This window comes from Cibotium barometz, chromosome 24, assembly GCF_041138505.1.
Source record: "Cibotium barometz isolate CiBa-2024 chromosome 24, ASM4113850v1, whole genome shotgun sequence".
NCBI classification, from domain to species: domain Eukaryota; kingdom Viridiplantae; phylum Streptophyta; class Polypodiopsida; order Cyatheales; family Cibotiaceae; genus Cibotium; species Cibotium barometz.
Genome location: NC_141069.1, coordinates 32220596 through 32364774, shown reverse-complemented (window position 1 = coordinate 32364774; position 144179 = coordinate 32220596). Strand labels below are relative to the sequence as shown.

Sequence of the window (144179 nt, the reverse complement as noted above, 5' to 3'; positions counted from 1 at the left end):
GAGGCAGAGAAAATGGAACAATGAGAGAAGCATGAAATCGAAGACCTAAATGTGAGATCCCACTGGCCCCTCTACACACCGGATTCCCGGTAGCTCGCAAGCTCCCTCATACGCGGGGCAGGGTTTCCCACTCGGGGCCTCGCCCTCGAATGTCTGGGCACGAGACTAAGCTGGTGGTCATTCTGAAAACCAAAACCGAGAAAATTTCCTATGCTCGAAAAACAAGGACGATTCCACCATTTTTTTAAAAATAAATTTTTCTAACGAAGTCAAGATACTGAACTAACCTTCATCTGAATAAACGAGATAGAAGGAAAACTATTAGACTTAACTTGAAGGGATCAACGCTTTTTTCCTAATTGAATCAAGCACATCCATTGATCTATTCATTAGAGAAGTCTTTAGGCTTTTATTTAACTATTTGAGTTCTAAACGTATTCCTATTAATCAATTTTATTATTAAAACTCTACTGATTCTAGCCTACTGCCCAACCACTGGAATTGGTAGAACCAGACAAGTACTCACCCACCCATAATTGAATGCCTTTCTTAACTTTTGCTTTAGAATACAGATATGCACACACTCCTCTTTAAACTTTAACTTATAAAATAATCCATTGAAAAATAATTATTGGTTATAGATGTCATAGCTCAAAAATTCCATCCAATCCTTGTTTTTCACAAAAAACAGTATCACTCTGGACTCTCCATTGAGACCAGCTGGTCAGAAAAATGAGATCCAGTAACAGATTACAATAAACATTGGTCCATCATATAATATATATATCTTCCACGACATACGCATGGGTGTCCTAAGCACTGCGAGTCCATGCATTGCCTGGTCAGAACCCTCCAGGATCCTCCTTAGGTGTCCTTGCACTTCACTCAGGGACCGCTTCGTCGGCCCTTGTCCATCGTACCGGAAGCACACCATTTTTCACCTACCAAGGCTGGTTAAGACCTGGGCAGGTTTTTGCTGCGTGAGCCGTCCTTTGAACACTTCGGGCCAGTTGTTGCAACCAAACTTCCCTTAGAAAAACACATATACCAAATGTTCCCTCCAGCATTCTGGCGTAAGACAGTCCTTTAAGAAAAACAGGGTTTCTATGCAAGTTTTTAGTTTTGATTTTCTTTAGAATAATACAATGAGTATATCTTAAATCCGTATCCCAATACTTCTAGATCGCACGTCTGAATTCCAACATAATTTTTGAATTCTATAACCTTAATTCTCAAATCAAAATCAAGGGTCTTAACTTGATTTCACATTCGGTTTGGGTGATTTGAGTGAAATTTTCCTGAACTGGTCACATCGTTTTTTCTTGAAACTGACGAAGGAGATTAAGTCTTGGTCATAGTCTGATTCAGGGTTTGAGTCTGGAAAGGTTCTCCCTGAACTACCTTTCTGGAAGAGTAATATTTCAATTACTACTTTACTGAATTACAATCATTGAGTATTTTACTTAACTGAATATAAAACTAATCATGAATTCCTATGAGTAATAAATTAATGATTTATCTAAAATTCGAACTTCGATAGTTTTTCTGAATTTTCTCTCATTCCATCCTAGAGAATATGAAATGGTAGAATTTTCTCTCACAGAGTATTTACTTATTCATTTACCAAAATTCATGGGGTTTAAACATAGGATTAAAGAGAACTCTTATTTTGATATAAAAATTATGTATGCATCTATTTATGCATACATAAATAGAATTTATGTATAGAATTTAAATCTAATGAAAATCACTCTTTTATAATAAAAAAACCAATATGCATCTTTCTATGCATAGAATTTAAATCTAATGAAAATCACTCTTTTATAATAATAAAAATAACCAATATGCATCTTTCTATGCATAGAATTTAAATCTAATGAAAATCCCTCTTTTATAATAAAAAAATAACCAATATGCATCTTTCTATGCATAGAATTTAAATCTAATGAAAATCCCTCTTTTATAATAAAAAAATAACCAATATGCATCTTTCTATGCATAGAATTTAATTCTAATGAAAATCACTCTTTTATAATAAAAAAATAACCAATATGCATCTTTCTATGCATAGAATTTAAATTTTAATGAAAATCACTCTTTTATAATAAAAAAATAATCAATACGCATCTTTCTATGCATAGAATTTAAATCTAATGAAAATCACTCTTTTATAATAAAAAAATAACCAATATGCATCTTTCTATGCATAGAATTTAAATTTTAATGGAAATAACACTTTTATAATAAAAATATTTCTACTATGCATTTTTCTATGCCTAGAATGAAAATAACACTTTTAGAATACACAATTGATGGTGGGGATTACTCTTTTTGAATAATAAAAGAAAACTGATTTCACAAAATTTAAGAAATTTTTGCCATAACCTCCTTTGTATGGCTGACCATTTTTCAAATTTTTCTATCCTCAAGTTACTTAAAAAATTATCCCAAATGGTTTTAAAGCATCCTAAACTAATCAAATTCCACTTCTAAAGGAGAAACAATATGAAAAGTTTAATTCTAACAATTTGATTACTTATCTAGGATAAAGAAAGGCTGAATTTAAGAATGAAGAGAGGGAAAAAGCCTTTCCAACAAGGCATTACATCATTTTTTCATTTTAAAGAAAACAAAAATTAGAAAACCATTAAAAGAAATAAAGAAAAAGTAGGATTTTTAGCTTACTTGAATTTCTGTGAGCTTTCCTGTGGCTTGATGGTTTGCGGGATCTACTCTTGTTTGCAACAAGAGTGGCCACCAATTCTTTTGAAGAGGGAAAGGTCAAAAACTAATGAATTATCAATAAATTCACTGTTATTAGCTCTGGGGTGGAGTAGTGCATAAAACACTATTAAGCTTCTACAAAGGGGGAGGCTTCTATTTATAGGAAAAAGTGAGTTTCTAATCAAGCAAATTGATTCTAGAATTTTTCAGATCAGTTTGGTCAATTTTTGACCATTTTTGGGTCAGCTTAGCTTACTTTTTGGAGCTAGACTTGAATTAGGAGAGAGGAGAGATGATATATCTTAATATTTGAGAATTTAAAACTCCACCACACATGTGAAATAGGCACCTCCTTGATGAGGGGGAATCCCCACTCTGAGGTGTCAAAAATTCAATTTTTTAGTATTTCCTTTGGTCCTTAGTCCACTCTTCATCTTATGTGAGTATTTACTCATTTTTGGGGAGATTTTCTTTATTTCTTCAATTTATCTTCTCCATACATTTGGACCCATAAGGCGTGTCCTCAAATGGCTTACATGAAAGATGGGATGAACCTTAGAATGTGCTAGTAATTCAAGTTTATAGGCTACTGGGCCCACCGTCTTCTTGAGTATCTTAAACGGTCCACAAAATCGGGGCGAAAATTTTGGTACGGGACCCGTTTTTAAACTGGTGGAGTTTTCTAGTACCTTCAGAAACACCCAATCACCTTCTTGAAAGTGAAGTGGCCTACGTTTCTAGTCCGCAAACTTCTTGTAACGATCTTGCGCTTGACGAACATTTAATCGTGCAAGGCGCAACATATCCATATGGTCTTGGATAAAATCCTTAACCTAACTGATTTTCTCATTCACCAGTCCCACCGACACTGGTGAACGTGGCTAAAAACCATACATCAACATGAAAGGGCTAAAGCCTGTCGAGACATGCTTTGCACTATTGTAAGCAAACTCGAGAATAGGCAAATAAGACTCCCAATCAGATTGTTTTTTGCTGACATATGCCCTAAGCATATCTTCCAGCACTTGATTAACCCGTTCAGTCTGACCATCTGTCTGCGGATGATCAGCTGTACTAAGGTTCAATATAGTACCCAGCTTACTGAATACTAGTCGCCAAAAATGGCTTTTAAACTTGCGATCACGATCACTGACAATATTGGATGGTAATCCATAAAGTCGATAAACATTCTCCACGAAAAAGCGTCCCAATTCTGGAGTTGTAACTGTTTTCTTAGTAGGCACAAACCTACAAAGCTTGGTTAATCGATCCACGATTACCCAAATGGCATCATGTCCACGATTCGTTGTGGGCAAGCCCGTTATAAATGAATCTGATTGGCCTCTCAGAACCTTAATTTAAAATTTTTAAAAAATCTGGACCCTTAGGATAAGGCCTTTTGAACAGATTATAATGTATTTCTAATGCACCTTCAGCAAAAAATCTTTATTTATGAACTGTTTTGGGGGAATTTATTTTAATAAGGTGAGATACTTTTCCATCCAAAAATATTAAAAAACTCAATCACCTCTCTCTAGAAGATTTTCTCTCTTTAGGCCAAAACAGGTAGAAACAAGATCTTTTATATTTCTGAAGAGGGATTTGATTACAAGGGAAGATACTGGACATCTTGAGGGGCTGGGGAGGAATCTTACATTCTCTCCCACTTGAAAAATACGAGATGTCCTCATCTCACAAACTGGGGGTAATCCCGCAACGGTTCGGCTCTTTCTCCTAGGTGGCATCTTTAAAAGGATAGAACTTCCATTTAACCAATAATTCTCTCAGAATTCTATTCCTGAGAACCTTTTCTCGAACATCAAGGATTTCTTCAGGTTGGAGTTCCATCTGCCCTTGGGATGAAGAAGTTAAGATTTCATCATCAAGCACATGATTTGAGCTTGGTACATACTTTTTAAGAAGGCTGACATGAAATACATTATGTACTTTGAGATGAGGAGGCAAAAGAAGCTCGTAGGCTGTCACCTACTTTCTTTGTAATAATCAGATATGGCCTACAATATCTGGGGGATAACTTCTTGTACTTCCTAAGAGATAGAGAACTTCTTTTGGGGTGTACTCGAATGAAGACCATATCTGCTTCTTTGAATTTTCTGTCTATCCTCTTCTTATCTGCATACTACTTCTGTCTATCCTAGGCAGCTTTTATATCTTTGCGAATTGACTGCATCTGCTGCTCCATGTCGTCAAGCATCTGTTTGGACATCTCAACCCTAATCAATGGGCCAGACTAAGTTAATGGAGTTAAGAAATCTTGTCCATACAGAGCTTTGAAAGGGCTCATCCCAATACTTCGGTGATAAGAAGCATTGTAGGCGAACTCGACTAGGTGCAAATAGCTTAGCCACTTCTTGGGTTCCCTGCCAATAGCATGACCGAAGTATATCTTTGATTACTTGGTTTACCCTTTCTGTTTGACCATCAGTCTCAGGGTGGTAAGCTGTGCTGAGATCCAAGAAAGTTCCTACTACTTCGAAAAGTGCAATCCAGAATCTTGATGTGAATTTGGGGTCTCGATCACTTACTATTCTTCTAGGTAGACCATGCAATCTGAAGATTTCCTTGAGGAACACTCTGGCCACATCCACTCTGCAATGTAGGTTTCTTTTACTGGAATCAGATGGGCAACTTTGGTTAGTCTATCAACTACCACGAAGATGGAGTTGTAACCTGATTGCATTGAAGGTAATTCAATAATAAAATCCATACTGATACATTCCCACTTCCCAAGCATTTTTACTCTCTCGGCCTTGACTTTTTGACAGGTTAGACATTGGCGTACATGATTAAGCACATCCTTTTTTAGACCAGGCCAAAAGAAGCTTTTCTTTACAGACATGTAGGTTTTGATGAAACCTGGATGTCCTACAATAAGGCTGTCATGGGCTTCATTTAGAATTTGACCCTGGGAATGCATAGCCTCCGATTATAATACACAATTCCATCATCCATGCTGTACCCTTGAACTCCATTCAACTCCTATGGAGTTTTTCTTTCTTGCATAAGTAGTGTAGCAATAGGGCCAAAGAATCTATCTTGCATGATCTTCTCTCTTGCTTCAATAATCAAAGGATTTGACACTACAGTAATTACAAGCAAGGAGGCTTTTTTGCTGAGGGCATCTGCTACCACATTTTCTTTGCCTGGGTGGTACTTGATTTCAAAATCAAATTCCTACAGGGTTTGCATCCACCTTCTTTGGTGCATGTTGAGATCCTTCTGAGTGAAGATCCACTTTAAGCTTTGATGATCTGTTCATCAAAGTGAATCTTTGACCGAGTAGGTAATGTCTCCACAACGTCAGGGCATATACTACTGAAAGTAGTTCCAAGTCGTAGACAACATAATTTCTCTCATGCGTTCTGAGTTTTCGAGATTCATAGACCATTGTATGACCTTGCATGAGTGCACCTCCCAGGGCAAAACCATTGGCATCAGTTACTACCTCAAAGGGAAGAGAGAAATCTGGCAACTTCAGAACGGGATTGGTTACCAAGGGGTCTTCAGCTTATCAAAAGCACTATGGCACCTGGCAGACCATTGAAACGGGATATTCTTCTTGAGAAGATTAGTTAGGGGGAAGCTATGAGAGCATACTTTGGTATAAAAATTCTATACCAACAACCAATCAATCCCAAGAATCCTCTAACTTCTTTCACTGTCTTTGGTTCAGGCCAATCTATGATTGCTTGGACTTTTGTGGAATCTGGTGAATACTTTTTTTTTATGGAAACCGAAATATTTACTTCCCGCCCTCCTTAAAAGAGAAGAAGGAGATAGAATAAAGATCCATCTTTGGATACCAGAAAGCCCAAGTATTCAACATGGTCGACAGAGAAAGTGTATTTGCTCTTTTTTGCAATGAGTTGGTGCTTCCTTAGAATCTCAAGAACTTTTTTAACATGAGCTTCATGGTCAGCTGCATTCTTTGAGTAAATGAGAATATCATCAAAGAAAACAAGAACAAAATCATCCAAGTATTCTCTGAGAATGTCCTGCATTAGGCGATTGAATGTAGCTGGGGCATTTGTCAATCCAAACGGCATGACAGTGAATATCATCAAAGAAAACAAGAACAAAATCATCCAAGTATTCTCTGAGAATGTCCTGATTTAGGCGATTGAATGTAGCTGGGGCATTTGTCAATCCAAACGGCATGATAGTGAATTCATAATGCCCATACCGACGAGTATTGATGGCTGTCTTCGGAATATCTTGCTCATTAATTCTGATCTGATAATACCCTGATTTGAGATCTATCTTTGTGAAGATCTGGGCTCCACTTAGCCTGTCCACAAAAGCTCATCAATTCTGGGGATAGGATACTTATTCTTAACTGTCAGAGCTGTTTGAGACCTCTATAGTCCACACAGAGTCTCAGCGTTCCATCTTTCTTTTTCTGAAAGAGAACTGGCGCACCCTAAGGTGAAACACTGGGTCTTACAAACCCTTGTTTTAACAGTTGTCTAAGCTATTCCTTGAGTTTGATGGCTTTAGGAAGTGGCATTTTGTACGTGTGTAGGGCTACTGGAGCTCCGGGGGTCAATTCTATCACATGATCTACTTCCCGAATTGGAGGCATCTCTGTTAATTCTGCTGGGAATAAATCATCATAATCACTTAACCATTCAGGCTCTTTAGCTTTTAACTTTGTGTCTATTGGATTCATTTTGACAACATAAATAAGCCGCTTCTTTCTAAGTCCTTTTAGTAACTTAGAAGCCTTTACTAACTGGTGCAGACTTGGGGATCTTGAAATTCCGGTTCCTTGAACTTTATTTCCGTGAAGGTCATGGAAGGAAATGGTTCCATTATGACAGTGAATGTCAGCTTAATTTTTGTGGAGCCAATCCATTCCAAGGATCCCGTCGAAAACTCCCAAAGGTATAACTATGAACTGACAGTCAGTTAAATTCCCATCTAGATTAAATTGAATACGATCTGTCTCAAGGTGAGTGAAAAGAATCTTCCCACTGGCCAATTCAACTTGCATAGGTTTCCTTGATTTTTGATCTAAGACTAGCTTACGCAAGCATCCAAGGGAAATGAAAGAATGAGTACTGCTTGAATCAATCAAAATCTTAAAAGGCTTACCCTGATACTCAGCTGGAGTATGGATGATAGAGAATTTACGATTTGGCCCTTGGTTTTCAATTGCTGCATAAATCTGTCCTCTTTCCTCTTCCACTACTTCTGATATTGTGACTGCTCTGGCTGCTGCAGTCTAAGGCAGAACTCTTTCTCTTTGGTTGCCCCAGTTCTGGGAAGGAGTTCTGAGGCTACTCTGGATAGAGGCAGATGGCTGAGCTGGAGTTCTCCTGGGATTGCCTTGATTTTGATGATATGGACCCTGATTTGACTGATAAGAAGGGGCTGGTCTCTCTGCACTCTCGGTCCTTGACTTCCCTGTCCCCTTGACCAAAACCCTGACATCCAAAACACCGGTTCTCACTTCTGAGCTCATCCCTCTGAATCCTTGAAAGAGGTGGGGCTCCCGAGAAAGTGTTCTGTGGGAAGGGTCTTCCTTCACTTTTGAATCTCCCAGTATCCTGATTCTGATTTGGGCCTTGCTGTCTCTTTGGGGGAGGAAAGTTTGAAGTACTTCCCGGGGTTTGGAATCTTTTAAAGTTAGAAGGTGCAGGCTTTGGTGGGACCTTAACAACAAAGGCTTTGGCAAAGTCCTTTCCCATTCTTACTGCTTCGGCCATTGAGATAGGTTTGGCATTGTTCACTAAGGTGTCCAATGGCTCGTTCATTCCTCGAATGAATCTGGCCATCAACTGCTCTTCATCCAATCACGGGGAATATTTGAAGAGAAGAGAAAAGGCCTGATGATACTCTTCAATTGTCCGACGACTATCCTGCTTTAGTTCCAAGAACTCATTCATTTTAGTTTCAAGGAAGCCCAGAGGACAAAACCTCTTTCTGAGGTAAGCTTACCTCTTTATGAGGTAAGCTTTAAGATCGGTCCAGGTCTGGGTATTCCGATCGAGACGGTTAGTCTCGCAGTGATTCCTCCAAGCGACCCTTGCCGTTTCCACAATCTTTAACTTGGTGAGAGCCATCTTGCTTCTCTCATTGTAGCCAGTTACATCAAAGTATTCTTCCATAGCCTCAATCCACTTCTCCACTACTTCACCTAACTGCTCCCCTTCACCTTTGAAGGGACTAGGTTGGGGTCTGTGCAGGGCTTTTCGAATATCCGGATCTAACTCTTCGTCATCGGTTAGGCATGCTTCATGATTCTGACAAAACGAGATTTTTGTCAACTTAACTTTGACAATAGATCTAGCCTTATCAGAATCATGGCTAAGGAAATATTTTGCCTGAGCCTCTGACACTGACTAGTACTGACATTAATACATCATCCTCCAAAGAACCACATATACCGACATCGCTCAATAGGATCAAGAAAGTAAAGACTCTCAAAATGACGTGCGAGTCTCACTGTGCTTACTCGGGTCGTAGCAGAGTTGTGTGCTCAAATGCAAAGGCTAGCATATCCTGACTCTAAGAGAGTTCAGGAATGCCAGATAGATTCGGGATATCCATCTATAAATTTTCGATTCAATTTATGAGTTTTCAATTTTTGAAGTTCATTTAACATAATATTAACAAAACTGAAAACATTATTTCCCAGATTTACTTTAAAATTTTAAGCAATTTTTGTTGTTGTTACGTAAATTTACAACAGCGCTGTGATACCAACTGTGAGATCCCACTGGCCCCTCCGCACACCGGATTCTTGGTAGCTGGCAGCGGAAGCAGCTCCCTCATACGCGGGGCAGGGTTTCCCACTCAGGGCCTCACCCTCAAATGTTTGGGCACAAGACTAAGCCGGTGGTCATTCCGAAAACCGAAACCGGGAAAATTTCCCATGCCTGAAAACAGAGACGATTCCACCATTTTTTTTAATCGAATTTTTCTAACGAAGTCAAGATACTGAACTGACCTTCATCTGAATAAATGAGATAGAAGGAAAACTATTACAGACTTAACTTGAAGGGATCAACACTTTTTTCCTAATTGAATCAGGCACAGCCATTGATCTATTCATTAGAGAAGTCTTTAGGCTTTTATTTAACTATTCGAGTTCTAAACGTATTCTTATTAATCAATTTTATTATTAAAACTCTATTGATTCCAGCCTAACCCCATCCGGCACATGGGTTAGCCACCGCCCAACCACTAGAATTGGTAGAACCAAACAAGTACTCACCCACCCATAATTGAATGCCTTTCTTAACTTTTGCTTTAGAATACAGATACGCACACACTCCTCTTTAAACTTTAACTTATAAAACAATCCATTGACAATTGGTTACAGATGTCATAGCTTAAAAATTCCATCCAATCGTTGTTTCTCACAAAAAATAGTATCACTCTGGACTCCTCTCTATTGAGACTAGCTGGTCAGCAATCTAGTAACAGATTACAATAAACATTGGTCCATCATATAATAAATATATCTTCCACGACATACGCATGGGTGTCCTAAGCACCGCGAGCTCGTGCATCGCCTGGTCAGAACCCTCTAGGATCCTCCTTAGGTGTCCTTGCACTTCACTCAAGAAGACTGCTTCGTCGGCCCTCGCCCATCGTACCGGAAGCACACCATTTTTCACCATACCAAGGCTGGTCAAGACCTGGGCATGTTTTTGCTGCGTGAGCCATTCTTTGACACTCCCAGCCAGCTGTTGCAACCAAACTTCCCTTAGAAAAACACATATACCAAATGCTCCCTCCAGCATTTTGGCGTAAGACAGTCCTTTAAGAAAAACAGGGTTTCTATATGCAAGTTTTTAGTTTTGATTTTCTTTAGAATAATACAATGAGTATATCTTAAATCTGTATCCCAATACTTCTAGATCACAGGTCTGAATTCCAACATAATTTTTGAATTCTATAACCTTGATTCTCAGATCAAAATCAAGGGTCTTAACTTGATTTCAAATTCGATGGGTGATTTGAGTGAAATTTTCCTGAACTGGTCACATCGTTTTTCTTGAAACTGACGAAGGAGATTAAGTCTTTGTCATAGTCTGATTTAGGGTTTGAGTCTGGAAAGGTTCTCCCTGAACTAACTTTCTCGAAGAGTAATATTTCAATTACTACTTTACTGAATTACAATCATTGAGTATTTTGCTAAACTGAATTTAAAACTAATCATGAATTCCTATGAGGAATAAATTAATCATTTATCTAAAATTCAAACTTCGATAGTTTTTTTGAATTTTCTCATTACCATCCTAGAGAATATGAAACAGTAGAATTCTCTCTCACAGAGTATTTACTTATTCATTTACCAAAATTCATGGGGTTCAAACATAGGATTAAAGAGAACTCTTATTTTGATATAAAAATTATGTATGCATCTATTTATGCATAAAATCCAACTTCTATGGAAATAACACTTGTATATAAAAGAAAATCCTTTTATGCATCTATTTATGTAAAAAAATCAATTTTAATGAAAGAACCACTTTTATAATAAAAAATTTCTTTTATGCATCATTTTATGCATAAAAATCAATATTGGTGAAAGTAAAACTTTTATAATAAAAAAATTCTTTTATGCATCATTTTATGCATAAAAATCAATATTGGTGAAAGTAACACTTTTATAATAAAAAAATTCTTTTATGCATCATTTTATGCATAAAAATCAATATTGGTGAAAGTAACACTTTTATATTAAAAAAAATATTTCCAATATGCATCTTTCTATGCATAGAATTTAAATCTAATGAAAATCACTCTTATATAAAAAAAACCAATATCTTTCTATGCATAGAATTTAAATCTAATGAAAATCACTCTTTTCTAATAATAAAAATAACCAATATGCATCTTTCTATGCATAGAATTTAAATCTAATGAAAATCACTCTTTTATAATAAAAAATAACCAATATACATCTTTCTATGCATAGAATTTAATTCTAATGAAAATCACTCTTTTATAATAAAAAAATAACCAATATGCATCTTTCTATATGCATAGAATTTAAATTTTAATGGAAATCACTCTTTTATAATAAAAAAATAACCAATATGCATCTTTCTATGCATAGAATTTAAATTTAATGAAAATCACTCTTTTATAATAAAAAAATAACCAATATGCATCTTTCTATGTATAGAATTTAAATTTTAATGGAAATAACACTTTTATAATAAAAATATTTCTACTATGCATTTTTCTATGCCTAGAATGAAAATAACACTTTTAGAATACACAAATGGTGGGGATTACTCTTTTTGAAAAAAACTTATTTCACAAAATTTAGGAAAATTTTACCATAATCTCCTTTGTATGGCTGACCATTTTCAAATTTTTCTATCCTCAAGTTACTTAAAAATTATCCCAAATGGTTTTAAAGCATTCTAAACTAATCAAATTCCACTTTTAAAAGAGAAACAATATGAAAAGTTTAATTCTAACAATTTGATTACTTATCTAGGATAAAGAAAGGTTGAATTTAAGAATGAAGAGAGGGGGAAAGCCTTTCCAACAAGGCATAACATCATTTTTTCATTTTAAAGAAAATAAAAATTAGAAAACCATTAAAAGGAATAAAGAAAAAGTAGGATTTCTAGATTACTTGAATTTCTATGAGCTTTCCTTTGACTTTTGATGGTTTGAGGGATCTACTCTTGTTTGCAAAAACAAGAGTGGCCAACAATTCTTTTGAAGAGGGAAAGGTCAAAAACTAATGAATTATCAATAAATTCACTGTTTTTGGCTTTGGGGTGGAGGAGAGTAATAGTGCATAAAATAGTATTAAGCTTCTACAAAGGGGGAGGCTTCTATTTATAGGAAAAAGTGAGCTTCTAATCAAGCAAACTGATTCTAGAATTTTCCAAATCAGTTTGGTCAATTTTTTACCATTTTTGGGTCAGCTTAGCTTACTTTTTGGAACTAGACTTGAATTAGGAGAGAGAAGAGATGAAATATCTCAATATTTGAGAATTTAAAACTCCACCACACATGTGAAATAGGCACCTCCTTCATGAGGGGGAATCCCGACTCCGAGGTGTCAAAAATTTAAATTTTTAGTATTTCCTTTGGTCCTTAGTCCACTCTTCATCTTATGTGAGTATTTACTCATTTTTGGGAAGATTTTCTTTATTTCTTCAATTTATCTCCTCCATACATTTGGATGAATCTAATTGGCCCCTCAAAACCTTAATTTAAAATTTTTAAAAAAATCTGGACCCTTAGGATAAGGCCTTTTGAACAGATTATAATTTATTTCTAATGCACCTTCAAAAAATCTTTTTGAACTTCTGTTTAAACAACAATAAGATATTGTGGGTTTCATTTGGCACATCGTCCACCATGATCACCAGGTGTTGAAGCCATCCAGTTCAACCGCCACACCTAGCCTTTCCACCTAGTGTATCCATTGGGTAACAAACTCTTGGGTTGGAATCTTCTTTCTTGTAATTTGATTCGATATAATAATGCATGGTGATTAATATAGAAGTGAAAATTTTTGATCAGGTCTCGGGCAGGGGGGAGGTTCACTCATAAATATGTAAGCATAGCACGTGGGTTCAATAGAAGGGGTTTTAAAAACCCCTTTTCTACACATTTTTTACATACAAAAGGGTACCATTTATAGGGGGCATTTACAAATTGAATAGAAAAAGGGGGCATTTTATTCATAAAAAATTTACAGATAAGGGATTTTTAAATTAGGCCTTGAACACACGTGATATAGAGAGTTTACATATAGTGAACCCTTCGAGGATCAGGTAATGCATAAATTATTTCATGCTAAGAGCCTCTCACTCCGTTGTGGTATAGGCATTTTATATCGACAAAACATTCTGGCCTGCAAAGTAGTCTAGGAAATCCACTATACACTTAGGTTGTGCTAGTATACCTAGTGTCCCTGATGCAACTGTGTACATGAAAAATGGCATCCCACTAGTGCTATTTTTAGGTTGTTGTTTCTCTTTAGTTCTAAAATGATTCTACTCCCCATCAAAATTTGGATTTTACTTTGGTAAGCTTGTATAGTTACAATCATGGTAAACTCATGGATAAACCTTTTGTAAAATTTAATGAACCCAACAACATATAAAACTTGGGTGATGCTTGGGTAGTGTCATCACTTTCATTTTTTATGGAGAGGTTTCATTACTTTAATTTTTGATGGGAAGGTATTGATGCCCTCCTGCGATAGAATGTCCCCCTTGGGGGGCGGTGATGTTCATTGTCGCGGCGCCATCATTTTAATTTCTTGGGCAAAGGTATTGATGCCCTCTTGGGCTATGTGTCCTACTAGTTCACCTTCGAACACACAAACGAAACATTTGAAAGGATTCAGAGAAATCCGTTTCTATTTGCACATTTTAAATTTAAGCCTAAATATGAGTGAGAGGTATTCTCCACCATCATATTTTAGATAGTTGTAATGTCATCCAAGAAGATTATCATAAATTTCTACAAATTTTCAAAGCTTTCCATCATGTAATGTTGAAATGTTATCATGGTATTACACAACTCAAATAGCATAACATTATACATATATGCGTAGGTATGACATTCTTTATAATGAAGGAGGTTGTCTTTTGTTGCTATGTTCAATTGGTTATAACCACTATACCCATCCATGAAACTATACATTTCATGACCGACAACCTCATCTAACATAGTATCAATGAGTGGGAGTGGGAATGGATCCTTGATCATTTGAGCATTAAACTTGTGATATTCCTCCACAAAAAGTCTTAATTTTCCATTTTCTTTGGAACTACTACAATCGGTACTACTACTAGAAACTTATGTGATGATGAACTGTGCTTTGAGAAGCTTGTGAAAAGATTGTCAATCTAGTCAATCTAGTCAATAACTTGTGTGATGATGAACCGTGCTTTGAGAAGCTTGTGAAAAGATTGTCAATCTAGTCAATCTAGTCAATAACTTGTGTGATGATGAACCGTGCTTTGAGAAGCTTGTGAAAAGATTGTCAATCTAGTCAATTTTCTTTGCATAGTTGGGTTCATGCCTTTGCATGAATATTGGTCTTGTATTCGCGATACTAATCTGAGTCTGAATCTTCAATGCCTGGACTATCGTGTATCTTCTTTTTCTCCTTTTCCTAACTTTAGAACTGCTTTCATCACTTGGATTGGATTGCTTTCTTTTTTTCATGGATAAACATATCGTTCTCAAAACTTAGTGCTCTCTCGAACAATTATTTTAATGTTTGCACTGTGTTACAATGCTCCATCTTTCGAATACTTATGTCCTTTATTCCATTCAAGTACCATGACTCGCGATTGTGCTTAGTTGAGGGATTTTACATTTTCATGTCCATCTCATTGATTTTGTCATTGTATTCCCTAATAGTGTTTCATTTTTGCTTGATCTTTGACAACTTATAGAGTGATCCCTCATTGCCTATGAGTGTCTTTATATACATCTTTCCTTATCTTCTCATAGGTAGGTAGGTACTCATTGTATCATTTTTTTACCTTGCCTTTCAAAAGAGTATAAAAAGCTCTCTAGGTAGGTACTCATAGGTAGGTAGGTACTCATAGGTAGGTAGGTACTCATAGTATCATAGGTAGGTAGGTACTCATAGGTTGTAGGTACTCATAGTATCATAGGTAGCTAGGGTACTCATAGTATCATTTTTTGCCTTGCCTTTCCAAGAGTATAGATAGTTCTCAAGGTACCTATCTTCAATAATGCAATTAAGCTTAGCGCATTTCTCAAAGCCTTCATGTGAATGCTAGAGTATTTTTTAATCTCCCTTGTACCAAGGATATTCCATCTTGATATTTTCCTTCTATCTACTGGTGTGCCCTACCTCCTCTTGAGCCACCAGCTATTCTTCACTCTCTTAATCTTTGCTCGTGAATTGAGTTGACTCCGCTTGACCTTAGTTTCAGTGTCCACTAAAGACCTGGCACTTGCGTGGTTCCGAACCACCTAGTTGGCTCCAGATGAAATGACTAATACAACTGTGCCCCAATGCGATAAGCTAATGCTAGTGCATTTCACCACTGATTTGCCTAAGCTAAGGGAGCTAGTGATGACAACGCAGAGGTTAATTCATATGTTTGATAGGATTCTTGACGTGGCTCCTAATCCTGTTTCCAGATAGGAATGACTTTCCAGATAAGATTCATGTCCAGATAGGAATGACTCTAGATCCAGATTCCACTTAGAAAACATGTCCAAATAGGAAAGTACTTAACACCGACTAGGAATCAGATAGACTTATACAATATAGAATAGAGAATTGCATATAAGAATCACTATATCACTAGAGTGAAAGCTTAGCCCAAAAGTACAATGTAGTAGCACCTTAGTCGTCACTCTCTACTCTCTTCTCTATCCCATATCTCTCAGCCCCTGGATAGTTCCTCTTACTTCCTTTTCATCTTCTCGACGAGTACTACCCATTGTGACAAGGTTAGTTACAAAGTTTTTACAAGAAAGAAGATTCCAACCCAAGAGTTTGTTACCCAATGGATACACTAGGTGGCAAGGCTAGGCAGCGCGGTCGACAACTGGATGGCACCAACACCTGGTGATCACGGTGGACGATGTGTCAACAAAGCCCACAATAGCTTTTTGTTGTTTTTGTCCAATTTGAAGGAGCTCAAATCCTAAATCTTTGAGTGACGGCCTTTCACCTTGTGGAGATAGCACTGGACGAGCTTGGCCTTTATCCTGTGTAACCAAAACCACTTGCTTCTTGAATGATAAGAAATTTTGTATCCGAAATCCAGACCTCAACTTTGCAATCGAGACATTGAAGGCCTGTTCCAGCCCCCTTCTTCTAATTCTATGTCCGTGTGGCAAATCCTCCTGAAAACAAACTTGATGGGCTTGTCCTCAGCATATTTGGGCTTGTAAGCCCTTTTCCTCCTACTCACCCATGCGTGCCAAATCCTAGTCTTCTCATCCACATTAAGGAATTGCGCATCAATGAGCTTGGCATTTGGATACCTTTTCCTAGCCCTTTCCATTTAATCGATGGCCATCCCTACTGCAAAAGCATGTGCCTCTATCTGCTCTAGGGTAATCCTTGAATACGTTCTGTTCAGGCTCTCTTGGTCTTCTACTTCCACCCTAACTCCATTTCCACCCATATGGTGGTCTTTCTATTGGTTATGCTATGGAGTAATTCCTCTCTCTTTCTGCCATGTAACTCTGCTAGAGCAAGGGGCATTTGTAGTCCCGCTCTGTGCATGAATTGTTGCCTCCTCACCCGGATCCTCACAACACAAGCAATTGCCACTTCCCCACACTACTCGAGATCCGATGAGGAGCTTATTCTTGGCGCTGACTCTTCTACTAGAAGATTCTTTGCCCTTGTTTCTTTGCCTGAGATGTGTCCAACTCGTTCATAAATTTTGCAGTGTCATCCAAGTTGGACGGTCTTATAGCTCTTGCCTACTGAGCAGCCTCAATTAAGCTTTGCATGTGGTCGAGGGCTGTCTCTTTCCAGAAACTTGCATTTCTTTGTGCCCTTTCTCGTTGGAATCTTAGCAGCAATGCTTCTCTTTCCCTTTTCTCCTTTTTGGCCCAACCTCGGAAGTCTTCAATCATCTTCTCTTTATTTAGCACTTTTGCAGCATGTGCTTTCTTCATGTTCTCCACCTATTCATGATATAAACCACTAGCAAGTTATTATTTGGTTGGAACTATTGGGGAGAAAGTGATGAATGCCTTTAATGCTCTCTCTATTTTGTCAACGATATATGAAAATGTTCTTCTTGTGTGGAAACTCAAGTAAGCCATCATGATTAGTTAATTTCCTTTTCTTTTAATACACAATGTTTAGCTATATAAAAATTACACATTGTTAGAGGGTCTCTTATTTATTGCAAAGCATCAAGACATTAATTATTATATTAATCCTTTTTTTGGGTATACTAATTAGTTTAAATACTCAATCCTTTTTTAAAGTCAATTAGATTTATCAAATTTATGCAATATACCCATTTTATTTTTCATCTTCTTCTTCTTTTGAATGTTTTGTTATTTATATGAGGATTTTTTCTTTTTATTATTATTTTCTTAGAACCTTATGAGGATTTTATATTTCCTTTATATTTTGTGCTGGTATTAATATATATTCCTTATATTCACATCAAAAAACTTTAAAAATTATAGATCACTTCAAATTCCACTACCCACTTAGGTGGCATTTTTTATCAAAATGTAAGCATGTAAAAAAATGTAGTTAAAATTTTAAAAAAGCATAATCCTATACTATGTTTAAGGATATTATATCATAATGTGAAATTAGTATCACCTAGCAATAATTTAACTCTCTATTATTGAATCACTTTGAACTTCCATTCAATCTTAAAATAAACGTGAAAAGATGAGGAATATGGAACACAAGCATATAAAATTAAAAAAGTGCGATTGTGTGACATAAATATATGTGGATGTGACATAAATATATGTGGATGTGAAATGATAGATATGAATGTATGGATAGATGTGAGGAGTCGTATATGTGAACGATTGGATGGATGTTGATGAATGAGATGAGATGTGGATGAATGAGATGAGATGTGTATGAATGAGATATGATGTGGATAGAAGTAATGTGATATAATGTGGATAGAATGTATGTGATGGGATGGTTATGAGAATGTATGTGGTGGATATGAATGAATGAATGTGATGGATATGAATGATTGTGATGTGATGTAAATGGAGATAGATGTGATGTAAATGGAGATAGATGTGATGTGTGATGTGAACAATTATGATTTAATGATGTGGATATGGGTAGATGCGAGTGGATGAGATGATCTGATGTGGATATGGGTAGATGCGAGTGGAAGAAATCTGATGAGGATAAATTGAGGAAAGATGTGATGAGATGAAAATGATGTGATTGGATGAGAATAGGAATAGGAATACATATGAAATGGATGTGATTTAAATAATGTGAATTGATGTGGAACAATGTGGAAAGATGAGAGTTCGTTATAGAAACTGTATTTATGACCTATTTTCAAATGATTGTTTTATGCCAAGAATGTTGGGGAAGCATTTTGACCGTCTTGTGAATGAGGTCGTGGAGACCTAATCTGATAAAGTTGTAAGAAGCCTAGTTGTATTTGAGCAACTTAATAAGCAAGATATTTTCTTGTATTTTGTGAGTCTCTCTCCTCCACATAGTTGATCTAGCATGAGCACCACGAAATCTTATCATGGTATCTAGAGCTTTGGTTGATTAGGCCTTTTTGTGGTGTAGAATAGGTCAAATTTATCACTTTTTTCTTATGTGGAGCTGAACCTCCTACCAGTGGAGGAGCTCTAACAGCTCGTGGAGGCAACAACTCAGAGAGCTCTCATCAAGGAAAATGTAGAGGATAGTTGGGCGCACACATTCGTATAGCCAATCGACGGAGAGCCTCCTTCGTCCTCGCAGCATTGCAACTGATGTGCAACTGATGCCGTACAACAATATGCCGTGTATAGGCAGTTGTTGCAGGCTACATTGGCTGAGGGCTTTTGAAGCCCATGGTCTCAAGAGTTTACAGTCAAAGTTTTACCCCTAATGGTGGCTCAACGCGCTTGCTACAGTGGAAAAACTAGGCCTGCCCTCTTGTAAGCCATTGAAGCTTCCATTAAAGCTTCAAAATCAAGTTTTTTCTTGCTCTAATCCTCTCCTCTTTGCTCTAATCACCTAAGTGATCTTGTGAGGGCTTGTTTGCTGATCCTATTTTTGAGTTTGAAGTGGTGGCCATACACCATGAGGTATTCATGAGCCTCATACTCATCAAGCTTTATCATCTTCAAGTGCACAAAGCTTTTTCAAAGTGTGCTTATAAGCACTAATAGTGTTGATTAACACTAATGAGGCTTCTAATCCAAAAAAGGAGAGTCATTCCAAAGTGTTTTTAAACACTAAGAGTGTTCTTAAACACTAATGGTGAATCTAATCACCAATGCAAGTGCCATTAGATGCTAGAAATGTGCTCTTAAGCACTAATCATGTTTTTTAAACACTAATGGTGATCTTAATCACCAAACAAAGTGTTCATTGACACTAATGAAGCTCTCCCCATCAGAATTAGTGGTTGAGAACAAACCCTAAGTGCTAAACCATAAGCTTAACGATCTTAATCTCTTTTTTTTATGCAACATCCTTGGCATCCTTTGCTTGATTAAGGGTTGTTGCACTTTCATAAGCCTTTCTCTTTCTACTTAAGCCAAAATATCAAAAAAATTTGGTTTTTTCTTCTTCATAAATCAGCCCATTACTCTCTAGTAATCTCCTTCAATACCCAATGTCAAAGGACAACACCCAAATTAAGAAGTTCTCAGGAGAGGGCTTCCACACTTGGCAAGTCCTTGTCAAGTACAAGATGATATCCAAAGGTTTTTGGCCATTCATCTCTGGCACTAAGGTTATTGATTGAACTAAGGCTGAAGATATTGAAGATGATGAGAGGGCACAAGCCATCATCATGCTTCATCTTGATGAGGCTCTCATTCACCATGTGGACCAGCTTCCGACTGCAAAGGAGAAATGGGATGAGCTTTATAAGCTCTATGGAGCTCGTGTGGTAAGAATTCCAAGATCTCACTCAAAATTGAATTTTTCAGCTTGGAACTCAAAGAGGGAGACGGCATTGGAGCCTTCATCTCTCACTTGAAGGGCCTTATGGCTCAACTTGCATCAGTGAATGCGAGAATGGATGAAGATGATGCAGTGGTTGTTTTGCTAAAAGCATCAAGAAGGTGTACCCCACCTTAGTCACCACCCTGAAGAACATACCTAATCCCACCCTTGAAGGAGTCATTCAATCTTGTCTTGATGAAGAAAAGAGGCCAAAGGGAGGAGCTGAATCTTCAAATGCAACAACTTCATCGAATATCGAACAAGCTTTGTCACATCAACAAGTGATCAAAGTAAGATGTGTCCATTGCAAAAAGGTGGGTCATTTGGTAAATAATTATTGGAACAAATATCCCAACAAAATGAAATGTAATAAGTGTAAACAAACGGGACATATCACTTCTAAATGTCCTAACAAGATTCAGAGGCTAACTTTGTATCAGCCTCTAACTCCACTGAGAAATTGTTTTAAATCTCAATGTAACCACACCTATATTCCTAACCTTGTACGCCTAATGTTATAAAGGCATCCTATGTCCAATACCACCTATTCCAATTTTTTTCATAGTTGGCATTGAGGGGGGGTATTAAGAGACTAAGGTTATGTAAAAGGAGAGGAGAAGGGTGTGTGTGTGAAGGGACTTAAGGTCCACTAGCTCATCTATTTAAAGGTGAAGCTAGGAGGCTTTTTTGTATGGAGCAAGAAGCCTAGTTGTATTTGAGCAACTTAATAAGCAAGATATTTTCTTCTATTTTGTGTCTCTCTCCTGCACATAGTTGATCTAGCATGAGCACCATGAAATCTTATCAGTTGGTAACAGCAGCTGACGGAAAGTCAATGGAAGATGTCTCGCATAGCAAGGTTGCGGCCGAGGTCTTAACCAGCCTCAGTTCGATTAAAATGGTGAGCTTCCGGTACGGTGGATGAGGGACCAAGGAAGTAGCCTATGAGTGAAACGCTAGGTCACCTACGAAGGATCCTAGAGGGTGGTGACCATACGGTGCTCGGGCTCTGGGTCGCCGAAGATACCCACACATGCATCGTGGAAGATATTGGAACAAGGAGTAAGCGTTGTTTTCTAAATTCGGGCATGGATCTGGATGATTGACCTTGTTGGTCCTCAACGGATGAGTCCATGGCTCTTTTATATGGATCTGTTGGTTGATCTTACTGATCTTCAATGGAGATTCCAGTTTGATTTTAATAAGTGAAAATATTACCGGTTACTATGAGCTAGGAACCATCGAAAAGGCCCCTAAGTGGATAGGTGGTGAGCGTTCTGGTTGCCAATGATGCCATAGGTACACCGATGAAGGAATGATTGAAAATTAGGATTCAACCAGAGATTTTGAGGATTATGATCAGTGACACCATGATTTCAAATGATTGTTTTAAAGACAGCTAAATCTGTGAAAAAGGCAATTTCATATTGGGTGTGTAAGTGGTGTGACTAGTTTTAAGTTTGCATGAATATCCAACTAGGGGGCCTCGAAACTCTTTTCCCTAGTACCTGAGACAAAACCTAACCAAATTCCTAATTGGATCCCATCACTACAGTGGTTGGGAGGTTGGCTAACCCACAGGACTGGATGGGGCTAGGCTGGACTGATGGATCCGTAAAATGAGACTCAATTCTGTTATGGTACGATAGATGAAGTAAATCCCGGATAAAAATTGTTCTATGGAAAAGAATCAACAGCTGTGCCTCTCAATGAGGAAAAAAGCGTTGGTCTCTATGATCCAAGTGTAATCTTTTCCTTGATCTGACTATGGAACTTACAGGTTTGGTCAGATCAATTTAGTTAGTTAAGGCTTTTGACTACGTTAGAGTAAAAATATCTTGGACACACAATATATGATACATGGATATGAAATACACTATGATGTTATGTTGTTATGCTTGTATGTTTATCTTGTTCTTTTATCTTGTTGTTGTTGATCCATGTCTCTGACTCCATGCTCATGTGTACTCCATGGCTTTGTGTGTAGGAGCATGTGATTTCCCCCATGTTAGCAAGGCTATGCTAACATTGGTGAAGTGACTATCATATGCATTAAACAATGAATAAGAATTGTAAGTTTTAACTGAGAAATCAAAATGAAAAATAATTTATTAAGAAGTTGCCATGAATAGAAAATCAACCCCATGAATAAAGAACTATAATTTTTAATTGAGAAATCAAAATGCAAAATAATCTAAATACATGGATAAACTTGAAGAGATCTTTAAATTTGTAGAAAAGTTTCTAAAAACAAATAAGTGGGTGCAAAGTTAGGACCTTTTTCGTGGAAGAGTGTAGAGTTACCTAAAATTGCATTTCCCCTTTCTACATAGTTTTGTTTAAGTGATTGCTCCTTAAGGGGTGCCTTGAAAGGATTAGTTCCATTGATAGCCTAGAGTAGTATTAAGCACCCCTAGGTTGAGTGATCTTCCAATATAAGGAGGGCATAGCCCCTAGGTTGAAACCTATTCCAATAAAAGGGTGTACCACATGATTAATAATAGTTTAAGCCCAATGCTAACTACTATTAACTTGCTAGAGAACCTTGGTTTTTAGCACACATATAAGAGCGGTCCATGAGTAGTTTATGCAACCCACATTGATACCAATGTTTATCTATCAATTGCCATGTTTTTCTCGGCTACTTTTTTTCCTTGCTACTATTTGAAAAGGCACCACTCCTTGAAAACATTTGAGGAAAGCATAAACTTAAATTGATAAATGGATAGCGATGTAGGAAGCAATTGAAGTACTCTATGTATTAAAGAATAAGTTACATACAATTGAAATACTATGTTTCAATAAACAAGCTACATAAGAAACTATCAACCAAAATACTATGTTTCAATAAACAAGCTACATAAGAAACTATCAACCAGAATATAAGATACTTTTAACAAAGTTACTTTTAACGTTGTAAAAATAATATAGTCTTAGGATATTGAAAACTCAATTATGTATTGACATTAAAACTAATTACTTAGTTGTAATTTTATAAATTATGTTTAGAAAAATGTAATAGTAGATACTCTTAAATCTATAAAAGAGTAGATACCCTTAGAAAAATATTTTTAGAAAAATGTAATAGTAGATACTCTTAGATCTATAAAAGAGCTTAGCAAGTTATAGAACACCTCTTTAATACATTAGAGAATGCGTTAAAGTCACGAGTTTGAGTGATTTTCCTTAGTCTAGGTTGGGATTTCTCTAGGCTTTGTTATCTTATATTCTTAATAGTTTCTTAATAGTTTCTTATGTAACTTGGTCATTAATACATAGGTTGGGATTTCTCTAGGCTTTGTTATCTTATATTCTTAATAGTTTCTTATGTAACTTGTTCATTAATACATAGTACTTCAATTGTATGTAACTTATTCATTTTCCTTAGTCTAGGTTGGGATTTCTATGTAACTTATTCATTTTTATGCAATATACAATTGAAGTACTATGTATTAATGAACAAGCTACATAAGAAACTATTAACTAGAATATAAGATAACAAAGCCTAAAGAAATCCCAACCTAGACTAAGGAAAATCACTCAAACCCGTGACTTTAACGCATTCTCTAATGTATTAAAGAGGTGTTCTATAACTTGGTAAGCTCTTTTATAGATATAAGAGTATCTACTATTACATTTTTCTAAACATATTTACATACAAATGAATAAGTTACACACAATTGAAGTACTATGTATTAATGACCAAGTTACATAAGAAACTATTAACTAGAATATAAGATAACAAAGCCTAAAGAAATCCCAACCTAGACTAAGGAAAATCACTCAAACTCGTGACTTTAACGCATTCTCTAATGTATTAAAGAGGTGTTCTATAACTTGCTAAGCTCTTTTATAGATCTAAGAGTATCTACTATTAAATTTTTCTAAGCATATTTTTCTACGGGTATCTACTCTTTTATAGATTTAAGAGTATCTACTATTACATTTTTCTACATAATTTAAAAAATTACAACTAAGTAATTAGTCCTAAACTCAATACATAATTGAGTTTTCAATATCCTAAAGCAATTGAAGTACTCTATGTATTAAAGAATAAGTTACATACAATTGAAATACTATGTTTCAATAAACAAGCTACATAAGAAACTATCAACTAGAATATAAGATACTTTTAACAAAGTTACTTTTAACATTGTAAAAAATAATATAGCCTTATGATATTAAAAACTCAATTATGTATTGACACTAGGACTAATTACTTAGTTGTAAGTTTCTAAATTATGTGTTTAGATTGTTACAAACACATCAAAGAAAACCCCACATCCAAAGCATGCAAAATGTGTAAAGAGAACACCTGCTAGGCAAACAAGCGAAGAAGTGACAAGTGCCAAGAAGAGGAAGAAAGTGAAAGAGGAAGATGATGATTGGAGTCCTCCTCAAAGGAATCCAAGTCGAGTTGCTAAGTCGTCGAAGAAAGGTGCTTCTTCAAAAACCATTAAAGAAACTACGGAAGTAGGAGATGTAGACAAGGGAATTGAAAAAGAAGGCGAGAATGAAAAGGGATTCATGGTGACTCCTAGAACTCACTTGCGATTAGAACTTCTACAAGATAGTCTTAACAGAGTGAAGGTAATTGTTAACCACTTTTTATCAAATCTTACATAAGGTATCTTTTGGATTACCAAGCATAACGTGTGTGTGTGTGCATTGTAGGTGGTGAAATCCACTCCTTGCCACCTATTCCCTTGTGCAAACTTGTGTGTAACCCCTCTATACAAAGAGTGCAGTTTAGGTACACAAGAAGCTGGCAAGGGAATTTTATATGAATGGCTATGTTGCCAGTAGATGCAAGTTCATTTACTCCATCTCCTCATCCCATAATCATGTTAGAGAAGTGACTCAAGATGATGTTATTGCATGGGATGACGTCTGGCAATTGAAAAATGAGGAGTTCAAGAATATGATCAAAGGCACAGAGTGGAAATTTCGAATTACCTCCCTCTAGACACTTTCTCTCTCTAGGCCAAAACAAGGAAAAACATGATCTTTCTTTTATTTCAGAGAGGGGAATAATTATAAGATCAGAAGGGGAGGTTTTTACACCTGCACACATCAAAAGCTGGAGGGAGGAATCTTACATCCTACCCCATTTAAAAAACACGAGATGTCCTCATCTCGCAAAATTAAAGGAGAACTTTTTTCCTTAAGATCCAACTGATTCTCGGGTTCCTTATAGTCTGGTGAACCCAACAAAATCCTGGGATAAAGCTCTGATAACAGCTGGTGAGATCCCTGATATAAAACTCATCATCATCAGATAATAATTCACGCAGATAGTATCATTCAAATCCTTATCACAATAATGGTCCATTAGATCGAATTTTCTATTTGAACAATCCTTCATGGAAATTTTCAATTATACAGATTTTTAATTTGACATCCCTTAAGTTGATCCACTAGGTCAAGTGTTAACAGCAGTAATTTGCCCAGCACAATCCACTAATCTCATAGTGATTTGCTGAAGTCATTAACGTCATTCCAGCTACGAACATCAACACAGGGACTCGTCCCATTCATCTCATTGTGGTTTTGCTTAGTTTATTACATTTCAACCAAAATTCAGGAATCTTTATTTTTCAATCAGAATCCAGATCAACTCATCAATTCTCAACTAGAATTTAAAATCACAACCACATTCGAATTCATCATCTGGATAGTATAAATGCTTATAATTTCAAGTCTTAGATTTACTCGTATATATGGCTAGTAAAGAGCTGTAGTTATACCCTCGGTATATATGGGTAGTCACAGTCCTTTTGGAACTATAAGGTAAATACCATCATGTCTAGGCCTCAAGCAAGTTAGGGATTCCATACAATTGTGGTACTTCCATCTAAAGACCCAATTACCAATTTACGAATTTCAATTTAAATATCAATTCGTATGAATTTTTTCACACAATTATAACCTTGGTTGATCCTCATTAGCCAATTCGCTCTCATACTAGCTGTAAGATCCCTGTCCCCACCGTGCAACGAATTCAGGAGTGCTAGCAGCAGAAGTAGCACTTCTTATGCAGGCTAGGGTCTCACACTCAGGGCCTCGCCCACGGATATCCGGACAAGAGACTAATCCATCGGTTCTTCCAAAACCCGAAAAAACTTCCCTTGCTCGGAAAGCACGGGCGATTCCTCCAGGATAAATTTTTCTCTAACATAGTCAAAAGCCTTAACTAACTGAATTGATCTGACCGAACCTGTAGTATCAAAGTCAGGTCAAGGAAAAGATTGCACTTGGATCATAGAGACCAATGCTTTTTTCCTCGTTGAGAGGCACAGCCGTTGATTCTTTTTCATAGAACAATTTTTATCCGGGATTTACTTCATCTATCGTACCATAACAGAATTGAGTCTCAATTTCAGGGATCCATCAGTCCCAACCTCAATCCCGTGGGTTAGCCAACTGCCCAACCACTGTAGTGATGGGATCCAATTAAGAATTTGGTTAGGTTTTGTCCCGGGTACTAGGGAAAAGAGTTCCGAGGCCCCCTAGCCGAATATTCATGCAAACTTAAAACTAGTCACACCACTTACACACCCAATATGAAATCACCTTTTTCACAGAATCAGCATCTTCTAAAAACAATCTTTTAATGAAACCATTGTGTCACTGATCATAATCCTCAAAATCTCTGGTTGAATCCTTATTTCCAATCATTCCTTCATCGGTGTACCTATGGCATCATTGGCAACCAGAACGCTCACAACCTGTCCACTCAGGGGCCTTTTTGATAGTTCCTAGCTCATAGTAACCGGCAATATATTCACATATCAAAAATGGAATCTCCATTGAAGATCAGCAAGATCAACCAACAGATCCATATAAAAGAGCCATGGACTCATCCGTTGAGGACCAGCAAGGTCAATCAACTAGATCCATGCCCGAATTCAAAAAACAACTCCTACTCCTTGTTCCAATATCTTCCCCAACGTACGTGTGGGTATCTTCGGCGACCCAGAGCCTAAGCACCATATGGTCAGCACCCTCTAGGATCCTTTGTAGGTCACCTAGTGCTTCACTCATAGGCCGCTTCCTTGGTTCCTCATCCACTGTACCGGAAGCTCACCATTTAAATCAAACTGAGGCTGGTCAAGACCTCGGCTGACCTTGCTACGCGAGACGTCCTCCGTTGACTCTCCGTCCACAGCAGTTGCAACTTTAACAGATAAGTCTCCATGACCTCATTCACAAGACGGTCAAAATGCTTCCCCAGCATTCTTGACATAAAATAGTCATTTAAAAACAGATTTCACATATAAATACAGTTTCAACAATATTTCCATTTTTTCTCATCACTCCACATCCTTTCACATTAGTCCCTATCTTTTCTCATCTTCTCACATTTTTTTTTCTTCAAATCAATCCCTATCACATCACATCATTTTTTTCTCATCACTCCACATCCTTTCACATTAGTCCCTATCTTTTCTCATCTTCTCACATTTTTTTTCTTCAAATCAATCCCTATCACATCACATCATTCCCGTATCAAATCACATCCAATCGCATCATCCACACATCAATCCACATCATCCATACATCCATCCACATCATCCACACCAATCCATACCATCCACATCCATCCACATCATCCACATCATCCACATCAATCCACATCATCCATACATCCATCCATCAATCCACATTATCCACACATCAACCCACATCATCCATACATCCATCCACATCAATCCACATCATTTCATAAGTATTCCCATTCTCATCTAATCACATCTTTTTCTATCTCATCACTTATTTCCTCATTTATCCTCATTAGATCACATCTGATTGCATCTACTCATACATCTCATCACTTCACATACATTAACATCTATCTAGTTTACATCGCATCTTATCACATCCATTTCACATCACATCTTATTCATTCACATTTATCTAATTTGGATCACATAGCATCATATCTATTTACCTTTCATTCTCATCACTTCTATTCTCATCACATCCATCCATTCATTTTTTCCCATCTATTTACATCCATCACATCCATCCATTCTTTCCCATCTATCTGATTCGCATTCATCACATCTATTCACCTTACATTCTCGTCACTCCTATTCTCATCACATCCATCCATCCATTCATTCCCATCTATCTGATTCGCATCACATATCATCACATCTATTTACCTCTCATTCTCATCACTTCTATTCTCATCGCATCTATCCATCCATTCTTTCCCATCTATCTGATTCACATCCCATCTCATCACATCTATTTACCTCTCATTCTCATCACTTCTATTCTCATCACATCCATCCATCCATTCATTATCTGATTCGCATCCCATCTCATCACATCTATTTACCTCTCATTCTCATCACTTCTATTCTCATCACATCCATCCATCCATTCTTTCCCATCTATTTGATTCACATCCCATCTCATCACATCTATTTACCTCTCATTCTCATCACTTCTATTCTCATCACATCCATCTATCCATTCATTCCCATCTATCTGATTCACATCCCATCTCATCATATCTATTTACCTCTCATTCTTATCACTTCTATTCTCATCACATCCATCCATCCATTCTTTCCTATCTATATGATTTGCATCCCATCTCATCCATCTATTTACCTCTCATTCTCATCACATCCATCCATCCATTCATTTCCATCTATCTGATTCATATCACATCTTATCACATCTATCTATAGAATGTAAGAGAATTCTTATTTTTGATATAAAGATTCTTTACACATCTATTTATGCATAAGAACAACTTCAATGGGAAATAACACTTTTCTAAAAATCCGTTTATGCATCTATTTATGCATAAATTCAACTTTAAGGAGAATAACACTTTCGAAATAAAAATAAATCTTCTATGGATCTTTCTATGCATAAATTCAATTTTAATGAGAATAACTCTTTTGAAATAAAAATAAATTTCTTTATGCATCTTTCTATGCATAAAATCAAAATTAATGAGAATAACTCTTTTGAAATAAAAATAAACTTCTTTATGCATCTTTCTATGCATAAAATCAAATTAATGAGAATAACTCTTTTGAAATAAAAATAAATTTCTTTATGCATCTTTCTATGCATAAAATCAAAATTAATGAGAATAACTCTTTTGAAATAAAAATAAATTTCTTTATGCATCTTTCTATGCATAAAATCAAAATTTGATGAAAGTAACGCTTTTATAATAAAAAATTTCTTTTATGCATCTATTTATGCATAAATTAAATTTTAATGAAAGTAACACTTTTATAAATAAAAAAATTCTTTTATGCATCTATTTATGCATAAAAATCAATTTTGATGAAAGTAACACTTTTATAATCAAAATGTTCCCAATATGCATCCTTCTATGCATAGAAATTAATTCTAATGAAAATAACACTTTTATTATAAAAATATTTCTAATATGCATTTTTCTATGCATAGAATAAAAATAACACTTTTAGAATACACAAGCGGTGGGGATTACTCTTTTTGAATAATAAAAGATAAAACTTATTTCACAAAATTTAAGAAAATTTTGCCATAACCTCCTTTGTATGGGTGACCATTTTTTAATTTTTTTCATTCTCAAGTTACTTAGAAATTATCCCAAATGGTTTAAAGCATTCTAAACTAATCAAATTCCACTTTTTAAGAGAAACAATATGAAAAGTTTAATTCTAACAATTTGCACATCTAGGATAAAGAAAGGCTTAATTCAAGAATGAAGAGAGGGAAAAAGCCTTTGCAACAAGGCATAACATCATTTTTCATTTTAAAGAAAACAAAAATTAGAAAACCATTAAATGGAATATAGAAAAAGTAAGATTTCTAACTTACATGAATTTTTGTGAGCTTTCCTTTGGCTTGATGGTTTGAGGAATCTACTCTTGTTTGCAACAAGAGTGGCCACCAATTCTTTTGAAGAGAAAATGCTCAAAAACTAATGAATTATCAATAAATTCACTGTTTTTGGCTCTAGGGAGGAGTAGAGTAACAGTGCATAAAACACTATTAACCATTTACAAAGGGGAAGGCTTCATTTATAGGAAAAAGTGAGCCTCTAAGCAAGCAAACTGATTCGAGAATTTTCTAGATCAGTTTGGTCAATTTTTGACCATTTTTAGGTCAGTTTAGCTTACTTTTTGGATCTAGTTGAAGCAAGAGAGCGGAGAGATGAAAATATCTCATTATTTGTGAGTTTAAAACTCAACCACACATGTGAAATAGGTACCTCCTTCATGAGGGAAATTCCCCACACTGAGGTGTCAAAATTGCATCATTTCTTCTAAATATCTCTTCTTTTTTTAACTAATAGCCTTGTCCTTAGTCAACTCTTCATCTTATGTGAGCATTTACTCATTTTTGGGGGATTTTCTTTTATTCTTCCATTTATCTCCTCCCTACATTTGGATTAATCTAATTGGTCCATAGGAACCTTAATTCAAAAATTTCAGAAAATCTGGACCCTTAGGCTAAGGTCCTTTTTACCTGATTTCAATTTATTCCAATTGCACATTGGAAATTTCTTTTTGAATATCTATTTCAAGGGAAACCATTTTAGACACTAGGAGGATTTTTATATCCAAAAATATCTCAATTTTGAATTACCTCTCTCTAGACATTTTCTCTCTCTAGGTTAAAATAGGAGAAAACCGGATCTTTCTTTTATTTCAGAGAGGGGAATAATTATAAGATCAGAAGGGGAGGTTTTTACACCTGCACACCTCAAAAGCCGGAGGGAAGAATCTTACAAGTTTGTACATGTATACCTAAGGTTTCGAGGACAAAACCTCTTGGGTGGAGATGGTTTGTAACAAAGTAAAAAAGGGATTAATTAATTTGGGCCCAAGTCTAATAGATGAAGGGGATGTGAAAGGGGCCAAGGGTTAGGACTAGGTTTTGGGCATGCCCATGGACACTTTTAAGTGTAGTGTGAAAGGGTGACATAGTATATGAGGCAATATGGGTCCTAATCTCTTGTTAGCCCATGATAATCACTTGGATAATGATAATTTACTCTTTTCTTCTCTAAACCTAGACTAATCCTTGTTAGTCTTTTTTAATCCATGTTTTCTAGGTAACCTTAGGCTAATCTAGGTCAGTGAGGCTAATATACTTTCTTTAAAAACTACTAGCTTAGGAAATTCATTTGAAACTAAACCTGATATGTGATTTAAATTCATTTGAAACTAAACCCGATATGTGATGATTCAAACGTAATCTTCACTATGTGATAACCAAGTACAGGAAAATTTTTAGTTTTATAGAAATTTCTTATTATAAAGATTTAGAGTTTGAGTAGTCCAAAAATGTAGCCAAAAAAATTCATGACTTATGATGTGGGCTAGTGGGGAATTTAAAAGTTTGACAAAAACATATAAGTAGGGTAAAAGATAAGAGGCTATTATCATGGTATAAGTATATATGGGCTAGCAAATATATTTTTTTATGTAAATATAAAAATCTTGGGCAAACCTTTAAAAATTCCTATCTTATGTGCTCACATGTAGTGTACTTTTATCGATTTTATCTTCATAACCACTTAAATCCAGTAATTTTAGGTAATCTAAAAAAATCACAAGATTTCCTTGTAAAATAGCCTGATATTTTTTGGAGAACCTTGTAAAATTGCACTTGGGCTTCAAAAAACCCCTTCTCTTTTTCTTGCATATAAGGTAGGCTAAAATGTAGGTATTTGTTTTCTTCACTTGCTACATGGCCTATCTTTTATAATATACTACCAAACCCATCTAGTTAGCTTGTCTTCCACAAATTTCCATCTACCAAACCCATATTTGAACTATTATATTTTATATTCAAGTAGTTCCTTTCAGGATATATAATCTCTTAGATATCACTTAGGTTTTTGAAAATAAGCCTTAGGGAATTTGGCCACACAAATGAGCTTCTTAAGGGAATTTGTTGTTAAAATTGATTGAGCCTATTCATAGATGGCACTTCCAAGCTACAAGCATAAAGTTTTAGATTTTAGAAAATTTGTAAGAATTGTAAATTTCACCCTCTATGCACCTTAAGAGAGAGAGAGCCTTGTTTTTTAATAGTGCATTGTGAAACTCTTCCCTCAGTAAATGTATGGTTCACAAGTGGTGACTTTTATTTTAAATGGAAAATGTTTTTATATATGTTGAGGAATAATACATGGTTCACAAGCTTGACTTTTATTTTAAGTGGAAAATAGTTTTTCATATATTAGTGAAGATTCCACATAGCAAAATCTCCTCTAGTCAATCACCCATAAAAGTCCCAATCTAAGCTCAACATAAAAAACCTTAGCATCAAGTACTAAGACGTTCACCTAAGTAGTTAACCTATATATATAGAAATGTAAAGTACATAAGGCATGGGTCACAAATGGTGATTTTAACAAGGTGCATAAAGTTGAGAGGACCTTTACCCCATCGAGAAAGTCTCTAGGGAGGAGTTTCTACCCACGTTCAAGGCATTGGAAACTTGCTATGAGGATGATTTCAAGATGCATTAAATAGTTTAAGTTGGCAATATTCTTGGCCCAACAAAAGGAGGGTGTATAGATTTCATGTTAGGATTAGTAAATTTTATGTGGCTAAGTGCATCTTGGACAAAATGGAATGATTAAAACTACCCTATAGCACACCACAAACCAATATCATCATTTTTGCATTCTTGAGGGTTTAGGATGACCCTTATCAAATTCTTATTCAAAACCACATCTCTATTCCAATCTTATAAATTTGTAGCCAAAGTAGGAGAGAAATTCATCAGTAATGATGTGGTAAATATAAGGGGCTAGTAGGGAAATTGAAGAGTTTGAGAAAACCATGTTGAGATGCATTTACTTGTTTATTTCCCTTGCTACATGATCTATCTTTTATAATCTACTAGTTAACTTAAACCCATCTTATAGCTACTATAGTTTTTGCTAGCAAGATCTCATTTGTTGACGAACAAGATCTCATTGTTGGAGATTGATGAGACTAGGCTAACAAGATCTCATTATTGATGTACATGTTTTACCAATTCACACTAATATGCTATATGAGATGTCATTTATACATGATTGGATTATAGTGAAGGATTTTGTTGCTATAGTATACAACACTTGGAATTTTAAGGACTAACTAGTGTATGAGTGGCTCCAAATGTTAATTATTAACCTTTGAGATTCCTGCCGCTCAACAAACTTATGGTATCATGCAAGTGAGTCTAAAGGGGTAAGAAACCCAAGTGTGCCTCTCAAAAACTGTACGCTAACATGCAAGTGAATTTAGTCTTAACATGCAAGTGAATTTAGTCTTAATATTTAAATATTTAATATATCTAATTTTAAAACTACTTTATTTATTGAATCTAAAATAGAGATGATAACACTCAATATACATGTGTGTCTACTAATATAAGTTGTGTAATTTATTTTTTATTAGCCTTTGTTGAGAGATTTCATATTTTATGCATGAGGTGCCCAGATAGTGGAGGTTACCCTTAAATCTTTGAAACTCAAGATAAAAAGGGTGTGATTTGAGAGAACAACAACAACATCCTAGTACATAATAATACAAACCTAAGGGAGTGAGTTTATAATGACACTTAAGTGCATTTCAAAGGTTATCAAATTGATTGTATATATATGTATATTTGACTTGAACTTGGCAATAATAGTTTATTGAGAGTCCCTAATGAAACTACCCCCTTTTTTGGATTTTTTTTCAAATAAACATGTGGGACAGTACTAAGGGGTGTGAGCAGAGGGAGTGGGTTGCTGGCGAGTGAGTGGGAAGGGTAACGAGAGGGAGAGAAGGTGAGGGAGGCGAGAACTAGAGAGTATTTAGGGGGGCGGGGATACGGTGATTAGTGTCTGCCCCATGAATAAAGGAAGAAAGGGTTGATTGCCAGCACAGCAAGAAGATGATAGTGCCAACGAAGCTGGCCGATGGGGAGAAGCGAGTGGAAGAAGATGACACTGGGCCTGCGTATCATATCATCCGCCAGCACGAGTAGAGCTCAACAGGGGCTGCATCAAGTGCCTAAGGGAGAAGAAAAATTTAAATGGAGGGGACCAACACCTAGAAGAAAAGAAAATGGAGGGAGGGGGTGATCGGCGCTGGCCACCAATCATTTTTTATTTTTTATTTTTTTTAAACCCTTGTAATTTTGAGTAGAATTTTACATCCTTCTCCCCTTAAAGAAATTGAGATGTCCTCGTCTCGAAAAAGTAGGTAGGGAAAATCTTGATATAACTTAGACTCATCTTCCCATGTAGCATCTTCTACTTGGAAGTCTTTCCACTGAACTAGATGTTCCCTTATGACTCTATTTCTCAAAGTCTTTTCTCTAAAACTAAGGATTCTATCGGGTTGAATTTCTAAGATGGTTCGGGATGGCATAATGATTTGCTTATCATCTATGATATGGTCAGGACTAGATACATAGGCTTTTAAAAGGCTTACATGGAATACATTATGGACTTGTAGATGAGGTGGTAGCAATAGCTCATAAGCTTGGCCATTGATTCTTTTAGTGATGACATAATAATGACGGCTCAGGTTTTTGTACTTTCCTAGAGATATAGAGCTTCTTTTTGGACGTACCCTTAAGAAAACCATATCTCCTTCTTTGAATAGTCGTTGAGTTCTTCTGGCATTAGCATAATGCTTTCGTCTCTCTTGGGCAGCCTTGATCTCCTTTTGGACAATTTTCATTTGTTGATCCATGTCATCCAGCATTTGTTTAGAGGCCTCTACTCTAATCATTGGATCATACCAATTTAATGGTGTTATACAATCTTGGCCATATAAAGCCTTGAAAGGGGCTTGAGTTTATCAAAAATTTGTTGATGCTCCTTGGTTCAAACTATTTTTGTATTCTTTTTAAGTATTTTGGTTAAAGGTATGCCTGTCATTGCATAATCCCGAATAAAGCCGAATAAAGATACGGTACCACACTGTAATCCCAAGAAATCCTCGAATCTCCTTGATGTTGGATGGTTGAGGCCATTCCACTATATCTTGTACCTTTGCTAAATCTACTAAAATTCCATCCTGAGAGACAATGAATCCCAAATGTTCAATTTTGTCTATAAGGAAGGTACACTTACTCTTTTTAGCAAAGAGTTGGTGTTCTCTTAGAATTTCTAGAACTTCTCTAACTTGGGCTTCATGCTCTCTCTCATCCTTAGAGTAGATCAAAATATAATCAAAGAACACCAAGACATGATTGTCAAGCTTCTTCCTGAAGATATCTTGCATGAGCTTGTTAAATGTCGCTAGGGCATTAGTCAATCCAAACGGCATCACGGTATATTCGTAATGTCCATATCTAGAGTTGAATGTTGTCTTTGGGATGTCTTCCTCCTTGACCCTAATCTGATAGTACCCAAATTTTAAATCAATCTTTGTGAAGACTTGGGCTCCGTGAAGTCGATCTAGAAGTTCATCAATCCTAGGAATTGGATATCTATTCTTCATGGTGAGATGATTTAGGCCCCAATAGTCAATGCATAATCGCGTAAGGTTCTATCCTTTTTCTTTTGAAATAGGACTAGGACTCCCCAAGGCGATACACTCTGCCTGATGAATCCTTGTTCTAACATCAATCGGAGTTTTGTTCCTTGAGTTCTATTAATTCTAGGACTTACATTTTATATGCTCTTTTTGCCACTAGTTGAGCTCCATGAATAAGCTCAATCTGGTGGTCGATTTCCATTTGTGGAGGCATCTGGGTAAGCTCCTCTGGAAAAAGATCTTTGTAATCCTATAGCCAATGAGGTTCATTCCCTATAGCATCTTTCTCAACCTTGTTGAGCTTTACTATAAGCACCTTTTGATTTTTCTTGCAGTAACTTACTACCCTTTACTAGTTGTAAGTTGGGTCTACCAGTCCTCCCTAAAGTTATGATTTCTTCGTTTTTGGCATCCTTGAATGAGATCTATCCAGTCTCACAATGAATAGCAGCCTTTTTTTCTTTTAGCCAATCCATTCCAAGAATACCATCATAAGTTCCCAGGGCCATCACATGGAAGTAGCAGTTGGTTGGTTTACCATCGAGATCAAACTCTAGATCCCCTATGGTGTGCCAGGAAGTTACTTCCTTGCCACTAGCTAGCTCAATGGCCATTTTCCTGGGTGGTTTTTTATTAAGACCTAATTGTCTGATGCACTTTGATGAAAGAAATGAATGAGTACTTCCAGAATCAATCTACAATTTGAAATGAATGAGTACTTCCAAAATCAATCTACAATTTGAAATGTTTACCATGATGAGATGTTGGTGTCTGGATCACTGAAAGTTGTCAATTTTCACCTTGGTGCTCTATCACAGCATGAAATTGGGCTCTAACTTCCTCTTCATCTTCAAGTGTTGCTTTTTCCACTTGGATCATAGCAACTCTTCCTCTTCCATGACCTCGTCCATGATATCCACCTTTGGGGCTTTGAACTCTGCTTCTTACTTGATTAGGTTGTTGAATGAAAGCAGCTCTTCCCCTAGGATTAACTTGAGGGTTCTTGGGAAAGTTTGGGGGGAGGCAATTTTGAAAGGTTAAGAGCCTTGGGTGGATGAGGACATTCAGCATGGCGATGACCTGGTTGATGGCAATTGTAGCATACTCCACTTTGCCATGCTAGGTCATTCTGTAGGGTCTCCAGGCGAGGCAAGATTGGTCCTGAGTTTTGACCACTTATCGAATGGTTAAAGGATAAACCAGAAGGTCTTCCTGAATGGGTGATTCGGGGTAACATCTCTTCCTAAAGTTATTGCTATTTTTATCCTTTAGTTCTTCTTCTAAAGGTTTGGCTCGAAAAACTATATCCTGAAGGCTGGTCGGCCACATGGATTCTAGTGTGAGGGGAGGGTTTAGACCTTGCACAAATCGACTAATGGATTGAGCCAAGGTCATAGTTGGAGCATAGTTCTTGAGTTTAACAAATTGGGAGTAGTAGGCATCCACTGATGAATTCTTTTCGATCAAGCTATAGAACTCATTCATCTTTAGGGTTTCAAAGTCAAAGAGCAAGTACCTTTCCTTGATCTCCCTTGATTTGTTCCCTAGTGATAGTGATTTCTTGGACATCCTTTTTCCTAAGCCACTCTTTCCACCATAGCTTAGCATCCCCAGTTAGTCAAAAATGGTCCAACATAGATTGGTTGGCTTCATTAGTACCAACAAGAGAGAAATAGTTGGTCATGGACTCTATCCAAGCCTCTGCATCTTTAGCCATATCTTTTCCTTCTCCTGAGAAGGAAGAGGATTGCATCTGCTTAAGCAAGAATTTCCTTTCAGCTTCATCATCCTGTTGAGGACAGTTGATTCTTACCCCCAAGACATGTTATGAGGCGTAAGTTCATGGAATTTAAAATTCCTACATTTCTCATTATTTATGAATTCTCCTAGATGGGTTTAGATCAAGACGTTTTTCTAAAATCAGGTGATAGTAGCTTTCTTTACATGTATGTGGGTGATTCCATACATGCATGAGAGTATGGGTTACATCATCGATTTTCGTATGGTTATTTGAATTTTCAATGCATTAATTTATTAATTGATTGATGTAAGTGCAGATTCTTAGATGGTTATTTGTATTTTTAATCAATTAATTTTTTAATTGATTGGCATAGTATGTAAGTGCAGATTCTTAGAATGGATAACATAGGCGATGAGCTAGTGGTGGTCAGGAAGATTTTGGGACACTCAACTTTGGGTGTCGATCGATTACTTTATGCAATGCGTATCATTTATTCTGTTTGGGTGGCATTCATATTTTATTGGGAGTGGATATATTTATTTGGACATATGAAAGCTTCCTTATGGACATTTGATTTTATTATAAAGGTTGTACACATTTATATGGATAAAGATTTATACCTTATTTGAGTAGTTAGACTCTCACATTCAATAAAGCAAGTTATTTTTTCTTAAAATCACCATATTTGTAAAAGGGAAGCTATCTAGAGCTTTGAAAGGACTCATCCCAATACTTCTGTGAGTGATAAGAAGCATTGTAGGCGAACTCGACTAGGTGCAGATAGCTTAGCCACTTCTTGGGTTCCCGTCCACAGCATGACCGAAGTATATCTTTGATTACTTGGTTCACCCTTTCAGTGTGACCATCTATCTCAGGGTGGTAAACTGTGCTAAGATCCAAGAAAGTTCCTACTGCTTCAAAAAATGCAGTCCAGAATCTTGACGTGAATTTGGGATCTCAATCACTTACTATTCTTCTGGGTAGGCCATGCAATCTAAAGATTTCCTTGAGGAACACTCTGGCCACATCCGCTGCAGTGTAGGTTTCTTTTACTGGAATCAGATGGGCAACTTTGGTTAGTCTATCAACTACCACAAAGATGGAGTTGTAACCTGATTTCCCCCACAAGCTAGTATGATTAAAATACACGAAGAGGAAGCATGGGATCACTCTTATGTGGAGGCAAATTGGACCCAGTATTGTGTGGGTGGGACCCAATGGTATGCCTTCATTATTAGTGGATGGTGGTGTTGGTTGGTTGCATTTTGAGGGCGATGGTCGTGTTTATATCACATAATTGCTCATGTTGTATATGCGCCTACCACACCACCTCTGTAGCACTATATATGGACATAGCTTTAAGCTCTACTTGAGACCGTACGGATGTGGACAACACCATCACATTGTACCTATCTCAAAATTTTTAGCTTCTCTCCATTCTCTATCTATTACATTGTCTATTGGACTATCATTTTAATGCAGTTTAATATTAAAGGATCTTAGACTCCCAACACATCTACAATGGATTCTTTGGTTTCCTTTTGGTAAGCTTTAACAATAACTCCCTTTAGGGATTTGGCATTTCTAATTGGTTTAAAATGTCCTAAAAGTTACAAATGTTGTTCTTATGGGCTTATATGGTCGGCTTGCTTGTCACCAATCTTGCTTAACCTATGTTGTTCTTTGTTGTTTCATTCTGGTTGTGCTTTTTTGAGTTACCATCCTATACTTTTTCTACCATCCTTCATTTCTAGCCTTCCAATTAGCACATTTGATTGGCAACTCAATTGCTTATCACCAATATTGCTCAACCTATGTTGTTCTAGTTGTGCTTTTCTGAACTACCATCCTATTTTTTTTCTATGATCACTCATTTCTAGCCTTCCAATTAGTACATTTCGTTGGCAACTCAACTGCTTGGGCTAGTTGTTTGAACGAGGGCACTTGATTACTAATTGTTTATACCACCACACCTCTTATGTGCTTTGCTATTCTAGTTGTAGTAGCTGGGTCACTAGTTTTGCAGCAAAATATTAGAATATCAAATCTGTAGCATTTTTAATTCTCACATTAACATGGATTGGATCTCTAACAAGAACACACACACACACACACACACACACATAGATAGATAGATAGAGAGAGAGAGAGAGAGAGAGAGAGAGAGAGAGAGAGAGATCTACAAAAGGCCAAATATGCTATGAAACCACATATAACATAAGAAAGACCATAAAGTTCTTAAGCCAAATATATAGTCTAATAAAAGGAAACAATCAAAATGAAAAAAATCCTACTAATCATTTTGTAGAGCTATTCTACTAGGCATGATATACATTAACCTCAACTAATAATAAATGGGAGTATTAGTTTGGATTTTGCCTTGCAAAAGTACTCAACGAGGACTTTGGCTCACGACGATAAACTTCCCAAGGGCTTAGTTTCTTTGTAATCCATATCTTTGTGCCTTTTGAGAACCTCAATCTTACAAGATTTAGTATGGAAAGTGATTACTACCTCTCTCTTTTCTATTTATAATTCAACCTCCCATTCTATGTGCCATATGTCCCCCTTGGGCTATGTGCCATATGTCCCCCTTGGGCTATGTAGCCCCCAACCAAAGACCAAAGAGTATTATCTCCTAGATTTAGGGCTTGTGGGACATAAATCTAAACATCTCTCTATTACACTAGTCCAAGCACGATTCCATGTTCCATACTAGATCTGTCCTACCAATCTAGCTCAACCTTGTGTCTTAGTCATTGCTGAATCGGATCACCAACCTCCCCCTTGGGCTATGTATCCCCCAACCAAAGAGTGTTATCTCCTAGATTTAGGGCTTGTGGGACATAAATCTAAACATCTCTCTATTACACTAGTCCAAGCACGATTCCATGTTCCATACTAGATCTGTCCTACCAATCTAGCTCAACCTTGTGTCTTAGTCATTGTTGCTGAATTGGATCACCAACCTCCCCCTAGGTGACACGGAGTAGCTAGCTTGACCCTTCTAACTCAACGCTTTGACTTAGATTGTAGACAATAGTGCAACAACAAACACAAGAGCAGTAATACAATAAGTGCAATATCAAACACAAGAACAATCATATAGTAAAACCTTTACCTTTTTCTAAATTTCTTTAAGGAAGGGGTTCATGTAGGTAAACAAGAAACCATTCAAATAAGATGTCAAGGAAGATCACATTTTTGGTGCCTTGGCAACCCCGCAGAAACCCATTACCACTCGCTCAAATGCCCATGACCATATAATTAGTAGAGAAAATCACATTGCTCAACATATGGGTCCATGAACTCAAAGTTTACATTGTAACTCTTGTCAATAAACTAAGCTTGAAAATCAAGACGTGAGAAGAAAGGTGAAGGAAGAGATGAATAAAGACGAGAGAGAGAGAGAGAGAGAGAGAGAGAGAGAGAGAGAGAGAGAGAGAGAGAGAGAGGGAGGGAGAGAGAGGGAGAGAAGGAGGGAGGGAGGGAGAGGACCTATTCTTGCATAAATTTGTAGGGAGAGAACCTATTCTTGCATAAATTTGAAGGGAGAAAAAAAGGGAGGACGAGCAAAGGGAAGGGAGGATTATCCTGTTGGAGGGGTGGGTTCGTGGGGGTTGGCCAAATATTAAGAGTTGGCTACCAACATAAGGAGGGGTGGGATGGGGGACTACCATTTTGAGGAAAGGGAGATATTAAAGTAAGCATATAGGTGATTGGCTACCACACAACAATGCATGGCACCCATTCACACTGTTATTAGTTATTAGAAAGATAAACTTTTATAAATAAAATAAAATATATGGTAATATTTTTATATAATGATTGAATATATACTCTAAAATTTTAGGTTTTTAATCTTGATTACACACATAATTTATTTATTTAATGATTGAATATATATTCTAAAAGTTTAGGTTCTTGATTATATATATATAAGTTATTTATTTATTTATATTATCAATATACTAAATCAATAATATATATTATTTTGTCATGATATTACAAACTTATATAGCCTACTATGGTTGAGCTAGTGTTTATATAGTTTTTAAAGTTTGTTCGAATCTATTAAGTTTTTGATTATTTTAATTAAACTTTTCTCACTCATTTTTTTAAGTTTCATAATACCTAGACACTTAAATTTTTAGGCTAATTTTCATGTAATTTTTTAAGTGAGCTTAAATTTAACTACTTACCACATATTATTTTTATTTTTATTATTTATTAAACTCTTTTAATTGTAAATTTCCACTCAATTTTCCATTCATTCGTGGTACATTAAAAGTGATAAAGATATTATAAAAAGTTTTGTTGTGTATTACACTTAACCACTCAATAAAATATTATCTCTAAAAAGCTATGTTGTGTATTACACAACCACTAAACAAAATATTATCCCTATTTAACAAAGTTACAACTTGCCCATCTTATTACTACCAATCTAATTACTGTAAAGTTACAACCTACTTGTCTTATTACTATAAAGTTTTAACCTACCCATCTTATTCCTACAAAGCTACAATGTACCAATCTTAACCACTCAACAAAATAGTATATATATTCTACATTACCTACCTTACAACTTAATCCTACCTTACATTACCTTAACCCAAAGATATAGCACATGTTCATCCTTCCTTGAAAAGAAAAAGAATTGTGCATGTTTCTCCTAATACCTCAACAATTTTCTCACTTAAAATTACTCTTAGTACTTCCTTGAAAAGAAAAAGAATTGTGCATGTTTCTCTTAGCACATGTTCATCCTTCCTTGAAAAGAAAAAGAATTGTGCATGTTTCTCCTAATACCTCAACAATTTTCTCACTTAAAATTACTCTTAGTACTAAGGTTACTATCTACTACTTTACTTGCTCTTTACATTATGGTTACTATAACCCTTGCATTAGAATAATATCCCTATCCTACAAAACTACAACCTACCCTATTTAAGACTACCCTACATTGTTCGTATATTGCAGTCCTCACCAACCATGAACATTTTTTTTTCAGGCCTGAATGGGTGTTAGGATGAGATGGAAGCAAAAAAGTCCAGAGTTAGTAGAGCATGCAAGGAGTCCTCATGTAAAGGGAAGAAACTTGTGGAAAAAGATGTCTTTTATAGGTCTATATATTCATGTATACACCTTTCGTTTCAACAATAAAAAGTACACTTTTATCTTTTACTGTATCGCTCTCACATTCAAGATGTAGACCATTAAATACTAAGTGTAATTAGGAGTAGGATTAGTGATTTTCTACAATTGCAACATGTATAACCTCACACACACACACACACACACACACACACACACACTCTTTTATCTTTTATTCTGTCTCTCTCTTGCAATGGGTCCAATTTGCCCCCACATAAGAGTGAGTCCACACTTTCTCTTGTGTATTTTAATCATATTACTTGAAATAACTTATGGATCTCAAAATAGTTTCCACTTTTATAAAGATGTTGACTTTAACAAAAATAGCTTGCTTTATTAAATGTGTAAGCTAAACTACTCAAAAACTATATAAGTGCGTACATCTTTTATAAAATTAAATATGCATAAGGGAGCATTCACATGTCCAAATAAATATATATCTATTGCCAATAAATTGGACCCACCTAAAATGGAATAAATAATGCGCGTTGCATAATAATCCACCGACACCCAATTGCAAAATCTTCTTGACCACCACCAGCTCACGCCTCCATTATCCAACCCAAGGATTTGCACTTACATCAACTATGCCAATCAATTGATAATAAAATTAATTAAAAATATAAATAACTATACAAAACTTAAAAATATAAATAACTATACAAAACTTAGTAAATCAAGACGATGTAACCCATACTCTCCTGCATGTGTGGAATCACCCGTGTATGCGCAAAATAAGATACTATAAATTTACTCATAGCATACCCTGGGGGTAAGAAGCAACTGTCCTCAGTTGTCACGGATCTAAAATAATCATGAGTGAGTATGAATATAAGATGCAATCAAGGATGGATAGGCAGTGAGGGCATGATCAAGGAGTCGTTGAGCCTCTTCAATAGGGTGGCCTTTATACTTCACTAAATATATGTGATAAATATTTCCTCTTCTTGTTTTTGTCTGCTCCTAGTTGCATAAACCAAGTGAGGTGGGATACACATGAAGTCATATAAATTTTTACTTTTGTAGGTGTCCAATAACTTTAGGTTCTATGATCTTAGAATCTTCTTCGAGCAATGGAGGGTCATCATAGACTGGATACAGGAAGTGTGTCTCTAAATGATTGTAAAATACTAATGTGAAAAGAGTCATGAATACACAAATGGAATGGAATATCCAAATGGAAAGCATTGTTATTAATCTTCGTGAGAATGGAAAGCATTGTGATTAATCTTTGTGAGAATCTTAAATGGGCCATAAAATCAAGGAGCTAATTTAATTGCTTGGTGTTTCTCTATACTTTTCAATATTCTCTTTTCTATACAAAGCTAAACATAATCACCTTCTTGAAAAATTCATTGTCTTATGTCACTTTTAGATTAGGTCGCATATTGTGTTTGGGACACTTGTTGAAGAATATGGTAATGGTCTCTAGTAAACTCATCTATTGCAAGTACAGTATGTGAAAGTCAAGAGGCAGGTGTCACTAAATTCGTACCATACACGGCTTCAAAAGGAGCTTTGCTGCTAGTAGTAGACTGTGGTGTATTATTGTAAGCAAACTATATCAAATGAAGGTGTTGGTTCCAAGTGCCTAGTGTAGGAATAGTTTAGGATGTTAACAAGTCTAGAATGATGCCATTAGTTGCTTCAGTCTAGCCATTAATCTTAGGATGAAAAGAAAATATGAAATCAATCTTAGATTCGAGACTAGAAAATCAAGAAATTCAAAAATGATTACATAATCTGGAATCTCAATCAGATACAATAACTTTAGGTAAACCATGTTGTTAAAAAAATGTTTAATGAAAAGATGTGCAGCTTGTAAATAGTAGTCCAAAGCATATCATTTCGTACAGAAGTAAATAGGAAGACCAATAATAAAATCCATAGAAATTTCTTCCCAAGGGCCATTAGGAATAGGCAATGGCATGAGTAAGCCATGTTGTTTCCCATGATGCTGCTTAACTATTTGACAAACAAGATATTCAGAAACAGTTAGAAACATCATTCTTTACATTACGCCAAGTAGTAAGCATACCTCAATGACCTATGTAAGGAGGATTATGCAATTATACAAGAAATAAATGGAAGAGTAATGAGAATGATCATGTATCAATGCACAGGATCATGCATAGCATCAAAGGAATATATATCAAGAAGGGTAGTATTTGTACAATGGAAGGATGTCTACTCAATGCATCAACTATAACATTTTCTTTACCAAGCTAATATTGATGCGAGGATGAAAATGGTAAATGAATGATGCCCATTTAATGTGCCAATCCATAAATTAAAGGTTGGATAAGTAGATGTCGTATACTTTGTTGATTAGTTTTAATCAAAAACTTAGAACTAATCAAATAATGTTTCCACATACGAAGCGCGTGAACAATAGCAAGAATTTCTTTATCATAAGTGCTATAATTAGTTTCAAAGGGTTTGAGCTTATGACTCTCATATGCAAGAGGATGACCATCCTGCATAAGAACTGCACCAATGCCTTATCCACTGGCATTAGTGGCGTGACAAAGAGGAAAGGTCAAGAAAAATTAGGTAATCGAAACACTGGAGCACGTGTCAAAAGATGCTTAAGCATGTCAAAGGATTTATGTTGGTGCTTATGCCAACGAAAAACAGTTTGCTTTTGAAGAGGCATAGTTTGTAAGCAACCTTGATAACATGTATGGCTACTATTGGTGCTATCCCCATTACTTCTTTTTCTTTGGGAGGGGTGGAGTATATTGATACATGGGGATGAGCAATGGATTGGTGAGTAGTTTTATTTAGGGAATGCATGTTTATGACTTTTTGTAGGTTTTAGGGTTGATTACTATTGGATAAAGATTATTGCCGATTTATGCAAAGGCTAGGGATAGGTGGATATCAAAAATTTCTCAATGTAGTAACTAAGAGGATGAGAAGCAAGAATCCATGTCCTTTCATTGACAATGAGACATAGGAGTAGGAAGGAAGCATGTCTTTTCTTTCTTTCTTTTTTCATTTTGGACAAAGTTCCTACTTTGATCCACTGATATATAAACATGATACATGTTTAGTTCTGAAGTAAAGTTTAGATGCTCGTATCTATGATGTGGGAGTACTTTGTTAAACATATATACATGTTTACTTATTATGTGCTCTATTGTCAAATACCTCTTGAAATATGGCATTACCTTGTATTTTGGCCAAAACACACACACACACACACACACACATATATCATCGATTCCTTATAATAAAATGGCCTTGTGAATTGTATATATCATCGATTCCTTATAATAAAATGGCCTTGTGAATGTTCACTCTCAACCTGGCCCAACCATTAGAACACCATAAAGGGCTCTTTAGGTATCATGGATTAATTGATTGTTATAGGACAAGAAGGTAGGATGACTTGCTTCATCTAGTGTGGCTTCAATTTTTGATATTTTTTGGCTCTTAAATGTGTGGTTCTTCGTGTGTTGTTACCTCCCTTTGGCTCTTTTTCTTCAGATGTTAGTAGAGCTTCTGGCTCTTTCTCATGGAGGGTCGTCACGCCAATGCTTATTTGTGGGATTAATACTTGTGCTATTGAGGTTGGTTGTAGTAGTGAGGGTGGTAGATCCTCCCATTCTTCTTATTCTTCCTCTACTTCTAGGATCAATTCTTGTGCTTATCATTGGGGTTATCCAATAGTATTGAAGGCAATAAATCCTCCCATTCTTCTTCTTCTTCCTCTGATTTTATGTGACTTTAGTGGCATACCTTTTGGATCAAAGTGGGCTTGCCTTCTTTTGGTTTTCTTCATGCACCTTTTTTTTTGGCCTTTTCCTACACTATCTATGCTATAAGTTCTTTTTTTCTATAATCATCACACTAGGCTCCTCCATGGTAGCCCTTGATGCCTTCTCATCAAATGTTTTGGGGTTGGCATCTTCTTGTGTTGGGAGAGGTGTCCCTGTAATATGGCTTAAGACTTTTGTGAATGGGTAGGGGTTCACTATGGTACTCATGTGGACTTGGAGGTATGTTTTCACCTCCTTACAGATGTAATATGCCTAATCATCTATCAATTTTAGGTGTACCTTTTACACTTTATGGAGGTTAATACAATTATAGCTGTCTTTGGCCTTTACTTGCATAATCATTGAAAGGGCCTTGCATGTCTTTTCATTTGCTTGAGCCTTGATTTTTTCATGCTCCACCCCATTGTATTGTTGATTTTTGTTAGCATTTCTTCAAAAGGTAATATCATGGGACATAAATGATACAACCAAAGGATGTACACAACTGTATATTACCTCCATGTCAAAGTCAATGCAAATACGGTGCGTAGGATTGTAGGCTCTTAAGACTGGAGCCATCCATATCCATAAATGTTCAACACTAGGACAAATATGGTGCATAGGATTGTAGGCTCTTAAGACTAGAGTCATTCATATCCAAAGGATGTACACAAATGAATATTACTCCATGTCAAAGTCAACACTAAGACAAATACAGTGCGTAGGATTGTAGGCTCTTAAGCCGTCCATTTCCATAAATGGTACTCATGAAAAATAATTTTCGTTGTTGTTCCATAAATCTTGACATCAAGCTTTGATATCCCCACTCTCATTGGATGGCCTCTACAAATAGAAACAATTTAATGAACTTTTCCATAGTTTTAGACATAGCATCTCAGAGCATTTCAATCAATCAAATTACGATTGAGAGTGCACATGATAGTAATATTGTCATGAAACTAGAGGGGAGGACACATTTGTAAATGAGAAAGCACTCTATGAATGTTGGGGTTTAAGGATGGCTCGTTGCCTTTAAACTAGAGAGAGGACTCACATTTTTAATATTGTCATGAAACTAGAGGGAGGACTCACATTTGTAAGGTGATTTTGTGTCACACATGTTGATGCATTATTTGGGCTTGTTCACGCACGACGTGTGTTTTGTGAATTGTTAGCCTTGACTCACGCATACTTTGGCATTGCTAGAGTTCATTCACACTATTTGTGCTTTTATAGCCTTGATCATGTGTATTAGCACATTTTTGAGCTTGTTTCACACACTTGTCAAAGGTAAAGCTATCAAAGTTCATAGTGACCAATTTGAGTACAAAATGCAATCTCATAAACATTAGAAGTATGCATACAATCCACATCATCTGTGTATCATAGTCGATTTGAGGATTAAATAAATGACAAAAAGCTATACCTAAGATGATATCACTAGTTTGAAAATGTACAATCAAGAAATCTCGTTTCTCTTTATAAGGGCCAATGGCAATTTCTAACTATCTAATTTTCTTAGTGCCATTATAATGTGTACCTTAAAATGTAGACTTGAATTTATAAAGAGATCGATAATTGTAATTTCTTAACAACACGTTCATAAATAAAATTGTGGCTGCTTTCATCATTTATGACCATTAATTTTACCCTTCATTTTAGCAATGAAAAAGTTGAAATAGGGTTACCTAACATATCGGGATTACCATCGTCATGTAGCATATCTTTGAACCAATCTAAAGTATATTCACCATCTTTTTTAAGCACCTCCTCAATGTTCTGAAGCTAAGCAACTTGTTGTTTAGAGGTCTTCCAACATCGAGCAGCAAAGCGACTTGGTTGATTACACTTGTAGTAGCACATAGAGGGCGAGGCTTTTTGGAAGTATTAGTGTTGTGACTAATAGGCTTGGGTTAAATTACATTGCTTTGATCATTATTAGCCTTTACATTTTGAATAGGAGTAGTGCATGCATTACTAGGTGCTACCCAAGGCTTCTATTTGCATTAAAGCCATTAAAAGAATGTAATCTAATAGGAGCATGGTAGTGATGAGGAAAAGATAACATATTGTTATTAAAGCTCAAAGTTTGTCTATTATTTGGGAAAGAGGCATTGAAGTGTCAAGTATGCTTGCTTAATCCTCTTTTGAGTTCTACATTATGTGCTAAGGCAATAGGATCATCCAGTGAAGTAGGCTTGAACATGTTTAGCTCCGCTTGAATGGTTACTTCAAGACCAAATTCATAACGACGTTAAATGGTATCTTTAGGCACGTCTTCAAGCATGTGAAGTTGAAGTAGAGTTTGCCAAAACTTCCCAATGTATTGAGGAATTATCTCACCGTCGAACATAGACAAAGTGTCAAGCTGTATGGGCGATGAGCTTTGAGGGCAAATTTGGTCGTAAAAGTTGGCCTTCACCTTATGTTGGAATTTCTCCCAAGTAGTAGGTTTGTCATGGCTATTATGGAGAGCATTCTAGTATAATAATGCATGATCAACCATATGGTTGGTAGCACATTTAATCTTATGTTGTTCTAAAAATGTATCTTCAGAAAAGTGATAATCTAGTTGACTTAACCATGAAAGTACAAGATGAGCATTTTTAATCTTATGTTGTTCTAAAAATGTATCTTCAGAAAAGTGAGAATCTAGTTGACTTAACCATGAAAGTACAAGATGAGCACCATTTTTGCCATCGATTTTGATAAAAGAAAAAGTACGATGGCTAATCTTTCTATCCTTTTTAGTTGCTTGAGCATCAAAAATAGCCTTGATAATTAATTTGAAGTGAAGATGTTTGATTTGGCTCTGTTAAGCGATTGAAAACTTCTCCAATTAATTGCAAAATCTGAAAACAAATTGTTAAATTTTCTAAGAATTTTTGGTAGTTTTTAGAGCACTTTGGGCTAAAATTTGGTAATTTTTTGATTGAAATATGGATTTTGGGACCCAAAAATGGCTCTGCAAATTTCTAAAGTTTACTGGCGACGAAAATTTTGTAAGAAATACATTTTTTGGTGGAAAAAATTATTAACTTTTTAGCTTAGTAAAACTTAAACTAAGCTTTTTAAGCTTATATGCCTTCAAAGGAATAAAAATAGCGCTGCAAGGTATTTGTGCAAAAGCTGAAAGCAATAAAAGATGTCACCCTACATTTTCATGAGTCGTTGATGAATAGAGAAAGATGGATTTGCACTCTAAGACCTACAAATAGTGGAATTGAAGGCTACAAAATGAGGAATTCACATCCATGGACTCCAATTTGGAAGAGGTGAAGAATTGGGAAAAACCTTTTTTGGCTTTTTGGTGGTTTTGGAGAGTGGGTTTTCAAGTTGGCTTGCCTAGTTGGTAAAGAATCGTGGAATTTGGTTGTCCAATGGGTAAAAGTAAGCCTTCCCTTGAACCATAGTCCTTCTTATTTAATTTGCAATTGAAAATTACCTTTGATCGTGCTCCTTTTGCCTCTTTGCCCACTAGTTCTTCATGGACTCCAAGATTTGAATTAGTCCTTGCTTTGATATGATTGTTGGAGGACAAACACCCTTTAAATATTAAATTGCAAGTGAAATAAAAGCATAGAGACAAAAATACACTATTGGCTCCAATTCGCTCCCACACAAGAGTGAGCCCACACTTCCTCTTGGTATATTTTAATCATATTACTTGAAATAACTTGTGGGGCTCAAACTCATTTTCACTTTTACAAAGATGTCGACTTCAACAAAACAGCTTGCTTTATTGACTGTGCAAGCCAAAGTACTTAAAATAGGTATAAACCTCAAACTATATGAGTGTGTACATCGTTTGTAATATTAAAGATGCATAAGGGAGCTTTCACATGTCCAAATAAATAGGTATAAGCCTCAAACTATATGAGTGTATACATCTTTTGTAATATTAAAGATGTATGAGGGAGCTTTCACATGTCCAAATAAAGATGAGTGTATACATCTTTTGTAATATTAAAGATGTATGAGGGAGCTTTCAAATGTCCAAATAAATATATCCCACTGCCAATAAATATGGAGGTTGTCCAAAATGGAAAATGGAATAAAGTGTATTGCACAAAATAAAATATAAAAATCCATCGACACCCAAAGTCGAGTATCACAAAAACTTTATGACCCCCACTGGCTCGCCTCCATTATCCAACCCAAGTATTTGCACTTACATTAACTATGCCAATCAATGAAAGAATTAATTGATTTAAAAATACATATATCCATATGAAACCCAATAAATCAAGATGATGCAACCCATACTCTCACGCATGTACGGAATCACCCACGTATGCAAAAAGTAAGCTACTATCGCCCGGATTTAGAAAGGTGTCCCAATCTAAACCCATCTAGGAGAATTCATAAATAATGAGAAACGTGGGAATATTAAATTCCATGAATTTACTCCTTGTAACACTCTCACATTTCGATGTAGATCATTAAATTCTAAGTGTAATTAGGAGTAGGATTAGTGGTTTTTCAACACACATAACCTAAAATATACACATTCCCCTTTGCGGTAAGGTTATTTGATTACACACCACCTAAACCATGCCAACCTATGCTATCCAAGGCAAGCCAATGGAATGGAACATGAAAGTGACCATGCACCACCATGTGCTTCCCTCCCTCTCCTTAAAGTATTGTAAATAGATTGCACAAGGAAGCAAAGTAAGCATGACATATTCGAAAAACAAGTTTAAATATACCTATAATGTGAGAAATATACCATTCTGAATGAAGACTCTTTGTACGAAGGGTGTTTTGCGCATGCTTGTGGAATTGAGCAAATTATTTCTAGTAACTTGTGCTTGAACAAGTTGTCTTCCTCATGATAATTTGGTGGTGAGCCCCACCTTTCCTTTTGTGACTAAAAAACACCCTTTGAGTAGTGTTGTGGGAAATGCTTGTGATGACATAAGAGCCAAGATAAGAACACCTTTTTGTACTTTGAAGAAAATTAAAGCAACTAAGCACATAGTTCTAAGGAGGTAACTATGCACCTACTTATAAGGAATTTAAAACTTTAACCTTTATTCTTATCCCATGACAACAATACATAATATATGCACCTACTTATAAGGAATTTAAAACTTTAACCTTTATTCTTATCCCATGACAACAATACATAATATATGAAATATTGAATAAAGAATCCAACAAGGAGAAATATATAATTATAATTATTTTAAGATAAACATGTAACACTTAAAAACTATGGATCATACAAGCATACTATGATAATATTAGGGAGGGGCCCATGTTGACATTGTTGGGGATGTTATGTTTAGGCCTCTCCTCTAGTTAACGCTTACCTCAAAGCTACATTTCCATATTTAGGCCTCTCCTAGTTAACACCTACCTCAAAGCTACATTTCCATGTTTTCTTTTAACTATTTGATGGATTATAAAAAATAGGAAAAAAAAATTGCTGAGAGAAAAAATATTTATAAGCAATATGTTCGTACACTTAAATCCACACTTGTACTAAAGGCATCACACCCATTTGCTTATGCTTTGACAAATTTTGAGATTGAATCTTGTAAAATCAACAATGAAGACATGTAGTAATGTATGCAATTCACAAGCATGGTGGGGGAAATAAAAAAACTTCTTTTAATTATGTTATCTTTATGTCTCTTGTTGTGTGTGTGACCTTACAACGAATACCTACGTGTGTGTGTGTGTGTGTGAGAGAGAGAGAGAGAGAGAGAGAGAGAGAGAGAGAGAGAGAGAGAGAGAGAGAGAGAGAGAGAGAGAGCGAGAGAGAGAGAGAGAGAGAGAGATGGCTAGCAAGAATGCGGCATTACTTGTCTAGGGTGTGCATTGCTTGTTTGCATTGTCACCCTTAGACTGGTATTACAAGTGACCCCATCAATGATGCCTTGCATCTTTTACAATCATCAACCTTAGAGTGGTATTACAAGTCACCCTTAGAGTGCTATTACAAGTGATGATGCCTACTCTAAATGTTGAGAAAGGCCTCCATGGGATCTTACTTTAGGCTATCAAGAACATGAGCTTTGCTCGTAAAAACAGCTACCATATTTAACGAAGGGGGAGTGCCTACCTAGAGTTAAAAGAAGGGTAGGGTAGAGAGCTCCCCTCCATGAGTGTGCCCTCCCCTTGCCCCTTACAAACGGGGCAAATTCTTGCTGTGGGAGAAACGTGGACCGATGACCTCAAGCACAACCTAGTATTCACTTAAAACATGCAAACTATACATAATGGGCATGCAAGATTTTAATTTTTAATTGTAAAATTTATTTTCATAATTTTTAAAAAGTTACATATATTTCAATTAAAATTTAGCTTAAAGTATAGCAAATTCTAGAAAAAACCTACAAAGTTTTGAAGTTGTGAACAGTGGCACAGGCCAAGAGCTTTAATCGCTCTAACTACCCAGCTACGCTTAACCTTCTCCATTTATTCTCAAAGGTTGAAACCTTATAGAGCTCTGATCGCTCTAACTAATTAATAAATGCAAAACAATTGAGTGCCCATATATTATATTCGCTCTACGCTTAACCTGCCCCATTAATTGTTAAAGGTTGAAACCTTATAGAGTACCTAATACACGGCGCTCGTGCACACGACATCATATATACAAGTTACACCATCAATGATCATGTGAGATGATGATGTGAGCTAGCAGCGTGTCACCTGTCAACGGTCATGCGACAGGGGTGGGCAAAAATGGCACAAAGCTTCCGTCAGCTCCTTCACCGACAGCCAAAAACGTCAGCGCAACGAGGATGGAGGAATACCTGTATCCGTGTAACGTGCCCGCCTGGCAAGCGCAGGAATCTGCCTCCATTACTAATTTACACACACACACACCCACAACCCCCATTCACCTCGGGGTGTTCGCCTATGCTCTGAAGCAGGTGCATATGCAACGTTGCCTGCCTAGTACCTTTGCCGTTTACCCCTCTCTTTTAGCAGTAGGCTCAACGCAGCATGGGTTTCTTCAGTACCATCTTCGGCCTCTTCGGCTTCGGTTTTGGGATCGCCCTCGGCCTCGTTTTTAGCTACTTCCTCTTCATCTACCGGCAACCCACTGATGTTAAGGTAAGCGCCCCCCCTTCTCTCTCTCCTTCCTTCTTCCTTCCATATTGTTTTGTTCTTGGGCTTTTGTCACATACGTCCAACTACAGACCCTTACACTAGATGTTCGGCCACCAGCATCATTAGTATGGCATCCCTTCTCCACATCCACACAGGATTTTACATCAGACGCACGGTCAAGTTTCAACAACACCATCTTACTTAGTGGTGACTTCGTTCAGCTGGTGATGCATCAGGGCATGACACATTGGTCCGCAGTTTCCAGAAACGCGCTTCTTGGCACCACAGCAATTTGCTTGAGTATACCATTTAGGGTTGGTCGGGCAGAATCAGACAGTCAATTCATTGCGAAAAGCTCTTATGGAATCCCTGAGGACGTGTGTCCAGTACCTAGTATGCAGGCGTGCCACCATCAATATGTCGCAGGGCATTCCCTCTCCAGGCATGCCAATTCTATTAGACTGCAGGGGGAAGGCATGTCACGTGCACCTGCTGTACTAGGGTGCCATGTCGACCACCTTTTTTGATGGCCAGTGTGCTGCCCTTGTTAAGGGACTTTGTCATGGGAGGCCATCTAGGTCTTAGGACCAAGTCTGTGTCAAGTCAATGTAAAATTCCAACACCTAAAGATGCAACCACTTGCAAGATGTAAACAATGTACAAGGAAGTTTGGACACTCATTAGACTGGACAACCTAGCAGTCAGGGTCTTTGTCTGTTTTGGGTGAACCTATATAGTCCCATGGCACTAGCAACCACCATTAGTAAAGGGGGCCATGGATGCCTCAACCTGAGGGTTGTGGATAACCATGGACAGTCTCTTCTAGTAGGGAACATATTTCTTGGGAATTTCTTAAGAGATTGTACCGACAACAATCATATTTTTAAATATGCACTTATGTGCATTGCTAGGCACAATGAGCACAAACTGCCACCGATTGCAGTCACCTGGACTTGTCCCGCACAAACCTGTTGCAAGAAACTGAAGGAAAGAGTGGGAAAAAGGGTCTTTGTCAGTTTTGTGTGAACCTATATAGTCGGAAAAAGGGTCTTTGTCGGTTTTGTGTGAACCTATATAGTCCCATGGCACTAGCAACTACCATTAGTAAAAGGGGCCATGGTGTGAGGGCAAAAGAGACCAAAGGACCAAATATATGAAAGATCAGAGCAAAACACACAGCATGCAATGGTGATATGTATATAAAAGATGAAGTCCAGTACAGGAGCTCTATGTGAGACTCCAAACGAGCAGAGAATGCTGCTGTCCCAAAAACGCAGACGTCAATCCCGAAGTAAGCCTGATGTGAGCGCCTAGAAGTAAGCACTGATGTATCTCTGAAGTAGAGCTGAGATGTAAGTGCTGATGTAAGCACTAATGAGCTGATAGCTGCGGATGAAAAACGCAGATGTATGCGGGGAATATTTTGCCAGTGGGGAATGGGTGTTGACGCAAGATTTTTGGAATCAGTGTTGTTGCTGGGAGGTTTGCCTTGATTTCCTGAGTTGCTGTTCCTTTTCCCTTGCTGTCCTTTTTGAGTAGAGGTGGTATTGGACACAAGGGCTCCCTCTCGAGTGGAGGAAGAGGATGACTTCTTGGGATGAAATTGGTCATCCAACCGAGCGAAGCGCAAGAGTTGGCACTCACACTCATATAGGTTAGGCATAGGTTCTAAACTAATGGTTTGTGTGAAAAGTAAAGAAGTTAGGCGGCAACTTGTTTGGTAAAGTGATAACCTGATCTTCCTGGGACTTGGCAGAACCAGTGGTGGCAAACTCGGCGTTAAGGCGCCGATATTCAGCAACCTTGACGGTCAGGTCATCCCCTTCTTTGATAGAGAAAATTTGAATTTGATGCTCAAGATCAATGCGACGCATACGATAATGTGCGGCATCTCTCTCTGCAAGGTGTGCCCATCTGTCAGAGACAGGGGAATTGCTGGAGTTGTGAATGGAACTCGGGCAAAAGGCCTTGCATGAGCTTCACTATAGCAGTGGCATTTCTAGCTTCCTAATGGCTGATGACTTCAGGAGGTACTAGGGAAGGGTGGGTCTTGGTTCAAATCCCTTTACTAGGTTCCAGGAACCTTGGGAAGTGAAAACTTGTTCCATAAGATTAGCCCAGGTTGTATAATTAGACCTGTTAAAACGAGTCTTTTTCTGTGAAAGCATTTCTGGACATAGAAACATGAAAGGAAGATGGTGGGGGAGTCCAGGAAGGTTGGTGTCCATATCCAGAGTGTAAGTGTTTAGGAGGGAAACCAGACAGTCCACCAGGACCAGGCATAGGTGAAGGACCTGTCGAGGGTGCTCCATAAGATGGAATAAAGTTTTGGGTACTCAGCATAGGTGGAATACCTGGTTGAGGGACAAACCCCGGAGAGGGCACATAATTGGGAAAAACACCAGTGCCAGAGATGGGTTGGTAAACCACCTGGTGTCCATATCCAGAGTGTAAGTGTTGAGGAGGGAAATTGGTAAACCACCTGGTGTCCATATCCAGAGTGTAAGTGTTGAGGAGGGAAACCAGACAGTCCACCAGGACCAGGCATAGGTGAAGGACCTGTCGAGGGTGCTCCATAAGATGGAATAAAGTTTTGGGTACTCAGCATAGGTGGAATACCTGGTTGAGGGACAAACCCTAGAGAGGGCACATAATTGGGAAAAACACCAGTGCCAGAGATGGGTTGGTAAACCACCTGATGCCCCGGAATGCTGGGTGGTATTGCAGTGCCAGAGGGCATAGTGTTGAAAGATAACTGGGATAGAACCCATACGCAGGACCCAAAGGGGAGGTGCAGGCAGTGATGATTGCATGCCAACACTAGTAGGAAGAGATATGGGTTGGGAGGGAGGGTTTTGTGTTTGAATTTGGGCAATATTCCATAACACATTAGGAGTAGGAACATAAAGTGAACCAGAGGAGAAAACAGTGTTACCTTCTTGAACACCAGAAGTCGGAGAGTCAATTATACTCCTAGACCCTCCTCTATTTGGGTTCACAAAATGCCAGGGATCGAGGGTAGTTGATGGTACCGTTTGTTGAACCTGTGCTACAGAAGAAGATACCCAGGTAGAGTTAGGAACATACGTACTAAAAGGCACATACGAACCTGACGCGGTCACCGACAGGGATGATGATGGATCTCCGAACGACCGAGGAGGTATGTGTCCTTCTTGAGAAAAATGCCAAAGTTGACGATGCGGAAGCAGTATTGCGTTAGTGAGAAAATGCTAAGGGAGAAAGGATGAGAGAAAACGCAAGCAGAGAAGGGAGAGAGAGGGTGCACAAACGCGAGAGAGAGAGAGAGAGAGAGAGAGAGAGAGAGAGAGAGAGAGAGAGAGAGAGAGAGAGAGAGAGAGAGAGAGTATTCGAACCAACACAGCAGCAATGAATTAGATGGATTTTTACAATGGAGCTAGGGTGCTTATATATCCACAAATGGACTTGGCTGACCTCACTTGAGATGCATGCAAAACAAAATTTTAACACCCTCTCTGTAGCTCATAGTGGACATGAGTAGGAATACCAAGTCGATGAAGAAGCCTCCAAGGACACCCCAGTGGCCAACCACTAGGTACACCTCGGATTTGCAACCACCAGCTTGTCACCACCAAAAATGCCATCGTGAGCACCAATTGCCTCAAAGAACATTGAATTGTAGACCACACTACGTCCAAGAATCCCCATTCATGAACTGTGAACACATCACGTCCAAAAAAAAAAACTCCACAAGATAATGAACTTTGGTACACACCCTGTCCATAATCCCGAAAACAACAATGAATGACTGCAGCACATCCATAGTGTTTTATACGCCATGTTGGTTCCTTGCCAGATGCCTAGTGCTTTGAATTCCGACACATGGATCCAAACACCCAGAAATTGAACTCCGACACACGGGTCCAAGTCGTCAAAACGGGAGCACAGACTGCCCCTCTCTGCCACTCACATGCCTCTCTCTGGCTGAAGCACGTGGTAGCATCCATCCACCAAGCTAGAATGCTGGAGCATGTGCCAGTGTAGTCCTTGCCACACCGGCAGAAGCCGTATCATCCCTGGTAGTATCACTGTCACTGTCATCCTCGTCAGCTTTGCCTTTGCCTTTGTCATTCGTCGAGCCTTGAGCTTTAGCTTTGGATTTGCAATCCCGAGCCAAATGCCCTCGCTTACCGCACTTATAACAATGGCTTCTAGACTTCTTATTGGATTCCGATGCAGCATGTGCCAATTCTGCATCCTTCGGAACTCGAATCTTGCCTTGGGAAATGAGCACTGCTTCCTCCTCAATGAGAAAAGAGCTGAGATCATCAAATTCGAGCTTTTCCTTCGTGACTTGTAAGCGTAATGCCCTCGAGACCATCTCGTACTCCTCAGGCAACTTCGTAAGAACCAAGGCAGCTAACTAGGTACTAGTTAACGCACTATTCATAGCCGATAGCTGATCATGGATAACCTTTGCCTTCATTAGAAATGACTGCATAGAGGTCCGGGCTTCAAACTTGATGGAAAACAACTGGCCGAGAAGGGTTACTGCTCGCATAGTTGAGTCTCGATCAAACATACCTGCAAGCTTTGACCACATTTCCTTGGCAGTGTTCAAAGTCTGTATGGCAGGGGAAATTTCCTTGGTGAGAGATTCTGCAATTGCCGACATTGCCTTCGCATTGTGAGCATCCCAATCCATAAGAGATTTGAGAAACTCCTCCTCCTGAAGACGTGTGAACCGATTGCTATCCCTTCGGGGACGTTCCTCCGAGCCATCAACAATGTCCCATAAGCCTTTTCTGGTAAACCATAGCCTCATGATCAAGTTCCAATGCGCATAATTGTCGCCATTCAGTTTGTCGTCCTTGCTCGAACACGGGAGACCCATCTCCTTCGTTGAAAAACGCAGATTTGAAGGGGTTCTCCGCGATGAAAACGCTGCTAGATCCGATCAGCCCCCTTCTTATAGCAAAAACGCTGGTCCAAGGGTGCTTCTCGCGATGAAAACGCAGCAAATCAATTGCTCTCCTGCCGGCTGAAAAACACAGCCGAGATCTGCCTTCTCCTCGCGCTCCGGTCCCCTAGGCGTTGACGTGCCTTGGCTCTGATACCATGTCAAAGTTGACGATGCGGAAGCAGTATTGCGTTAGTGAGAAAACGCCAAGGGAGAAAGGATGAGAGAAAACGCTGGCAGAGAAGGGAGAGAGAGGGTGCACAAACGCTAGAGAGAGGTAGAGAGAGAGAGAGAGAGAGAGTATTCGAACCAACACAACAGCAATGAATTAGATAGATTTTTACAATGGAGCTAGGGTGCTTATATATCCACAAATGGACTTGGCCGACCTCACTTGAGATGCATGCAAAACAAAATTTTAACAAAAAAGTCCCATACCGAAGTCCAATTTGTCGGCTAGAATGAGAAGCAGACCTCTCTAGTTGAGGCTGAATACCTGGGTCCGATACTAGCACACTGGCTGTGGGCATGTATCCTCCTCTTGAAGTAACGGGTGATGAGCTCGGAGAAGAAAAACCATATGCCAAGGGTCTAGAGGGTGAGTGGGTAAAAGTAGGCTGGTTGTCTCCCAATGAAAGACCTCGAACAGGGCTCTCCAGTGAATGAGGAGTCCCATCCTCCGTGTGATCAATATCAGAATAAGGAGAGTCAATATCTGGTATGAAAGGCTGTTCCTCCGGAATCGAGGGTAGACGATCCATGCTATGTACTTTCGAGGTCTTCAATCCCTTTGCTCACGATCGCTGTGATACCATGTGAGGGCAAAAGAGACCAAAGGACCAAATATATGAAAGATCAGAGCAAAACATACAGCATGCAATGGTGATATGTATATAAAAGATGAAGTCCAGTACAGGAGCTCCATGTGAGACTCCGAACGAGCAGAGAATGCTGCTGTCCCAAAAACGCAGACGTCAATCCCGAAGTAAGCCTGATGTGAGCGCCTAGAAGTAAGCACTGATGTATCTCTGAAGTAGAGCTGAGATGTAAGCGCTGATGTAAGCGCTTATGAGCTGATAGCTGCTGATGAAAAACGCAGATGTATGCACCATGGACCAGCAGCAGCAACATGTGAAAAACGCTGAAGAAAAATCTGCCGAAGAACACGTTCAGTTCAGCAGCAGCAGGGACGGGTTCCGCCAGTTTGTAGGCGGCCTGTTCTAACGCCAACACATGGTACTGAAGCACGCTGTCCTGAAGTGGGTGATCGATCCAGCAGAAAAGGGGGGGTAAAATGCTGATGAGAGTGGACGCCCAGTCGATGAGTGATCGTTGGTCGATGGAGAGGATTAAGAGGCGCCTCATATTTATATGAGGGCAAGGTGCTGGTCGGCCAGCATGAGCAGTCGGTCAGTAGATAAATATTATATAAAATAGTGGCCCTTTTTGGCTGGGTTAAATACCCTTTTTGGGTATATTTTCACACATGGATGCCTCAACCCAAGGGTTGTGGATAACCATGGGCAGTCTCTTCTAGTAGGGAACATATTTCTTGGGAATATTTTGACAATTTCTTAGCAGACTTTATTGACAACAATCATAGTTTTTTCTTTAAATATGCACTTATGTGCACTGCCAAAGCACAATGAGCACAAATTGCCACCAATTGCAGTCACTTGTACTTGTTCTGTGCAAACATGTTGCAAGAAACTGAAGGAAAGAGTGGGAAAAAGCCTCGATTTTGCACTTACAGAGGTAATTTGTCAATAACAGAATATTGATGTGTGTAGATAGCCAAGGCTGAGAAGCTTAGGAACCCCAAAAGCAATTGTACGACCACCTCCAAACAGGTTTAGATTTTGTAGAGGTGATGTATAGAGTAGAGCAAACACATTTGTAGACGAAACTCGATTAGGGTTTGGTTGTACAGTTGTATGAGCAGGTCGTACGGGTCTGAAATTATGGTTTGCAGATTTTGACTACACAGCTAGATTCGGAGTGTGTTGTTATGTATCCTGTATGAAAGGTTTGGGCAGATTCTGAGCAAAAACCCTAAAATGAGTAGAAACACTAAGACAGTAGAAACCCTATGCTCCGACACCAAACGTTGGCTCACAGGAACCTAGTGTTAGGGTTTGTGGGGCAATATAAGTTCACACACACACATGAAGCAAGTTGAGAGAGAGAGAGAGAGAGAGAGAGAGAGAGAGAGAGAGAGAGAGAGAAGTACTTGCACGTATTCACAGAGTCATATGACAAGTGATAATAATAAACCTAGTCTAGGTGTCCTTTCATACCAAATGTCCAGGGGGAAAAACCCGTAGGACAAAAGTTCCCTTGCATGTCCACATGCAGCACTACATATAAGCATATGGCGGCAAGTTGACAGGTTCTACTGTTACAATATTGTATGGCCTCTTCAAAAGAACCAACCATTCCATGCTTGCTTGCGGAACGAGGAGGTTCACTATCATTTTGTGCACAAGTCGATCTTATTTGAGGATGTTGAGTTGCATGATGGCAAATTTTTGTGCATATATCATTTTACATGATGATGCTTCAAAAGGGGATATTGGGCTGCTTTGTCCAGTCTTACTAGTTCCGAATCCAAGGTCCAACGATTCTGCACTAGTCCCTTCACCTAGATAGGATCAACATATGCAATACTAAATAGGCTGTTGTCGTAAGGGCAAAACACACCACTAGTCTCTAAATTACACCTATAGCTATAATGGAAAGAAGTTTATGCTCATGATGAAAGATAACCCTCTACATAGGAGGAATGCATACACATGATGTCCATGCTTGAGTGGAGTCATCTCTGGAGTCGGGTTGTTGAATAACCTCACGACTAGCAAAAATAGCATTTTAATGCCTATAAAACCAACGTTTTCACACTATAACCCAGCTGGCCCTTCTGATCTGGCCTGGCCACCTTGTGGGTTGCTGGGCAGCCCCTGGGCACTGGCCGACTGGCTACCGGGCAGCCCTTTGGGCTGGCCGATTGCCTGCCCAGCCCATACTAGGGCTGGTGGGCAAGGCCTGGGGCCTTCCTGGCCCCCTTGGGGTGGCCCATAGCCTTCCCCATGCCCATACCTAATGCAAACCTACATCAACACAGTAGTCTGACATCTGGTTGCAGATCAAACACACAGAGCAATTGACATCATTCTAGAGGGAGACTCACAGCACGGACTGGCACTGCTCATGTGCAGGACAATGCACACCTGACCTCGAACGAATGAAGTGGAACCTTGGCTGACGACCCGTCCCGAACTGGGCTCACATGGGATCAGTTTTCCACTCCAAGTCCTGCACCTTCTTGTTCAGATATGTCCACGTGGCATCCAAGTGCGGGATGCACGTGACATCCCCTTTTGCTTAACTTAACGGAAGCTGCATAGCCTCCAAATAGTCCGTTAGTAAAGCCGGATAGTCGTCGAAGAACTCTTTGTCAAGCCATACCGCTTCGTGGGTCCCTCGGTCCTGAAACTTTGTGAGGAACTGTCTTTGCCTTCGGCCTAAGCCATGCAAAAGGATCTGTTCTGGAACCATCACTTCAGCTTCATTAATGATATCTGGTTCCGCTTCGTCTTTCACTTCTGAAGGGATCGGACCTGCGTATGGTTTTAACCAACTGACATGGAACACACCGTGCATAGTCTAGCTCAGAGGTAGCTTCAACTTCATTGAAACCTCGTTGATCTTTCTCTGGATGGGAAAAGGTCCGAAGCTCCTGAATGACAACTTTGCGTATCGCTTGTCCACATGTTTCAACCTTTGCTTCATAATCCGAAGATAAACCCAATCACATACCGAAAACTTCATATCCCTTCGGTCTTTGCTGGCCTGTCGAGTGTAGGTCTCCTGTGCTTTAGTCAACCTGTCTTTTATTGACTCCAAAATCTCCTGGTAAGACTACGTCAATCTGTTCGTTTTAGGTATTGAAGACGAGGACTTGGTCAATAGCGACTGGAATGGTCTACCAAACGCTGCTTCATATGGAGTCCTGCCAATAGCTGAAGAAAAAGAATCATTCAAAACAGCTTGAACTAAAGGCAAATAAGATTCCCACTTACCTTGCTGATCGTGGACATTACACTTCAGCACATCAAAGGCCAACTGGTTGTAGATTTTTGTTTGGCCTGTGGGGTAAATGCACTGGAAAAATTCAATTTAGTACCAAAGTTATCAAACAATGCCCTTCAAAAATGACTGGTAAACTTGGCATCTCGGTCTGACACTATGGTCCTAGGAATCCTGCTAATCGGGTACCAATGCCTAATGAACAAATGGGCAACATCTTCGACGGTCACATTGGCCCTACATGGAATAAGCATAACAAATTTGCTAAATCTATCAACTATAGTCAAGCATTGAGTAGTACGCTTCTCCGGACTGGAAGGCAGACTCGTGACAAAATCCATCGAAATATCTTGGAAAGGCTCCTCAAGAATGGGCAAGGGCTGTAATAACCCTATCTTCTCTCCACGAGGAGCTTTCACCTTTTGACAAATATCAGAGTGTTGTAAATATGAAAACACATCTCGCCTCATCTTTGGCTAATAATATTACCGTTCTAACTTCTCCAAGGTCGAATTCATGCCCCTATGACCACCAGTAATGGCGTCATGGCCGTCATGGAGAAGAACTGCCCTGAACGACTTTATGACACACAGTCGGTCTTTGTAGAAAAGCCAACCATCGCGTATCAAAAAGTGGCATGGTCTTGTGGCATCCAATGTCTATTCCCACTGTGTACCGAATTCCTCGGAATCCGCGTATGTGTGCTTCATGTTGTCTAGTCCTCTACCAACAAGGTCGAGTCTAGTGGTTTGAATCAACGTTACCTGTCCCTTCCGGCTCAAAGCATCGGCCACTGGATTGGCCTTTCTTGGAAGGTACTAAATCATACCACCAAATTGCTGGAATATCTGGCTCCAGCAGTGCTGTTGGTGACTCCACTGTGCACTTGGCATTGTCTGAATCCAGCGTAATCCCTGATGGTCAGTGCGAACCTCAAAGTCACGGCCATAAAGAAAATGTTTCCAATGTTTCAAGGCTTGTATAACTGCGAGGAGTTCCCGATCGTAGATTGAGTAATTCTTTTTTGTGGGCAGTAACTTATGAGACATGTAAGCTATTGGATGACCATTCTGTTGTAATACACCTCCAATTGCGATTTTACTCCCATCGGTGATCACCTGGAACGGCTCGTCCCACGAGGCAAGTGCTAAACAAGGCTCTTCAGATAAAGCCACCTTGAGGTTCTTAAAAGCCTCCAACGCTCACAGAGTCATTTGAATCCGTTGCCTTTTTGTCTTGACACCCTTTAGCAGATCGATGAGGTCCGCCGAGAGGTCAGAAAACTTGTCTATGTGGGTGCAGTATGCTTGGCATATACCCACAAAGGATCTGAAGTCATAAGCAGTCTGAGGTACTTCCCAATTGACAATCTCGACCACCTTGGCTGGACCAAGTCAATGCCTTTTGCACTTAATTATATCTCCAAGGTAATGAAACTTGAACAAATAAAATTCCGACTTCTTCTCATTGATGTAGAGCTCGTTGCTTTCCAGCAACTTCAGGACTTCCTCCACATCAATGTCATGTTGCTCAACGGTAGCTAAAAATACCAGTATGTCGTCCAGAAATATGAACACACACTTTCCAATCAATTCCCGGAACACCTGCATCATCATGCGGTTGAATGTGACTGGGGCATTCGTCAAGCCAAAAGGCATGACCACAAATTCATAGTGGGCTTGTTTCCTACGGAAGGCTGTCTTGGGGATGTTCCCCTCAACAATCCTCACCTGGTGGTTTACTCTTGATAGTCAGCTTATTGAGTGCATGATAATCGACACACAAACGAGAAGACCCATCTTTCTTCTTGACAAACAATTTCGATGCTACTAATGGCGACACGTTAGGGCGGATGAAGCTAGATTGCAACAATTCTTGGAGTTGGCGGTCCAACTTTGATTCCATTGCCTTGGAAAGGCGATATGGAAACTTGCTCGGGGGTTCTGAGCCTGGGAGGAGATCGATCTTGTGGTCCTCCGGTTTGGATAGGGGGAGCTGGGGAGGGAGATTGTCCCGAAGAAAAATCTTATGGAACTTTTCATGGAGAGCCAAATACTTCTCGGAAGCACTGGTTACCGTCTGGGTAGTCTGGATGTATGTCATCGCACAATGTGCACCTTTCCTGATTGCTCGTTTAGCCTGCAAGTAGCTTATGAGCGGAAAGTTTGGGATTCCTGGCTCACACTTAACGGTCGCTGGGGCGTTGGACACATTCCGACTAATCTAGAAAATGTGCTTGTCCCACTTGACATAAGGAAGGAACTTGTGAAACCACTGAATGTCCAATATATTGTCTGCTCCTACAAGAGGGGCAACCATAAAATCACGCACAAACTCTATGCCCTAAATAACTAACTTAGCACCAAGAGCTTCATACTTGACGCTCGTCGTCATGCCTGTGCTAAAACCCTCAACTTGCTTGTCCACCAAAGTCAGGACGAAACGGGCACGTCGAGGGGCTTGTTTCGTGACCACGTCCTCTGTGCTGCCGCTGTTAAACAAGACGACGACTCTCTGGTCACCTATGTAGCCAAAGGTCTTGAGCAATTCGTTGCGCTCATACTCTTAGTCATGGGCGCCCTTCTGCTTATCTTGATCTCCCGGCTAATGATTGCTCCAATTGAAGCATTGGGATTTGAAGAACTAGGGACAGCCACTAGGGTCTGTGTGGGAGCTGGGCTCACCACTGAAGTCGTGGAGGTTGAGGCGGCGGTCTTTGGAGCGGTAGTCTTCTTAGGACACTCTCGAGAAGTGTGTCCTTTTGTATGACAAAAGAAACACCTACCCTCCTTGTACTGAGCAATCTCCTCAGCACTCAACTTGCCACTGGGCTTGCCTGCCTTCGCTTTCTGGTCTTGAGTAAGCTTGGGCGCATTGGTCGAGTTCTTGGAGCCAGAGGATCCCGTGCTCTGTCCTGGGGAAGACCCCGTCTGGTGTTGGCCTTTTCCCCCCGAGGTGGTAGCTTTGGGAGTAGCCGGCTGGGAAGTCTTGGGCTTTCCACGATTGTGCTTTATTTCAGCACTCTGTGCAAGCGAGAGTGGGTCTTCTAAGGTGGCTGGCCTAAACATACACACCTCCCACTAGATTTGCGTGTCAAGACCATACAAGAATTGCCCTTTCTTGTCCGTATCAGATAAGCCTAACGACAAACATAAGTTTGAAATTTTGTTGGCAAACTGCAGGACTGGTTGCGTGTTCTGACGCGCTCCCCTAAACTTGTCTTCGAGTCGCTCAAGGTAATGGGGCGGTAGAAACTGCTGCTTAAGGTCGCGGAAAAACTCGTCTCAAACAGAAGCTGCCATACCTAATCTGGTGTGGGGTAATGTGAACCGTCCATGTGGAACCAACCATCCACAACTCATCATCCCAAAGCACAATCTGATGTCAATCATCTGCTCCAAACTGCTGCAGCATTTCTACCTACCTGTACTCAATGAACCTGCACACTTGCCATGCATCCTTCTCCCATCTTGCAACTGAGCAAGTACCTGTGAACCTCGACAATAGCTCTCATCACCAACTGACCTAGCCTGCCTCTCTGCATGAATGCCGATATCAACCTGTACACCAAACTCCCAAATCAATGCTTATCCTAGGGATGAAGACTCCTGTGCCTGTACCCTGTAATCCGGAAGGCCATATGCCTGCGGAATAGGAGTGGCTCACCTTGCCAAGTAACCACATCCCCTTCTCAAGGTCAACACACTGAGAACCTAAAGGAAACACTTGTACAGCAGCAAAACTATGCTGAATTGGCACAAACTCATAGACCCCCTCTGCTATCGAGAAAGGACTAACTGTCTTCCACACACCTCGAGGATGTGAATCCAAGTGTGCACCCATGAGTCTGAAAACTCTGACAAAGCAAAGATTGGCCAAGCAAGGGCTCAAGGCCATGTGGGAAGGCACCATTTCTGAAAAGATCACCTGCCTCCACTGCCTCCAAAAACACGGATGAGATAATGCAAAAAATGCTGCTGTAACCAGCCGGCAGCACGTGTACAGCACCTTCAGCACCTCCTTTGGAGAAAAACGCAGCCATGCTGCCCAGCACCTCCTCTGGAGAAAAAATGCTGCTGTGCTGCCAGCACCTCCTCCTCTGGAGGAAAACGCAGCCATGCTGCCCAGCACCTCCTTAGGAGAAAAACGCAGCCAGGCTGCCCACCTTTAGAAAAAAAAACGCAGCCATGCTGGCTGTCCTTCACCTGCTCACAAGGGCAGAAAACGCAGCTAGAAGAGTACCTACTTTGGCCGCCCCAATCTTGTAGAAAACACAGCCAGAAGGGGCTGCCCTGTACCTCCTCCAGCCGGCCCAGAGACAAGACCATAACACTCCTTCCTCCTCTGCAACCAGCAGTATCAGAAAATGCAGAAATCCTTCTCTCTCAGAAAAAATGCCAAAACACCTTCTATAGAAGAGCCTCAACCCGGTGCTCTGATACTATGTCAAAAGTGCGCAGGGGAAAGCGTGAGACATAGGCACAGAGAGAAAGAAAACGAATCTGCATGAAGAAGCAATGATACAAACAACCCTGTGCAAGGAGTGGTCCCTGTAAGTGAGGGCATGATGAGCAACTCCCCTGAGGGAGGACCCGGGCTTGGAAGCCCTTGTCAAGATATCTAAAAATGAGTAAGAGCTTGGCCTTATATAGCCCCTACTGGAGCTGGCCGACTTGCTCTAGAGAAAAAACCACGACTAGACAAAATAAACATGTGAAAAATGGGTGGCCAACCCTACAACCAAGGGCCTTGAACAGAGGAAAAAATATGGTGCTACTCGGGATAAATCTGGGCACCCCCGATACACAACTTGGGCACACTACCAGGAGATGAATAATGCTAACAGGTTCACCACTGGCTGCACCTTTTTCTTCCAATACAATATGAAAGACAACATAACATAAACTAAATTTGCTGACAATTCTCAGCACAAGTGAGCATTCCCGGCATCAAGCACATGCAAGACAACTATGGACAGCCCATAGCACTCCCACATCAGCCCGGGACAACTCAACATCATCGTCTTCTTCCTATTGGGCTCATAGAGCAAGTCGACCAGCCCTCAAAAGGCTGTTTTCAGCAGTCAACCAGTCCTCAGTAGCCTCAGATAAATCGACCAGCAGCAGTACACAAGCCCACAAGCCCCCGATCCGAAGGAAAACTGTCCAAATGCCCGCGACCAGCTCTTTCTCTCTGTTTTTATGGTATGTCCAGCCTTTGTTCAAGCTGTAAATCAGCTGGCTAGCAGTGGAGAACATGCAGAAAGGGTCGGGCAATACCTTCCATGCACCTGTTAGGTTTTCGTTGCAGTAGAAGGCTGTAAACAACTTGTAGAAGTAGTCGACAAGCTCCCATGCACCCGGAAAAGAAGGCGCCCATATTATCAAACAATGCCCGCCAAAATAAACTGGTAGTCCGAGGATCTCTATCCCCCACGATAGACTTGGGCATGTCATGATGTTTGAAAATCTGAGCTAAGAACAACTTTGCCATGTGCTTTGGCTTGATTGTTTTCCTCACAAGAATAAAGTGTGCATGTTTACTAAAACGATCTATAATAGTCCATATAGCATCATTTCCATGTGCTGATTTCGGCAAATCCATAATGAAATCCATAGCTATGCTTTCCCATGGTTCCTGTGGAATGGGTAAGGGTTGAAGCAAACTAGGTGTCTTGTGTATGTCAAACTTGACTTTCTGACACACTATGCACTCTTGCACATAATCTTCAATATCCTTGCATAAAGCTGGCCAAAAGAAATATCTTTCCAAAGCTTGTGTAGTAGCCAGAATACCACGATGACCAACATATGGCGGAGCATGACACTCTTCCATAACCTTTTGGCGTAATTCACGCACTACACAAATACAATTCTACATCATCAGAAACCCATATCTAATCGAATAAGATGGGAGAGCAGTACCATGATTCAAATCAGCGCAAATAAGCTGAAAATCTGTGTCCAAAGCATACATATCTCGCATCCCTGATAAGTCCTGATGATGGGCGGTAGTTACGGCATGCACTTGTGGCTTGTGTGACAAAGCATCCGCCACCAAATTCTTCTTGCCCGAGGTATGCAAAATCTGAAAATGGAACATGGACAAGAGAGTTTGCCCACCTTAGATGCTTTTCCGAGAGTTTAGGCTATGTAAGAAAGTGCTGCAAACTTTGGTGATCTGTTTTTACCATAAATTCAACCCCCAACAAAAGATAATGCGTCCATGTTTGAAGAGCATGAATAACGGCCAACAACTCTTTCTCATAAACGTGCAAGTACAATCTCGCATTTTGCAAGCGATGGCTTTCAAAAGCCACTGCATGTCCCTCTTGGTTTAAAACAGTCCCCAAGCAATCTCCACATGCATCACACTCGACCACAAAAGGTCTATGCAAATCTGGAATAATAAGAACTGGCCCTGATATGATGGCATCCTTCAACTTCTGAAAAGCTGTCTTTTCGGGTTCTGACCAACGGAATGCTACTTTCTTCTTCGTTAGATCATGTAACGGCGAAGCTAAGAAAGCGAAGTGTCGAATAAATCGACGATAATAAGAGCATAAACCAATAAAGCTCCTAACTTGATGCACATTCTGTAGTTCTGGCCAATCCTTGATGGCTTGAATCTTTGCGGGATCCATTCGTACTCCATCTTTGGAAACAATATGCCCTAAATAGTGAATATTTGACAAGAAGAATTCACTCTTCTTTCCATTGATGAAAAGCTTATGTTTCCTTAGCTCTTCAAAAACAATGGCAAGATGCTCTTTATGTTCAGCCTCACTCTTTGAAAAAAATGATAATATCATCAAAGAAAGTTCCTATGAACTTGCGGTGAGGTCTAAAAATTATATCCATCATTCTATTGAAAGTGGCGGGAGCATTTGTAAGTCCAAATGGCACAACCAAATACTCATATAATCCAAATGATGTTCGAAAAGCCGTTTTGCGTACATCTTGAGGTACCACTTGAATCTGATGGTAGCCACTTTTAAGATCAATGCAATTGAAACAAGCAGCTCCCTCAAGTTTATCAAGAATATCATTGATTCGAGGAATCAAAAACCTATTCTTGATAGTAATCTTGTTAAGGGCCCTATAATCAACACACATTCTATATGTCCCATCCTTTTTTTGCACAGTAAAACTGGAGAATAATAAGGCGGAGAACTTGGCCTTATCAACCCCTTCTCAAGCAAATCATTTACTTGAGTCATGATTTCCTCCTGTTGGGCAGCACTCACCCTATAAGGAGGTCGGTTAGGAGGAGAGCTCCCAAGGATTATGTCAATACAATGATCCTCTGGCCTCTCTGGGGGTAACTGTCCTGGTAGCGAATCAGCAAAACAATCAGTATATTCACTTAAGAAATCAATCTTATCTTGATCTATGGGAGTTACAGCATCATGCTCAACTTCCCTACCCCTATGAGTAAACATAACTTTCTTTTCTTTGTGCAAAATCTTGGGATCCAAACAATAATGCCAAGGCATCCCAAGTATCACATCACATCCCGTAAGTGGTGCCACGAGGAAGTCTTCATGATCCAAATATCCCTGTATCTGTATGCGAAGCTTCCCAATGATGGGAGTGACCTTAACTTCCTTGCCCTCAAAGGCAGCATCTGCATGAAATTCCATGCCCAATTCCTCGGGCTTGAACCCAAGAGCAGCAGCCATCTGTATGGATATGAAGTTATCTGTTGAGGCATTATCAAAAAGGAATAAAGCTGTTTGGTCCTTTAACTTGCCCAAGCTTTACATAAGATTCTGCTCTTTGGTTCATGTGCAATGTTACCCTGAACATCGGGTATAACATTCACACTCGGTTTGGCATCCTGCATATTATTCTTTTTGAGAATAATGTGAATATATACCCGTGTGTGTGTGTGTGTGGAGTGCGTGTGTGAGAGCATATCTTGATACAGAGTTCTACACCCACTAATGGGCACTGATGACGTTAGTGGGGATGTCCCAGTATCTAGTCCATACTATGCATAATGGAGTTGATAGTTATATAGTCTTGTGGGTTGACTACCATGAGTTTATAACATGCACGTTCGTAAAAGGTGAATTTGGGCATGTTCCTGGATTCATCTAGGTATATGTGAAGTTTTCGTCCGAGTTGCGGCTAGTTGATATTGTGCTTATTCTTTTTATCTTTAGCGGTGCATTTGCCGTATCAACTACTTATTTGCTGTACTAATTCTTTCTATTTGCTACTTCCCTTAGTGCTAGGCTTCATTATGGCTGAGTCTGCCCTGCATCTTCGGAGGTTTGACAGAAACTTAGTGGTACGAAGGGTTTTGTGTGAATATATGCTTGTGTGTGTGTGTGTGTGTGTACGCGCGCGTGTGTGAGCATATCTTGATACAGAGTTCGACACCCACTATTGGGCATTGATGATGTTAGTGGGGATGTCGCAGTATCTAGTCCATACTATGCATAATGGAGTTGATAGTTATATAGTCTTGTGGGTTGACTACCATGAGTATATAACATGCACGTTCGTTAAAGGTGAATTTGGGCATGTTCCTGGATTCATCTAGGCATATTATTCTTTTTGAGATTCTGGGGGCATTGAGCTTTCATGTGATCTTTGCTCCCACATGGTAAGCACTTCCCCTCTCTCATGCAATCAAAGATATGCTGTTTGGACAGCTTAGGATCATCCTTTTTACCCCCCGGCTTCTTTTCTGAGCCTCCTTTTGTATCCTTGGACTCATTAGGCATATTTACTTGCCATACCCAACTTGCCAATAAACTTAGGTGGCTGTCCATCCTTTTTCTGCTCATTTCCAGCTCTGAATTTTCCCTTGTATGAGCCGAATTCTTGTCTTTTTGACGCCCCCTTGCCATGCAACTCCTCAGAAATAGTGGCCGAGTATATGAGCCCCTGTAAGGTGTTGTGGGGATACATTGCAAGGCTCTTTTGAATGATTCGTTGCAGCCCTGACTCAAACTTTCTTTTCTTCTCATCCTCACTAATCGTCATGAAAGGTGTGACTTTGAGAAGAATCCGCCAAAACTTTGAAACATAAGAGGAAACGGATTCGTCTTCATCTTGTGTTAGCCAATCCCATTCTTTTCGTACATCCTTCTCAAAGTGAGGAGGAAGGAACTGATCATAAAATTGCTCTTTGAAAGCACTCCATGTACGGGTAGCTGTCCTATCCAAAAGCTTTGCTATCCACCAATCACTTGAGTCTCTTTAAGATGCATACCCACATGCCTGAGCATAGATTTCTTGGTAAATTCCTCAGTGCAAAAGGCTATTTCAAATTGCCTTATGAAAGCAAGTGCCTTGGTAGTATCCAACTTTCCATTATAGCTCTTGAATTTGATGTCCTTGTCCCCTGACTTGAACTCCTTGGCCTTCTTGCTATGACGAGCATCCCGATGCTCTAATACATCCTCCTCCTCGTCATGTCTACGATGGCGACGGTGCCCAGATCTAGGGCTGATTTCCTGTGTAACACCTTCCACTCTGGATGGAACTTTAGGAGCAGGAACATACCTAGAAGGTGGAGACACCACCGACAATGCATGAAGATCTTTTGCATCTCTCAAATGGTCTGAAAACCCCTCATCATCCCCGTGAGCTGCATGTCGATGTACATCATCTCCTCGGGCTGCATGCCTCCGTATATTTGTTGCATGGGCTGCAAGCCTCCTCAAAACACTTGTTGGGGCTGCATGCCCACTTACATCACTTGCTTGGGCTGCATGCCCTCTTAAATCACTGGTGCGGTTTGCATGCCCTCTCATATCACCGGTGCGGGCTACATGCCCTCTCACAACATTATCGAAGTTCCCTTCACGGGATAGCCTGCGAGGCTGCCGTGTGAAGACCCACTTGCCCTCATCATCGGAAACATCGCCACCGCTTTTTAAATAAGCAACAGCCAACTCTCGAGGTTTGTCGATTCCCATCTGTTGGGCAATTGCATCAAAAGTGACCACATCAGCCTTGACATGAGACTTAGATTCAATGACCCTCTGTACATCAAGATCTCTTTGCATCAAGCTCATTCATCAAGGCATCAATATCCTACTAATCCTCAGCCCTGGCAGACAACAGTGGATCGTTATCTTCCAAAGCCCCAACATGATCCCTGCCTCTATCTTCTTCACTCATGTGGCGAATACGGGTGATAAGAGTCCTCCACAGAGTGATCTGACTGGCTGGCCATAATTTATCTTCGAGCTTTTCAGAAAGAATATAATTTTTTGTGCCCCAGAATCGCTCTCTACCAGTTCCCCAAGTATGATACTGAATAGACTGCAAGGCTGCAACAGTGCCCCTACATAGACAGGAGGGCCATGAAGTCTTTCCACACGCTCACTGCCGCTTAAACCAAAAGTAACCTCTTTCGAGGCGTGACAATAAGATGAGGGCTACCTCAGAATCCCAACCTTCTCTCATGGATAATGACTCCTTACAGCCATATCCAGCACCATATTAAGCACAATTGTGTAGAAAGTCAGGCTCTGATACCAATGTAAACGGAAGGGCAACTGTACACGGAAAATCTTATCAATCATGAAATTTGAAAATACACATAAGCATGCCAGATAAAACAAGATGACAAATCTGCACAATACACCACACTAGGGGCCAGAAGATGGGCTGAACCAACCCACCCCCCCCCGGCGCGCCTCCTCCCCTCTTTATGGTTAGATTACCCAAAAGGAGTCTGCATCCAATAAAACTTTGCGGGTGCCCAGGGTTCACCACTGGCTGCACCTGTTTCTTCCAATACAATATGAAAACAAGAAAACATTAACATAAATTGAATTTACTGACAATTCTCAGCACAAGTGAGCATTCTCGGCATCAAGCACATGCAAGACAACTATGGACAGCCTATAGCACTCCCACATCAGCCCGGGACAATTCAACATCATCGTCTTCTTCCTGTCTGGCTCATAGATCAACTCGACCAGCCCTCAAAGGCTGTTTTCAGCAATCAACCAGCCCTCAGTAGCCTCAGAAGAAATCGACCAGCAGCAGTAGGACACAAGCCCGCAAGCCCCCAATCCGAAGGAAAACTGTCCATATGCCCTCGACCAGCACTTTCTCTCTGTTTTAATGGTATGTCCAGCCTCTGTTCAAGCTGTAAATCAGCCGGCCTGTAACTTGGTTGAACACAATGCTAATCTATACACTTAAATACACTAAGATTTGACGGACACTTGCTCAAATACAAGAAGTAAATTACTGAATTGACAAGAGACACACAATGAGCCGGAACGGCCGACCCCTCCCTCGAGTAAATTGTATTACTATTGGAGAAATTCAATACATAGCTTGACGAGCATCCATTGCCAAATCCTCCATGCCAATGCATATGAAATTCAGCATTTAGAAAACAATGGTATGTCGATGTAGATCACCAAGGAGCTGCCTTGATGCCCGGCCCGACTTCAGTGTCCATATTCTCTACCATTGGCTCTATGTTCTACCAAGCAAGATAGCAACATCTTCAAGAGCACTTAGGACAAGAGAAATACTACACAGGGCGACTAAACAAGGAGTCCTGTCCTTCTACTGAATAAGTAATGACAACACATTGTCCAATTAGCTTACCAGTCTTCATAGAAGTTGTTGCAAGCGGAAGCCTTCGCGTTGGAAGCTTTAGGAGTGTTGATATCTTCGATTTGCCGCAATCCTTCGTGACAAAAGTCTTCAAGAGGATGAAGGGAACCGTGGGAAAGCTTTCCCTATGGTTCAACTTGAGAAAGGAAGGCTGAAATTAGGGTTTTCAGCAAAAAGACCAGAAATTACAGCAAAAATGAGAGTTGTTTTGCTAAATTTCAGTCATTGGGAGTGAGTAGGAGAGTGATTAGCACTTAGAAACACTCTTGGAAGCTTGGAGAACACCCTAGCAAGTTGGGTATGGCTATGGAGAGCTTGGAAATGGAGAGAAATGGTGGAAAAACAGAGTTTTCAGCCTCCAAAAATCCTCATGAAGAGAAAACACGGATTTTCTCTTAATAAGTAAGTGAATTGGGGTCCAATCACGTGAAGGGACATGGGGAGATGCCCATTTACGAGTAAAAAGGGAGGATCAGGCCCTGGACATTGAGTCTTGTCCGCCTCGGGACTTCAGTGAGTGTGAACTTGGAAGCGGTCATAATTTATAAGTGACTTTTGGGCGCCCAAACTTTAATGAAGTGGGAACGCACTCACTTATAAATATTGGCTAAGTCCTAAGGGCTATTTGAGCCTAGATTGGGTAATACTTACCATGTGTTCACATGCCACACAACCATGTCAGTAGACAGTTTTACACGTACGGTTCACGGGCGGGCGTCCCCTAGCCTGGAACTACACATAGGTCATGCAGGCATGAAAACAGCATGCAATTTCATTTGCAGGCAAGCACATAAAGATGCTATACAATGCAGCATTGGCATGAGCAATTTTCGTTCATGAAACCATATAAGACCAGGCGTTTCCAGGCAAGATATGCGATACTAGACCCAGTGGAAAGCCAATCCTCCAGGCGTTTCCGGGCATGTACACAAAGGCACAAGACTGCGGGCAATCTCCAAAGAACTCTTCATCTACCCATTTAGCATCAATGGGAAGATAGTTCTTAAACTTCACAAGGTAATGCCTCACAACTTTGCCTGCAGCAAGCTTGCGTTCCTTGTGATACACAATCTGCTCTGGCTGCAAGATCCCCTCAAGCTCATCCACTTGTGGGTGGTGGATCCTCAATGACCATTTCACTGGGCTCCGGCCCTACATACTTGCGAAGGAGACTCACATGAAAAGCATTGTGTATGTGCCAATGACTAGGTAATGCCAATCTGAAAGCCACTTCATTGATCTTCTCGATCACTCGAAAAGGCCCATAGTACCTGGTTGCAAGCTTAGGATATGCACCCTCTTTGCCAGGCCTCTTTGCAAGTCTTGCTTTCTCAAATTTCAGCAATACCCAATCATTCTCTTTAACATCCAATTGCCTTCTATGCTTGTCGGTAGCCTTTTTATGCTTGTCTTGTGACCTTGCAATGGCTGTCCGCACCTGAGCATCCGCACCTGAGCAAAAGCAATATCCAAGTCTCTTACATACTCATCAACTGCAAATATCTCATCCTTTGTGTGAAGGATAGGTGGCAAAACCACCTTACCATAAACAATCTCAAACGGGGCCTTTCCCGTAGATGCATGTATCGTGTTGTTGTAAGCAAATTCCACAAGCGGTAAGTACTTCTCCCAGGAAGACATTTGATCCGCCACATAACATTTCAAGAGATCCAACACGGCTGAATTTGCAGCCTCACTTTGCCCATCCGTTTGAGGGTGATAAGCTGATGAGAAGTTCAATTTGGTGCCCATATTATCAAATAAAGCCCGCCAAAAGAGACTTGTAGTCCTGGGATCTCTATCCCCCACAATGGACTTCGGCATTCCATGATGTTTGAACACTTGTGCAAGATATATTTTAACCATATGCTCAGCTTTGATGGTCTTTTTGACCGGCAAGAAATGAGCTTGCTTGCTAAACCTGTCCACAATTGTCCAAATTGCATCATTACCCTGTTGGGTACGTGGCAAGTCCATAATGAAATCCATTGTAATACTTTCCCATGGTTGCATGGGAATAGGCAATGGCTGAAGCAAACCTGGTGCCTTCTGCCTATCAAATTTGACCTTTTGACAGGTGATACATGCACGTACATGTGCCTCTATGTCCTTCCGCATACCTGGCCAAAAGAAATACCGCTCAATCATGTGCGTAGTAGGCATTATGCCTCTATGACCAGCATATGGAGGAGCATGGCACTCATCCAAAACCTTTTGTCTCATGTCAGACACCACACATAGGCAATTATCTTTCATGAGATAACCCTCTTTGATTACATATGAGGCATGTGTATGACCAGCCATCAAATCAGCCCAAACAGTGGCAAAGTCAGCCATCAAATCAGCCCAAACAGTGGCAAAATCAGCATCTGTATGATACAAATCATGCATGGTAGACAAGTCCCCATGAGAGGCAACTGAGATAGCTGCTACATACGGCTTTTGTGACAATGCATCGGCCAGTACATTCTTCTTTCCCGGGGTGTGCAAGATCTGAAAATGAAACATAGAGAGAAAATTGGCCATCCTCATATGCTTTTCTGACAACTTAGTTTGAGTAAGAAAATACCTCTAACTCTGGTGATCTGTCTTCACAGTGAAATCAGTCCCAAGAAGGTAATGTTTCCATATAGTAAGTGCATGAATTACAGCCAAGAGCTCTTTCTCATACATGCCAAGAGATAGCTCTGCATCATGCAATCTACGACTCTCATAAGCCACGGCATGTCCCTCTTGATTAAGGACAGCTCCTATGCAATTTCCAGATGCATCACATTCCACACAAAAAGGCTTTTGCGAATCCGGAACGATCAACACTGGACCATGAGTAGTTGCATCTTTCAATTTGAGGAATGCATCTCTCTCTACATTAGTCCATTTGAACACGGCCTTCTTCTTTGTCAAATCATGCAAAGGAGAAGCAATCCATGCAAAGTGCCGAATGAACTTGCGGTAGTAAGAGCATAATCCAAGAAAACTACGGATCTCATGCACCGAACTCAATTCGGGCCAATTCCGAATTGCATCAATCTTTGCAGGATCCATCCGCACTTCATCTTTGGACACAATATGCCCAATATAATGTATCTCTGACAAGAAGAACTCACTTTTCTTTGCATTTATGAAGAGTTTATGCTTATGGAGCTCTTTAAAAACAATAGCCAAATGAGCTTTATGCTCTTCTTCGGTCTTCGAGAAGACTAGGATGTCATCAAAGAAGACACCTGTAAATTTCCTGTACCCACGGAATATGCGATCCATCATTCTATTGAATGTAGCCGGGGCATTTGTAAGACCAAAAGGCATAACAAGATACTCATAAAGCCCAAATGCTGTCCTGAAAGCAGTTTTGTGTACATCCTCAGGCACTACACGCACTTGATGATATCCACTCTTGAGATCAATTCGGCTAAAGCATGCCGATCCATCCAACTTGTCAAGGATGTCATCTATGCATGGAATCGGAAACCGATTCTTGATGGTAAGCTTATTCAAAGCTCTATAATCCACACACATACGAAAAGATCCATCCTTCTTTTGAACCAAGAGGACGGGTGAACAATATGGGGAAGAGCTTGGCTGAACCGAACCCTTCTCAAGAAGCTTATTCACTTGCTTCATGATCTCCTCTTTTTGGGATGCACTTACACGATAGGCTGGCCTATTAGGTGGTGAGCTACCCGGCACAAGATCAATGCGATGATCTTCCGGTCGTATAGGTGGCAACTCGTTTGGTAACTCATCAGCAAAACAATCATTGTGCTCTTGCAAAAATTTCAGCCTATCATTACTAAGAGTGTTTACATGTACATTATTTTCCTCAACATGATCTCGTACAAAAATCAAGTACGCAAAAACACTCTGTTTCATTGCTTTCTTAATTTGTACATGAGATACAAGGGGAATGGTATCACCCTCTTCACCAGCATCAATTACATGTTCTCGGCCTTTATGCATGAAGGTGATCCTGTTAGTCTTCTAAGCCTTGCACGGATCAATACGTGTATGCCAAGGCTTTCGAAGCAATACATCACAGCATTCAAAGGCGCCACAAGAAAATCCTCATGATCCACATAGCCTTGAATGTGTATGCGCAACTTGCCAAAAATAGGCATGACCTGCACTTCTCTACCAACAAAGGCAGCGCCTGCTTCAATTTGAGGACCCATGTCCTCCACTTCAATACCCAAAGCAGCTGCCATCTGAGTGGATATGAAATTTTCAGATGCACAATCATCAAATATGAACAAAGCGGGCTGATCTTTGAGTTGTCCCCAAGCTTTGCATACAACCCTATCTTTGCTCTCATGCATTGTATCCCCTTGCACATCGGGAAGCATATGTACCTTGGGCTTCGGTACATTAGCATTTTCAGCTTTGTTCTTCTTATTAGGGCATGCTCTTGCCATGTGCTCAGTGCTACCACAAGTAAAGCATTTGCCTTCACGCATATATATTGCTCCTTCTTCTCAGCACTAAGACCAAAGTTTGCCGGCTTATAAGGGCGCTTTTTAGCAAACTTATTTTCAGCTTTTGGACCTGATTTGGCTTGGTTATTGGGACAGCTCCTGTGATTGGCATCATTTTTGGACCAAAAGGTGATGCATAAGGCATAGATACATGTGCCCTGTAAGCATGAGGCATGGCTGGCCCCTCAACATGCATTGATACATTTTCAGCCATAACTTCTCCCTCACGAGCACACTCGAAGGCATGAGTGGCATGAGAGATACGCGGAATACTTGCGCCAACAGAAAATTGCAGCCCATGTTGCATGTGTTGTGCATGCACATTTTCAGCCGGCAATGGCATTTGACATACATTTTGACCACTGCCATAAACATTGTATCCTTCACGGGCTACATGAGGTATTCCTGCATGGCGTGAAGTCACTGATTGTTCCTCTCCCATCGCATGGAGATTCATCCTCTTAGACATAAGTTCTTGTTCGGGCACTTGTGGGGATTCCAAGACATGTGGGATGGTTGCCTTTTCTGCATAGGCATCCTCGGTACGAGCCAAGTATGCACGTGCTGCATCCCTCGGTTGCATGTGCAACTCTTGAGCAATCATTGCCATTGCATGATCCATATAAGATTAAGCTTTCTTGGCCTTCAAACGGTCATGTACCAATGGATCCTCACGGTGATAGAGATTCAATTCTTCTTGTTGTGCATGGAGAAGAGCCTGCATACGAGTAAGTTCAGCCCTCAAGACTATGGACTCTTCTTCTTGCATCTTCTATTTGCCACGGGACGGCTGTCTCACATATTCATGTTCCCTATTGTGCACCACATGAGTTTGCTCATCCTGTAAAGCATTGGAGGCATGCATTTCATTGTCCGTGCCTCTTGTATTAGCATCTCCAACATTCATTGTATGGCTGTCCATAATGTTCTAAGTGTAGAGATAGCTAGTGTTCACGGTGATCGTCTCTCACGATAGAAGTGAAAGAGAACCGTATGCTTTGATACCAATGTAACTTGGTTGAACACAATGCTAATCAATACACTTAAATACACTAAGATTTGAAGGATACTTGCTTAAATACAAGAAGTAAATTGCTGAATTGACAAGAGACACACAATGAGCCGGAACGGCCGACCCCCCATTGAGTAAATTGTATTACTATTGGAGAAATTCAATACATAGCTTGACGGGCATCCATTGCCAAATCCTCCATGCCAATGCATATGAAATTCAGCATTTAGTAGCTTGACGGGCATCCATTGCCAAATCCTCCATGCCAATGCATATGAAATTCAGCATTTAGAAAACAATGGTATGTCGATGTAGATCACCAAGGAGCTGCCTTGATGCCCGGCCTGACTTCAGTGCCCATATTCTCTACCATTGGCTCTATGTTCTACCAAGCAAGGTAGCAACATCTTCAAGAGCACTTAGGACAAGAGAAATACTACACAGGGCGGCTAAACAAGGAGTCCTGCCTTCTACTGAATAAGTAATGACAACACATTGTCCAAGTAGCTTACCAGTCTTCATAGAAGTTGTTGCAAGCGGAAGCCTTCGCGTTGGAATCTTTAGGAGTGTTGATATCTTCGATTTGCCGCAATCCTTCGTGACAAAAGTCTTCAAGAGGATGAAGGGAACCCTGGGAAAGCTTCCCCTATGGTTCAACTTGAGAAAGGAAGGCTGAAATTAGGGTTTTCAGCAAAAAGACCAGAAATTATAGCAAAAATGAGAGCTGTTTTGCTGAATTTCAGTCATTGGGAGTGAGTAGGAGAGTGATTAGCACTTAGAAACACTCTTAGAAGCTTGGAGAACACCCTAGCAAGTTGGGTATGGCTATGGAGGGCTTGGAAATGGAGAGAAATGGTGGAAAAACAGAGTTTTCAGTCTCCAAAAATCCTCATGAAGAGAAAACACGAATTTTCTCTTAATAAGTATAACGTCTTCAAAAGGCCAAAATGACCTATGAGACCAAAAGGTTACATCATATCCATGAGGTACATCATCCTGGGTACAAAATAGTAATAAAGAAAGATATAGCAAAAATCTAGAACTATAAAATCTGATCTAGGTACATGAGTAGAGGTCTCTCATATCACACTAACGCATCCCTCATGGGCCGTTGTGATGATGCTCAAGGTGGCCGGCGCGAGAAGGTCTTGCGATGATGCGAGATGATGGCCCGGACCCTCTTGTGGTGGCGTGGCCGTGGGCGAGGGCCATGGGGTCTAGGGTGTCGAGCTTTGCATAACTCAGTGGCTTTGTCGAGTGTCACACCTCGCGGCCGAGCTCCTGCACTAGCCTGTGGTCCGGGTATGGTGGTGGGATTGGCCCTAGGAGAACTAGTCTGGAAGAAGTTAGTGAGAGCTCCCTGTGCTGTTTCTCAAGCAAGTACAACTGATCTGGATCTCACTAAGGACTCCTTGTGTCTGCGGAGCTCTAGAAGAAAAAGTCCCAGGCATCTCTGAGCCGGGAAGTCCATGATCCTAGAAAGTGGTCCGAACCCAGCTCAGAAGAGGCAGTGGAACCTCCCCCGAATCTCATAGTATACAAGGCATCCTCTGTCTCGGGCTCTGTGTGACAGAGCTGGCATATCCTGTCCTCTGGTGCAGCCGCCTTGGGCCCATATCTGGCAGTCTCCACTCTCAGCCAGTGGAGAGAGAAATGAAATGAAAGGAAATGAAATGTTATATTAATGTCTTCAAAAGGCCATAATGACCTATGAGACCAAAAAGTTACATCATGGTGGATTTGATACAATGTCTGGATAAAAAACCAAAAAATGAAAAAATAAAGATGATACTACTGGCACCTAGAAAATGAAACTGGAACTGGAAGGTAAACAGAAACCCTTATAGGGTGTGAATATAGTGAGGGGGGGGGGGGGGGGGTACGCTATGGAGGTGAGTGGAGTACAGTGAGGGAATACAATATCATGCGGGACGGGGGGGTAGACTATGGAGGTGCCTCCATCTCATAATATGTGCCGCATCGGACGCTGGCGGATCTCCTCAATATCCTCTGTGGTCAGCACCCTGACTGGGTGTCCCGCATGTCTCGCAAGAATAATCCGAATCCGCCGCTGCAACCTCCATCTATGCTGGGATGCCCTCCCCCGTAGTCGTGGGCGTCTGGACCACCCAAGCTCAATCGCACGATCAATCAGTGTACCGCTGGTGTGGACGGTATCCATGTCCTGCTGCTGCTGTGGTCCATCTGGCTCAGTGGTGGCTGGACTAAAGAAGTCTGTAATGTGCCTCTGAGAGAGAGAGAGAAAGAAAGAAAGAAAGATTTTATTAACGTCTTCCAAAAGACCGAACTCGGCCTATGAGACAAATTGGAGTACCTGTATGGGGTATCCTCTGTCATCCCAAGGAAATGAAAAAGTACTGAACAAAAAGCTGAATCTGGGTGTGCAGGGGATGGAGCTCTACTACTAGGAGAATGCAAAGCTATATGCATGGAGTATACAATCATGATATGCAACCTAGCTAGCTCCATCCTGTACCATACTGGGGGTATAAAATGGTGTACATCAGTGAAGGGGGTGTCCACAGCTCCCTGAGAGAGAGAGAGAGAGCGAGAGAGAGAGAGAGGGAGAGAGAGTATATTGCACGACTCAATGATAGATTGATTGATATGATTGAAGTTATGTTCACTCAAAGTAATTGAATTGGTTACAAAGACTCAATGAAAAACATCGATATTAAATCTGTTAACGTGTAAACATTGAGTTTGGAAAGTTAAAACAAAGGGAGAGGAAGTCTTTTGAACCAAGGTAGATAGAGAAAATCTTGCATAGATGCAACGAAAGACTTCATTGAAATTGGTTGGGGATTGGATCATGGTTTGCTTAGGATTCAAAGAAGCACTTGGCAGCCAATAGGTGTGTGGCTAGGCTTGCTCAAGTATTATATAAAGGCAAAATAGGCACAAGTAATATACGGTTATATCAAAAGAAAGTGCAAGAGTTGACTTGTAGTTGAAGGCAAACAATAGAGGAGATGCCATGCTGAGGGTGTTGTTTCTCTAAGTAGTTGCTAGAGGACTGTTGAAGGAGAGATGATATAGGACATACATTAATGTCCAAGGGTTCTCACTATGTGAAGGGATATGGTTTTGAGGGCTTTAAGTGTCTAGTAATTGTAATACGTATTTCTCATAATGAACTGTAAATATGTGCTGTAAACGGTTGGAGGTACCTATTGTTTGTTAGCTTGTTTAAAACTGAAGATAGTTGTTGATGCCATGGCTTGTGTGACTCTAGGGACTAGCTGGAAATGTGGATACGCTGGTCAAAGATTGTGTAATCTTATTGTATTAAAAAGTAGTATCTGGTTGTGCTGGATCGCTATGTTATATGATCTGTACAACCCTGTACGTTGTATGCTAGAACCTTTTTGACTCAAGGATAATGTATGTTGTCTGACAGTGGTAAGGCTTTTTGGGTGGTCCTTACAACAATTGCTTTGTAGTATGAGAGGCGAAACTGCATGTGTTTCTGATTTCTATTCATTTACTCAAGAATCATGAAACAATGGATAGGCATCAGGCTAGGTGTTTGACTTGATGGGACTGAGAACTAAGCTCCATGAGAAGCAATGGAAGAAATGCTACAAAACAAAGCACACAAACACTTTTTTTTTGCATGATCCACTTCTAGTGACTTTTTTCCCCATCCAATTGCTGTTGGTATTTATGATAGATTGAACTTTCTAAACACTTATTTCTTGTGATTAACTGTGTCAGGATCCAATAATCAGGCCTTTGGGTGAGCTGGATTCGAAGACTCTACAAAGACTTCTTCCAGAGATACCTCTTTGGGTGAAGAATCCCGATTATGATAGGGTATGTGTAACAAGTCTGTACCTTACTGCTATGTGCTTTTACACTAAAGATAATGAACTCTTTCTGCCCCTATGTAGGTGGATTGGTTGAACAAGTTTTTAAGGGAGTTGTGGCCATATCTTGATAAGGTGGGTTGTGAAGTGCCTTAAATATTAAGCAGTTGGAACTAATTCTTTCAGTGTGTGGACCTTTAACTACAAGATTGGCAATTAGGTGGTGTTTGTTTTTGCAGAGAATTCCTTATGTGTCATTGTTGCCTCACTAAATGCAGGCCATTTGTAAGATAATCAAGGAGACAACAAAGCCAATTATTGACCAGTACAGTGCGAAGTACAAAATCGATTCCGTAGAATTCAAATGCTTGACACTAGGCACATTGCCGCCAACATTTCATGGTGACAAAGTCCTGCTCATAATTATCAATATCTAATATTATCCAAGCTAAGGCAGGGTTGGCTCAAGATGGTTATCTATAGAATGCCTCACAATAAACTGTTCAGGCGTAAATCTATACGGGTCAAAGGTAGTGTATATGATGGAAATGTGCTCACTTGCCATGCCGTGAGTGATTTTGACATAATCTTTAGCAATGAGTAGCATTACCAGCATGTCCTGAGAAAATCAAGCCCATCAATACCCTTCATTCTAAAGAAATTGGTTGGCTGTCAATATAATTGTTGTACTGCCACATGCATTAGCCGATAGCATGTGCCACGTCTATTGTCTAGTGGGGAACACATCTAGCAAAGCTTTGAGGCCCTTATGAGCCCTACCAATATAGAGACAAAGGTTTTGAATGTAGTCGGGTCAAGTGTGCACAGAAATTCGAGTAGGTGCATGCCTGTGAAGGGAAGTGTAATATATGCAGTATTTGGGCTATTAGACTGCAGTGGGGCAGGGAACATATGGATCAGGTTCAGAGTAGGAGTGATTCTCTTGTTATTTGTTATGAAGTTTCCAAGAAAGGGAACTGTAATGCCTTTTTTCTTGCGTTAACTTTGGTCAGTTTGATGTTGGCAACTCAAATTTATCACAAATATGTTAAAGTCTTTGTTATGATTTGTCAGGGATAAAAGCCTTCGATACACAGGAATCCGAGATAATCATCGAGCCTGCCTTAAAATGGGCTGGAAACCCCAATATTCTGGTTTCAGTGAAAGCGTTTGGCATCAAAGCAACAGTGCAGGTACAATCTCATGGTAGCAAGGAACTGAAGGAGCCACCTGCTCAGACAATGCAGTGAATACCTAGTTTTAAAAAAAAGTAAATTTATTCAGCAGTTTAAAGCTAAACAAAAACTGCACTACCATATCAGTTTGTTGCGGTTTGTGGCAGTTGGTGGACTTGCAAGTGTTTGCTGTTGCTCGGGTTACTCTCAAGCCACTAGTCCCAGCTTTCCCATGCTTTTCTAAAATAGTCGTCTCTTTGATGGAGAAGGTTAGCACCTTTCTCTCTCTAGAGCTACCTAATTTTGATTCATTTACAAGTATCTTCTGCTCAGGAAATGTCTGGCTGATGCGTGGGTGCCTTACCTTGTGTTGACAGCCGCATATAGACTTTGGTCTAAAGCTGGTAGGAGGAGATTTGATGGCAATCCCGGGTCTATATGGCTTCATACAGGTGTTGTAGATGGTTTTCAATGGTCTTTGGCAGCATGTAATTCAAACATACACAAAAGGGATTAGGGCTTCTGACCTGTACTCAATGTGCATAAGGAGGGTCTCTCAATCAGTTCTAACCTGCAAAACTCAAATATATTTTAGGTCCATGGACTTTCTTAGAGGGACTGGCTAGGTCACCACCCAAGCATGAGGCGCACCATGCCTGACACCTCACCCAAGCCTTGGTGTTCGAGACCACCGGAATCCATCTTGCTGGTGTTAGGCTTGAGCCTAGGTCTGATCCAGTCAAGATTCCTAGGTTCACCACCCTTGTGGTAATGCCCATTACAAAGCCTAATCCTCACTTATATAGATGTTAGGTGAAAGTGTCCTTAACTTTAAGATCACTTCCCAGCTCACAAATCAACTTTAAGATCACTTCACACTAGCTCACAAATTAGTAACTTACTGATACTTAATTAGTACTTAGTGTCCCATAATTGAGCCTCTAATTAGCATTAGACTAGCTTTATCAAAATTGCCAATTTAGTTACGTCTTTTGAGAAGATAACAATCAGGTTGCATTATTGGACATTGTTCTAACAGGATCTCATCAAAGACGAGGTAGCAAAGCTGTATCTGTGGCCCAATGCCTTGGAAATAGCTGTTTTGGACGATTCTAAAGTGTAAGTTTTTTTAGGTTTCTTATAGCTTGTGGTCACAGTACCATGCTCAATGTCTGCAAACTAAAATTCCATGTATGGTTGATTTGGCAGGGTCATCAAAAAACCAGTGGGAATGCTTCAAGTAACTATCATCAACTGCAGAAATTTGAAGAAGGCAGATTTCATGGGGAAGTCAGATCCGTACGTTAAACTGTCACTTGGTGAGGGAACTCTTTCCAAAAAGACACAAAAGAAGTTGAATACTTTGAACCCGGATTGGAATGAGACGCACACACTTCTGGTGCAAGATCCTGATTCTCAGGCTCTGGAGCTACATGTGTATGACTGGGAAAAGGTGGAAAAAGCCTATACTAAGCTTTTGTAGCTTTTTTCCCATGGTGTACTGAAAAAACTTGCATTTTGTCATCATTTTAGAGAACTAACAAATGATGCAGAGCCTTCTTAACCGCTAAGTATTTTAAGGGGTGTGGTCATCTCACGGTGGGGTCAATGGGTTCTTGTGGTTCCTGCTTTCAAGGACGATTCCTTTATGGTTGCTTTTAGGGGGTTTTTTTCTTTTAAGGTATTTGTCGAGTTTGAAGTGTACTGCTCAGGGGGGTGGTCTTATAATCTGCAGGTGTCATCTCATGATTTTCTAGGCATGCAAGTTGTTCCGTTGGCAAGCCTCACTCCTGATGAGCCAAAAGCTCTTACTCTAGATCTCAGAAAGAACATGGATGATAATGACCCGTCAAATCAAAAACCTCGTGGACAGATCACACTGGAGATGATTTACAAGCCTTTCAAAGATGATGATACCATCCTTGAAGCTGATGAAGAAGAGGAAGCACCTGAGGGAACGCCACAAGGTGGAGGGTACTTGATTGTGATTGTGCATGAAGCAGAGGATTTGGAAGGGAAACATCATACTAATCCTTATGTGAAAGTCCTTTACAAAGGAACCGAACAGAAGACAAAGGTGAACTAAATCTGGCTGGTTTGTGAGTAGGTCTAGCTATCAGCTTTTGATTGAATATAAACATGCAACAAAAATGCATGTTTCTTTGTCTTGTATTCTTTCATTCAAGTATTGATGTAGCATCAACATATTCTCTGATGGTATGTGTTTTTTTTAATGGTGATGTCGTCAGCCTTTGAAGAAGAACCGAGATCCAAAGTGGCAAGATGGCAGATTTGAATATATGTGTAATGAGCCCCCAGAAAACGACAAGGTCAGAGTAGAAGTGTGGAGCAAGGGTTCGAGCATAGGATTACACCCAAGGGTAAACCATTTTTTTTTCTTACTCTTGTCCTTTAAACTAAGGGAGTTTGAACATGCAGATACTTTGAAGGAAAAACCTTGGTCTTAAGAGCTAGCTACATGTAGTTTTAACTTCTGTATGTATGACTTTAAGTTGTTTTTTTTGTGCATGCTTGCCTTAAGTCAGCTGAAACGCGGGGCTTCCAGAGCCGAATGCATATCGGGTGTTTCAGCCACTCCCTTCTGTCATTTTGACCCTGCATCCCTGTTTTTGGTCGAATGACTTACATTTTGTAATATCTCATCTCACCCGTCTTATTTCTTCTGCTCTGCCTCCTTTTTCTTCTTCATTTCCTCTTGACTACAGTCCTTCCCCCCCTCTCTTCCCGACCTGTCTTTCTCTCCAGCTTGTACCTGCTTTGCTGATGTCGTGTTTTCGTGTTTTCTCTGCCTCCATATTTTCATCACCCATATTTATGATGCTCTGTGCTTGTGTGTTTGCTTATACAATCAGAACCTTCAGGCTTTCTTCACACCACTGTTATTTTTATGAATTTAACTGTTTGCTGGAAAGCATACGAAGCCACAATCCCAAGGCAAATGACGTACTTGTTACAGCTGAGTATCGGGAGTAATGGGGGTGTTGTCTACCTTTAGAGCTCATACGCTTTACCCAGCCTATAGAATGCACAAAAGAGACACACTGCCTTCTTTGAAGAATTTTTATAACATTTTGGGTTTGTCAATGTCTGTATGTGTTGTTACATGCACATGTGGAAGGTTGAATGGTAAGGTTTGCAGCAAAGTCTTTCAGTGCTTTATGTTCACTTTTAAATAACTTTTGAAGAGAAGGGCAAGAAAGAAAAAATGCACCAACACAATAATGGTAAGGCATGCAGCAAAAATTTTCAGTCCCAAGAATGCACAAAAGAGACAAACTGCCTTCTTTGAGAATTTTTTATAACATTTTGGGTTTGTCAATGCTGGCATCTGTCATTACATGCACATGTGGAAGCTTGAATGGTGAGGTTTGCAGCAAAGTCTTTCAGTGCTTTATGTTCACTTTTAATTAACTTTTGAAGAGACGGATAAGAAAGAAAAAATGCACCAACACAGTAATGGTAAGGCGTGCAGCAAAAATTTTCAGTCCCAATACCCACTGTGGTCCCCCCCTTTATGTGTACTTGCTTTATTGCTGAGTACCTTGGTCTTGGGACTTCGTGAGGCACTAGCACTTGTGATTTATGCCATGCTTGATGATGATTTGTACTGATGGTACATTGTGAACACCTTGGTCTTGGGACTTCGTGAGGCACTAGCACTTGTGATTTATGCCATGCTTGATGATGATTTGTACTGATGGTACATTGTGAACAGAATTGATTATTAATGTGTGATGCAACAAAATGCAGAGAGATAGGAACTGCTTCGACAAATCCAAGGTCCAACGCCATCGCCAACTGCTTCGACAATCGCGAGTCCAACGCCATCGCCAATCGTGAGTCCAACGCCATCGCATGCCAAGAAGATTGAAGAGAAATCTCGTGTGGAGATTAAAACGGGATTCGAGTCGGCTGCCCACTGTCGATTGGCTCTATGGCTTGTGCCACAGCCAATCTTTTGTCACGCCCACGCAATGATCTTCTCTTTTCCTTCGAGTGCAGCCCTGGAGACGGAGTGGGACTTGGTCCTCCTCAGATTCAGTGGTTGCCGCCATTCAGGGGCATGTAGTCGAGCTTTCACACCATCTTCACGATCTTCGCATCACTGACATGCTCACCCACCTCTGGCCCTTGGCTAGGATGGAGTTGGGAGGCTCAGGCCATAGGGACCAGGACGGGGAGGTGGTAGTCTCCAGCCTGGATGTGCTACTCTCTGTGTTCCTGCATATCTCAGTCACAGTACCCCTCCTCCCTCCCTCTTACAGATACCTCCATTGTGATCGATGGAGTTCGGAGTATGCCTACTCTCACGCTCGGACAGAGTGGCAACACATGGAGGACAGGATCTGCGCCCACTTGGCACGCCTTTGCCCTAGGATCGATAGTGATCTCTACCAATCTAAACCCACGTCCAAGACTTTTGGAGTGGAGAGCAGTTCCTATAGCTCCGCTTCCCACAAAGATTGATATGCGGATAGCCTCATGGAACATTCAGGGTTTAGGGGGGCCTCGATGCTTTCAAAGGCAAGGTGTCCTCAGAGGTGAGCTACAGTTGGTGGATCCATCTACATTCTTTTCCTCCAGGAGCACCACCTCTCCGAGAGGTGTACCTGCCGTTATGGGAAGATTTTACCAGGCAGAAGCCACACTTTCTAGTCTCCCTCTTTTGGTCCCTCAGAGACGCAGGGGGGGTTTGTATTTTTGTCAGTGAGGAGCTCTTACCGGCAATGACAAGCTCAGGTGTCATAGTCCCTAGGTGTCATAGTCCCTGGCGAGCACAATGGGTTAACGTTATGATTGGAGAGGATTGTGTGGGCTTCCTCAATGTCTACATCCCGAACGCCGCAGCAAGTAGAGCTATATTCTAGAGCACAGTTCATCAGGCCCTGCCTTAGGCTGACTTTTGATGCATGGGCGGAGACTTTAACATGATAGAGGCAGTAGAGGACAGACTCGGAGGAGGCACGGCCATAGTTTCAGGCACATAGTACTCTGCATGGGAGAAGTTGATCCTGGCACTCAAGGTCAGGATCCTTGGCATGTTCCAGAGTTTGGGCGTAGCCTTGGGAGCTTGTGTTTCTCGCGGTCTGATAGGAAGAGCACCGGCCCCAACCTCTCTGGACTTTATAGATTTTATGTGGATGAGTGGACTTGCGGCCGTGGGGGGCATGATCAGTATCTTGGCGGACACTACTTTCTCGGATCATGCTCCGGTTATTTTGATACTAGAGGACCCCTGGAGGCAGGACAGGCACGTGAGTTGTAGGATTCAAGACAGCCTTATTCAGAACCCCGAGATCTGCAGTAGGATAGAGTAGATTTGGACGGGATTGGATTTTATCTCAGGCTCTGCTGTGTGCACTTTGGATGTGGACCTTGGTGAGATCAGCAGTTTTTTGCAGGAGGCAGCTCAGAGCAGATTGGAGGGATTTTGTGAGTAGGAGAGGAGAGGGGTCTTGCTTCTCTTTAGCGGCTTCAGGAGAGTTCCCCCGATAGCCCTTGGATTGAGAGTCAGCTTGTTGCCGCCCGTACGGAGATCAAATCCATCGAGGAGAGGAGGGTGGAGTACAGATACCATGCCAGAGCTTCCTTTTGGACCCAGGCTGGCAATAGTCACGGGAGACTTCTTTGAGATAGGAGGTCCCCACAGGAGGAGAGATGGTATTCACAGGTTGTGTGGCCAAGATGGAGCCATTGTTTCTGACCCCCCCATGTGAGAGCCATCGATTTTTGTTGATCTCTCCTCACGGGTGCCCCATTATCCCCACAGGTGGATGCGTGTGACTCCCTTTACTGCAGAGGAGCTGGCAGAGGAGGCATTGATTGCTCTTCCTAGGGGCAAATGCTTGGGGGTGGATGGGCTTCCAGTTTCTTTCTTTCTCTGCCACTGGGACCTCATGGAAAGCGGCCTTTGAGCCGCCATAAATGAGATTATGTCCACAGGTGCCATGCCAGAGAGGCTTTCATAGGGTTTGATACACTTGATTCCTAATGAGGGTGTTGACAGATTGGAGATCCGGCAGGGGAGACCCATCACCCTTCTTGGGACCGCCTACAAGATCTTGGCCAAGGCCATCAGTTGGAGACTTCAGCCATTCCTCCTTAACTTGATCCATGACAGCTGCTTTGGCCAGGATGCGGCAGTAGGACCTCATAGTGCTACTCCTTGACCTCGAGAAAGCAGCTTATCATGGGGTTGATTGGAGCTTTCTGGAGGGCACTTTGAGCCGGATGGGATTCCCTGTGGAGTGGATCCGCAGGGCTTCAGGAATTTACTCAGCTTCTCACAGCCAGGTTCTCATTCAGGGAGCCCGTGGCGACAGATTCTCCCTTTTTTGCTCGGTCCGGCAAGGCTTTTCTTTGGCACCTCACCTTATCCTATTCATCGCGGAGGCCATGAGCAGTTTCCTCTCAGCCCAGGAGACAAGGCTTCAGGGATTGTTTATCCCCCTCTGTACACATGTACACAGGAGGAGTTGCTGGACTCAGAGTTTGTAGATGACACAGCCGCTTTCCTTTCTGGAGATGTCAGGAATCTCCAAAGATTCGCTGAGGTGATCGAGATCTTCTGTCGCGCATCAGGTGCACAGATCAATTGGCACAAGTCGTGTGGTTTTTGGGTGTGCTCTGCATTCGCCCCGACTTGGCGCCCAGTTGAGGCTTTCCAGTGGATCCTGAGGGGCACTCCAATTCGCTATCTCGGATGCCATGTGGGCATTGACATCTCTTTGGAGCAGCAACTTGCCCCTCTTCTTCTGAGCATTTAGAAGAAGCTTTTGTACTGGAATTTTGCAAGGCTCTCCCTAGCTGGTAGAGTGGTGGTGGCGAACTAGATCCTTCTTGCCACCATGTGGTACATCACTTCTTGTTGGGCCTTCTCTCGAGCATGTATTGGCCTGGATTAGCATTTGATCTGGAACTTCTTATGGGCCCGTAGTGACGGGGTGGGGGGGGGGGGGGGGGGGGGGGGGGCTGCCAGGGCCAAGGTGGCATGGAGATGATCATTTAGCCACGATGTAGAGGGGGGCTAGGAATCATTGACCCTACTATTCAGAGTCGTGCCTTGTTGGGCAAGTTGATTGTCAGAGGACTCCTTCCCTGTGGTGGCGAGCCTTGGAAGGACTTTCTCTTGGCCCGGATTTCAGCCCACACCCCGAGCCTAGGGGGCCCTTGGCCGTAGAGTCATAGATGGATCTTCACAGAGATGCGGGCTTGCGGATTCAGCCTAGCTTTTGAGGACAGATTTGCAGCCAATTTACTTTGAGCTTGGGATCACCTCAGGCAGATAGCTCCAATAGCCTCAAAGGAGCGTCTCTGGCAACCATTCGTCTGGAACCCCCTAATCCGTTTACCCAATGGCCATATGTCAAGGGCCAGACCACATGTATCATGGGGTGCGTTGAGCATGGGACGTGTCAGGTCCCTTGGAGATTGGCTTGCACACATGCAGTTACCCTCGGAGCTTCAGGAGAGAGGCCTGACAGGGATCTGGGGTAGAGACAGGCTCAACATCGACATCGACTCTACTATCCCTCAGGAGTGGCTGACGCCTACCCCACTGTGGCTAGGCGTATTTACCAGGCATGATATTCTTTTGGCAGCCCATGGAGCGGACAAGGGCAGTGGTTTGCTTACTTTTTCTATTGGTTCACGTGGTGTGATTAGAGAGATCCGAGCCCCCCTTAGAGGATTTAGTGGTTGCACCTTACAGAGGGTGAGGGTGATTGGATTTCAGGCGTAGAAGTGGCCCACCTGCCAAGGTGGCCAGGGAGAGATTTTGGTGGCTATGGATATGGGAGAGCCGACCTCTCACCCACCTCCAGTGGGACTCGAGAGAGTGGACTTAGCTTGACCTTGCCGATCGAGAGGAGACATTGGATGCCCCCTCTTTTGCATATACAACGTGGCTAGGCCGTAGGATTTAGATGCCAGAGATTGATGGCACCCCGGCAGTAGCAGTACATTGGCAGTCTCATAGGGCCTCTCTCAACGTTTTGGAAGAGGCACTGGGACAGTTTTTGGCCTCGAAAGATCACTCTCTTTCTCTGGCTCACATCACATAGGAGTTTGGCGGTTGGCACGTGTTTGGCCATCGGAGGTCGACCAGCAGCTTGCACGAGGTGTGGCCACCCTAAGGAGTCTCAGCGTCATTGCCTTTGGGACTGCCTGAAGGCTCAGCAGGTTTGGTAGCGGATTCTCTGCATCTTCACGATGGATAGGGCCTCGACCTGGATCATTTCTTGGGGCACCGTCGCTTGGGCCACAGAGGCTGAGATGGTCAGGGCTTATGAGGAGGATGGTGGGGGGCTTGCCCTTCAGGTCTCTCACCTCCGCATTTTGGGAGTACCAATCACAGCCCCATCTAGGGACCACTGGAGACCGGGCTCATGTCAGAGATGGGAGATTTGCTGTAGTATTGCAGCTTGGCACATATGGTGAGCTAGATGCAGTGAAGCCATAGAGGGTACCCACACTCTGCCTTCGGTGTCCATCAGGAGCATTTGGCTGGACATCATCCATACCCTCCACGGTCGAGAGGCTCTGACTGCATGTGGAAGCTTTCTTGAGGCTTTGGAGGCCTAACCGTTTTCTCACCGATAGAGGAGGTGATCTCACTTGGCATTACAGACCACCTGTGTGTTCCCCCCCCCCCCCCCTATGAGATAGCCTTCTCCTCACAGAGTGGCCAGCCGGAGGGGAAGTGCATCTTTCTCCACCCTTTGATTATTTGATCCCCACCTTGTACATGAGGCAAGGTTGTATCTAGCCCTTCGTGGCCCATCATGGCTATTTTTCATCAACTAATAGAAGGATTTTTTTCTCGGAATTTTTTTTTAAAGAAGTTCCTACCGGGGGCCGGGCCGTTCCGGCTCAGGTATGCTATCTATTTATTTCTTGTGGCTTCCTACTTCATACTCTCTGTTGCATATTTTAAGTGATTGTCTTTTGTTCTGGGTCCCCCATTGGTTACACCTCATTAGCATGAAATAAAAACTAAGCTCGCCTATCCATGGGGTTCTTGGAATAGGAAGACGAGCGCGTAGCCTGCTGCCCCCTGCGCCTCCCCCATCGCTGTCGCCGCCAGCCTTCCCAGCCCCCCGCCTGTCCCTGCAGCCCCTCCCCTCCCCCGCTTTCTTCCCGCCTGCCCCCCTCAGCCCCCCGCCTGCGCCGCCAGCCTTCTCAGCCCCCCGCCTTCCTCTTCCGCGCCGCCCTCTTCTCCCCCCCCCTTTGCCTTCCCTGCGCAGCCCCCCCTCGCCCTCCTGCCTCCGCCTCCCCCCCCTGTTTTCCGCCTCCTTCCTTTCTTCCCCCCCTCCTCGCGTCGTCGGCCTCTCTGCCCCCCGTCCCTGCTTCTCCCCTTCTCCCCGCCTCAGCCCCCCGTTCCCCTTTTTTCGGCGATTTCCGCGTAGTGGAGAGGTTTTTTCTTGGGTTCGTCTCTTCGATTCAGCCAGTACCTGGTCTTTTCCCTTAGGAGGACTCCATGGCAGCCTCTCCGTCAGCCCCGACCGATACAGGTCTTCGATTAGACTTCTCAGATGCAGAGCAGCAGCTTCTCGCGTCCTCCGTTTCTTCCTTGGAGGCTCTTCCTTGGTTTGCAAGGTGGTGGGTAGCCGCCCAATGCGGAGAGAGCTACGCGACCTACTGCAGGGTAGCCTCATTGGCGAGACTGCAAGAATCGTCAGCGTGGATTTTTTAGGCCGCGGCTACTACCAGGTGGAGTTCGAGTCCCCTCCAGTAGCTCAGAGGGTGCTGGCTCGGAGCCCCATTGCCCTACGCTCCTCTCGGGCGTTCTTTGCACGATGGACCCACGGTTTCGACCCATCGTCTGATCCACTGGCAGGCGCGACTGGATTCCCCATCACCGTCTGCTTTCCAGGTCTCCGAAGGGAGTACTTGCCCCTCTTGCCGTCCATAGGCAGGGCTTTCGGGCAAGTGGTGGAGGTGCCACAGACCGCGGCCTCAGTGGTTGCTCGGGCAGCAGGACTCCCGGCCATTCGTGTTGTGGTTCCGTCACCAGAGTCCCTCCCAAAGACGATCCTCCTCCCTTGTCTTTCTGGAGGACATCTGATACAGCGCGTGGAGTATTCGGGCCTCCCCGGCCAGTGTTTCATATGTCGGGAGATGGGCCATCTCGCACGCGCATGCCCCCGCAAGGGGGTTCATCCTTCACGCTATGCGGCCTCTGGACCCACTGCAGGAGACCCGAGAGGTGGCCATCCACCTCCGAGACCGGACATCCCTGGCTCGTCACAGCAGGCACCACCATCGGACGAGCAGGCTCCAGCGGAGAACGCCGCGTAGACCCAGGAGACTGGCGGCTGGCAGGAGGTTCGCCGGCGGAAACGCCCGGCCCGCAGGGACCGTCGCAGACGCCAGCAGGCAGCACAGGCTGGCGGACAGGCTGGTGGACAGGCGACTCCGGCTGGCGTACAGGCACCTACCCGCATTTATGCTCCAGTCAGGGATAGGCGGCCTGCAGGTCCCACCCCGATGGACGAGGATTCAGACTCAGTGCCCGTTGTTGAGGCCGATGGTGGAGCCTCTCACGTGGAGACACCACTCCCGCCTCCCCCCCCGGGGGGCCCCGCCCCCTCCTTGGAGCAGTTTCCTGAGGATCCCCGGCCGCTCTCTGCGACCCCCGGTTCCCCTCCCCCCCACCCGGAGAGCACTCTTTCCTCCCCCCCCTCTCCCTCTCCCCCCCCCGCCCCCCCCTCCCTCCTCCCCCTGCGGCCCTCCCTGACTCCTATCCTCTGGCAGATGCCTTTCCATCCTCCACTCGCTCTCCCCCCTCCTCGCCGCGAGCCCCCATCCCCCCTTCGGCCTCTCCAAGATATTTCGCCAGACCACCCGCTGCCCCGGGGCAGCGCAGCGGGGTAGGCCAGAGTTCAGTCCAGCGGCTGTTTCACCGCCTCTCCGGGCCGGTGGAGATGGCGATCCTAGCTTCGCCCGCCACAGAGTTCTCTCCAGCCTCCCCTGGGGGGCCCCCACGAGTGATGGGGCTACCAGTGGATTACAGTTTTTTCAGGTGCCTCCAGCTGGATGCTGGCCCATTCGAGACACTGGTCGCGCCCTTGCGAGTTTGCGTGGTGTGCCATCCCTCTCGTTCTGTGAGCAGCATGGTGGCCTTCTCCTTTCCTCTCAGCGTTGCCCCAGACACAGCATGGGACTGCAACTCTGTAGAGGAAGTTCTTCGTGACCAGATACTGGAGTTTTCTCACCACTTCAGTGACTTGGGGCTCACGGACTTATTGCAGACCCGACTACACTCAGCCCGCATGAGCCTGTTTGGTATAGGAGATTGGCGGGTGGATCCGGTCCACACATCAGTTGAGGCGGTGCTATTGATTCTCCTCCATGCCGCCCCGAGGGTGCAGCCTACCTTTCGATATTTATATGCAGAGGAGTGGTCTCACGCCTATGCTCTGGACAGGGCGAAGGCGGAGTGGAGCTGGACACAGACTCAGGTCACCCTCTTTCTGGAGAGACTCCGCACCCGGACAGACAGTGACTACTCTCCTTCCAAGCCGGCGCCCAAGACTCACAGAGTGGAGGGCAGATCATCCGGACCGGCTGAGAGGGGTGAGCCAGTGGTGGCTGCTTCACTTGCCACAGCTTATCCATGAGGATCCTCTCATGGAACATCCAGGGTCTCGGTGGACGTCGCTGCTACATTGGTCGGGGCAGACTTCGCCAGGAGATCCAGAGGGCTCTCGTTGGAGGGCCCATAGATATCCTCTTCATCCAGGAGCACCACCTTTCTGCCGGGCGTACCCGCACCTGCGGCGGGAAGATCTTGCCAGGCAGGAGTCACACTTTTTGGTCCCCGGCATATGGTCCCCAGGGGAATCAGGGCGGAGTATGCATTTCAGTCAGCGAGCAGCTTCTTTCCGAGGTTGTGGACTCTGGCACCCTGGTTCAGGGTCGCGCGCAGTGGATCATCCTTCGGGTTGGGGAAGATCGCATTGGCTTCCTCAACTTCTACGCCCCTAACGGGGCATCCGGGAGAGCTGAGTTCTGGAGCACCATTAGGCAGTCCCTCTCCTTGGCAGACCACTGGTGCCTAGGAGGGGATTGCAACATGCTGGAGGATGCAGAGGACAGGCTGGGGGGCAGCCAGGAGACCATTCATGGGCCAGAGCTCGCTGCCTGGGAGGAGCTTGTGCTACAGGTGAGAGGCCAGGATCCGTGGACCCTCCCGGAGTTTGGCAGGTTGCAGGGGAGTCTCTCTTTCTCGCGCTCGGATAGACGGGCCACAGGAGTTAACCTCTCTCGCATTGATAGGTTCTACATTGATGAGTGGGCTTGTGATAGAGGTGGCACCGTGGGCATACTTGCAGGCTCCTCGCTTTCAGACCACTTCCCAGTGCTTCTCCAGATTGAGGACCCTACGAGAGGAGAGCGGGGCCAGAGCGTCCGGATTCCAGATTGCCTCATAGAGGAGCCTGAGATCGCGATCAGAGTTGAGCAGGTCTGGCAGGAGCTGCAGTTCAGGAGAGGATCGGCAGCCAGTGATCTTGCCAGTGGCTTGCAGGAGATCAGTCGGATGCTCAGACTGGCTGCCTTGGACCGTCTGGAGGCCTTCAGAGAGCAGGAGAGGAGCCTACGGAGGAGTCTAGCATCCCTTCAGAGACTCCAGGAGAGAGATCCTCTGAGCCCCTGGATCTCAGAGCAGATGGAGACAGCCCGCACTGAGATCAGATCCATCGAGGAGAGGCGGGTGGAGTTTCGATTCCATGCTCGGGCTTCTTTTTGGACTCAGGCTGGAGACAGAGTGACTCGCGATTTCTTTGAGGCGAATGGGCCTCGATTCAGACGAGAGGGTCTCAGGCGGCTTCGCCAGGCTGATGGCCAGGTTGTGGTGGATCCCCCCAGGGTTCGGGCGATAGCCACAGATTTTTACAGGGATCTTCTCTCTGCTGAGCCAGCAGACGACAGGGTGAGAGAGGCTAGGGAGGCGGTCTGGAGCTTCACGAGACCGGTTGTGCCGGTCCATTTGCAGCACTCCCTTCTCTCCCCTTTCTCGGATACGGAACTGGAGGAGGCTCTGCAGGCATTACCTCGGGGCAAATGCCCAGGAGAGGACGGTCTCTCAGTGGCTTTCTTCCAGAGATACTGGGGCCTCCTTCATAGGGGATTCAGATTGGCACTCCAGGAGATTATGGAGACGGGAGTCATGCCGGACAGCATGGCAGAGGGGTTGATCCACTTGATCCCCAAAGAGGGAGGAGACAGACTGGAGATTAGACAGTGGAGACCGATCACCCTGCTAGGCACGGCCTACAAGGTCCTAGCTAAGGCGATCAGCAGGCGGCTTCAGCCTCACCTTCCGGACATCATCCACTCCACGCAGACAGGCTTCATCCAGGATAGGAGCATTCTGGATAACATTTTCTCTTTCTGGGAGGCTACGGCTTTGGCTAGATTTCGACAGGAGGATCTGGCGGTGCTCCTTCTCGACTTTGAGAAGGCATATGATCGGGTGGACTGGGCCTTTCTGGAAGGCACTATGGAGAGGATGGGCTTCCCCCCTCAGTGGATTCGTGGGGTCTCTGCACTCTACACTTCGGCTCATAGCCAGGTGCTGATACAGGGCGTGTGCGGAGAGAGGTTCCAGCTCTCGCGCTCGGTGCGGCAGGGGTGCCCCTTGGCGCCCTTTCTTTTTCTTTTTGTGGCGGAGGCCATGAGCACCTTCTTGACGGCACAGGATACAGGTTTGAGGGGCCTCCAGCTTCCCATCCGCACCTCGGAGGAGCTCCTAGACTCGGAGTTTGCGGATGACACTGCTATCTATCTTCAGGGAGGTGAGGAGAACCTCCGCCGCTTCGCCTCAGCCATGGACAGGTTTTGCAGAGCTTCGGGCGCTTTGATCAACTGGCACAAGTCGTGTGGGCTGTGGGTCAGTTCTATGCCCCCCCCGACTTGGAGGCCAGTTGATGGTTTTCAGTGGCTGCCCCCCAGCACTACAGTGCGTTATTTGGGATGCTATGTGGGCATTGATATATCTCCGGAGCAGCAGATAGCCCCCCTTCTTCTGAGTATTCGGAAGAAGCTTCTGTATTGGAGTACCGCTCGTTTATCTCTGGCTGGCCGAGTAGTTGTGGCCAACCAGGTTCTGCTCGCTACCATGTGGTACATCACTTCTTGCTGGGCCTTCTCTCGGGCGTGCATTGGCCAGGTGCAGAGGCTAATCAGGAACTTTCTTTGGTCCGGAGGCGACGGGCGACCCGCCAGGGCCAAGGTGGCATGGGCTGTGATCACTCAGCCGAGGGAGAGAGGCGGCCTGGGCATTGTAGATCCTATTTGCCAAAGTCGTGCTCTGCTTGGCAAGTTGGTAGTTCGTGGTCTCCTGCCAGGCGCTGAGCCGTGGAAGGAGTTTCTTGTTTCCAGGATGCTCAGCCGCACTCCTTCTCTTAGCGGCCCCTGGACCCCCAGCATCAGGTGGATCTTTACGGAGCAGCGATCCAGAGGAGTGGGCCTTGGCTTCGAGGAGCGTTTTGCAGCCAGCCTTCTGAGGGCCTGGGCGCATCTGAGGCCGTCCCTTTTCCAGACTCCCCCGGGCACCGATGAGGAACGCTTGCGGCAGCCATTGATCTGGAACCCCTTGATTCGACTTCCCAGTGGCCATATGGTTGGCTCGCGGTCTCACGTGTCGTGGGGCCCGTTGAGCTCCGGCCCGGCCCAGTCCCTAGACGACTGGATATGTTTTCAGCAGTTGCCTCCAGAGGTTCAGGAGAGGAGGCTCAGTGGGATGAGGGGCAGAGAGTTGATGAGACAGGACATTGAGGCGGCCATCCCCCGGGAGTGGCGGACCCCAGTACAGGACCCTCCACCTCCACAGTGGATGGGTGTCTTTACTCGGCATGAGATCCTTCTAGCGGTCTGCGGCACAGCGGAGAGCGTCTCCCCACTCACTTTCGAGGTGGGAGAGGGTGGCCAGCTCCAGAGGACACGACTGGATTTGGATGGGCTCCAGGGTTGTATTCTTCAGAGGGTACGGGTGGTCGGCTTTCATCAGAGGCAGTGGTATGTAGACCCCTCACCGGCCTCGATAGGGGAGGACTGCTCTTGGAGATTATGGGCGTGGGACAGCAGGCCTCTTATTCGCCTCCAGTGGGATCCAGGTGAGTGGTTTTGGCGAGATCCCTACTCGGCCCCTACCAGCCCTGCCATCCCCTTCTTTCAGTACACAGCGAGGCTGGGGCGGCGGATTCAGAGACACAGGATAGCGAGCACCTCGGCAGCGGCCGAGCATTGGCGGTGACAGGGGCTCTCTCCTGCCTTTCTTAGGGACTTCTGGCAGCGCCTTTGGGCCAGTTTCCGGCCCCGGAAGGTGACGCTTTTTCTCTGGCTCACAGCGCATAGAGGATTGGCTGTGGGGGCTTGGCTAGCTTTTGGCAGACACCCAGCGTCCTGCCCTCGGTGCGGCCATGCACAGGAGTCACAGCGGCACTGCTTATGGGATTGCCCACAGGCACAGCAGGTCTGGCAGCGCGCTCTCAGGATGGTTTTTGCAGGCTCACCAGGTGAGATGTTGGTGACGTGGGGTGCGGTGGCTTGGGCCACGGACAGCAGCCCTGCACTTGGATATGAGGACGTCCCTGGCAGTGTGACCATCCAGGTCTCTGACAGGGCGATGGCGGTGGTTCCGACACCAGACTTCTCTTCGGCAGCCTCTCAGGAGGGGGTCGGGCAGAGATGGGAGATGATCAGCAGCACGACGGCTTGGCACATATGGAGAGCCCGTTGCAGGGAGGCCATTGACCACCAGGCGACCCCTCCGGCGGAGGTCATACAGGCCCTCTGGGTGGACATCATTCACACCTTGAGAGGACACTGGGGGAAACTTCAGGGCGACTCGGATCGCATGAGAGGGCGCCGCAAGGCTTTCCTCCGCACTTGGCAGCCTGGTCCTTTCCTCACCGCCGCGAGGGACGAGGATGTCACTTGGCACTATAGACCGCCAGTTTGGCTTTTCTCACCTCCATCATGTATTACTAGGTAGCCCCCCCCCAGAGAGCGGCCAGCCACGGGGGGGAGCTCAGGTGTTCATTGTGTTTTTTATCCCTCCTTGCGAGGTGAGCTTTGTAGCCATATGGCGTTTTCTCATTAACTAATAGAAGGATCGTTTTTCCCAAAAAAAAAAAAGAAAAAAGAAAAAAAAAAGCTCGCCTATCCATGGCCATGTGTAGTTCTATTTTGATTGTAGACAATAGGTTTGGGATCCAAGGAGACTATGGATGCTTCTCGTGTTCCCTCTGAAGTGCAACAATCCTACGCCTTATAGCTCTCTCCTTGTCCAAGGCTTCATGTTTCTCAGCCGAAGCAACACTATGATAATACTGGCTGGTCCTCTCTAGGACCAAAGCAACCCTCTGTTGAGGGTCAAGATCGTCACATGACCTCCAAATCTTTCTGTGAAATCTCTGCATCCAAATAAAGAGATACAGACACGAGGGGATGCCATCTGAGTCCCCAATTCCCTAAGGCACAAAACAACTTGGCAACGATCTGATATTGTGGTGCTAGGCATGATATTAATGGTGCCTCCCCTAGCTAGGCTCTAATCATCCACATAAAGCCTATGCCAAGATACATCTATCCCCGCTTCTAGGGTTATGCCAATTGGCCTCCTTTGGAAGTCATCCTTCTATCTAGCAGATTTGCCATAGAAGGAGAGCGTGAATCTTTCCCATGAGGCTTCCTCCAAGGTGTGTGTTCTACCCTCTTGGCCACCCTTTTTGTCAGAGGACTGCTCAACCATGTTGAAATCCCCTCCGACTATCTAATGATGTGTCCGGGGGAGGAGGTTTGTGATGGTGTCCCAAAAGCCACCCTCACAGATCTCGCATTAGGTGCATAAAATTCAAGATGCCCAATTTCTAACCCTCATGCATGACCATAATCCACTGTGCCCTAGCAGTTATGATAACACCGTATCCAATAACCTGAGGCATAAATGACGTTGCAGCAGAAATGCATACACCCCCCCTCTATTCCCATCTGCCCAAGACCAATAAGTGTAGCCAGAAAAGATCTTACCAGTTTTGCCACATTGGTGCCTATCCAATTTGTGCTCCAACAAAAGCACATCCATAGTTCCACCTGTAACAAGAGGATGGAGTTAGTCCTTCATGAGGCGCTTCCTATTGCGGGCAAGAAGCCCTCGGAGGCCTTGCACATTTCATGAGACAATCCTCATGGTAAAGATGTGGTTTTGACCACGAACCTAAGCAAATGCTAAGCTGGTGTCTTTGTCTGCCTCTCATAATGCTGAAGGAGGGGGAAGTCACCCTGCACAGTCTCTGCATACATGCGCAATACATGGGCACCTTGCAAGGCATCGTGATCAGATACATCATGTTGTACATCCTGCAAAGCCTCTTGAGAGGGCGACATGTCTTGGTGTGCTTGAGAGGGCGACATGTCTTGGTGTGCGTCTTCATGATCCCCCATGTTATGTCTTGACAGGGCTAGGGTTAGGATTAGGGACATGTACTAACCCAGGGTTAGGGTTAGGGTTAACCTAGGATTAGGGCTAAGGATTAGCTGGGGCTTGTGAACCTTCCTTGTGAATGCATAAGGAGACAAGCCTATGTAAGCGAATCCTCAGATCTGGACATCCGTCCACAGCATCTACTCATCTACTGCCTCTTACCTAAGCTAGTGTAAGACTCTTGTAGAACCTGCTAACAAAGATCCAATTGCTTACTGCCAATCTAGACCTCTTTTTGCTAGCGCCCTTAGCCCACGTGTGAACCCTCGAGGTCCCCATGCCTTAGCTAAGCCTTAACCCTAGTCTTGGGTCAACCGTAACCCTAATCTTGGGTTAGCACATGTCCCTAGTCCTAACCCTAGGCTTGTCGGGACGTAACGCCCCATGCCATGTACATCTTGCGTACTGTCCAACCTCCAACAGGGAGGACTCAACAAGCTTGATGCATCATCCTTTTGCAAAGATGACTCAGCGCTTCATCACTTTGACCCAATACATCATCATTTTGCAATACATTGTGTGTGGGTGATCAAGAGCTTGTGTCCTAGCATTCTCACCACGAGGGTAGCCATAAGAGACGACTCGCCACTCCTGGCAGCTGAGACAGCCTTAGGCTATGTCGCCTGAGGTGTGCCTAGCTATAGGACAATCCCTAGCAAAGTGCCCCTACTGGTGATAAACTTGGCATTGGTCAGGCCTACCTGCAATCTCCATACAGACCGTTAGGTCCCGGAAGCAACACGAAGTCCTCAAAAAGCTCATTTTCACGGGCAAGCACCATAACCCTGAGAACAGCGTCTGCTGACGCAGTGACTACCAAGCAGCAGAGGTCAGCAAGGCAGGGATAGGGGGCACCTGTAGGACCATCCCAAAAGCTGACCCAATGGCCTCCAGCATTGGCCAATACGTGTGCGGAAGACTTGCGAATCTGAGTGTAAGAGGAAAACGGTTCCAGTCTTTGTCAACTGGGTCGAAATACTGGTAGGAAAAACGTTTTTCTCCGGCCCAATGGGAATGGGCTGCCCTTCCAACACCTCTGAGGCTGCTACCTCAGCATCAAAGTCCACTTGGAAGAAGCCTCTGAGGCTCTCTCCCAAGCAACCTTACACCATTTAAGCGGAGTGCGAAATCAGGGGGCAACACTGGAAGTACCTAATCACGGGCCTGGAGACGGGATGGATGTGACCCGGAAAATTTTGGCAATGAGGGTCATTTTGACATCTTTTTCAGTCTCTGCAAAGAGGGTTGCGAGCTTGGCTTCTGTAAAATTAATGGTTCGCCCGGCTGGGGGGGGGGGGGGGGGGGGGGGGGTGGTTGGGTGGTTGGGTGGGGGCTAAACATGGTAATCTGAGCGAGAAAGTCCGAATTGAACACAAGGAATAACTTTCCGATGCTGAGGCTAAACAGGAAAGGGAGGGGGAAGGCCCAATACCAATGCCGGGCAGCAGGCCAAGGTAGAGCAGCAGGAAGAAGAGGTGGGCAGGGGGAAGAAGGTGCAGCAGAGGGGGTGCAGGCGGGCAGAGGAGGGCACACAGAAGAGGACGAAGGCGGGCCTCAACAGTCGGGTAGCTCAGGATGAGATACGGTTAACGGCAGTAGTTTTTAGTGCTTGGTATATGCAACTTCTCGTCCCTTAGTCCAAGTAGGAGCACCAAAGTAGTTACTTGCTATCGTCACAAGAACTCTTTCTTGCCTGCTTCTTCCCAGTTATGGGAGTGACACTCTATTAATCAGTTTGGGATCTTCAAGCATGATCATAACTTGGTCTTCCCCCTTGTTACATGTTCCATGTGCTTGGAAAACTGTATGCTTTGCTGCATCTGCAAACACACACTCAACTCACGCTGAAAGTCGGGCCGCAAGGGATCCAATGCATGGTGATGGTGAGTGCAAGCAAAGAAGCTAAGGAGGTATTGCTTTGTAAAATATGGCAGTGGAAGCTATGCAATTGATCGATTTTGTACAGGTCCACTTTAACAACGCTTAATTATGTAAACAATCCTGCATGACAAGCTTGGGATGAACACATGCTACTAAGCCCTGTGCACTGATGCTTAATGTGAGTGCACTGTTGTGAGACCAGGGTCAGGGGACTAAGATCATTTGTATAAAGTGCTAGGAAAAACCCTGACCGTAGATCCACCAACCGACCTACAAATTAGGGATGATGACAGTACTGGAGAGCAGGTTGGAAGTTTTAACTGTATCATTTAACTGCCTTGTTTTGTTTATCTGCAGGAACCATTGGGCTATGTGGAGATTAGCCTAGCAGATGTTGTATCTAATAAGCGTATAAACCAGGATTATCAGCTGATCGACTCGAAGAATGGGAAAGTGCGCGTAGAGTTGCAGTGGTTGACAGGCTGATGTTCTCAGTTGTTCCAGCTGTATGGCTTCCATGAAGCTTGCTGTGTTGGGGCTTGTATTATTGTTTTGCTAAAGAAACTCCTGTATCCCAGACTACACAATTTGAAGCTGCTGCATTGCAGCTCGTAAAACACCCACTGTCCATGTGCCTGGGTATAAGTTTTCTTTGTACATTTTAACTGGTAAGGACCATTCTATCCTTTTCTATCATCCACGATCTAATCATGTAATTTGACTGTAGTTATGGCTTGTAAAGGGCACTAATGGGTTATGCAACCAGTAAGATCGAGCAATCTAAAGGAAACTCTTTGAATAATCATGTGCCTTGGGTTTTTTAGTGTAGATGAAGAAATGAGTCTTGAAGGTAGTTTTATTTAACCTTAATGGCTTGAAGGAAACTCTTTGAATAAGCATTCAATCATGTGCCTTGGGTTTTTTAGTGTAGATGAAGAAATGATTCTTGAAGGTAGTTTTATTTAACCTTAATGGCTTTCAAAGATGTATGTGAGGCCATTGCATCACCAAACATCAAAACACGAATGAGCCATTTGTGTGATGTGCAAATTTTCCAAAGTGAGGTAATGTTCAGATGGAGAGAGCTCCACTGCAATGCATCACAGCCTGCTGCATTTATCCTCAGGGTTCCCTAATTTTAGATTAGGCCCGACTAACCATGTGGTTAGCATCAAGTATGTAACATACTTCACCACCTTAGACATTTCCATGTTTGGAAATGAATTTGCGAAAGTCTAGCCACATTAGGCAATTGACTCCAAAATCAGGTTCACACTTCTAATCTTTGCACATGGTTACTTACATAGGAACCATCTTAATCACAAGCCACCGTTCCTACAAGACTATCTGAATGGATCAAAACACAAAATCAAAATCAAATCAAGGTTTTGAGGAACCCAACAACCTCTCAATCTCCTACTCCCATGGAATCAAATAACCTAAAACCGTGAAGACAATTGTGTTAACTAATCATATCACCTATCAACACCAAGATTGGGCAATCCATCGCACCTTAGAACTTTTGTGTTCTCTCAAATACACAAGCATTCCCTCGAAAAACCTGATTGCGGCAATTCCCTCGAAAAACCTGATTGCAGCGAATGCTTCCTATCAACGTAGATTGAAAAACATGTTAGGTCTGTGTTCAAACTAGAACACTACTAATGAAGACCTCTAGTGCGAGTCAATATTTGTTGATGAACATCCATGCAACGAATAATACCAAATCATGGATGGCCCTTAACCAAGCTTAGTTGCTCCTAGATATATGGCTTCAAGTTCTAAAGTCCTTGGGAAATCCGAGCTACCAAAACCCATACTAAACATAATCTAGCTATCACTAGGAGTCATGTGTCCAATGTAAGTCATAAGCAATTCCGACCAGCCCAATGGTCTCATAGTGTCCAAATGCATTAACTCAGCTCAATCAAACACTAAACTAACTCAAACACTGATTTTTGAAGTGTCCCAAAAAAACTTTGGGTTCCTTTCTCGGTCAGAATGTAAAGGTAACCGTGATGTGAAATTGCATCATGGTCTCAACTAGGATAAGTAAAACTAGTATAATCCTCCACTAAACTAGTATCACATTACCACACATTCCTGTACATTTGCCACATTAGAGGGTGCTAAAATATTTGCCTTTAAGACCAATAAAATCACACATGTGGTTTATCCTAGTGTCCATACCACCAAGATATGTCCCATATGAGTTTTATAGATCCATCAATCACCAATTTGAGGACTCCCGAGTGTTTTGCCAAGATATAATAAAATTGCCGATAACATCCAGCACACAAATGGTGTCCCCTTGGAAGAATAAATCAACCCAAGAAATTAATTGATCTCAACATCAATGATACATATTCTAAGAAAGGATATTTGGAAAATAGATGATATAGGTGTGCGACTAGATCCATTGGCTAACCGAATTGTTGTGCCTATCGGTTTCTCCCCATCACCATTCAAAACTAGCAGAACATAATAGCTTTTCCATACTAGTGAAGAAATCGTTTCATCAATCATAGATCCAATTGCAATCAACAAGCAATAGCAGTCTAATCATCAATAATCCTTAAATGTATTTCTTCCGTCTTCCTTGTAATTGATTCAAAGATTAGTGATTCTTGCCTTGCATCAAGAAACCCTACATGCAACAAATCCTAGTGTCCCATACCACCATGATACTTTAAGATCTCTTTAAAACGTATAAGCCAAAGCTAGAGTGATTAATTCTTCCTAGGCTTGGTCTTTATACAATCGAACTCCTACTTGAATGTTGGACACTTTCAAGTTAGACATCACGTCAATCGGCCCAGTAACACATTCCCAACCATCCTCTCCGTCAATCTTGGGGCTACCAAAAGTGCATAGCACTCTAAAATGACAAACCATGTCAGGCCCCAAATGGCACTATGCTTGTAGCTACTCATTGGCATGAATTACAAAAAAAAATGGCTAGCCAATTTTTGAGTATTACTACCACAGCTAAGTCCTACACAGGAATGTTATGAAGAGTAGCAGGAGTTCATCATTCCAATCAAAGGATCCATAGACAATCATAGGATAATAATAATCATAGGAAATATCAAATACTATCCAAAATAGTATCATATTACTTCTCATAAGAGAGTAAATCTCAACACAATGAAGTTCTCAATCGTATATATTGAGGAGTTTGCACCACCTGTTCCACCCTTTGTGTCTACCCATCCCGATGTACATGCCCTATCAAGGAGATCCAAAATTCCTTGATCAAAAAAGTCTTGTCAAGAAGCTCTTCTCAGCTATAATATCTGTCGTCCACAAACACTGAGACGAGACCAAGGTACAACAATGTTGTGAGATGACATACAACAAATGTACTGATCAATCATGCGAAAGATCACCCAAGCTGGGCTAAAACATATATGTGTGGTGCCAAAGGTATCGTGGAAATCAGGTAATGGTCACTCGATGTTTTGCACATTGTCGTAAAGACATCCTCCTCCTCAACATTATAACTGGTATAGATTGTATGAGAAGAAAAACCTTAAAGGACATGAGTAGGTACGTCCTTACAAGTCTTCAAGGCAATTAATTGCTTGGTAAAATATTAGGGTTACCTACCACTAGTCTCATGTCTATTGACTCATGGCACTCACATATCCATATGCAAAGCTCATATCTCCATGCTCATGGTTCACATCTCCAAGCTCATGTGTGTTGACTCACATTCACGTCTTTTTTCCCACCCACGGGATTGCGGGCTCATGTCTCCCAACCTGAGAGATGGTTTGTCACAACAAATTGCTCCTTTATTGATGAGAGGAGTAAGGAAGAGCTCTCTATGCCTAGATGGAGGCAAGCAAAGATAGCCTTTATAGTGGTTCTCTCTCATAAAAGCTGGATAGAGAAGAAGCTAATGGAAGAGGGAAACTTACCAACAAAGCTATCTAACCTGCATCCATTAATGAAGAAAAATTCAATAGCATACATGCAAGCAAGAGTTGAGAAGAGATGAGCTCAGAAGTATTCTATATTTCAAGAGAATGAATGTGTATTGCTTATTGTTAAAATTGATTTATAAACAAGTGACTAGTTTTCACACTAGGTCATCTTAAACTTAAAAATAGTCCCCCACTGGTACTAGTCTGTTAATCCATTTCTAGGGTTAACAAGAGCTACTGCCATTATCTTACATCAACGAGTCAAGGTAGATACACCAAAAGGTCATACATCCAAGATATAAAGAAATAGTGTCCAAATCTACAACTTGAACGAGCGCTTGTAATGGTCCGACGGAATACTTATGGCGATTTTCGCTTCTTCAAGAGAGTGTGGTAGCAAGTTAGAATGAAGTCCCAAGTGATTTAATTCATGGATATATTATGAGAGTAGTCGTTGTAATAGCATTAGGCCTCTTATGAGCCTAAAGTGCCCAACTGGCCAGAGTTTAAGTGAGTGTGAACACTTATGGTCATGTATATAATTGAATATCTCTCATAATACAAAAAACACTCCCATTGTGCAATAGAATCTTGCTCTTGCTAATCTCTCTCTAATCCATGCTAGTGAGTGTGTGTGAGTGAAGTGAGGTGAGAGGAGGAACAAGTACACGTAGTGCAATGTGGCGGTGTTCACACTGTTTAAGTGAGTGTGAACACTTATGGCCATGTATATAAGTGAATATCTCTCATAATACAAAGAACTCTCCCATTGTGAAATAGATTCTTGCTCTTGTTAATCTCTCTCTAATCCATGCTAGTGAGTGTGTGTGAGTGAAGTGAGGTGAAAGGAGGAGGTGAGTACACGTAGTGCAATGCGACGGTGTGATAACGCTCATCATTGAAGGCGAGGTGGAATTTCTTCTCAAGGAGTTGTGAAGCTTGGAGACCTCAAGGGTTACAAGCTCTGCCAAATGAAAAATTTCCCATGACAGTTGTGGTTCACCAAGTAATGTTCTTGTTAGATGTATTTGAGGAGGGGATTTGGGTGAGTCATAACATTTTTGGCACCGCTACGAGGGAGCCATCCCTTGGATTTTTCCATTGTTTACTCTCTAATCTATGCATTCCCATTGCCCATTGTCTTGACTAGTAGTTTCCCACGAAAAATATGTGGTTAATATGAAGATTTATGTGTGATTTTGTGAGAAATTGCTCTCTTTTTTATTGAAAGAATGATTTTTTACTTAAATGTGTTATTTTGTTAGTTTTAATCTAGTTTTTAGTGTTAGCATAGAGCGTGTTAGGTTTATTTTGCATTCTTTGCATCAAACAATGAAATGGATTGCAATTTTATGATTTTTATCTCTCTTTAGAATTAAAAATAGATCTAGAATTATTAATTTTTTTGCTTGATTTGTGTATTTTTGTTTGATTTGTATGCATTAGATTCTTAGCAAGTATTAGGGGTAGCTTAATCATTTAAAAAAATTCTCAAAAGAGAAACTAGAAAATGTGTTTTTTGGGATCAAAATCGATCATGTAAGAGATCGAAATTAGTGTTTTTGAGTGTTTTGAGAGCATTTAGATGCGTCAAAACACCTAATCATATCAATTTATTTATCAATTGGAGGAATTTTGCTCTCTTTTTCTTATTTTTGCATAAAGATAAGAGTTTAAGCTCTAATTATAGACTAATTTACACACTAGTTGATGCGCATATAGCTTATTTAGCAATTTCATGTCCTATCCAATGATGTGCTCTCAATGGTGTGAATTAATTGGTTAATTAGAGCTCTTAATTAGTCCAAAAAAGGGAAAGATTAGTGGATGGATTAATCTTTGATTAATTCTTAATCACTTTTTTCCCATAACTCATTAAGGCTAATGAGCATTGAATGAAAAGATGCCAATGAGTTGTCAATTTGTCCATTTTGGGAGTTATTTATGAAAGGTGTAAGGGGGTGTCATAAAAGTGTTCTTTTTTATTCCCACTTACCTTTTTGGCAAAAAATGCCCATATCTCTCCAATTCAAAATTTAAAAAATATTCTCTCCACAACACATGGAAGCTCGAATTTCCCTCTAGACTCAAAAAACAAATCTATGAAATACCCATTTCACATTTTCGTGAGACCCTGACTTTCACGTTCTTGAAACAGGTCTGTGCGCAAAACAAAAAACAAAATCTGTTAAATACCCATTTTATGTTTTTTGTGAAACCGTGACTTTCACGGCATGAGAAACAAGTCCGCGTAAGAAAATCGCGAAATGCTCATTTCATGTTTTCATGAAACCCTCTGTTTCACGGTGTGAGATGCATTTCATGACCTGACTTTCACGGCATGAAAACAGTTCATGGGGGGAAACTAATTTAGTGAAATACCCATTTCACGGCCTGACTTTCACGGCGTGAAACAGGGGGGCCTACTGTCACGTCAATCTCTCCAGGATTTGGTCCCTTGCCTAGCACCACCACAAGACCTAAACCTTTAGATGCGAGGTACCAACCCTTTGCAACCCCGAATTGCCCAAACCTTGGACATATTGACTAATATAGGAAGGGGGGTTGCCCAAGGACTAAATGAGGTCTTGACCACATTAGCACCCAAACCTTGGACATTTTGACCAATCTAGGAAGGGGGGTTTTCCAAGGACTAAATGAGGTCCTAACCACATTAGCACCCATACGGGGTCTCGGTGACATACAAAAACACGGCCGTATAAATTTTCAAAATCATAGGCAAATACGATGGAACGACTGCTCCTATTCAATTCATGCAAGTGTTTGAACAGACATGTGAAGCCTTTGGAAATCCAAACTACTCCACCAAGGTACATGTGTTGATACTTTGCTTATTAGTGGGAAAGGCTAGTTGATGGTTCATCACATTGATGCCTGTGCGATTAACACAAATTTCAAGACCCTGAAAATAGCCTTTATCCACGGCTTTTCAAGACAAGGTGATCAATGGAGTGCAACAAGAGAACTCTATTTGATTGAGTGAAACCAAAGTGAAACCATTAAAGTTTTTATCCTTTGGATAAAAATCCTAGACTCATAATGTGAGCCATGGGAGAAACTAAACAATGCTCAATTGAAGAGATGTTTCATGATGGGCATAAAGAAAAATATTTTACATAACTTGATCATTGTATCGAATCCGGAAACATTCGATCAATGTTGTAAAGAAGCAATACGTTTATATAACATAATGGAGGATGATATTGATATGAGAAATTCCTCATCTAAACCAAGTGAAGCATTGACTAAAGAAAATTTTCTCTCAGAATTGTCATTCTCTGAATTCTACACAGCCTTGCTTAAAAGCGTTGAACCAAACTCTCCAAGAGAGGATGAGCTCCCTCAAAACCAAGCATCCTTAATGCCTCTCAAATACCTTGTGTCCATTGCCCCCATCACTACGTCCATCCCAATCCCCAATGTGCATACCCCAGGCTTATCTTTCTGTACTACATACATTGCAAAAGCTTTGGTCACGACACACCCCAATGTTTCTATTCACCTACAATTACCTCAAAAAACGCAGCCTCCCATGTCCCAAACAAACACAGTTCAAAGGGTAGAAACTACTCAAGAAGCAGTTAAGCAAACACCACTTCAGTGTTTCTATTATCGTGGACTATGCAAAGTGGCAAATTACATAGTTTGAAATACTTCCTCCATGCCAGAATCATTGACACTTTGCAACCCATCTGTGAACGATATGGCATCGATAACATATTCCAAGATTGCCCAAGGCGTGTTGCTTCAATGCAACCTCTTGCTGAATACATCTCTTAACATATTGAGTGTGCAAAATGGAAAATTTTCCATGATACTTGATGTGCTTACACGCTTGCAAGAAAAGGCACGAGAAATAGTAAAAAAGAATGCAAAGGAACACACTTTGAAATGGGTAGAAGAGCATCTTTTGAAACAGAAATCAAAAGATGAAACAAAACTTTCTAAAACCAAGAAAAACAAGGGCCAACAAATTGTAGAAACCAAGGTTCAAATAAAGGGCACAAGAAAGGAGTCTATGAAGGACGTGACCCCAAAAGGGCCAACAAATTGTAGAAACCAAGGTTCAAATAAAGGACACAAGAAAGGAGTCTATGGACGTGACCCCAAAAGAGCCAAAAACTACAAATGATGCAGAAGTATCTACCTCAAGGGCTACCCTTCAAACCAACAAAACCCACATGTGTGACACATGATATAAAACCCTGAAAGAAAGTTCGCTCATTGTATGGGCAAACATAATGAAAACCTGGTGATCCAAACAAAGTTAGAAGATAAATCAAGTTCTAGTACGTCACTTAGTGAGGACAAAACAAGTTTTGACTCCTCACTGAGTGCACCTCATAGGCCAGTCAAGAAACTAGAACCTGCCCAACCACCTGAATTGATAATCATGATCGCATGACATACGAAAAACGCAAAAAGCAAGCTCTCATGAGAGTATGCTTAGAATTGTTGAGTGCCATATAGCATCATTGATTGTGATTGAACCTTATAATGTCAAACCTAAAAAAGCAACCAAAATACAAAAACTAGAGGAGTATCGCTTCCTCTTTCAAGAGGAAGACGTATGCTCGCAAGGTGGTAACAAAAAAAAAGGAAAAAAAACAACAACAAAAAACAAAAAGAAAAAGAAAAAAGACAAAGACAAAACAAAAAGGGAATCACACAAATGGCCTACCTAAAAATGGTAGAATATCACAAGAAACTCCCTTGCTCTGCAGGAGGTTTGCCAAAGTTTAAGGTTGATGGTATGCATAAAGTATGTGAAGCATGCTAGCTTTGTAAGCAAGCTAAACATACTTTCTTACATGAAAAGCATGTTAGAACAAGGCCAATTGATGCTATACATTCGGATGTATGGGGACTGAATAAGACTTTCATGAAGGAGAAAAGTGAGATGTTTGCTCACTTTTAGAGATTTAAAGCCTTGGTCGATAAGGAAAAAGGTACACAAATAAAACACTTGAGATTAGATGGTGGGGGAGAGTATTTCTCCAATAAGTTCAATGATTTCTTAAGAAAGCAAGAAATTAAGAGATAGTTTATAATGCACCTATACACTCTGCTAACAAAATGGTGTTGTAGAAGGGAAAAATAGGCACATTGGAGAAGTGGCACATGCCTTGATGTCTACAAAGAATATGGCATATTATTTTTGGGTTGAAGTAGTATAGTAAACCACTATTTATATTATGAACAAGACCCCCATTGTATAACACTTGAATAGAAGTTCACAACTATAAAACTAGATATGTCTCACTTGAAAGTGTTTGGATGTATTGCATATGTGTATATGAGAATAAAGTGTTTGGATGTATTGCATATGCGTATGTGAGAATAAAGTTGGATCTAAAGGTAGAGAAAGGAATCTTTATTGGTTATGCTTTGGAGTAGAAAGGTTATAGATGTTATAGCCTTATCACTTGTGAGATGCAAGATATTGCCTTTGATGAGATTAGTAGTTAATATGCACTAGTTAAAGTAGCGGAAGATGCATATGTAAGAAGTAATGAAGCTACCCACATGAAGAGCAAAAATCACAGGTGTGCTTAGTGGACCTGGAGAGTCCTCTAACACAATGGATCTAGTGTTAGTCCATGGTCAAGTACGTTGAGGACAAATATAGGTACACATGTATCACGTAAAGGGAAGGAAAAGGTAGATAAACCTTTTGCACCTAATTTGTTAGCAGGTCACTCATATGTGGATGGTAACTCTAGTGGCTTTGAGTAGAACCTTGATGAGGAGCTTGGCATTTTGTCAGTCGTCCTTGCTACTCCCTGGTATAAGGAGAACCATGGCTGTTTTGAGGACACTTGGTAGTACGCAAGTCTACGAGGGTTAGATACCCTATTTTGAATTGGTGAGAAGGACAATTGTGAGATCTTTCATTGCTATGGATGTAGCAAGGATTGGTCTTTACATTAAATGGATGTAAATAATTCTTTCTTGCATGGTGTTTGCAGGAAGAAGTACACATGATGTAGCCACCAAGTTATGAGAGTGATGCACACCTAGATTTTATGTGTAAGTTATGCAAAGCCTTGTATGGCTTGAAGAAGACTTAGGCCATAGTCGATCAGGGAGTATCTTGTTCTCTCTCTCTCTCTCCACGTCCCAACTCCTCCCTCTCTCTCTCCCTCTCAACTACTGGGCTCTTAGCTCGGTAGCTCTCTTCTCTCTCTCTCTCTCTCTCTCTCTCTCTCTCTCTCTCACACACACACACACACACACACACACACACACATAGATCCACGCAGCCCTCCCCGAGGCTCGTTCTCTCTCTCTCCGCGTCCCAACTCCTCCCTCCCTCTCTCTCCCTCTCAACTACTGGGCTCTTAACTCGGTAGCTCTCTTCTCTCTCTGTGTGTGTCTCTCTGTCCCCCCTCCCCTGTGTTGACGTGGTCATGGTTATGCCAAAGGGTTGTATCGAGAAGGAAAGTCCAAGATAGAATCACAATTGTAAGAACTGATGGGAGTGGGGTGGTGGGCGGGCATGCCCTGGAGCCTCTAAAAGTTGGATCCTCCCCCACACCCTACCACATTGTCAAAGGCAACACCCTCTTTTCCACCACCCTGATATATCAACTAGACGACCATCACTCTCTCTAGCCTCCATCTTTTTCTCTCACTCACTTGCATCTGTGTGCATCAAGTTAGCCATCCCTTTTGTTGGATTCAGTTGAGGTTAATAAAGGTGTTGTTTCCCTTGCAAAGTCGATTTCACAAGTGATGCATGCTACATCATTATAAGGGAGAGAGGTGAGTACATTGGCAGGGAGGCCCATGCCAAAGACAATAAAGGATTCCTGAGCCATAAACCCCTTTTGTATTCTATTGTGCCGAGTCATAAGGAAGAGAGCTCTCTGACTATAACGATCAAAGCATGTAGACGAGAGACCAAGTATGGAGATGGGTGGTGGGAGATGCTACTGAAGGGGATGAAGGAGAGTAACGTTGAATGTATTGGTACCTTCTTAGACCATTGGAGTGGTGATCTTTAATGCGGCTTGAAAGGGGCTAGTGTTTCTTCCCTTATCATATGGTATTTGGATATAATAGTGTGATCAAAGAATGGCAGTGATCTTTTGGTGGTGGCTCCAATAGTAGCCTACATGATGCACTGTTTCAATTAGGTGGACATGGTATAAGAGATGACGATATAAATGGTACAAGTAATCTTAAAGTGAGACGTGAGTGGTTAAGTAATGGAGATGAGGCACCTTGAACATTTGTCTATGATCAACCTCAGAGAGAAAGTGGTCGTGAACATCCTCTGATGACTATAATTTTTGGTCAATCTACTCCCTGCCATGTAACTGCCTAACCCTAAATAGTGAATTTGCAATTGTAGTTGAATAGATTGTCTGATACATCTAGTCATATATTAGAGAGATAAATGTAGAATCTTATGTATGTAATTTTTGGTTACATGGATTTCTAGAAATGAAAATGGAGATCTATTTTTAAATTGTTTTCTTTATTAACCAAGAGACGTGTTCTCTTGGGGCAACCGACTCTAGAATACTTAGAGATCAGGGCAACTGTTTTCGTTGGGTAACCCACCACGGGGTGGGGCCAGGGTTCTTTCTAGTAGTTACAAGTTAAACTTCGAAGCAAAAGTTTTTCTTCTTAATAAGATTCTCATTTTTGTTGTAATCTACCTGTCTATATTATTGTCGGCTTTCTAATCCACCTGTCTACATTATTGTCGGCTTTCTAATGCACATACACATAAACTATAGAGGATTCTACATGGAGTTCTAGGGGGATTATTAGCCATAATCTCCATGGTCAAGTGGGGACGCATATGCGATCATTACTTACACATGGGAATGTGGGTGATGCCATTATTTAATTCCATATATGTGACGTATGTTTATCGGGGATATTTTATATGTGGGATGTACCTTTTATTATATTTTCCAAGATTAATTTGTTTAATCAGTTGCAAAAGTAAGATATGCTCAGGAGTAATGTATTTAATTGGCTTTGTGTATTGACTAATATTATATGTAGGCGATGATTGAGTAGCTAACTATTTGTTAGTCTCACAGGGTGGAACATTTGTTGGACTACAATGAAATATCTTGGAAGACATGTAAACACCTATTATATATTTAGGCATTTATATTTTTGTGAAAGGCTAAGGCTTCAAACCTTTGTACATACCAATCAATATATATATACTTTTGGTAGACCCAAGACTTGATATTTTGAGGTTGCTATATTTTTCAAAGGGCTTGTACGCTCAAGGACTCAAAAGATCTTAAGCTTCATTTTTGGAGTTGGTCTTAAGAAAGCAAGCTTTAATACATTTAAATATGGATAGGTGGTACAATGGCCACAATTATCCAGAGGAGATTAAACCCAATCTTGTGTGAATAGTGATCTCTCTCTTAATTTCAAGCTTTCATATTTATTTACTTTGGTGAAAATATATTTACGTAAGGTTCATGCTTTTAATTTGCTTCAAGGCTATGGTTTGCTCTAGTTTTTGTGCTTGAGAAAAAGAATTCTTCTCCAAGTGTCATAAAGGTTCTAACAGTGGTATTAGAGATTTGGGAACCACTCAAGGAGAAAAAATTTGGAGAAAATTTCAAAACAAATTTTTTATAGGAGCTTTTGGAGCAGGGAAGCTATTTTAGTGACTTTTAAAGCCTCAACAAATCAAGAAATAATTGCATGGGAAGAGCCAAGAGGCTACAAGGCACTCTCAAAGACACACGTGAATTGGAAAGGTCAAATTACATGATTTTGGGGTCATTTGGACAAAACAAAAGTAAAGAGGTTTTGGATCATTGGGTAAAGCCTTCCTCACCACCTTCAAAAACCATCTTCAAGCTAAAAACCACCTTTTTATTACTTGTCAAAGAGGTCAGAGACCATTGATGCAATTAGCAAGGAGTAAACCTCATCTTCCTCTTCTCATAATTATTAAAGCATCAAAATTGGGATTCGAGCAAAATCAACGGCACACGGGCGATTTCTTCCAAAGCTTTTCTTCAAAAATACTTCTTGGATGGTTTCGTGCTGCTACCAACTTGGTTTCTTTTACGCTACCCTCGTCAGCACGGTCGACTCCCTTACCTTGTTGGTTATAAATAAACAAAGCTATAAGCTATAGCTCATAAGCCAGGCTTAAAGCTAAGCTCTTTAAAAGCTATAAGCTATAGCTTTAAGCCAGGCTTAAAGCTAAGCCTTAGCTTTAGGCTAAGCTCTTTAAAAGCTATAAGGTTTAATATTAAAGCCTATAAAAGTTCTCCTTTATGTGCTAAAAGTTTCCGAAGGGTCAAAGCTTCCACTTATTCTTCAAGACTTAAAAAAAAAAAAGTTGGGCCAAGCAAAGTTTATGGTCAGCTTTACTCAAAGGTTTTTTGCTAACAATTGCACAAATTAAAGCTTGCTATTTAGGAGATTTAATCAAGGGTTTCAAGAGTAATTGAGCATCAAGGTTCTCCACATTTCAGGCTTCTTCCATGAGTTCTATCAAGCTCACAAAACCACTTATGGGCTTTTTTACACTCGAACTTATTGATTCTTACTCTACAAAAAATGGTACAACATACGACTTTCATCAAATTTGAAGCAAGGCCGTAAGCATTATTCCACACATAGTATTTTCTTGCTTATCATATTTACTATCAAATTTTTATAATTTTATTTTTCCTTCTTCATTCCTCATCATCATGACAAACCACAACCACCTTCCTATCTATTCAAGCTCAATTAAACCAAGATAGAGCAAGATAATAAAATTGGAAGAACTAATCTCTAGCAGGAAACGAGATCGAAGTGTTGAACCTGAACTCGACATTAGATGTACCATTTAACGAGACTTTTGAGAGAAAGAGTAACAAAAGTTGAAGAAAATTAGTTTACATTCTGTTGGAATTAGGGTTGCAGGAAAGCACACAAAGCTTGGAGAAGAAGAAGCAAGAATACAAGCCGGGGGAAAAAACCTCCTAAAGAGGGAAAAAGTGCCCTGTGTTCACACACATCACTGCCTATATATATGGCAACAAATCTCCCCTGGGAGTGATGGTGTGAACGAGAGCTAGCACTCATGTATAGGGAAGTGCCATGCCCGAAGTAGATCAGTCCACAAAGGGGAGCAAGCCCAAAGCTTTGCGGCGGAAAGCTTTGAACTTCTCACGAGGAAGCGCCTTTGTGAAAAGATCGGCGAGGTTGTCCTGTGTTAGCACATAGGCCAAGCTGATCTCTCCTGCTGAGAGTCTCTCCCTGACATAGTGATAATGCACCTCAATGTGCTTTGTGCGAGCATGAAAAATTGGGTTTCTCGCAACTGCCAATGCGCTCTAACTGTCAGTGTAGATAGAGGTGGCAAACTCCTGTCCAACACCCAAGTCAACCATAAGTCGTCTGAGCCACACACACTCAATCGTAGCTGTGAAAGCTGCCCTGTACTCAGCTTCACAATTAGAAGTGGCCACAGTAGGTTGCTTCTTGCTCAACCAAGATATGCATGAGCTACCGAGCATGAAACAAAAACCACTTGTGGAGACACTCTTGTGTCATAGCAACCAGCCCAATCTGAGTTTGAAAAAGCATGTAAATCTGGCGGCAACGATCCCCCCTTGGTATAAAACAACCCAAGATGTATGGTGCCACTCAAGTAGCGAAAGATGCATTTAACTACCTTCCAATGCTGAGACCCTGGGCTATGTATAAACCTGCTCACATGTGAGATTGCAAACTGAATGTCCAGCCTCGTAATGCATACATAAATGAGGCAACCAATAGCTCTCTGATAGAGTGTGACATCAAAGTGATCTCCAGCATCATGAAGACAACTTCAAACCTGTCTCCATTGGAATAGCAACAGGCTTGCAGTCTTCAAGGCCAAATCTTCGCAACAATGTCTCAATATAGAGCATGTCAATAATGGGACATGCTTCGCCAACTGACAAAGAGATTGTGCAAGTATATGTGGACAAGTTTTAGCAAATTCTCATCCACCTACAAGCCATTGAAAGAGTGAGATTAAAGAACCAAAAGAGAAAATTTATTGCTGGATTAAAACCTACTCTAAGCAGAGATCAATATGTTTCAACCTCATTCTCTATTCATGGAAATCTGTTTGGCTTACAATTATCAGCAAAAGATGAAGTTCCAAGGGAGAACAAACCACCTCAAGATTCTCATGCTTAAAAATTTAAAAAGTTAATTCATTTTCGTAAGTTTGACAAGCACACCAATGATACTAGAAGTGTTGTTTCTAACAACAATAATCATGGTGCTAACAACAATAATAACAAAAAGGATGATGATGCAAAGAAGAAGCAAGATTTTGTACCTAGAAATGTGACATGCTACAAGTATAGAAAAAAAGGACATATCACATCTAATTTCCTAGACAGAAGAAGAAGCAACCAACTGCGGCCTTGTAATTCACCATATGGAGCACTTGTTCTTCTTGTCACAAAAAGAAGAATGGAATGATTCACATATGCATATACTACCAAGATTTAAATCAGAAGACTATCAAGAATATATATCCTATCCCACGTGTGGATGATCTCTTAGATACATCAAGAGAAGGCAAGGTGTTTTTCAAAATTAACCTTAAATCAAGTTATCATCACATTAGAATGGCCGAAGAAGATGTCTACAAGACTGCCTTTTGTACACAAATAGGTTATATGAGTTTTTAGTAATGCCTTGTGGACTTACTAATGGTTCGGCTACATTTAGTCACATGATAAACCATATATTCTTGAAGCACCAGAATTTCATGGTTGTTTTTTTTATGGCATCTTGGTCTTTAGCAAAGACAAAGATGAGCATGAAAAACATTTAGAGATAGTATTCAATATTTTAAAGGAGAATCAACTTTATGCCAATCTAAACAAGAGCGATTTCTTTCAAAAAGAAATTGAATACCTTGGGCATATTGTGTTTGTTGATGAAATTCGTGTAGATCCCAATAAGATCGAAACCATTAGATCATGGCCTAGACCAAAGGACATTCATGAGTTGAGACCTTTTCTTGGTTTATGTTCTTATTGGTTGTGAAAAAAATTTCTTACAAAGCGCGTTACTTGACTGAATTGTTAAAAAAGGGTAAATTTTTTCATTGGACTGACATGCAAGAAAAGTCATTGTGCACTAACCCATGCACCTATTTTAACACTCTTTTAACATTCTGATTTCCTTAGACCATTATTTATAGTAATGATGCTAGTGGAAATGGTATTGGTGATGTGTGCTTATGCAAGATAATCATCTAATTTCTCTTAAAAGTAGAAAATTGAAACAACTTGAGCGTAACTATAGTACTTATGACAAAGAATTGATCACTATTGTTTATCATCATTAAAAATTTCTCTTAAAAGTAGAAAATTGAAACAACTTGAGTGTAACTATAGTACTTATGACAAAGAATTGATCACTATTGTTTATCATCATTAAAAATTTGGAAGCATTATCTTATGCATTAAAATTTTGGAAGCATTATCTCATGGGATCTGAGTTTATCATTAAAACTGATCAACGAAGTATAAAATATTTACTTTCTTAACCGTTAATGTCATATTGACATATTAAGTGGGCATCTATTATTCAAAGTTTTTAGCCAGCTATTTAATATACACCTGGTCATGAGAATGTTGTTTGTTGATGCTTTGAGTAGGAGACTTAGCATTAATAATATATCCATTATTGAGGGGATTTCTTTCGATAACATGAAAGGAACCTATCAAAGTGCTTCTGGTTTTTTTTATGTATACAACAAGCTGAAAGACAATGATTGGTTACCTCATTTGGTTATTTGTATAATGATGGTTTTCTTTTCTTTTAAAAGAAGTTATGCATTACTAGACCATTTATTAAGTTATTATTAAAGAATCTCATCAACCGCCTTGTTTCATCTACTTTGTAAATTGTTGCCAAAGATTTCTATTGGCCTAATATGCATCAAGATGTTGCAAAATTTATTTTAATTTCTTACTTGTCAAAAGATTAAGAGTCATAAAGGAAATAAATTTGGTTTGCTTATGCCATTACCTATTCCTAGTGAGCCATGAGAACAAATGAGTATGGTTTTTACTACTGGTTTTCCTTTTATTTCTAATAAAAATGATATGATCTTAGATCTTATGTTTCATCTCAACCTAATAAGTGGGATAAGTATTTGCACATTTTACAATTTGTACATAATAATTGTCCTCACACTGCTACTAAGAAACCACCATTTGTATATAATAATTGTCCTCTCAAAGCACCATAGTCTCACCATAGACTATCTCAAATGCAGCTCTATGGTAAGAAAGCACCATTTGAGATCTTATGTTTCATCTCAACCTAATGAGTGGGATAAGTATTTGCACATTTTACAATTTGTATATAATAATTGTCCTTACACTGCTACTAAGAAATCACCATTTGTATATAATAATTATCCTTACACTGCTACTAAGAAATCACCATTTGTATATAATAATTATCCTTACACTGCTACTAAGAAATCACCATTTGTATATATAATTATCCTCTCAAAGCACCATAATCTCACCATAGACTATCTCAAATGCAACTCTATGGTAAGAAAGCACCATTTGAGATAGTTTATGGTAAGGCTTTACCAACTCCTACAACTCGTCTTTCTATTGAGGTTACAAATTCTTTTGTTGGGGACTTTGACCAAATTTATTAGCCAAATTGGAGGGGGAATACGTTACCCGAGTGGGATTTTCTGAGCGAAACCTGTCAAACAACCTCCACACAGAAAAGAATAGCATCACATTCTAAAAAAGCATTCACCATCACGTTTCAAACAAGCATTTGCCATCACATTCCAAACAAGCACATGCCAGCATGGAATTGCATTCTAGTAAAAAATAACAACATTAAATCCTATCAGTGGCCACTACAAATCAAGAGATACTTAAAAGATGCTATAATTCAACGATCAAAGTGCACCCAAGCCGAGGCTAATTATAAAAAGAACCACATCAACAACATCTGCAGATTATGTTGCCACATGGCATCGTCTTCCACTAAGTGCTTGAAATAACTCCACCTTAGTTAGTGCTGCCTAGTGCATGAAATCGTGAGCTACTGAATCCAATCCCAAAACCTGCAAGTAAACGAAGTACAAGTGCTTACATGGTATGTATGTCAGGTGCTTTCCCTCTCGTTTTTTAAAACATTCACACGTGCAATGTAGAAAGTTTGTTTATTGACACTGAGTAGCTCACACCCATTGCTCTAGACCCCTTAGTACTAACGTAGAAGATGTGGGATTCATTGCACAAATAATGGCCTCGCAAACAACATGTGCAACCAAGGTCCTTCCCTTCTCTACACTCTCACGAAACTTATTAGTTAGTCAAGCTCTCCACTTAACAATCTTGCCATCCCTATATTATGGACAAAAAGAACTTGGAATGTTTACATTTGTGCTAGCTTGAGCTGTTTATAGAGGTGGTCCTTCACTTTGAAGCATAAATCCATTTGCTAGGAGCATTTGCACCTCCATGGCTTTGCAAACGTCCCCTCATCCATTGGCCATACCCTAGGCGCCGAACTAGGTGTTCCAATCACATGGCTTTCATCAACATCCCAAGAGTGAGTGGGAGCCGAGTTACAAAACCATACAAACCCCCCACCTACACCGTTGAGGTATTTTTGTCGACCACCCCATAAGAATGGTACAAGCACTCCATCATTTTTGTCTCCATCTCCCTCATTGATGTACAATCCACATCTTCCATTATGTCCTGGAAAATGCCCAAAGCAAGTCATTTTTTTCCCTGGCTCTATCCTTCAAATAGCCCACATTGTTTTTGGCACTTTTGTTTTGATATAGCCACGTGTTTCCCCTCCTTGTGCATGTTTCAGTGCACCTTGTTGCTCGTTCACTGTAACAATCATGTACTCTGGCCTATGGTTGTCTTCTTCTAGGATGACACCTGGATCTGCATGTACTGGTCTTTTTTTGTGAACACTATGCCATTGTATATTTACACATTGCATCTTGGGACACTTTATCCCCATCTCCTGCATAGATGAGTGTGTGAGATCAACCAATCTATTACCTGTAGAAGTACCTGCTCCACGATTGTAAAATTTGTCTGCCATTTCTTGTATGTGTCCCTTTCAAGTATGCATTGTATTTAACACTTCACATAACTGCCATTGCCTTGTCTACACCTGTTACCTCATAGAGTGAAAGCTTGCTCTTATAACCCACACCCACTCTCATGCTTACATGTTTAGCCTCCGAGAGGTTTGTTGTGGGAACAAAAACACCGGACTCATCTTGAGTCACAAACCAAGATCCCCACTGGAATGCCCGGATATGCTACCAAGCCAACCATGTTTCCAACGTGAGAATCTCTCCTAGTATTGCAAGCCCTGACTGCCAAAATTTCTTGATTTCATTTTGCAATTCTCAGCCCCACTACCGGTAAATTCCTCCATTTCCTACATAAATACTTACGATGCTCATGAAAAGGAGGCCGTATACATTTTTGTGTATGCTGCACCATGCTCCGCTCCTAATGAAAAATGCAAGTTCTTTCCTTCTTTGGCACCTTATTATTTAACCCTCCAAAGTAAATAGCATGCATTGCAAGCCATTCTTCATTGGCCTCGTTTGCCACATGAATCCCCAGAATTTTGGTTTCTCATAGCCATTCTCTTACGCCACTTGATTTAGCATCTTCCAAAACTATATTTGTGCATACTTGTCCTCTACTTTAAACTCACATGTAGTTATGGTCAAAAGTTCATGGACATAAGGGTCATACACATGGACAAACATATTTGGCCAACTAGGGACTCTATGGACATGGTCAAAATGCACCTACATAGCCTGTAGATTTCCCCCTTGTCTCATCCTATTGACCAAGTCAAGACCACTTCCACCAGGACCTTTAGTTGACATTTTAAATACATGTGGCTGATGCTGGTCACTCAATCATCCAGGAAAAGCACACTATGGATAAATGGATATCTGCATCTATTTTTTAAATCCAAAACCCTTTGATGTAATGCTTTTGGCTCTTTTGGCATACTCCAAGCATGTTTCTATTCTAAGTTTTGTTTGACAATGGAGTGACATACTCAAGTAGCTCTGCAAACTCATCCTCACTAATCTCTAAGCTGTCAGGTTTCATATCCTCCATCAGCATGTGTAAAATGACATCTGGAGCCACAATTGTCTCCAATTATTTTGTTGTTGTAAAGGGATTCATTGCAACACGAGACAACACCTTCTCCTCAATCTCTTGTTCAACACTCCCGCGAAGACCCACCTCTAAGGGATTATTATGATCACCAAGTTGTATAGCACATCGTGTAGTATAGTCATGGTCTCTTTGGAGACAATAATAAATTACAGTAGGGCATGTGGAGACACACTCTTGAATTTGTGCACAATACTTACATGAAATGTTTCCAAACTCTGGACCAATCAACCCCACAGGGGACAACTCCGTTTTAGTCTTCCTTTCCATTGTGTTTCATTCTAATAATGCAACCTGTAGTAAGAGTAGTCAATATTCACACAACGTAAATGGCCAGAGCATCTACTCAAATGCACGGCACCATCAAAACAATCACTACTGCATGTGGCATACTCCACCCAAGAGTGACTATCATTCTTTTGTTCCATACTAGATTGTAAGATACCACCCATCCTATCACCAGGGATAAGGAGGCATCTCACTCGGTAAGATCAATCCCAACCTATTGTGTGAGCTATCTCATCGGTGTCTCTCCTGGATAATCCGATTTATAAGTAATCTCCACAGAGTTGGGGGTCCTACCGAATATGTCAAGGATCGCTTTTTGGTTTCTAGTCTCTGGAAGGAAACACCTAATTCATCAGGTCCACCCAACCACCCACTTCCCAGTGAGAACCATTCATCTATGAGGTTTACCTAGATTACTAGCCACATTGTTTACTGATGCAAGTTACAACATGATTCATTTATTTATCCTTGTTCACAGGTTCCTTTATCCCTTAATGAATACATTCTTTTCCAATCAAGTTAGCCTACACAGATATAAAGAAATTCATCATAAGAACAACAATAATTTCAAACCCTCGGCATCCTGAGTTTCATCCCTCTCCAATCCCTCGACTCACCAACTCACAAAACAGTCTAGAGCTTAGAACCATCGTGGCAAAAATTCACTCACATAGTAGAACGAGAAGTGTCCCCTTCACCCTCTTCTTGCTATGGAATACCTTTCCAACTCAATATCATTTGCTACGTTTGACTACCTTACACATGACTTAAGTCCACCTCTCAGCATTGGAGATATCCTTGTCTATGGGAGTCCATGATTCCCTTAAATCCAAGCTCTATACACACTTAATTAATTCGGTAATTCATGGCCCATATGAAATTCTTGAATGCTTTGATAGTGCAAAAATCTAGGATTGAGGCCTAAGCTTCCTAAATTACCTCCCAAGGTTAGGGCTTTTTCCTATGTTAATTATTCAAAGAAATCTTGTATCCCATTAGGTAATCGAAAACCTTCAACTAAGCCTAGTTCTTCCTTCCAATGCAAATCCCATCCAAGAGCCTTAATAGCCATACTAGGGAAAAAGTAGAGAAAGTGGGCATCCTTGTGTGACACTTCTCTATAAGATATATTGTTAAGCACATTGCCCATTGATATCTATGTGATACAATCCCTTATCAACAATTGGACTAGGTTCACAAATAAGGGTATAATCCATTGAGTCGTAGCGTTCCAATCGTGAACACCAATTTATTTTGACATATGCTTTCTCAAGGTCCAATTTTAAAAAGATGGTTTACGGGTTTGATTGGTTTGTTGATTTCTCGTCTCTCTCACATAACTATGATTACATCCAAAATGTAGCGATCCTTGATAGAACATATCTGTTCTTGCAAGTCCTTGGGGAGAGATATGGTACTCCATCTCACATTTTCTCTAAAGGGGTTTTTCCAAAGAGGGCCCAAACCGATAAGAGGTTAGAGACTCATCATCATAAGCTCATGAACTATGTGCACTAACTAAGATGGGGTTTACCGACACATGTCGGTTATCGCAAGATGTTACACTAAATTAGTGAACATTTCGCCTTATGGACAGACAATCGGCAACCGGTGCATAACAACTCCACACAGCGGGAGGTTACCGACGCATGTCGGTTATCTGTTTGCGAGCAGGAAAGAGCCATCTGCGTGCTTTTTTTAATGATCACAAGATGAGGAATTCCTCTAAATTGAAGCGAGCATTGGAAATGGTTAAACCTAGCTATTAATTATATGGTGCCATCAGTTGAGCAACAAGGGTCTCATCATATCATTGTCTTCATGGCCAAGCAGGTGGCAGTGCCAAAGGTATCCAGGGGGCGCAGTTGCATCAAAGGCGAAGGCTGTGCCATCTTGAGTGGTAAATCTGATAGCAATTCTGGTCACAATGTAAGGTAAGATGGTTATGGTGTCCTTCCAACCCACCAAGAAGGGCAATGGGCTCTCAGGGTACCCATAAAAGCATGACCCAGCATTAGGGTACTGCTCCTGTATGGAGCAAGTGTCATTTGAGTAGCCCCCCACATCAAATCTCTGCAAATTTATCACTTGGAAATTCACCAGATGTATGTGTATTGGGTGGGCTTCATTTGTCAGATTGATGAACTCCCATATCTCCGTGCTGCCTCTCAACGCTATCTCCGTCGCGGAATCTTTCCACCTCAGGTAGTTCATAAGAAGCTGCACTGGTATGCTCGAGGTGCCGCTGTACACATCCAGCAGCCTGTGTGTCCGGGTCTTTGCAGAGCCTATCAGATTGACCAGACTTGTCTGATTCCTAAGCACTGTAGGGAATGGTGGATCTTCTGTTCCCCGACCGGCTGCTGACGCCGCATCGACGATAAATTTTAGAACAGTCCTTGTGTTGCCTGGACCCCTTGTGCCATCAGGATAAGGAGCCCTGCTAATAAAACAGAGCTTGTGTTTAGTTAATGGTCTTCAGGGTTTGTCTAGTTAATGGTCTTCAGGGTTTGTTTGTTCATATATGGCCACTCCAAGAATAATGGGGGAGGGAGTGGGGGTCTACACATAATGTGATGATGTTGATGAGAACCTTGCCTGGCAGAGTTAGTGAGAATAACTTCAGTTCCTGCTGGGAGATTAGTGAAGTCGATGATTACGTCAGCTCTTTCGGCAGAAGCCAAGAGGATGGTCTCAAGATACTGAGGTTGAGACAAGTAACCGCCATCCGTACCAATTTGGCAAAAGATAAGATTTGAGGCGCTGGATGACTTTAAAGCACAAAACATTCCAATACAGAAAGGTCAACCAAACAATCTGGGAAAGTTATTTGAGTATGTATGTGTGTATATGCTGCACTAATTTGGGCTATACTTGCCTTACGCTCAAATGTTATGTATCCTGTGTATGCTGTGTATGTGTGTGTGTATATGCTTGCAGGAATTGGGGCTATGCTTGCCTTACGCTCATTATACAATAGTACCTACCCATCAGTGGATCCCCGGCTATGGGCAGGGAATGCTCATGTGTAACCAGCCTTGGTATGCAATCAAAGTTAAACCCTGTTTCATCCTTGTGCTAAGCATGTCTGCCTCATGTAACTCAATGGTAAAGCATGTATACCTACCCTACCCCATGCACTAGCAAAGATGATAATGCATGATGAGGCCAATCACATACCACAAGGGAGAGGAGGAGGTAGCGCTCGGTGTTGCCATTGAGCATCCGGAAGCGGTATTTCCGGGGCTGGACATTGAAGAAGGGCCAGATCTTGCCATTGACAACCATGGTATCACCAAAGGAATCTGGGCACCAGACGGGATGGATGGAGGGGGTGCTACCAATGGATGGGAAGCTGATGTGGCCATTGTTGAAGAACCTTTTGTCTTGGAAGACCAAGGGAACCTCATAGGGGCCACTTGGGAGGGCTAAGTTGGCCTCATCATAAGGGGACCTGATGATGTAGAGGCCAAAGAGGCCAGCTGCTATGTTGAGGCGGTTCATGCCGTCGGTGTGGTCGTGGTACCAGAGGGTGGTAGGGGGCTGCCTGTTGGGATACTCATAGTTTTGAGTGATGAAGGTTGGTCCGGCTTCACCACGGGATGTGAACCATGCTTCTGGATGGCCATCTGAATAGCTTGGTACCTCCCCTCCATGTAGGTGAACCACTAAGGGTACCCCTCCCCTCTGTAGCTTTGGGTTCCCCAATGTGTTGTCTATGGGCAAGAAGTGGGCGCTGTCTTCTACGTGGTTTTCCCATGTTACCCTTGTGGTCACCCATCTCCTTGCCTGTATGCAATCACCATAAAACAAGAGCTTAGGCAAGGATAACAAGGAAACAGTAAAACACATGGATACTACTGGTGCTATCTTTACCTCTAGAGTGGGTCCAGGATAATGGGCAGTCTCCTGTGAGGTCCCAAATGCATAGAAGGTGGTGCTTGGTAGATCTCTATGAAGCTTCTGTTTAGTGTAAACCACCAACCCATCCGCCGCCGCCGCACCCCCCCCCCCCCCCCCCAACACACACACACACACACACACATTAGACCTTGTGATTGAAGTAAATTGGTAAAAACAAAAACAACAGCATTAGACCATGCAATCACAAGTCTAGTAGTTAAAGGACATAATTAACTGAACTTAGCCTCACTACCTGATTACCTAGATACAATTGATTAAATCATCAAACCCACTTTAATGTAATGGATTAAAATGATCAATTGATTAAACCCACTTGATTGGATTGATTAATTTTACTTGATTGATCTTGTAAGCTCCCAAGGTAATTGGCAATCCTCTTCCAACGTCCAAGACTGGAGGGATGGTAAGCTCTTCCACAAACATGTCTAATTGTGGGCTGCTTGGCTCATTAAAGCAAATTACAGCTGGATCAGCTGCCATAATTCTCATTAGCAAATCACTCCACATAATCTTGGATATTATGGCAAATGCTATCAGGAAAGCTGCCCATCTATACCCTCTAATGCTTATCAAAACAGCCATGGTCCCAAAAGGCTTGGCTATGCCACCTTAACAGTACAACCACCACCACCACCACCACAACAGAAAATTAGCAGTCATTTTTTCCATGGACAACAAGTGGGCTGCTAGCAATATTCTTTTGTGAATGTATCGTCTCAGCACAGGTATGTTTGTTTTTTTCTTTTTTTTTAATGAGAGAATTAAGCCTACCTTGCTTGCAATCACAAAGGGCGTGAACTTGGTTTTCTATATCTTACATGCAATTAATAGCTAACTTCTTATATAGTTTTTTTAATATTGATTGTTTTTTTTTAAACAAAATATTGATTGTTAGGTGGTTAACTCTTATTAATTTTTAATGCATCTACACGAAGTTCACATGTTCACATAAATTTAACCAACTGGTAAAAGTAGCCCACCAAATTGAGCCCCCATACAATCATTTTCCTATGTGCATTGTAAAAGTTGCCCCATAACCTTTAACCAATCTCAAAAAGTATAAACTTATGTCCACCCAAAGCTAATCACCACAATGAGTACATTCCTTTTTTGGTTTATTGCATAAAAGCCACCTCTTACTACTACTTTAGATTGTGTTGGATCTAGAGACCAAGTGCATGTGCCTTTGTGCACACTCATACATGCATACATGCATGTGCCATCACTCAACAAAAGGAAATAAAAAATAAGATGTGTATGTTGTTTGAACTATCACTGTCTAAAATACAATAAATAAACAAGACATATAAAACAAATCTCCCTAAAAATTAAAACAAATCTCTCGAAAAATTAAGTGATAATGCTAGACTTTTTTACTAGAAAGATATAATATGATCATTCTTTAGACTCCAAATTATAACATATAAATAATAGAGTCAAATTCAAATTCAAATTCATTATAGTCATTCTTCAGACTTTGAAATTTTAAAGATTAGAGTCAAATTCAAATGGATTATAATGAACCTTTGTTCTACAATAATGCTCTACAACTCACATCATAAGGAGGGGCGTATGGAGTAGGATAAATTTTAAGGCATATGGGACGATGCAAGTGCATGGGTTAACATCAACATGCATCCTTCAACTTAGTGAACTTGAGTAAAATTAGTAATACAACATCTAATAAATAATTAGTGGTTGCTAATGGGAGCATCAAGTAAGCCACTTAATTGAAGTAGTTTACAAACTTTGCAAATACCAAGCATATAGCCCTTGACAAAGGGATTGTGACAAGAGGACACATAGGGGACGTCTTCATAATGTAGTGAAAACCAAACATGTTAATGTGTAGAAAGAGAGATAAGTTTCAAATTGAAGAAGAATTGACTAAGGTCTTGAAGAAGAAGATACTTAGCTACACTGTTGGAAAATGCAAGAGGTAAAAAAGTTTCCTTACCAGTAGGTGGCAGGCATAGGGGAATCTTTGGGGGGGGGGGTCACTAAAAAATATGTAAGATAGCATCTGCATTCAACAGAAGGGTTTTTTTTAAATAGAGTTACAAAAAATTACAATCATAAGGGGAGAGGTGAAATACAAAAGGGTACTTTTATCATCTCAAAAGGGTACTTTTATCATCTCAAATTTTTTAGAAGGGATAAGAATCCGCAAGTAGAGAGTACCCATTGAAGCAAGCATGCTCTATGGGGATTTTACATAGAGCACCCCCCCACCTCTCCCTCCCTCCCTCCCTTAGAGGATTTTTTAAATTACCCCTTGAAGGCATGCATGCTATATGGGGATTTTATGTTCTCTCTCTCTCTCTCTCTCTCTCTCTCTCTCTCTCTCTCTCTCTCTCTCTCTCTCTCTCTCTCTCTCTCTCTCTCTCTCTCTCTTTCTCGCTCTCTCTCTCTCTCTCTCTCTCGGAGGGATGAAGGATGGTGATCACAAATGTTAGGAATCTTGGAGATGGATTGTGTATGGTCCAAGAGGCCAATGAGCAACAAATACAAGGAGGAAGAGACATGTTTAGCAATGCCTACATTAATGATTATATAAAAAAAGAGGTCTACATCAACAAAGATCTCACTTAATTTCAAATATAAAAAAGGAAATCAAGTGGAAGACTGAAGGAATGGAGGTAGATGGAATGGATTGGTGAAGATTAAATGAACGGGAAAAAAGCTCGCCCCACACACCATCTTATAATTGTGCATGATCTATGATACCATATAAACTTGAAAGATTCTAGTATGAAACTGTATACATACATTATGCTAGGAGACCAAGGAACTTTATTGAGACTCACCAAAGCCACATGTCACAACCTCCAAAAAATAAATTAGCATGAGCAACAAATTTCACCCCAAAGGAAACAAATAAGAACAGTAGTAAGGAGTGTTCATGGAAGAAAACTTTTGGCAAATAAATAATAAGTTTTTCCTATCTCTAAGTTAACTATAATTTTTTATTTAATTTATGGCATGCCATAAAGTGTCAATGATATATTACTGTAAACATCTTACATACCATCAAATGTTATGAAACATCTCTAATGTAACATATACATCTTGGGCTAATTTTAACTTTCTTGTACTTTGCATAGTCCTAAGGGGCCTTAGCTTTGAAATGGCAATATTCTCTAGAGCGATGGCACCAAAAATGTAAGTTGATTCATTACAAACACATAAATGACTCTCCTCAGGCTTAGTGACACTAGCCAAATGTAGCTATGATGTTGTGGTGGTTCTTGGTCAAAGGCCTTAAGTAGTTTGTTGAGCTTATTCAGCAACTCATCAAGAAGAGATGACTAGAGTCTATAATAGAGAGTTTTGTGGGTTTCTAACTTTTGGGTTCGGACTTAGAATCAAGTTAAATTTATAGTCAAAGTAATTGCTTGATGTGCTTGTGCTTTTAGTCCTAAGGCCAAATTTTAAAACACACATAAATTTGGTTTGGACTCAAAGCCAGTCCTATTTGTAGTCAAATCAAATGACTTGGTATTCTACATCTATTGATGTACTTTAGAACATCAAAATTCAAGTTTAAAGAACCTACATAAGATTCTAGACTGAACCATCTCCTAATCATGGGTGGGTGGCAATGATACTATCTATTTCTCTTACTACCTTTGTATAATTTTTGAAATAATTCATATACACGATCTCTTAAGGTTAATATTTAACAACCATATTATAGTCAAATGTAATGTTTCCTATTAAGTGAGACACTCTTGTAGATGATATAATGATGTAATTAGACACACAAAAATAATGGTCTTATGTGCACTTTTTGGTGGTATTAAGTGAGACACTCTTGTAAATGGTAATGATGTAATTAGACACAAATAAATAATGGTCTAGCATGCACTTTGGGTGGTATGAAACATTTTTCCCACTCATGCCTCCATTGTGAAACCTTTAAAAAAAGCTAAAACCCCCAAAAACTCTGTTTAACAGACTCTAGTCATCTCTTCTTGGGTGACAATTTGAAATTTGGCCTCGGGACTAAAAGTAGGGGTGCATCAATGCATGCTTACTTTAGTCCCAAGATAAAATTTCAAATAGCCTAGCATGATCTTACTTTTACTTCCAAGGTGTTTACGACTTCATTGGTTACATTGTGTCACCTGCCAACCTCCCATACTGTAAAGCTTGTAAGATGCTTTGCCATCTTACCTGCTCAAACGGGCACCTATCTTGTGTAAGACTACACTCGAACATATAAAGCGGACTTACTATGGGCTTAATATAAAATTGGGAAAGTCTAAGGACTTCATTTACATCCTTGCTTAAGACTATGTTATGGCTCACCCTAACCCCCTCCCAACAAGAAGATTACCCGGTGAACTGCAACTATCGTGGGGATCTTTCCATTGGCCGAGCTCTTAATCCTTGAGGTCTCCAAGCTCCACAACTCCTTAAGAAGCAATTCCACTGTGCCTCCCCCCTGCCACGAGTATTGTCACACCGCCACATTGCACTATGTGTACTCATCCCTCCTCTCACCTCACTTCACTCACACATACTCACTAGCATGGATTAGAGAGAGATTAGAAAGAGGATTAGTAAGAGCAAGACTCTATTGCACAATGGGAGAGTTTTTTGTGTTATGAGAGATACTTGCTTATATACATGGCCATAACTATTCACACTCACTTAAACTCTGGTTGGCCAGGAACTTTAGGCTTATAAGAGGCATAATGCTATTACAATGACTATCCTCATAATATATCCATGAAGTACATCACTTGGGACTTCATCCTAACTTGCTACCACACTCTCTTGAAGCGAAAATTACCATAAGTATTCCGCCGTCGGACCATTACGGGCGCCCGTCCAAATTGTAGATTTGGACACCATCGCTTCATATCTTGAATGTATAACCTTTTGGTGTATCTACCTTGAATCCTTGTTGTAAGATAATTGTAGTAGCTCTTGTTAACCCTAGAAATGGGTTAATATTCCCCCCTTCCTGATGCCGATCACGTCCTTGCGATCGCGTTGAAGACCTTTGTGTCGGGAGAATGGAGAAGTTTTGTTGATCGCTTTTCATGTTGAGTGACGTTCAATGGTCCTTGTACCTCCGAAAGGAATAAGAAAGGCTAGTTATTAAATGACAAGGTTAGAGATTAGCAGGAATTCTTATCGAGGTTGGAATATTGGGGGTTGTTTACGAGTGATTGTTTTTTTATATTTTTGTAAGCATTTCTTGGTTATATTTTTTACTCAATTTGTTTTTGGCAATCATAAGTAGAGTTACATATTATTTGTGTGAGTTGGTAAACTAAGAGATGTTAATAATGGGGGAGAAGAGAAGGAAGGATTTGGAGGAACGTAGACAAAATCATTAGAACGAGATTATGATTCTCAGTTCCTCATCTGATTCATTGAAGCGACATGCATCACTTGAAGAATTTGGCTTGATGATGTCCCTTTGTGTGGCAAGATTCTTGTCAAATATTGTTGAGTAGGACATGTTCCTGCATGATTCTTCACATGTGCTTTTTTATGCTTTTATATATATTTAAGTACTCTATGAAGTAGATAATCATGAAGTACATTAAATGAGTCAAATGGACGCTTATTGAGCTGCTGCTTGTTGAAGTAGCCACGTGTTGGTGAGGCATGAAAGAATTATGTTGACTTGCAAGGATAATTTAGATATCTTCACTAAGGATTAAAGATCAATGTGTTGTGAAGATTTTAGTTTTCATTTGGAGAGGTTTGCAATTTGAAGGAAAATTCCAGGTGATGGGTTATACCATTGACCAAGCTTTTGCCCACCATGCCCCCCCCCATCCAGAGATGTACCTAGAAAGTTGTCAATGGTGAGTCTTTGGTGCAAATGTCCTCTAGTGCATGAGTACGGATATGTATTCATGATGGAGAAGCTGCTACATTAACTTAGCCAAAATAATAGCAAGCTATAAGCTTAACAAAAATTTATTAGCTATTGAAGATCGTTGGGAGTTTCTTGTGATATTCTACCATTTTCAGGTAGTCCATTTATGTGATTCCCTTTTTATTTTATCTTTTTCTTTTTGTTTCTTGTTGTTGTTGTTGTTGTTTTCTTTTTCTTTTTTTGTTACCACCTTGCAAGCAACAGGTTCTTGTGTATAATAGGTACTTATGACTACCGCGCGTAGCTTTTACACTCATGCTTCTCATCTCGAGGGGGCTTCAAGCACAAGGATATTATGATGGAAATCCCATCATATGGTTGCTAAGATCGAACAAAGTGAAGAAAGCCTTACCACACCGAATTCAATTCCAAGAACTTCACCTAAAGTTCAACAAGAATGGAGGCCGAAGAAACACCAAGCAAGCCACTCAACCCATCTCGTGCATACAACATAGACATAAGGGCTTGCGTGTTCAGTTAACACCATTGGCAACCAACCAAAAGCTATACCTATTGCCCCGACAACACTTGCACCACAAATTTAAGAATCAATCCCCACTTCTACAATGGAGACATATAAGCGCATCAAGGACAAAGTCATAATGCTCTTTTCAGCATAGTCACCTATCTTTGATGAACATTATGAACTGGTGGCAGTTGATGCGTATGGTGCTGAGGTTTCTTTCTTTGTGTAGGCTTAGGTGACTTCTAGATGTGCTTGGAAATCCAAGCTTTGGTATTACCTTTGTAGTACCCTTGAGCTTTTGCGGTAATCTTTTTGGTACCCACACTTGTTGAGTTGTTGGAGTTCTTTGAGAAACTTGCATAGGCTTTTGTGGACTTTTTTGTGGAGTGCTTTTATTTTTCTTTGGCCTTTGAGTTTTGTGTTGAGAAAGAGGACTTGATTGTCAAGGCACCCAGATTGGATTGGCACCTTCGTAGTAGCCTTGAGCTACAAGTAGCTGCTTCTCCACCTAAATTTTGATACCATTAAGATACCTTGATTTTGGTTATCATGGTGGAGTTTTCTTTTTGCCTGAGCGAAAGGTTTGTGGCCCTCCTTGACATTGGTTAGCGCTTAGATTGCGGGTTTGAGACTCACAGGCATTGTTGACAATGAGGCTTGAGTCTCTTGTAGAGTGGCTTTCGATGATGAGGCTTTTAAGCATGCAGCCTGTTCTTTTGGCGAGGTTGGTTGATGAAGAGTCTTTGTCTCTGGGGCTTTTCCTTGAGTTCCTTTGTAGATGGTTTCACTTGGGATACTTCTTCACGACGAATAGATGTTGATTGGGAGGTTTTGGCATTGGACTTTGTTGTTGGTGAGAATGGAGTTGAAGGATTAGATGCTTTGTCCGAGTTGGTCATTGACGTAGATGGTAGGTCTTTGTGTAAAGGGACCTCCAAGGAAGAGTCTTGTAGCTTGCGTTCAACATCATAGAAATCCATTAGGGTTGGATCCTCTTCCTTAGAGTATGGTATTGTTAACTTTGTGTCATTGATCATCATGATGACCCTATGGCTAGTAAAGCACAATGGTGCTTAGGTAGCAATAGTCCATTTATGCCCCAAGATCACATCTACTTCCACCATATACTCAACCACAAAAAACTTGCAAGTAAGGGGGTTAGATTCTATATACATTGTTTTGTTCAAAGTACCCCAAACATGGCATGTTTATGTCATTGGTGAATGGAATTTTCTCTGGATGAGCTTTTAGTGTTGGTTGACCTAACTGTGACACCCCTGCCCCCTCTGTGCACCGGAATCCGGGGAGCTAGCAGCGGAAGTAGCAACCTTGCACGCAGGATAGAGTTTCCAACTCAGGGCCTCGCCCACAAATGTCCGGACAAGAGACTAATCCCTTGGTTCATCCAAAACTCAACCCGAAAAAAACTTCCCTCGCCCAGAAAGTAAAGGCAATTCCTCCACGAGAATTATTCTAACATAGTCAAGGGCCTTAACTTCCTTTTTCATTCCGACCAAACCCGCAGATCACATGGCCAGATCAAGGGAGGAAATTGCACTAGGATCATAGAGACCAACACTTTTTGCCTCGTCAAAGAGGCACAGTCGGTTGATTCTTTTCCATAGAACAAGGATTATCCGTGATTTACTTCAACTATCGTAACTTGAACAGAATTGAATTTTAATTATAGAAGGATCCATCAATCCAGCCTAACCCCATCCAGTCCCATGGGTTAGCCAACCGCCCAACCACTGTATTGATAGGATCCATTATGAAAATTTGGTTATGTTTTGTCCCGGGTACCAGGGGAAAGAGTTCCCAGACCCCCTAGCCGGTACTCATGCAAAATACAATTTAGACACACCACTTACACACTCGTATTAACTTGCCTTTTACAGATTCAACTGTCTTTAAAGTAGACTTGAAATGAAACCATAGTATTTTGAATCATAATCCTTTAAAATATCTAGATCCAATTTCTAACTTTTCCACTTTTCAACCATAAAATCTAATTTCAGTCATTCCTTCCTCAACGTACCTATGGCATCATTAGCAACCAAAATGCTCACCCTCTGCTCACTCAGGGGCCTTTTTGATAGTTCCTGGCCCACGACCTCATTCACAAGATGGTCAAAATGCTTCCCCAATGTTCTTGACATAAAACAATCTTTAAAAAAACAAGTTTCACATACAAATACAATTCCAAACAAATTCCCATCTTTCCTCATCATCAGACATCATTTCTCATTGTGCCATTCCACGTCAATTCTCATTATCCCACATTTTCTACATTAACGCACATCCAATCACATCATTCCTATATCAACTCACATCTATTCACACCATTCCTACATCCACTCACATCCATTCTCATCCATTCACATCATTCCTACATCCATTCACATAATTCCTACATTCATTCACATCCATTCACATCATTCCTACATCCATTCACATAATTCCTACATTCATTCACATCCATTCTCATCATTCTTACATTCATTCACATCCATTCACATCCATTCTCATCATTCCTACATTCATTCACATCCATTCACATCCTCAAGTTTCTCAAAGTAAAATACGCTCAATATTCTTCTTTTTGAATAAAAGATTCATGGGATTTACAAAATCAACTATACCCATATTTTTCCTTTTAGTATAAACACTATTACATTTATCTAAATGAATCATTTCTATAATTCTCATAAATTGAATGACTGTATAAAATTTGTGCATAACCTTCTTTATTTTTTAGACTATTGAATAGTACTCAAAACTCCTCTTTTAGCATAAAAATATCTATGCCTAGAATATGATGGGAATTCCTCTTTTTGCTTTATTAATTTTATACATAAAAATAAGATTTCTTTTTTCTGGAAAATTTTACCATAGCTTCGCTCTACAATTTCTAAGAATGTTTAATTTTCTAAACTTGATTAAATATTCACAATTGAAATATGATAGAAACTCCTCTTTTAAGCTAAAATTTTATTATACATACATAGCATAATTATAAACATAATTATAAGCATAATTATGAATAAATCTATTGAGTATTCTAAAATAACCATTCCTTATTTCTAAAAATGTTAGCATAACCCTCTTTCAATTTATAATGAGTTAATATGATTTTTCTTACTCATAATCAAGCTAAAAAGAATTAACCATCATTTTTACTAGATTAAAAATCATGAAAATATCTAATCTTTTTCTCTAGTTTATCAAGCCTAGATTTTTGATTAGGATAAATAGATTATCATTGACAATCATCCTTCTATTAATCTCTAAATGTTCCTCACTTCTCAACCCCTCTCAAGCTTAAGAAGTATTCAATTGAATGGCTCTTTAATGCAATTGAAGCTCTCTAATGGATTTTAGTGAACACATAAAGTTTTCATTTATGCTTAAATTAAAATGTTTTTTTAAAGCATATCTCTCTCTCCCCCCCAAAGCATGGTCATTCCTATGGCCTATTCTATATTCAATTAATGCTTCTCATGGAGAAATTCTCTATTCACAAATCAAAATCTAGGCTTGTAAAGCTAGAGGTTTAAGAAAATAGTTTTTATGCTTCTATGCTTGAAAAATATGGTAATATTATGGGATAGATCCATAAATTGGATTTAATGCTAAAAGATAGTTATACTATCATAATTATTTTACTATATCTTATTCTTTTCATAAAAATTAAAAATTACCAGTAATAGCAGGGAGCTATGGTAAATTTTTTAAGAAATTGATGCATAATTCATTCTTATGCATAACATGAAAAGAGGACTTCCTATATATTCTAGGATTGAATATCCTAGGTTAAAAGAATGGTTTTTGTCACATTCAATGGAAAATAAATTTTTAAGTTTATGTGTAATTAAATAATTAAGAAATGAGAAAATTAAGGTAATTATATTAAATGGTAAAAGAGGGATTCCTATGACATTTGGAATTCAATCATTTAGATGGGAAGAAAAGAGAAATTCCTAGCATATTGGAATTATTGGATATTTTCTTTACATTCAAAGATGAATTTTAGATAAATTTATTTTATCTATGAGAAATATTTAAATGGTAAAAGAGGAATTCCTATGACAATTGGAATTCAATCATTTAGGTGGGAAAAGAGAAATTCCTAGCACATTGGAATTATTGGATATTTTATTTAAATTCAAAGATGAATTTTAGAAAATTTATTTTATCTTTGAGAAATATTCAAATGGTAAAAGAGGAATTCCTATGACAATTGGAATTCAATCATTTAGATGGGAAAAGAGAAATTCCTAGCATATTGGAATTATTGGATATTTTATTTAAATTCAAAGATAAATTTTAAATAAATTTATTTTATCTATGAGAAATATTTAAATGGTAAAAGAGGAATTCCTATGACAACTGGAATTCAATCATTTAGATGGAAAAAGAGAAATTCCTAGCATATTGGAATTATTGGATATTTTATTTAAATTCAAAGATGAATTTTAGATAAATGTATTTTATCTATGAGAAATATTTAAATGGTAAAAGAGGAATTCCTATGACATTTAGAATTCAATCATTTAGATGGGAAAAGAGAAAGTCCTAGCCTATTGAATTAATGGATATTTTATTTTTGATGAATTTATTTTATGAGAAATATTTGATGTAAAAGAGGAATTCCCATGATATTGGAATGCAAATAATCAAATGCAAAAAGAGGAATTCCCATGATATTTGAGGTCCAAGAAATTAAATGAGAAAAAGAGAAATTTTTAGTATAATTCAATTTATGATTATTTATCAAAAGTGAAAATATGGGTAGAATTGATTTTTGTAAATCCCATGAATTATTCTATTCCAAAAGAGGAATATTGAATATAATTCTTATGAGAAATTGAGAAAGAATATGAAAATATTTATCGAGAAAAAGAACCTTTATCTAGGCCAAGCAATTGGCAGAAATTTAAAAAAAGTCCCATTATCGGTATCAAAGTAGTAAAAACTACTAAATGGGAATAGGATGTGAATGGATGTGATAAGATGTAAATGGGATACAATAAGATGTGAATGGATGTGATAAGATGTAAATGGGATGCGATAGGATGTGAATGGATGTCATAAGATGTTGATGTAAATGGGATGCGATAGAATGTGAATGGATGTGATAAGATGAAAATAAGATACGATAAGATGTGAATGGGATGTGGTGTGATGACAATGAATGGGGATGAATGTGAAGTAAATGGATGTGGATGAGAATGAGATGAGAGGATATGTGAAAGGGTGAGATATGGGAAGTACATGGATGTGGATGTGGATGTGGATGTAGATGTGTATGTGAATGTAGAAGTAGATGTGTATGTGAAAGAATGGATGTGGATGTGGATGTAGATGTAGATGTGTATGTGAAAGAATGGATGTGCATGTGTATGTGAAAGAATGGATGTAGATGTGTATGTGAAAGAATGGGATGTGATGTGTATGTGAAAGAATGTGATGTAATGTGTATGTGAAAGAATGTGATGTGATGTAAAGGGATGTGGATGTGATGTAAAGGGATGTGGATGTGTATGTGAGAGAATGGATGTGGATGTGGATGTGAAAGAATGGATGTGAATGTGTATGTGAAAGAATGGATGTGGATGTGTATGTGAAAGAAGGGATGTGGATATGTATGTGAAAGAAGGGATGTGGATGTGTATGTGACAGAATGGATGTGGATGTGTAAGTGAAAGAAGGGATGTGGGTGTGTATGTGAAAGGATGTGATGTGATATAAAGGGATGTGGATGTGTATGTGAAAGAATGGATGTGTATGTGAGAGAATGGATGTGGATGTGTATGTAAAAGAATCGATGTGGAGCTTCCGATACGGTGGATGAGGGACCAAGGAAGCAGCCTATGAGTGAAGCGCTAGGTGACCTATGAAGGATCCTAGAGGGTGCTGAGACCATAGGGTACTCGGGCTTTGGGTCACCAAAGATACCCACACGTGCGTGGAGGAAGATATTGGAACAAGAAATAAGAGTTGCTTTCTGAAACCGGGCATGGATCTGGTTGATTGACCTTGCTGGACCTCAACTGAGTCTATGGCTCTTTTATATGGATCTATTGGTTGATCTTGCTGATCTTCAACCGAGATTCCATTTTGATTTTTATAAAGTGAATATATTATCGAGTACTATGAGCTAGGAACTATCGAAAAGGCCCTTGAGTGGACAGGTGGTGAGTGTATGCATAGTGATGTGCCACATAACCATCATAGGTAAACCTCTGCACAGGATTCTTCACTCTCCTAGATCTTCGCAGCTTTGCATTAATGGCTTCCATAGCCTTCTTTAAACCAGGTGTTCTCATAGCTGGTATCCCAAGATCCTCATCAAGGCTCATCTCTAAGCCACTAGACTCTCCATCAACATGAGAATGCCCTGCAGAAATGTCAAGCATACTAAGGGACTCAACCACTTTCTCTTTGCCTTTATGTGATGTACTAATCACATTTGCAGGACTGGTATTATGATGCAGCCTACCACTTCATGGTCTATCAACTGAACCGCTAGATAAGGACTCTCCTGGTCCACTCAAAGACTGTGATTGCTGACTTGTATTCTGTGCAACCACATTTCCACTCACATCAGTCCCAAGAGCTTCTTTTCCAGCAGAATACCAGCTGCCCATCTCATCAAAAACAACATCCCTGCTTACCCTCAACTCACGTGTAGCAGGGTTAAAACACATGTAACCCTTTTGCTCAGGGAATACCCAATAAACACATATTTTTCAGCTTTTGGATCCAACTTAGTTCTCAGCTCATCTGGCACATGCATATATGCAATGCATCCAAAGACTTTCAGATGAGACAAATCAGGTTTTCTGCAAGTAAACCTCTCCTCTGGAGTTACATCATGTATGGCTACAGTTGGAGTCCTGTTCATGATGTAAACTGCTGTAGAAACAGCCTCAGCCCAATAGCTATGCGGCATATTCTTCTCTCCCATCAATGCTCGCGCAATCTCAGCAATGTGCCTGTTTTTCTGTTCAACAACTCCATTTTGCTGCAGAGTGTATCTGCATGTAAACTGTCTCTGAATACCATTCTTCTTCAAAAATTCAGAGAACTCATTGGAGAAGTACTCTCCCCCTCCATCTGACCTTAGGCACTTTACATGTTTCCCTGTTTGCTTTTCAACCATAACTCTGAAATTCTGAAAATGAGTGAACACCTCACTCTTCTCCTTCATGAAGTATACCCACACTGGTCATCAATAAATGTCACATAATACCTGCAGCCTCCCATAGACATGGTCTTCGTAGAACCCCATACATCTGAATGCACAACATCTAGTGCATTTCTGCTCACATTTCTGCTGTCACGTGGAAATACATGCTTTGTTTGCTTTCCAAATTAGCATGCTTCACATATTTTCTGCATACCTTCAACTTTAAACTTTGGTAGCCCTGTCACAATTCCTTTAGTCTGCATAGACTTCATTCTCTGCACATTCACATGTCCAATTCTTTTATGCCAAATGTCTGTGTCTGCAACAATTCCTGAACCATTTGCAAACATCGCAGCACTCACTTCAGGAATGTTTACATTCAATGTAAACATTCTGCCCACTTTGTTGCCTTTTACAACCAACCTACACTTATCTAAAGTCTTCAACATAACAACCATCAGGGTTAAACCGAATCTGCAAACCCAGATCAATCATCTAGCCAACTGAAACCAGATTCTTTGTTATGTTCGGAACATGAAGTACATCTACAAGGTACTTCACTTTACCATCCTGCATAGACAATGGCACATCTCCAACATGGACAATTGGATGAGCAGCGTCATCCCCTGTTCCACAAAACCTGGTCTTTCAAGGTTTTTCATCTCCTTGAATCACTCCCCATGAATTGTCATGTGGTTCGAAGCACTTGAATCAACGTACCATACATCATCTTTATGTGCTGCTTCAACATTAAATAACGACATGCTGCATAACAAACAACCTTTCATTATCCTCATTGTTTCTGCTCGAGGATGCATAGTTGTTTTGCTGCAATTTTTCATTTTGCATGTCAGCCTGCTTCTTATGACAATCTGCCTGCACACATGTCCAGGCTTACCACAATAAAAGCATCCACATGTATCATTATACTACCTTTGCCAATTTCCACAACCTCTTTAACTCCCCCTGCCTCTGAATTGGCCTCTTCCACCTGTGTGTTGTTGTTGTTGTTGTTGTGAATTCTGGGACTGTTGTTGTTGCTGCTCTGCTGGCCATAATTCTAATTACCTATTCGGCCACCTCCTTGGCCGCGTCCACAGCCTCCTCTACCTCGTCCTCTTCTTGAACTTGTGTAGAAGGCCTATTGCTCTGAGCTGTTTTTGTTTTGTGAAGACTGTTGATCTTCACCCAAGCTCTTCTTCTATAATCAACATAGACACCAAATCTGTAAAATTGGGAATGTTTTCCCGAGTCTGAATAGACATCTTGAATGCCTTGTATTGTGGCCCGAGACCACGTAGACAGACTTCCACCTTATCATCATCATCTACTGAAACGCCAATAGATGCAAGGGATTCCACAATACCCTTGATCTTCAATGCATAATCATTCACAGACATACTCTTTTTCTCCGCAGTATGAAGTTCATTCTTCAACTGTATCTTTCGTGCCTTGGTATTCGTTTCATAGAGTTTTACCAAGGTGTACCACGCCTCCTTGGGAGACTTGGCATCCTATATATGTGCCCAATCATGGTGTCTTGTATACTGATAGAGAGCCAATACATAACTTTTTTGGCTCCTTGGTTCTAATCCTTGAACTCTTTCACATCTGCAGTAGTCGGATTGATCTCCGATATCTCTGGTGCCTCTTCATGCTGCTCACCTTCTATGTAGTCTCAGTAATCCTTTCCCATCAGGAAATTTGTCAACCTGAACCTCCAAGCATGGAAGTTGTTCTTGTCAAGCTTTTCAGCAACAATCTGGTTTATTCCATCATTTGATATCTTGCCAGACACACAAATTTACCATAAACAGCACTCTGGTTTGTCCCTGCACAAACTAATGTATTTTCTACAGCGGTATTGTACTACACTCAAATGTCACAACCAGTGACCTCAATGTGTATTTTCTACAGCGGTATTGTACTACACTCAAATGTCACAACCAGTGACCTCAATGTGCATACATACACCCAACCAATGGCAACTGTTGACCTCCTTGCAACACACACAATGTTTGCACAACCAATCTATCTTCTTGCAGTTCTCAAAACAGAATTCTGCATAGAATTGATGACTTACCGCAGTGCTCGAAATTGCCTGCTTTCTGAAAAAACGGAGGTCCTAACGTGCCCGAAAC

General features: G+C 41.0%; 3 protein-coding genes across 3 annotated transcripts; 1 reads left to right on the top strand and 2 right to left on the bottom strand.

The window, feature by feature from the left end:
* Positions 1-53295: 53295 nt before the first annotated feature.
* LOC147625196 (synaptotagmin-2-like) lies at positions 53296-104904 on the top strand. Its single transcript, XM_086818460.1, has 12 exons — positions 53296-53601; positions 83443-83541; positions 83619-83669; positions 83813-83936; positions 84609-84727; positions 84877-84978; positions 85087-85161; positions 85749-85828; positions 85919-86162; positions 86445-86786; positions 86959-87090; positions 104460-104904. Exons 1-12 carry the CDS (start codon positions 53491-53493, stop codon positions 104586-104588), a joined length of 1608 nt encoding a protein of 535 aa, XP_086674586.1. The 5' UTR covers positions 53296-53490; the 3' UTR covers positions 104589-104904.
* On the bottom strand, positions 55272-56390 carry LOC147625197 (uncharacterized). Its single transcript, XM_086818828.1, has 3 exons — positions 56081-56390; positions 55745-56028; positions 55272-55512 (listed from the first exon to the last, which is right to left on the bottom strand). Exons 1-3 carry the CDS (start codon positions 56336-56338, stop codon positions 55272-55274), a joined length of 783 nt encoding a protein of 260 aa, XP_086674954.1. The 5' UTR covers positions 56339-56390.
* A 21340-nt stretch (positions 104905-126244) lies between the features above and the next one.
* Positions 126245-128958, bottom strand: LOC147625195 (multicopper oxidase LPR1 homolog 1-like). Its single transcript, XM_086817955.1, has 5 exons — positions 128815-128958; positions 128431-128517; positions 127735-128343; positions 127153-127325; positions 126245-126994 (listed from the first exon to the last, which is right to left on the bottom strand). Exons 1-5 carry the CDS (start codon positions 128956-128958, stop codon positions 126337-126339), a joined length of 1671 nt encoding a protein of 556 aa, XP_086674081.1. The 3' UTR covers positions 126245-126336.
* Positions 128959-144179: the final 15221 nt, after the last annotated feature.

Excerpts from the sequence above, each read along its gene's own strand:
- LOC147625196 (XM_086818460.1), top strand. The coding sequence starts at position 53,491 with ATGGGTTTCTTCAGTACCATCTTCGGCCTCTTCGGCTTCGGTTTTGGG. Across the intron at positions 83,670-83,812 it reads TGTGGCCATATCTTGATAAG|GCCATTTGTAAGATAATCAA; the intron begins GTGGGTTGTGAA and ends CACTAAATGCAG. Across the intron at positions 84,979-85,086 it reads TCGTCTCTTTGATGGAGAAG|CCGCATATAGACTTTGGTCT; the intron begins GTTAGCACCTTT and ends TTGTGTTGACAG.
- LOC147625197 (XM_086818828.1), bottom strand. The coding sequence starts at position 56,338 with ATGCCCTCTGGCACTGCAATACCACCCAGCATTCCGGGGCATCAGGTG. Across the intron at positions 56,029-56,080 it reads ACTCTGGATATGGACACCAG|GTGGTTTACCAACCCATCTC; the intron begins GTGGTTTACCAA and ends TATGGACACCAG. Across the intron at positions 55,513-55,744 it reads GCTTTCACAGAAAAAGACTC|ATGGGCACACCTTGCAGAGA; the intron begins GTTTTAACAGGT and ends TGTCTCTGACAG.
- LOC147625195 (XM_086817955.1), bottom strand. The coding sequence starts at position 128,958 with ATGGCAGCTGATCCAGCTGTAATTTGCTTTAATGAGCCAAGCAGCCCA. Across the intron at positions 128,344-128,430 it reads ATCCTGGACCCACTCTAGAG|GCAAGGAGATGGGTGACCAC; the intron begins GTAAAGATAGCA and ends GATTGCATACAG. Across the intron at positions 126,995-127,152 it reads ATTCTCACTAACTCTGCCAG|GGCTCCTTATCCTGATGGCA; the intron begins GCAAGGTTCTCA and ends TTTTATTAGCAG.